We start from the raw sequence: 121,896 nt of genomic DNA on the forward strand, positions 1-121,896 counted from the left end.
ATCTTGTGTGAGCTGCATAGTTAATTGCTGCCAAAGATCTCAAAGTGGCACTGGGCTTGCAATCTGTGTGTTCAATACAGAAAAGACCAACAGAGGTCCTATCTCACCCATAGCCAGTAGGCTAAAGGCAACTGAGCCATTCCCTTCCTTAATGAGCCATACTGTACGTTGGCGTCCTTGTAAGATAGTATCCCAAAAGCAACTGGAACTTGAGTTTATAAATTTATAATTTTCAAAGCAAATTGAGATGTATATAACTACTGAATTAAATTTATCATACCCAATCATTCTTTGCATTTCTAAGACTCAGTTCTATTTACTTAAAAAGAACAAAGGAAACTTCAACCAATATTTAGTTTGTCTCTACCTTACCTTCAAATGAGGCCAAAGCTTAGACCTGATTAAAATGGTGATATGGGAACATGCTCCAACTCATACACCTCTCCTCACCTTGTTTCACCCGGAACTGCTTCCTGTTAGAGGGGAATTAGGTGAGCAGAAAAAGAACAAAACCACCCTTCTGACCTTGTCAGAATGAAGTCTTTGTCTGGCATTAACTGTTCTTTCACTCATGGTGTATGCTTTCAGGGTGTTGGGCAAGAATGGATGGTTGCTCCAACATCACACACTAGTAAAAAGCTCAACTCCTTGGAAAAGCAGGCACCCCCTCCCCAAAGGAAGAGAAATGACAGTGAGTTTATCGAAGGGGTCCTTTTCTTTTTATCCACAGGAATTCTTTGGTGACCTAAACTTGGTCTTAGGGAAAAAAAAAAAAAACTTCACAAAAAAGTCTTTGGGAATATCGCCTTCCTTCCTCTTGGGTTGACTTTGTGATTAGTAGAAGTGGTTCTGTGTTCAGCTTAAGCCCAAGGGGACATATCTGAACCTCTTGTTGGTTTTGCTTAGAACCTAGAAGGTAGGAATTAGCCATTATTACGGACCATGTCTTCTAGACCACCGATGTCTACTCATGCAGGGTACCTCTGATCAAGCAACAAAAATCCCCTTTTAGCTTTAAATTCTTTTTAAATTAGCTTTAAAATGAGTGGATTTCCACACAGCTTATTCATACCTCCTTTTTAAATTAACATACTTCCCATCCCTGACATGCCATATCCCCTCTTCCTCCCATCCCTACATAAACCTCTAACTTGAAGTATCCCCACCCCCATTCCTTCATATCATCTGTGTTCTACTATCCCCTCTAATTATATGTTTGAAATTGGGTTGCAAGGTCTCAGGTTCCCATACAGCTTTTTTATCCACCGTAACTTCCGTCAGCCTTGCCCTGCATGGTCATTTCCCCATCCTCCACCCCCTCCATGTTTAAGCCTTTCTGGACCGTTTTCCCATTTCTACTTTCATTTTACCTACACTCTCTATTACCCCTTCCTTAATGGATGCATCACAAAGACCCACTTCTAAATACCCGACTTCTACATGTACTTCAAGTTAAATATGAAAAAAACAATGACGATCTCTACATGAGAAAGAACAACTATTGTTCGTTGTTCTGATCCTGGATGATCTCATTCAATGCACAGATCATTCAATGCACAGATCATTCAATACACAGATCAGTCATGCTCTCATCTAAGAAAAAGTACCAGCCTAAGATAAAATCATTTCTATCAAAATTCTTTGTGGGCTGAAGAGATGGCTCAGTGGTTATGAGCACTGGCTGTTCTTTCCAAGGTCCTGAGTTCAATTCCCAGCAAACACAGGATGGCTCATAACCATCTGTAGTGAGATCTGGTACCCTCTTCTGGCCTGCAGGCATACATGCAAACAGAACTCTATACATAATAAATAAATAAATCTTAAAAAAAAAAAAACTTTGTAAGGAGATCCCATATCCTCTTTCTTTTCTTCCTAAAATATTCTTTTTATTCTTAAATTTATTTCTAGAAATAATATGAAAATGATAGTGCCTGCTGCGTTAGTGTCTACTCATAGTCCTAGTAATGGGGAGGAAGAAGCAGAAAGATGGAGTACAAAGACAGCCTGGACTGCACAGGAAGACCTTGTCTCCACCTAAAATTTTAAAAAGAAAATCTAACTGGACTCAGGGACTATTAGTTAGAATTTAAAAAGAAAAAAGAGGACATGAAGTCAAGAGGGAGACAAGTGGTATGTCTAGGGGAAGTTGGAGGAAGGTACTGGAGTATGGGTAATACCCAAACATGCTGTACGCATGTATGAAATGTTCAAGTGATAAATAAAAATATTACTTGAAGAATGAAGCATGGCTACAGACCTGCTCTCATAAATTACAGATGAATTCCAGTGGAAACTGACTTGTCCGGAGGAAAACTATGAACAATGGCATAGACATAAAAGCGGGGCGAGCTGCCCGAGACCTGATGAGCAAATAGCATCGGGGTGTTTAATGCACTTGGCGGGGTAAACCTTTCAACAGATTTGTCTTCTAAAACTTTTCATGGTGAGCAACCCAGGAAGCTAAGCCCCTGTGATTAGCTCGTCTCCTTTTCTGTTCCTTGTTGTAGTCCAGATCATTAAAACTGATAAGCGGAGCCAGGCGGCGGCAGCAGCGGCGGCGGCGGCGCATGCCTTTAATCCCAGCACTCGGGAGGCAGAGGCAGGCGGATCTTTGTGAGTTTGAGGCCAGCCTGGGGCTACCAAGTGAGTTCCAGGAAAGGTGTAACGCTACATAGAGAAACACCTGTCTTGAAAAACAAAACAAAAAACAAAAAAAAAAAAAAACTGATAAGCGGAGCTGAACAGCACAAAGGCTCCTGAAAAACAGCAACTAGGCAAAGGTGTGAGTGTGTGTGTGTGTGTGTGTGTGTGTGTGTGTGTGTGTGTGTGTGTGTGTGTGCAGAATTCAGAATTCAGACCCAGTGACAGAAATCTTTGTGGTGTACATCTGAAGCCTGGCATTTGACAACAATGGGACCCCAGAAAGGCATTTGGTTGGTTTCTCTAAGTACATTCCCCATAAGTTAGTGCCACAAGAACATTTTTCTGAAATTCCATTCCTGCTGGACATATTCATTCTCGATGGTTTGCACACGCACATGATGACGTGGAGACTCTCCAAGCGGCACAGAATAACAAGAAAAGGGAGGAAAGGAAGAAAATAGGAGCGAGGGGAAGAGGTGAGGGCTTTAAAAGCTCACAGGCTTCTTCATGTCCTCACTTGTGTAATAGGCTGTAATCAAAACCACTTCTCACTGGTTGTAGCTCAGTTGAGAGCAAGGCTGGTGGCCTCCTTAGGAAAGCTGACTTTGAGGTTAAACTACGACCTATGAAACAGGAAAAGTGGTCTACAAGTCTCGGGTACACCTTTGGTTCATGGCACACGGTTCATTCTTATAGCCCACTGCATATTGTTTCATTTCTCCCTAAATATAGTTCTCTTCTGTAAAATAGGAATAATGCAGCCAATGCCACTCTGGGGGGAAAAAAGAAGGCTTGATGTCGAATGTAAGCCCTTTAGAAATACCTCCTAAGAGGTCACTAAAAAACATGGTCCATAGGCAAACAGCATCAACACTATCTACGAATGTATTGCAAATTATCGATGATGAGTCACACTCTAGTTTCACTGAATGAATTGGAGTTTGCTTTTTTAAGAAAGTATACAAACGACGTGAATGGTAGAAGGACTGAAGCCCGGCAGCGATGACAAGAAGCTCACTGCTGACCTGCACCTGTCTATACGCACCATTATTGGACACACACTGAGTCTGGGTAAGCATTTAAAATGTGAACAGTCTTTTGACCTGTGGTCACCTCTAAGCATTAGACTTGCTTTCAATAGGAATGGACTAGTGGGGATCTTAGGCCTTCTGTGGCAGGCTGGACACAGCAGAAACTGCTGCCAGATGTGGACAGCAGAACCAAGGATCACTGTGGTTTTTAAAGAAAAGAAGGAGAAGGAGGGGTTTCATCACAGTGTATGGACAGTGTGATTTTAAGGCGGGGCTCAGCACACCTTTCCTGTGAAGGACCAGAGAGTAGCGTGGATCACATAGTCTGCTATTAGCCATAGTCCCGCTGCCTCCACAGAAAGAGAAACCGCACGGTATCGTATGCTCCTGGTAGAGTGGGGGAACCCAATAAGGCAAAAGCCATCGATCTGGACAAGCCTTGGTGACAGCCTAGACACCAAGAGAATCAAAAACTTGATGGCTCAGAGCGAGAAGAGGACATTTCACTTCCTCTACTTCCGGGATCTGTGAACGCTAGGCCAGGACCTCAATCCAGCGCGTCATCTATTTCGGTCAAGAGAAGATTGTTAGAACAAAACGGTGTCCGTTCATGTGTGTGGTATCTGTGGCTGCCTTCAAGCTCAAATAGCAGAGTTTAGGAGCAGCAGCTGAGGCCTCTGCCCTACGGAGCCTAAGGTACTTGCCGCTTAGGTCCTTATGGGTAAATTGCCTCAGGAAGATGTAGGCAAGTGCTTACAATGGTGGGTTTCTCCTACTCTGAGTAAGGCTTCTTCCAACCACTTCCTCTGGAAAAACCGTCCTCTGCTGAAGAAGATGGTACTGACAGCCTGGCTTAGTTCCTCGGGAGTTTCTACGTGTGGCTTTCAAGATCTTTTTAAATAAGCCTTGTTACTATTTAAACTATGGGCAGGGTTACTTATTCATCAAGCAGTCCATTTGTTATGCAAAGGCAGCGGTGACTCTTTGGTACTTTGGTAAATCTATACAGAGACTATTTTACAAGTCTTAAGCAGCAAGAGGCTTGCTAGAGGAAAAGCCCATCCACGCTCCGCACCTTTGGAACAATCCCAAACTGGTGAAGGAAGCGGGGAGAGCAGCTGTTAAACAAACAAGGGCTCATCTCCCAGAGAACGGGGGGTTGGGGGAGTGGGGGGGGGGTGTTGAAGCTTCAAAGACCGGCAAGCACCATAAGTGCACAAAAGCAAACCTCAACAAACAAAACCTTCCTGCCTTTGACTGCACTGTAAGTAACAACAGAAGGCAAAGAGCCTCCAGCGGTTGGGGTAAGAGCGCTCAGGTGAGCGCAGGCGCGCGCACACGCGCACACACACACACACACACACACACACACACACACACACACACACACACACACACACACACACACACACACACACACCTCTTTGTAACATGGTATTAACAAAACAGCTGTTTCACTCTGAGACAGTTGGAAGAGAGCAAGTGCAGCATCCTGTACCTAAACTTCTGCAGCACCTTAGAAATACTACTAGTGCCACCTTCTGGTCACTGCATGTATTGCATGCCCCTTGCCATCCAGACCTTAATTTTTTTCAGTGAAAAGAATCATGGCCACTTGAAAGAGAAGTGGTGGGTTATCTAGATATCGCTACACACTATAGAGAGCCCAGATGAAGTGGCCTTTGAACTCACTTTTAAAACACCCATAATTCTTTGAGATAACTGCTTCTCCATATCAGAAAAACCAAGAATACTTCTTGATACCAAAAGCTTGAGAATTCCATGAGAATGAAAGATTGTGGGGCTAGGGATCTGACCCAGTGGTGAGTGCTTATGTGGCATACACAAGACCCTAAATTCTACTGGAGAAACACTAGACAGCTAACCTTTGCTTCCTTCCATTTCAACCTATGCCAGCTCCAGAGACACTAGGCAGAGGGCAGTTCATAGAAACCAGGGTTAAGTCACAATTTGGAGCTGCTTTGTCCCAAGACAAAGAGGAGACCATGCTCACTCAACTTGGGTTTGAGTCCAGGTTTCCTTAGCCAGTCTGCTGTGTTCCTCTTGGGATACTCTGGGGAGCCCAAACCTGGCAGCAAAGCAAGTTGCTGTAATGTTTTGTCCCATTTGCTATAGAAATTACATTGTAAGTTAACGCAGCAAGAGCACTTGCAATGGACTAACAAAAGCCTTCCACACAGAATAGAATCCTTCCCAGAACAGGAGCACGCTGCCTGAGATCCAGTCACACAAAAAATAGAGAGCCACCTGAGGCATGGCTGAGAGGACCTGAAGAGGAGGACCAGGGCAGGAAGGCTTCAAGCCTGATATGGAGGTGAAGTCCTTCAGGATACACATGAAGGCCTGTGGAGAAAGGGTCAGGTTACTGTCTCTCCCTTGACAGAAATGTGGGTCCCAACTCCCCATACTAAATCCTTCTGCTTCTGATTTGAAAAACATTTGACTTCCTAGAAAGTACATCCTCAGAGTTGACATCAGCAAAGCACAGAGGGAGTCTCTGCTGGTCCTCCCTGGACCCAGTCATCATGGCAGTGAAATGGGACCAGGATGACCTAGGATCCCTGAGGGAAGGAACAGAAGTACGTTCAGGAGATCCTCCGGGGTCTTTCGGAAGAATGCGAAACTCATCCCTCCAAGGACAAAAGAGATGTGTCTCAAAGAAAAATAACCATATTGTAGGAAAATGCGTATTTTATGAAGACAGTCCATGGCGCAGCGAGCAAATTGCTTTCCGTTTGGAATATTAGACAAGTATTTTTTGCTTAGAAGATGCTATTGTTTATTATTATAATAGGACTTAATGAACTTTGCTTTCTTTAGTCATATAGACATTTTTACCCCTGTTTTCTTGAGGATGAAATTGAAGCTTCGAGTAGTTTAGTGACTTTGGCAAGATGTGATGGAAGCAAGCAGAAGTGAACTCAGTTCTGTCCCCAGAGCAGGGGCTGTCCACTCAGCCCCACACTGCTCTCACTCCCTACAGCCATTGATTTTCTCAGACACAGCAGACTGCAAACTTAACACTTGTATTGAGAGACATCTGCATTTTTTAAACCAAGATCCTAAAACACCATTTGTGGGTGGCAGTTACAGTATAACTACAAGGTAGCTGGGCTTCCATGGACAAAGCCCTCCTACCTCCAAACTCTTGGCTGCAACGGGCCAGGGGCTTGGGAGCTGCCCTAGCAACAGCTATTCTCTGTGTGGAAGTCCCAGTAGCTACTCCAGCTCTTCTGGGTGACTTTGTTCTGGCTGTTACAATAAAGTAACCAAATGGATAGTTTATAGGCATTTATTTCAGGAGGGCTGGAAATTCGAGATCAAGTGCCATCATGGCCACATTCTGACACACGGGGCTTCTCTCAGGTGAGGCTGCTGAGTCCTTATATTCTTACATGGCAGGAAGGGGGGGGGGGCATCAGGGCTTCCGAAACTCCTTTCCTAAGAATGCCAATCCGACTCACAAGTGTTTTCCTCTCATGACCTAATTACATGCCCAAATGCCCACCTTGTCATGCACTCAGAGTTAGAACTCCAGCCTGTGAACCTGCTGCACTGTCTACACACTAAAATGTGTCCTTCATTCATTCATGCATTCATTCATTCCCACACAATGATCAGATGTTTCCATTGTCTACTTTTTTTTTTTTTTTTTTTTTGGATACAAGGTCTCCTGAATAGCCCTGGCTGTCCTGGAACTCACTATGTAGACCAGGCTAGCCTGGACGGAACTCAGAGATCCACTGGCCTCTGTCTCCTGAATACTGGGATTAAAGGTGTGCACCACCACCCCCAGCTGCCATCTTTTACTTTTTACCTGGACCCTGCTAGAGTGAGTTGTAATGTGACCCCACGAGAGTCTGTTAAAGGATATCAAGAATTTATTAAGGTATAAAATGGGGATAATAAACTCAAGGGTACAGAACAAAGTATACAACCATCATTGTCCTCCTTTCTGCCTAGGGGTGAAGGGAACCAACTGTCTGGTGTCCAATCACCCAAAGGAGAGTAAGCACACCCCCTCCTCAGTTTTAACAGTCATGTACCCAGAAAGGGCCACACCCATTGGACCAGGTAGCCTGAAGGTCATTGGTTGAAAGGAATGGACTCTCAAAACAGTGAGTGAAAGAGGCATGATTTATTGCAAGTACATGTTTTTCAACCGTGGTCCATGACACAGTTTATCAGCCACAGACTTCCAACAACAGACACCAACTACTCAAAGACTGACACAGATAAGGAAGAAATGACCACAGAAGAGCCCCAAACAGCACAGAGACCTCAGCAAGGCTTAGCCCCTTGAACTGGTCTATTAGAAGATGCTCTTTATGGTGCCCACATGGCACCTCAGAGAGCAGAATGTGGGCAAGCAAATCTTCTCAAGGAAAGAATTGTTCTTTCCAAGTAAAAAGTGTGAATCTTGAATCTGAGTGAATGTCCATTCAAAATATTCAAGTTAACCCAACATAGGTCATTTCAAAACTGATGAGTCCTTGGTACTAAAATGACAAGGCTTGGCATGTTTTAGATTTTATGTTTCTGTTTCCAGACAGGATATGGTATTGAGACAATATGGTACCACTTAGGAGACTAAAAAATACTTGGCCAGACGTGGTAGCACATGCCTGCAAAAGATTAGGAGGCTGAAGCAGGAGGATTGTCATGAGTTTGAGGCTAGCAGCAACTACTAAGTGGGTTCTAAACCAACCTGGACTACATAATGGAACTTTGTCTCCAAAAGAAAAGGAAGGAAAGAAGGAAGGAAGGAAGGAAGGAAGGAAGGAAGGAAGGAAGGAAGGAAGGAAGGAAGGAAGGAAGGAAGGGAGAAATAGAAAATAAAAGGAAGAAATGTAAAAGAAAGAAAATAACTAATTCTATTTGCATTTAAGTTGTGATGTGGAAACGCAGCCCGGGATGTACTTGTGCTGTCTAGATTTATGTAACCTTGAAACAGGCTATAGTAATGAGAGGAGGGAACATCAGTTGAGAAAATGTCTCCAGATCAGGCTGAAGGAAGAAAGCCTGCAGGGCATTTTCTTAATAGTGATCAGTGGGGGAGAGCACAGCCCACTGGGCCACCTTTGGGCTGGTGGTCCTGGGTTCTACAGGAGTGCGGGCTGATCAAGCCATGAGGATCAAGCCATGAGGAGCAAACCAATAGCATCACTACTCCAGGGCCTCTGCATCAGCCTCTGCCTCCGGGTTTCTGCTGTGCTTGAGCTCCTGTCCTGACTTCCTTTGATGATGAACAGTACTGTGGTAGAGAAAGTCAAACAAACCCTTTTCTCCCTGAGTCGCTTTGGTCATGGTGTTTCATCTCAGCAACAGAAACCCTGACCAAGAGAGTACTCATTGATTATTTCACGTCAAATAGCTTCCTTTCCTTCAGACTTCAGTACGGCATTTTTAGAAGGTCTCACAAGGTATCTTTGTTGACAAGATGAAGAAAAGCAGCACAGATGATCAGATGCTTGTAGGGCCTCTTGGGTTGCCTTTCTTTTGTTTCTTTGGAAACCAGATTTTCAGGGAGACATTAATAAAATGGACTTCAGTATAAGAGAATTACCCAGGATGATAGAGAACCTGGAATCCTATCCTAGGAGGGATGGATTTTCATCTAAGAAAAATGAAGACAGTGAGTTGTGGGGGAGGGGGTGGGGAGATACATCTATAATGAAGTAGGACGAGTATGTCTTGAGGTAACCAAGGTTCAAACCATGACTCTTCCTTTTTTGAAAAACATGCCTTTTGTGGTCTATTCACTTGCTCTACTCTATATCCCAATTCCACTACCCACAGCATCTACAGATCAGTGTAGCCACTAAAGGATTTCCATTGGGAAGTGGAAAGCTGGGACCAGAGTAAAGAGAGTATTGAAACTAGGAATCCTGGAAGAAGAATCAGTGACCCTGAAAGGAGTTAATACTCATATTAGTCCATAGTCCAGACATGGCATCTCTGATGCAAGTCCAAATGGAATGCCAAAGGTTTTGTCCCAAACAAGCAGAGAAAATGTGGCTTTAGGGTGGTCAAGAAGATAGGGACAATAAGAGAACCAAATCTGAAGCAGGTCTGTGTTCCAAAGAAATCATTCCAGGAACTGGTGGCAGCTGTGAATTCAGCCAAGCCCTGAACAAAGAGAGCTCAAAAGAAACATCCAGCTATCTTGGCTATAAAGAGGGTTTCCCACACACTATTAAAAGAGTAAGACAAAATGTAAAGAAAAACAAAAAAAATAGGTCTTTTTGGAGGAGAAGCATGCTGCCTCACTACTAACCCTACCACACAACAGACTTGCCTAAAACTTCACCTGAGGATGCCACTTCTTTACCTTAAATATACAGGGTCCTTAAATGTTTCTTTTCAAACTGCTTACATCCTTGGGGAAATTAATATAGTGGACTATTAAAGTATATTGATTCATTGATAAGGCCCAAACTCCAGAAACAATATTCATTTCCAGTTATGGCAGCTAGCTGTGGTCCATGTCATGAGATCAGAAACAACATTGTTTCCTTTAAATGGCTGAGTGCTTCAAAGTCTTCAGGAATTCAGATTAAAGTTAAAAGCTCACAATTAAGGCTCAGTTGCTAGGAAAGGAATGAAAATGAATGAATGATTTAGGCAAACTTACCTCCAGTTATCTCTCACAACCTTTACTATCCTCTGGTGCCATTTTTCTAGTAGCTGAATTTATTTAAATGTTTCCATCTAGACCTGGGCATGTCCTTTGTTAAATGTTAAACAGTGTAATAAAGTTTCACACTGGTAAGTGTGGTAAGTGTCTTGTGCTTTGCTAGTAGAAAGACTTAACATGCCAGGAAAATTCATATATGAATCGGCTACAAGTACCTCACATCAAATAAGAAAAAAGAATTTGGGGTGGGAATAACATAGATTGCCAGTATGTTGATTAAGACCCTTAATCCTAGCACTTGAGAGGTAGAGGCAGAAGAACCCAGTGTTCATGGTCATCCTCAGTTACATAGAAAATTCAGAACTACTGTGAACTACATGAGACCTTGTCTTTAAAAAAAAAGAAAGGAAGGAAGGAAGGAAGAAAGGAAGGAAGGAAGGAAGGAAGGAAGGAAGGAAGGAAGGAAGGAAGGAAGGAAGGAAGGAAGGAAGGAAGGAAGAACAAGAGGACCTAGAGAAGATGGTTTATCAGGTAATGGTGCTTACCACCAAGTCTAACAACCTGAGTTCAACCAGGACCCACAAGTTGACCTCTGAGTCTCTCATACAATTATCACCATGGTATAAAGGCAGGCAGAGAGAGAGAGAGAGAGAGAGAGAGAGAGAGAGAGAGAGAGAGAGAGAGAGAGAGAGAGAATGAAATAATAAATAATGTAATTCAAAAACAGTGGCAAAGGATTAGAAAATTACCCACCTGACAATTGTCTATCATAGTCCCCCTCAGATATAAAGCCAAAAGATAGGGTGAGAAAGCACAGGGGCCCTACCCAAATCAATGAGGTGATAAAGATTATTGGGCAAGGTCTTCTCATCCCACCTAACCTCCTAGAAGATGATCCTGACTTAGTTATTCCTAAAGAAGTTACTGCCTGAATACTTGTTAATTCCCCAAATCTATACGTTGAATGTTAACGTCCAAGGCAGTGGCATAAGGAAATAGCTCTTCTCAAAGGCAATTAGATCGTGAGGGCTGGGCCTTCATACCAGGGACCAGTATTCTTATAAAGTAAGCTCCAGTAGGTTCCTTCATCTCTCCCACCAGTGAGGACACAGCCAGAAGATGCCACATATGAGCAAGGAATTGTGCCCTCACCAGACAGCAAAATTACCCTTGCCTTGCTCTTGAGCTTCCCAGATTCCAGAACTACAGCAGAAGTATGTTGTTTGCAACTATATCAGTTTGTGGAGTATTATATTTCATAGCATCCTTGAAGGATTCAGATAGTATAATCTGTCACAGATATAAAAAGGTCACTCCACTGCACCTAGTGTGCTCACATCAAAGGCACACCAAACTGAGTACTGCCTGTGTGATGTCCACTGCAGTTTCTAGGACTGAGGTGAGGAAGGGACAGGGCGGAAAGTAAACTTCCTAATTAATATACTCCACCTTAACACGCATTTTTAGAAAATGCTGTATGCAGAGGAGATTAACTATGATTACCTTCACAGAGGTCAGCATAGAAATTTGAGAATCTGTAAGTATTAAGAGTGTTAACTTTTATTGACTCTTCTCTACTGAATCAATAATAAAATATTGATTCCTTTTTAATAATGTGTTTTAAAAGACAGGGTAATTAGCAAGGCCAGGGGATTTAAGTATGCCTCTATTCTCAGCACTCTATAGCTTCAGAAAGGAAGGTCTTGAGTTTGAGATACCCTGGGCTCCATAACAAGACCCTATCACAAAAAAGTCACATTTGTAAGTAAACTAACATTTAGTATATACGGTAGACTGTGATAGCATTGTTAGTCCTTTTCTCTTTCCATTATGACTTCTTGTTTCCAGGGCTAGAAATTGAGCCTAGAGCCTTACATGTGCTCAGCAAGTGCTGAACCACTGAAATACAACCCTAACCTTCTTCTTTCATTATCGTTTTATTTTGAGACAGAGTCTCACAAGATTACTCAGGCTAGCCTTGAATTTGCATATATCACCAAGCCCAGTGCCTCTATGACTTCTTATTCCTTTGATTTTCGTTTGATATGTTTCTCTTTCCTTTCAGCTCAATGGGTGGTTTAGACAAGCCCTACCCTACCCCTTAGAATAGTCAATGGCCTAGACTTAATTCAGCCAATGCCCACCATTTCGCTACATCACAGTTAATGTTCTTCTAGGTGACTATAGCTCTAATAATTTTGGGAGAAACCCCACCAATGTTATGGATAACCTGAAAAGGAGGCAGAGAATAGTGTGGTCGTATGACAGAAACCACACTACTGACCACAGAGAAAGTCAATCCAGAAGATGTAGGAGTGACCAGGAGCCTGGTGATTTCACTGAACCCGAGTCAATCAGACCTACTAATACCTCTCCTTCCAACTGTCATTACATGTTCCTCCTGCTCAGCTAAACTCGGGTGGGTTTTCTGTTGATAACCACTAAAATCTCAATTTGGAATGATTTTAGCTAAGTGAGATGTGACCTATCAATAAGCACTTAATGTAATTATTCACTGGGAATACTTTCTACTTGTATCTCAAGATCTACTGTCTCTCTGTGCTAAACCTTGGGAGTTACAGGTCCTTCCTGTAGCTGAAGTTTTCTTGTGTCCAACCTGGCCCATAGTCAGGACAAATCTCTCTCATTCACCAGTCCTACAGCCACTTGGACCCAAGTAAACACCCAGAGGCTTATATTAATTAAAATTGCTCGGCCATTGGCTCAGGCTTATTATTGAGTAGCTCTTACACTTAAATTAACCCATAATTCTTATTTATGTTTAGCCATGTGGCTTGGTACCTTTTCCCAGTTCTGCCTTCACATCTTGCTTCCTCTGTGTCTGCTGGAGACTCCTGACTCAGCCTTCCTGTTCCCAGAATTCTCCTCTCTGCTCATCCCACTTATACTATACTTCCTGCCTGGCTACTGGCCAATCAGCGTTTTATTTATCAACCATATGAGAGCAACACACATTCACCGCATACAGAGCGATATCCACAGCACCTTCCTGCAGCTAGGACTTCCACGGCTGTAACCTGAGGCACAGCAGACAGTTTTGAGTCCTCTTTTGACCCCAACACAGGGATTTTTTTTTTTCCCTCGCTGAATTTGTCTTACTTTTTTTTCTCACTGAAATTCTCCTTAATTTTTTTTCTCTTAAAAATTTCCTGCCGGGCGTTGGTGGCGCACGCCTTTAATCCCAGCACTCGGGAGGCAGAGCCAGCCGGATCTCTGTGAGTTCGAGGCCAGCCTGGGCTACCAAGTGAGCTCCAGGAAAGGCGCAAAGCTACACAGAGAAACCCTGTCTCGAAAAACAAAAACAAAAACAAAACAAAACAAAACAAAAATTTCCTAATGTGTTTTTAATGAAACGCACTATATTTGTGATATTTCTTCTAGAACAGAATCTTCACCTGGGGTGGGGTGGGGTGGGGTGGGGTGGGGTGGGGTGGGGTGGGGGGCAATGGCGCAGTGGTAAGGAGCATTTGCTGTTCTTGCAGAAAACCAGAGTTCGGTTCCTAACAATCACATTGGTCAGCGCACAGCCCAGCCACCGTTTACTCCAGTGCCAGGAGATCTGATGGCCCCCTGTAATCTCGTTGGGCATCTTCACACACGTTCCTGAAAACGACAGTGAATTTAAAATGGTAGGTTTAAAATAGCAGATAATTAACAAATTAGTTTTAGGGGTTTTTTAGGGACAAATCTAAGCGGTGAGTAGCATTACATTTGGTATATATATTACACTAAGTAAGCCTTGTGTTAAATATGAAGATGTAATTTTAACGTGATGATGGACTCAAGCAAGAGAAAGATAACTGCCACGTTTTAGGTTGCCATCTGCTAACACAAGCAGCTGAAGTCATCTACAAGGTCAGCCTCGCTTCCCTTGGACCAGCCAGGGCAGCTTCTCCTCTCTGCACAGCCTTCCTCACACACCCTGAGAAGGACAAAACTTTCACAGTGTTCCCTTTGAATGAGCATCAAGTACCTACCACAGCCAAGAATGTCTCCTTGTTTCAGTGCTGACCTCACCAGTGACCCCATTCCCCAGAGGTAGGGCCAGTAGCTGAAGCTGAGGAAATATCATTCAGCAGTTGTAAGAAAATAACACTTGAGAGATGTGCACAGTTCCCGTGGAGACCATCCTTTGTATCTAAGCTGATTAGCTGTTTTCCCCTTGAGGGCACAGAAGAGATGCTGAGAAAGAAACCCAGGTCTATCCCGTCCTGGGAAGGGAAAACTTGAGGGGCTCCCAGAGGACTCTGCTGTAAGCCTCATTTCATTCCCAATGACTTCATGGATGCCAGTTTAAAGGAGGTCACAGGTATTTACCTTTCTTCCCCATCTGTTTCAATCTGCTTTATGAAGGAGAGAAAATGCCAATACCTGTGCTCCTCTGAGCCCACAACGCATCCATTCTGAGAAAAAAAAAAAGTTTATGGTAGGGTAAACGTTATCCCAGTAGGAAATGTCACTGGAATAGATATAAGATTTATATAGACAGACCAATTCCTTCCCTCAACAACACTGGGTTATACCTACCCAATCCTGCCATGTCTCATGTGCAATGCTTTGACAGAACAGGGCATCAAGGCATCGATGCCTTAACACTTCTCTCTCTCTCTCTCTCTCTCTCTCTCTCTCTCTCTCTCTCTCTCTCTCTCTCTCTCTCTCTCTCTCTCTGTGTCTGTGTGTCTGTGTATCTGTGTGTGTGTGTGTCTCTCTCTCTCTCTGTGTCTGTCTGTCTGTCTGTCTGTGAAACTCAGGCTGGCCTTGAACTCCATGTGTAGTTGAGTATTGCCTTAAACTTCTAATTCTCCTGCCTCTACCTCCCAAGTGCTAAGATTACAAGTGTGCACCACCATGGCCAGTTTATGTGGTTCTGGTGATGGAACCCAGAGCTTCAAGCATGTTAGGCAAGCAAGTACTCTATAAACTGAGCCCCAGCCCCAGCCTAACACATTGTTAAACAAGATGAAGCCATGTCATGTCATAACACTACTCAACAAACAACTTCACAGGGATGAGAAGTTTGGACTGGACTTTATAAATGTAGTTATTTGACTATTTGAATAACATGTACAGTGTATAAACAATTCTAAAGAGTAGATGTTCCAAAACCTATCTATATTTTCCCTCGTTTATATGTTTAAATGTGGATGATAGTCACATTAAGGTATATGTTTGTAATAAATACCAAGTGCATAATCTATGCTGACACTGAGCTAAGTATTAAATATGGGGGGGAAAAGTGAAGGTATAACTAACTGCCTTCAAAGGTTTCAACCTTTTCTGAGAAAAATGGAAAATATTCTATAAAGTTAGTATCATAGCTTTCTTAATAAAATGTAACAAGCCCATACATTCAAGTGTATGTGCTACCAAAATGGGTCATATAGTCAACTGCCAGGAAGCTTCTCAGGCAAGCCTTCACAAACTACATATATGGCCTACACTCCCTAGAGAATAGCAATAGGATTTTGTCGGCACACAGCATGAATCTACATCCAAGGCATTGCTTAGGTTAGCTTACCAACACTAAAGCATGACAAAGAATTCTAATGAACTAGTTCTTGTCTTACAGATCATGGACAGAGGGTTGAGGTGACACAGCCAACTCATCCTGAAGATCTAGCTACCTATGCTCTCAATCTCATATGCACTCAGAAGTGTCTGTGTAGGATAAAAACTAGAATCATTTAAATGCAACATGTGCTTGGCCTAAGGCATTACTTCTGTCCTGGACACACTCAATGAAGACACTTGTGTAATTAACACTGTAGTTATCTTGACCCTAGCCAAGAAGCAGAACACTTTCTCTGCTGACAAAACTACTTTGCCATTGGTGTACTAAGTTTTTAAGATGTCTCTTTTTTTGTATGTGGAAGTATTTTTCTAACTGCAGGAAAATTAATAGCAAAATAAAAATATTTACAATTATCACATACTTTAATTTTATTTCCCTCAATCTTTAATACAATTGTAAAAAACTAAGGGTGTGTGTGTGTGTGTTTAAAATAAGTAAGGAGAAGGCTGTCTACATACTTTGAGTTTCTACAAAACAAGCTACAACCTTGCTTAAGAACATATTTTTGTAAGAAATAGGTGATTTTCAGGCAATCCATTCACTTAGCTTTACCAAGCCAAATATTTAGCTGTTTTGTTCCCTGAACTCATGGCTCGTGCTGCTGAACCAACCTCTCTGAAACTTCCAGGCCTGAGTGCTGTCTGATTCACAAGTCTTTCTTTGCTCAAACACATTGTGCTAAATTTAATTTCTCTAAAGTCACATAAAGGTAGATTTATGACTCTGACAACCATGTTTTGTGTCAACACCATGTCAGATTCAGAGATATTTCAGATCAACATTTAAAATAATTGTAAGTAACTTACATAGCTCTAACAGTATTTTGTCAAGAATAAAAAGATAATGTGTGAGTGTATTTAGCAGAAAATGTTAAAGCCCTTTAACTTTATTTGACTTATTCCTTCTATGCTCATACCTATAATTATCCCCCAGTAAAAACACTCCTCCTCCCACTTGTCCATTCAAAGTGACAATATTTTATACTTAGTCTTATTCCAAGGTAAATCTACCCATCATCACAGTTGGAGTCAGAACCAATGAGCATGGCTCTTCTTCCTCACCAATCTATCAGCAAAGTAAGGGAAACAACTGAGTCTTTCTTCTTTTCCACTGAGTCCCAAGATCAAACAGAATTTGCATTTCAGAATTGTTGATCACTGAAAATACACACACACACACACACACACACACACACACACACACACACACACCTGCCCATACCAAAAGTTTTATAGAATTGATCTTCTTTATACCTTTGAGTCACTTATACTTTACATTATGAGCAATTTTCAAGTAATTAGACTTTCAGCCCATAGAATACACATTGATTATATAATATTCCATTATAGAACTATTCCATATCCCTATCTGTATACTTTTTCATTTTTGTCTGTATAAACACTGTTGCAGTAAACATCATTGTATATGACACTCTCTTATTATTCCTTTCAAATGATTTTCTAGAGCTGGAATTGTTGGATTTGACTCCATGTGAACTTTCTGAGATTTCAATACACACCGCCAAATTACTTTTCAGAACAGTGGCAACCATCTCATTTCTCCTGCCTATAAGAATGTCCTCCCTGAACCCATCCCAACACACAACACTGGGGTTTTTGTTTTTATCTTTTCCGAACTGGATTTTGCAAAGTAATATATTTATTTTATAATAGTACCATGAATAAGCACAGACCTGATCCAGGAAGCAACATGCATTAAATCCTGTATGTTGTTCAGTTAAAGGTTCCAAGGTGACCCTGTGCTCCCTATTTCCAAGTTGTGTCTTTAAATGTCTTGGAGCAAGGTAGAGTATAAATGAATATACTGTCCAAGTTCTAGATGAGTATAGCAGAGGCAATGGATTTCTCTGTGTGCAATTAAAAACTATAGCAATAAATGGAAAACTTTCTGGAGAAAAAAAAACAAATGTTTTGAAGGGATGTTGAATATTAGCTGAATGAGCTAGTTCATAAACCACACCAGTGGCCCTGAAATGAACGCTGTCATCTAAACTCTCACACAGTCCACGCCCACATTGAATCTGAGTCTGAACAATACAACCAGCTTTAGCCAAGGAAACATCAGCAAACTTGACATGGCAGAAACTTTATGAACAGCATTCCACAGGTATGTGTTCACCACTGTGTGAACACTGGGAGCACGAGGAGAGAAAAGTATCATCACCCCAACTATTTAATTGGACTGGGACATCAGACACATGGGTAAGGTCCCGTCAGACGATCAAGCCCCAAGTGAGCTCCTGAAGATCAAATGAGACTGACAGAATCAGAATTGTTTTACACATACATTTGGGTGGTCTGTTATGCAAAAATCGATAACTGGTATAATAGCATGGTGGTTTATGCTGTGGAAGAATTCTGAATATGTGTTACTCTAATAAAGAAGCCGATTGGCCTATAGCAAGGCAGGATAAAGTTAGGAGGGACAAACAAACAGGATACTGGGATGAAGAAGGGCGGAGACAGGGAGATGCCAGCCAGCTGCAGAGGAAGCAGGGTGTATAGAAAATAAGGTAAGAAGGCATGAACCATGTGGCAAAATATACTTAAGAAATATGGGTTAATTTAAGTGTAGAAGTTAGCTAGTAACAAGCCTGAGCTATTGGTCAAGCATTTAGAAGTAATATTAAGCCTCTGAGTGGTTATTTGTGAACTGGCAAGTGAGAGAGAAACATCCAACTACAGATTTAAATAGGAATGGCCCCCCATAGCCGCATCCATTTGGATGCTTGGTCATCAGGGAGTGGCACTACTTGAGAGGGATAGGAGGTGTGGCCTTCCTGGAGTAGGTATACACTTGTTGGAGAAAGTATGATACTGGGGGTGGGCTTTGGGGTTTCAAAAGCCCAAGCCAATCCCAAAGTCTCTTCCTATAGTCTGTGGATCCAAATATAGAACTCGCAGCTACTTCTCCAGCACCATATCTTCCCGCATGGACCTCATGCCATGGTCCCTGTTATGAGAATAATAGACTAAAACTCTGAAACTGTAAGGTAGCCCCAGTTAAACACTTTCTTTTATAAGAGTTGTCAGGGTCATGGTCTCTTCACAGCTACAGAACAATGACTAAGACAAACACATTCTAGGCTTTCACTGAATATTTATTGGGTGCTTAGTGTCTAAAATCCTGAGCAAAAGTCTTGCATGCTAGTGAAAGTAACTGCATAGTATGATAAGATATATGATATGACATAATATCTAATAGTGAGTCAGAGCCAGGACTTTCCTACTTTGTTTATTCAGAGAATGCACGGGAAAGGAAATACATGAGTTTTATCTTGAGAGATAATCTGACAGACTAAGAAGAGAAAGTCTAGGAAGTAGAGGGAACAATAAAACTTAGAGGTTGGGACGTCAAACAGACTGATGAGGAGCCTGTGCAGGAGTTACTCAGTAAGAGAAGGTAGATGCTGAGGATAAATGGAAAAGTCAAGCTGCTTAGGCTTAGATAAGATGAAATAAGTTATTAGTTTCCCATTTTATGGGAGACCATAGTCTTATGGAAGAGTCAGAAAGAAGTCTGTTGTGCTCTTACACACACTAACTACTCTGCCTCCTTAGACTATCTAATACATTTGTGTAGCTTTATTAAACTTCCTGGTTTTCTTTTTCTCCTCAAACTGTACATTCTGTATTTGTCCTTGCTCAGTTTGCTCCTTTTCATTATAGATCTGTATAAGACTGGCCACTAATAACCACATGACACAGTCAATGTTAGACTGTTTTGAGATGTCCTCTGTCAGTGCTGTTGATCTATAACTCTTCAGTTTAGCCTCAGGCAGATTTTTTTGGACAAGGGCTGAAAGCAGCCACAGTCTGCCAAAATATCATAAGAATGGTCTCTAGGACACATACTAATATCCCTCTCCTCTGCAACCTCTTGAGCCAGGCCCCCACCGTTCAAATCACCCTCAGTACCACTAATATGGCCATGCTCCTACTAATATGGCCAATTAAGCCCCATTTAAAGTATCCAGTTGCTTTTCTAGTCCAAAGTCCCAAACTGTTCCATATTTCTCCAAACAAAAGCATGGTCTGGCCTATCACAGAAATACCCCACTCCTGGTACCAACTTCTGTCCTAGTTAGGGTTTCTCGTGCTGTGAAGAGACACTATGACCACAGCGGCTCCTGCAAAGGTAAGCACTTAATTGGTGCTTGCTTATAGGTTCAGAGGTCCATTGTCATCCTGGTGGGAAGCATGGTGGCACACAGGCAGCCATGGTGTTGGAGAGGTAAATGAGAGTTCTACATCTGGACTGGCAGGCAGCTAGAAGAGAATGAGACGCTGGACCTGGATTGAACATCTGAGCCCTCAAAGCCCACGGCCAGTGACACAGCTCCTCCAACAAAGCCACACCTATTCCAACAAGGCCACACTTCCTAATGGTGCCACTCCCATTAGTGTCATTTTCATTCAAACCACAACACTAGATATTCAAATACTAAGAGTAAGCCAAAGCAGTATCATCTGATCCTTATCTTGCAAGACCAATTAACTAATCAATCTCCATTTCCACCTAATGGCAAAATTCTACATTAGCAAGGACATAATGAAAAAAGTAAAAGAATCATGGGGAGACCAAAATCAATTTTTTATTTGTAGATATAATTGTGCTAGTACAGTCTGTAAAACTATCTATGCTGTGTACAAAGGGACAGGCACAACTTGCAGTCTGGGCTTGAAAAACATACAAGCTAGCAAGCCCTAGGCCTGGCCCTGCATACAGAGACACATTATGAACTCACCCCAGAAGAGACTGAGACCCATTCAAGATCACCAGGTGTTAATATTTACATAGTTGTCTCCCTCTTGTTTCAGATAAAGAATGACATGCCATTTCAAGAATTAGTGAACATCAACAGAACAACAGTTAGCACCTAATCAATTACAAGAGACAGTGTCTAATCAGGTACAGAAGGAAAGCATCAGTAAAAGAAGACAGGCCCAGCTCTTTTTTGTTTTTTAAGACAGTCTATCACTGCCTGTGGTAACCAGCCCCAAGGCAGCACACAGGGCTCAAAAAGGATATCTACAGCATCAGCGAAGCTAAGTCTTTTCTATCTGAGGGGTTAGGGAATGAAGACATTCACACACTCTCTTGATGGTTCCTTTCTTTATTCTTTCGTTGTTCTCTTTTCCTCACTGCTTATATACACCTACAAAATCTTTCAGGCAATACAGAGGTCACATTCCATAAGTAAAGACATGATTAAAAACAGAGTCATCCCAACAACTCTATGCAATATATCTAAGTAGCCTATCAGGAGCAAGCAAGGAGCATATTTTCTCAGCCAACCATTTAATTGACAGTCTGTAAATTGAAGTTATAAATAAAGGATCAATCACTTTATTATCTATCTTGAGAGGTAATCTTAAAAGGAATTTTAAAGGAATCACAAACTTAAACTTCTGGAGAGCCCTAGAAAACAAGAAAATTGTGTATTTGCAACCTATCTTAGTGTATTAGCCACTTTGACCTTATGCCCTGCAATCTCCTAGATGGAAAAGGCAGTTTAAACTAACTCATGACTATGTAAACATTTTGAACTATCACCCTAAAATCAGGAGTTGTAAATTCGGGTGCCCCTCCCATCTCTGAGTCCAGGAGAGTGCTAGCTCAAGTGTTGAGACATGGAGACACCCAGAATGTCATAGATTCTCTAGCTTAGGCTCAGATCAACATTCCAGAGTTACTGTAAATCTTTCAGCATCAGCTCAGCCAGCACTTTCCAATATATCATGGCACCATGATGCTCCAAATCTTAAAATGTACTTTTGCTGTGGGATGGTCTGTATGTCAAATTGCTCTGATTGGTCAATAAATAAAACACTGATTGGCCAGTGGCTAGGCAGGAAGTATAGGCGGGACTAACAGAGAGGAGAAAAGAAAGAACAGGAAGGCAGAAGGAGTCACTGCCAGCCGCTGCCAGGACAAGCAGCATGTGAAGACACCGGTAGCCACAAGCCACGTGGCAAGGTATAGATTTATGGAAATGGATTAATTTAAGCTATAAGAACAGTTAGCAAGAAGCCTGCCATGGCCATACAGTTTGTAAGCAATACAAGCCTCTGTGTTTACTTGGTTGGGTCTGAGCGGCTGTGGGACTGGTGGGTGACAAAGATTTGTCCTGACTGTGGGCCAGGCAGGAAAACTCTAGCTACATACTTTCTGCTTTGTGTGCAACTCCTAACTATCGAAAGAAACCTGTAGCACTTTTGGGGGGTGACAGAGCCAAATTATTTTCTGTAGCCCTGACTAGTTAGAATTTGTTTTCACAAATTGAGGTCAGGAATGGGTGCAAGGAATTAATCATTTGCCAGCTAGCAATAATTGAGCTGTTTTGTATTTACAACCTAGCCAGATAGCTCAGCTATGTCCTTGTGAACTATAGATTGCTTTTCTGGGATTGTTTATCATAAAAACCATTAGCAAGGCATCTGGTCTAATCTATAGCTAATTTGAAGCTTTTGTAACAGCTAATGGTACACATGAAACCTGTGACTGCCTTTCTCAGCATTAAGATTAAAGGAATTTAAGCCAGTCTGGTTCCTGGATTCAAATGTTTTCCTAAATCATAAATCTGAGCTGTGATCTAAAGCAGCTCCTAAGTGGAACTCATAGGCCTCATGGAACTCGTGGACCTTGGCTATGAAATATATCCTAGTATTTATTTTTATCCATCAAAACTCTGTATCAATTAGACAATACAGTTTAAGGAGGAATCATCTTCCTGACAATCCACAGATATAAATGCAGAGTAGATCAGGGTGTTTTCATGAGATAAACACACTTCAATAAAGGCAGTGGTGGAGTCTCCACATCCATATACCCATGCCAGATACCAGGGAAAGATTGTAGCAGCAACATGTAAAAGCACAACATAAGCAAAAGGCATTCTGGAGTTTGCAGCCTCGTGGCCTTGCTTACAAGGCTATACCCATCAAAGAGTTTTTCTTCTGTTGGACTGACACCTAGAACTTCAATTGTCACCTGTTGTTCCTGTAACATGGCTACCAGCAACAGTCAAATGCCTGTATTATGTAAACTCAATAAGTTGATATTCCCCCTGTGCTGAACTGACTCATGTGTGTTCATAAGCCTAAACTATCCACAAATTGACAATTATACTACCAAAGCCAGATGTCTAAGTTCTTTCATTCCACTTGAAAGACAGTCTGTGAAATGGGTTGATTTTGCTCTCACCACTCATGACCCTTTTGCCCAAGAAATTTTTATGCATATAAGTATATAAAGGTATATAAGTATATAAAATATACTTACATATTATTATAAGTATAATATATAAGTATAAAAAAGACATACAAATCAAATACTTATTGATAATAGACCATAAAGAAGTTAACTTTAAACAATTCTTTGGAGTACATATAAATTTACCATCTATTAAATATTAATATAAATTTGCATATTAATGAGATGAATTGCTTCTTTATTTTTACATAAAGTCTTGCCTGGGATGTACAGCATCTTCAACAGATTTCAGATTGGTATTTATATTTTATAATCATCAATCCTGAGAACGTTTCTTCACATAAATATCTGCTACAAAATGGCAGAAATATGCTGAGGATTGTTTCAGAACCTGATGGAAATTTTTTCCTAATTGCAAACCAACATTCATTTTAATAAATTTTTATTAAACTAAAACAGCATGTGTATGTCTTTGTTTATTTTTTGGAAACTTTATAGAATGTATTTTGATCTTATTTGTCCACCGCTATACCTCTCTTCAACTCCTCCTACTGCCTCCACACTAACTACCTCCCAACTTCATGCCTTTTTTATTGCTTTTAATAACCCCCTGAATCCAATAAATGCTGTTCATGTGGGCATAGGTGTGAGGACATCCACAGGATCACGGGTAACCTATCATCAGCCACATCCCTCAGTAACCACAAACTGCCCACAGCTCCTCAGCTATAGGCGGTGCCTCTGGAATCCTCCCCCTCTAGTGCTGGGAATTTGGCTGGCTTGATCTTATGCAGGTCTCACACTGGCAACACATCAACAGTGAACATCCCGTGTTCCAATGAAAGGCAGCACTGCAGTTACATACTGCAGCAGGAGGGCACACGAGCAGAAGCACCTCAGACTCATTACACACTTCCTTTTGGATGAGTTTTTTTTTGCCACTTACACATTCAGAAACTTTTAATATTGCAAAATATTTCTTGACCTGACATTCAATTACAAGCCCATATGAGGTTCAACCGATAGTTAAAAAGCTGAGTTTGACAGCAACACAGGCCCTTGATTTTTTAAGTTTCTAGGGAGCGTGTAAAGTCCCTGTGAGGAATCATCTATAGTAGTGTTGGTGAGACAAAAATCTAGCTATAGTCAGTAAAGATGAAGCTACCACTACCAATGCATTGCACACATAACGGCTATCCTACGATCTAGCTTGCATATTCAAAATAACTTTTCTATGGTACTTTATACCTTTACGTTCTACTTCAAATGTTAGAATATTAGATTTAGGAGCGACTCAAACTATTTACTCCAATATGTCACTCTGAAGAGATGCTTCATGTCCTGAATTTCTCAAAATCAAACATTAAAACTTAATACAAGGAAGAGGGTAAAAATATTGTTAAGGGTTTAATTGAAAACAGTACATTTTATTTTAGAATATTTCTAATCATAAAAAAATTCTCCTCAAAATTGATGCTAAATATGAGTGATAAAATATATATTCAGGGGCATATTTCCAGAAATTCATGTGATTAATCTAGTGTATTTGTTTTTGTTTTATTGTGTTTTGTTCCTAAAAAATCTTGATATTACTTACTAAAGGAAGAATCATGCCAATTCCTGTCTTCATATGGAAAATTTTTCCAAAAATTTTATAAATCCCTAAAATGAATATTTCCTACCTGCTCATGATCCAGTGTCTCAATCAATATTTTAAGAATTCTCAGCCAGGTGTTGGTGGCACATGCCTTTAATCCCAGCACTCAGGAGGCAGAGGCAGGTGGATTTCTGTGAGTTTGAGGCCAGCCTGGGCTACAGAGCAAGATTCAGGACAGGCTCCAAAGCTATACAGAGAAACCCTGTCTGGAGACACCAAAAAAAATTCCTTGAAATACATAAACATTTATATATTTATGAAATGAAAAAATTCATACAAATATTTTCATATTGCAAGTTATATGCAAGAATAAGTAGAAAATCTTGCCTGCTGTAGGGATGTGATAATTGAGAAATGAAACAGTCAGAGAAGGATCATCTCAATTTACAACTGAGATTTGTAAAAAGAATTCGGAACAAGAGACACTGTGTACAAGTTTGTCAGCTGGAAATATGCAGATTAGCTGAGGAATTTCATCTTCATTGCATGCAGCTAAGAGCTGTCCCTCACACCACAACCTAATGACAGCTCTGGCAGAAGACCAGGAGTTTACTTTCTAGGATGCCTCACATGGTTGAGTGAGCCAAGGGGGTAAAAAGAGAGTAAATTGATTTCAACCATCAGAAAGCTGAAACCATTCGCCCCTAGTCTCGGTTCAGCCAATACAGTAACATCGGTCACGTCTACTCCACTCTGCACAAGAGGTGAAAATCCTCTCTGGGGACACGGAGCTGTTCATAAGAAGTGACATGGTTTTGCTCTTCTGGAGCGGAAGAAGATACTGCTCATTTAAACTGTTCACGAATGTAAAATAAGGCTCTCTGGCAGAAAGGCTGCATATGCATAGACATTTCATTGAGCTTTTTGGAAGAATGTCACTTATTCACTTGCTCTTCGTGGCTTGCACAGCTTGCTTTTTTTATACAATTCAGTACCTCCTACCCCAAGGTGGCACCCCTCCACAGTAGTGTGGGCTGTCCCACATCACTCATTAATCCATAAAATGCTCCCACAGACATGCTCACAAGCCAATCTTGTAGAGACAATTCCTCAGTTGAGGTTCCCTCCTTCCAGAATGACTCTAGTGTGTGTTAAATTGACAAAAAATGAACCAGCACAGCTGGTGAACAAGACTTTGGCATATAAGCCTGGTGGAGAGGGAAGGTGTCTTAGTTAGGGTTTCTATTGCAGGGAAAAGACATCATGACCATGGCAACTCTTATAAAAGAAAAACATTTAATTGGGGTGACTGACATTTTCAGAGGTTTAGTCCATTATCATCATAGTACAACATGGTGGTGTGAAGGCAGACATGGTACTGGAGAAGTAGCTGAGAGTCCTTACATCTTGACTCACAAGAAACAGGAAGCAGTCTACCTCACTAGGTGTAGCTTGAGCATAGGAGACCTCGAACGAAGTTCAGAGGCTTAATCCATTGTCATCATGGAGGGAAGTATGATGGCATACAGACAGGTAGATGGGGGGCTGATAAGCAGCTGAGAGTTCTACATCTGTATTGCCAGCAGCAGAAAAAGAGAGTAAGCTACTGGGCTTTGCTTGAGAATCTGAAAACTCAAAGCCCACCCACACAATGACACACTTCCTTCAATAAGGTCACACCTACTCCAACAAGGCCACACCTCCCATTAGTCCATTAGTGCCACTCCCTTTGGAGGCCATTTTCTTTCAAGCCACCACATTCCACTCCCTGGTCCCCAAGGGCTTGTAGCCTTATCATAATGCAAAAAATGCATTCAGTCTACTTCAAAAGTCCCCATAGTTTATAACAGTCTCAGACTTATTTAAACGTCTAAAGTTCAAAGTCTATTCTGAGATTCATGCAATCTTTACACTGTAATCCACTATAAAATCAAAATAAGAAAGCAGATATAAAATTCCAACATATAATGGTACAGGATATATGTTATCATTCTAAAACATAGGGAAGGGAGCATAGCAAAGAAATACTGGACCAAAAACCAGCTGGACAAACTCCAAACTCTGCTTCTCCATGTCTGATGTCAAAATGCTCCCCAGATCTCCAACTCCTTCCAGCTTTGCTGACTGCAACACATTTCTTTCTCTTGGGCTGGTATCCCATGGCCCCCGTATCTCCAGCATCTTGGGGTCTCCAAGGTAATCCAGGCTTCAACTTCACATCTTCATGCAATGGCCTCTCTAGGCCTCCATTCAGGGACACTCCTGACACATGCTTGGCCTCAGTAGCTTACCTTAGTCTAGGAGGTAAATTCCACAGCCCCTTTCTTCTATCCATGACTTCAGAACCATGTGGCTGAAGCTGCCAAGTTCTGCTGTTTACTTGGGCTGGAACATGACCCTCTCATTCAATTACATCTTCCCTAACTCTCTGTTTTTGATCTTCACTGCTTAAGCTTGGCTATTCTAAAACTTGCTCTGTAGACCAGTAACAGTTCATGCTGACTAGGATGTGAGAAAAGGGAAACATTTACTCATTGTTGGTGGGGGTGTGAACTTGTATAACCACCATGCAAATAAGTGTGGTAATTCCTCAGGAACCTGGGAATCAAATCTATCTACCTCAAGATCCAGTTCTACCACTTGAGCATATACCCAAAGGATGCTTCATCCTACTACAGAGATAGATACTTAATTGATCATGTTCATTGCTACTGTATTCAAAACAGCCATAAATATTAGGTTTTAAGTCTCCATAAACATAGTCTAGCATCTGTGAGGTTTATGTGTCTAACATACCTTCTATTCAAGAACCCACATTTTGATTAAAAATTTTGAAGATTGTCATCTAGCATTCCTAATAATACATTTTGTTTTGGTTTTGTCCCCAAAATACTCATTTTTAAATATATTATTTCACTTTTCTACCAATGTCTTATTGGTTGGTACTGTGATTAACCAAGTAAGCTAAGGTGGTGGTAAGAATGAAAATGGCCTCCATAGGTTCATGGGAAGTGGCACTATTTGAAAGGATTAGGACATGTGGCCTTTTTTGGAGTAGGTTTGGCCTTGCTGGAAAAACTATGTCACTGAGGGTGGGCTTTGAGGTTTCAAGGGCCCAAGCCAGGCCCAGTGGGTCTCTCTCTTCCTGCTGCCTGCTAATCCAGATGTAGAAATCTCAACTACCTCTTCAGTACCATGTCCACCTGCATGACACCATGCTTCCTGCCATGAGATAATGGACTAAATCTCCGAACCATAATCCAGCCTCAAATGTTTTCTTTTATAAGAGTTGCTATGGTCATTGGGTTTCACCACAGCAACAGAAACCCTAACTAAGACAGCTAGCTAGTATATTTTTGTGTCATCAAGTTATACAGGGTATACTTTATAGAAATTAATCACTTTAGAGTATTTCAGAAGGAAAACTTGTATGAGTTCAAAGTAGATTAATTTCATCATAGAAGGCAACTGGTGATTCCAAAATGCAACACAATTTAATGGTCTGTTTGAAATTAGAAATTAGAAGCAAACAGTACTTCTGTGCCTGTTTGGGCACTTCAGCAGATGCTGTAATAACCACACAGACTAAAAGTCACTTCCCTACAATATATTAGAAGCTCAGCCCCATTTGTCTCTTGGGCACCACTTCACATTCAGATAGTCTTTAAAAGGTCAATGAAAATGATGTGTCCGATTGTTTGGGCGATCTTTTCTGATTAGATCAATTACCTAACATTAAAATTCCTTTAAAGACATTCAAAACTACAAATGTCAGTCAAGGTTGTACATGTATCTAAATGTTGGCAGGAGGCACCCTTGGCATTTCAACTCTATATGCAGTTGAATCTCTCAGGTACCAATTCTATCTGAATTCCTCCCCCCCCCGACACACACACACATACACACATACAAATAAATAAGATAAATATTTTAAGTACCATGGGAAAAATTTGTTATTTTTAAATAGACTTTTAGGATAAAAGAAAAAAAACAGATTTTTTTGTGGCCAAAGAAATTTTGTGTTGCAGAAAACATTAAAAATAAAGAAAGCAATTGGACAAAAAACTCCAAAACTCTGAAATATAATGTTCAAATGCTAGACTTGTAAATAATATAAATGGTGACTTTTCCTTTCAAATAAGTAGAATCCTCCATGAAGAATTCATGTTTTGTGAATGAGGTCTGGCACAAAGACATTGCCAAGTGTTTATATTTGGGGTGACAATTGTTGATTGAGTTTGCACAGGAGGAGGACAGGCAGGCTGAACAGTAAGTAGAGTGTCACTTGCCCCACACCTGGGTTTTCTCTTTAACTCAAAAGAAACAAGCTATAGTTTCTTCACTGCACTTTACCAGTACAATTTATTTTATTTTTTATTTTGGATAAATCTAAATCAACAATCAAGAGATCACTTTCTTTTTTTGGTATTTTTTTTAATTTTATTTTATTTTACAATATAATTTAGTTCTACATATCAGCCATGGATTCCCTTGTTCTCCCCCCTCCCGTCCCCTTCCCCTTCCCCCCAGCCTACCCCCCATTCCCACCTCCTCCAGGGCAAAGCCTCCCCTGAGGATTGAGATCAACCTGATAGAGTCAGTCCAGGCAGGTCCAGTCCCCGCCTCCCAGGCTGAGGCTGCATAAGCCCCAGGTTTCAAACAGCTAACTCATGCACTGAGCATAGGACCCAGTCCCACTGCCTGGATGCCTCCCAAAAAGATCACGCCAATCAACTGTCTCACCTATTCAGAGGGCCTGATCCAGTTGGGGGCCCCTCAGCCAATGGTTCATAGTTCATGTGTTTCCATTCGTTTGACTATTTGTCCCTGTGCTTTATCCAACCTTGGTCTCAACAATTCTCGCTCATATAAACCCTCCTCTTTCTCGCTAATTGTACTACCGGAGCTCCACCTAGGGCCTAGCCGTGGATCTCTGCATCCAGTTCTCTCAGTCATTGGATGGGGTTTCTAGCATGACAATTGGGGTATTTGGCCATCCTATCACCAGAATAGGTCAGTTTCGGCTGTCTCTCGACCATTGCCAGCAGTCTATTGTGGGGGTATCTTTGTGGATTTCTGTGGGCCTCTCTAGCACTTTGCTTCTTCCTGTTCTCATGTGGTCTTCATTTACCATGGTCTTCTATTACTTGTTCTCCCTCTCTGTTCTTGATCCAGCTGGGATCTCCCGCTCCCCCAAGCTCTCTTTCCCTCGACCCTCACCCTTCATTACCCCCACTCACGTCCAGGCTGTTCATGTAGATCTCATCCATTTCTCCGTCACTGGGCGATCCCCGTGTCTTTCTTGGGGTCCTGTTTTCCAGGTAGCCTCTCTGGTGATGTGAGTAGCAGTCCAGTCATCCTTGTTCCACATCTAGTATCCTCCTATGAGTGAGTACATACCATGTTTGTCTTTCTGAGTCTGGGTTACCTCACTCAGAATGATTTTTTTCTAGATCACTTTCTTGCCTATAATATGGGGAAATTGTAGTCCTGTTTCTGGGGACATTCCAAAAGGATTCTCAAAGCACTGTAGTGTGTACCACAGCCTCTCAGTCTCGTTGCTCTGGGGGAGACTTTGCTACCTGGGGAGTAGAGAGGCAAATGTGCTTTCTAAAAACACTTTAATGATTTCACTAAAATTCCCTGCCATGACTCAGGAGGAGGCTAGCTTTTCTGTAGACTGGCTGTGGAGACAACACTCAAGAGCATTAGATGTCTTCCCTGTCGGAACCACCTTCATGTCCCTATGACTTATGAGTCATTTTGTACCTTACTTCACCTTCACAATTCAGGTGGTTCTGAGATTTAACCCCCCCCCCCCCGAAATCTGTTATACAATGACCAAAAATCAATAATCGTGTGGAATTATATATAAGACAATTTTCTCTTCCATGTTACAACAGTTTGAAGCCTCTGACATAATTTTGAAAGGTTTTCCTGTAATTCTTCATATATTTGTAGCTAAGCATGCTAACTCACAAAAATCTAAGTAATTAAGAGCAAAGATCTCAATATTAGCCTTGAGAAATACCCCACTTCCTTTGGTTTGTATGTGTTCCTGGAAGTGAGTGACCTTGTTACCAGAAAGCATGTTTGTCGTTGCCTTTTGGGGGAACTTTGTGTCCACATCAAATGATGCTGGCACAGCTACAGACAACACGAGCTTGAGCTCCTTCCTCTTCGGTTTTGAAAGAACTACTTTCGACAGCTCTAATTACGGCTTAGAGAAATGCCAGTCAGGTAGCTGAACTTGTGTTTCAAAGACTAACCCTTGGGACTGGGCTTATTAAATATTAAATAGGAGCATTAAGAATATCATACATTTTACATAGAATATTTTAGTTCCTACATGATTTCCTCACTGGAATCACTGGTCAGTCCAATCCCTTGCCACCATCTTACCTGAATTATGCACCGAGGAAGAGATATTCCTGTACAAAGCAGCAAGTGAACTGGAACCACCTCTCTGCAGTAAGACCCTGTCAACATAAAAGCACTTTCTAAACTATATTCTGTTGCTATTTGGTGAAGCAGACTCAGAACACAGAATTAATTTCCTTTATAAGAAACATCTAATGAAGCTTTGCTTCACATCTGACAGAGATTCCCCATGTGTGGAGAACAGTATCCTGTGCTCAGAAAGAGAAATCACATTCTATTTCCCATGCAAAGAGGGTGTAGATGTGACCGGGTTTCTAAAGCAATAAGCTAAGGAAGCAAATACTAAATCACATGGATGGAGATGAGCGTTTCAACCTAACAATGCTACTGTTGTTGAAGCCTTCCCTATGAAGATCCAGACAGTATTAAAGATTTTCTAGGGAGTAGTGATCCAACAGCATGATCTATAAGTGAGGAGAGGAACAACAGATCACTGGCAAAGGAGCAATGCTGTTTACTTTTCTGATATTTGGATGTACAAAAAATACTGACTAGATGTTTGGGTTGAACAAGCTTTTAGGAACTTTTTCCTTCTTTTAGGAAAAAAAAATGTGTGGTTTTCAGAACAAGTATCCTTATACTGTTGAGAGCCATCTCAAATGTTAGATATAATCCCACCTTCTATTCCTCTTCCCCGAGACTCCTGTAGCCTCTCTATGATTTCTTTTTTTTTCTCATGCCATCTCTGAGGAAATGGAATGTTTTTTTTCCTAACATTAAATTTGGTGACAATATCTATGATATATAATTCAGGTCTGAACTCTTCCTTTTGGGAATGAGCTTGCCTCAAAAGTTATGATTTAACATTACTTTGGCTGTCTGACTTTGACAGTTATAAGTTACTTTGGGTATAAATCTCTCATGTAGGAAGGCTGTCTTGTCCAGAACTGCCCAGGCCTGGGAAGGCAAGTCTGCTTCTTTTTATACATGCTGTGTAGATCTCAAGTAAAATACACTCTAAATCTCAGTAGTAGGGATACTTTGGTTCTCTTGTCTCTATTCCCTTTTTTCACAGTGCTGCTTCTAATTGAGGCAAGAGGAAATTCACTCAGTCACCTACACACACACACACACACACACACACACACACACACGCATACGCGCACGCACACATGCATACGCACACGCACACATGCACATGCACGCGCACACGCGCGCACACACACACACACACACACACACACACACACGAACCCCACAGAATCACTTTAATGACAGGAGTGTCATCGAAGAAGAAACAAGTAGAAAGGACCACTCTGAAAAGCAACAGAAAATAAAATGGTAAATAGTGATGAGAAAAATGTGATCGGTTACATTTTTTTGATTATCATGGATTCAATTTTTCAGTGTCATCTTTTAAAAACTTTTTCATAACACTTAGGTCTTTGGAAGAGATATAAAGAACAGTGATCCTGAGTCTCCATCAGATTTACAGTTTTGCTCGATGGTGTGGCTCAAAGGGGCAAACAACTTCAGAATATTGGTGAGTTTTCTGCATGCTTAGGGCTGCATTCCCGGTGCCTAAAAGAGTGTGCGACATCAGATATTGCTAAGCATAGATTTGCTGAATGAATAATGGGATGAATTATAAAATTAAGGAAACCACAATCTGATGGAATAAAAGAAAGTATAGAGACTAGCCTGGCAAGATGGTGCATGAGGGACATTGCTTGCTGCATAAAAAGCCTGATGACTTCAGTTCCTTCCCTAGCACACGTGTGGAAAGTGGAAGCAGAGGACCAACGCCACAAAAGTGTCCTTCGACCTCAATGTACACTCTTTGGCATGCATGTGCCCACAGACACTACATGCTCACACACAAATAAATAAATAAATAAATAAATAAATAAATAAATAAATAAATAAATAAATAAATCCTGATCATCAAGGGAAAGTGGGTCACCAACCACAGAGATCAATCAAAGCCCTGGGAGTTCATGTAGCAGAATATTATTGTAAGGTGTGCTACTTTTGTTTACATTGCATTTGTCTAACTCTGTGAAGCTGTGTTACTGTGCCTGTGTAAAACACCTGATGCTCTAATAAAGAACTGAACAGCCAATGGCAAAGCAAGAGAAAGGATAGGTGGGGCTGGCAGGCAGAGAATAAATAGAAGGAGAAATCTGGAAAAAAGAGAGAGAGAGAAGTAGCCAGAAAAGGAGCAGGACTCCAGGGGCCAGCCACCCAGCTACACAACAAGCCATCCTGTAAGATTACAGGAGTAAGAGAATGGGATAATTTAAGTTAAAGAAGGCTGGCTAGAAACTAAGCCAAGCTAAGACTGAGCATTCATAAGTAATAATAAGCCTCCACGTGTGAATTTATTTGGGAGCTGGGTGGTAGCCCCCCCCCCAAAAAAAAAAGTAAAATACTAACAACAAGTTCAAAGAATGACTGTAGTAAAACTTCTTGAACAAGGTGGTAGGGAGGCAGCAAGAAATTAAAATGTGATTTTCTCACTATTGCATTCAAAATTATATGTTAGAATATAAAATCATAAAAGAATAAATAGAAATATATGTGTATGCTCTCAACACACACAAAAAAAACCCCCACACAGCTCTCATCTTAAAGACAATAAGAAATTGTTTATTCTCAAGCCATTTTGGGTGACCATGGTCCAGGAACATAGATTTAGGTTACCCCAAATTCCATGTTCCAACATGGAAGCAGTTTCATAAAGTTTTTATAATTTTACAGAACAGGGAATGTCATAAATCAAGGCAAGTTTAAAATACATTGGTGGGTACATCAGAGAGACAGCTACAGGAAGATGGCAGAATCTCTTCTATAGGCCTACAATGCCATCTGATGCCATTTTTAGCTTTTGGGTTGGTGTAAACCATTGGTCTGCTAAGTCAATAAATTTGGAACGTTTTTATCTATTAGTCACAGGATGTTAGTTCCACTACAGATTTGGACAAGGAATGGCTCTAGGAACTAAAATTAGCCCAAGATAAGTTAATTAGCCTCTGGACCTATAACATTCTAATCTCTCCACAATACTGAAATTCTAAATAGTCAATCCATCTCTTAAGACACAGCTTCAAGCTTTTGTTCACAATGCCAATTAGTTCATGAAGATAGTCTACTCATCTCTGTACTTGAACACTCAGCTGACCTCATGACATGCATGAATATTATGTAGTAGGAATTATATTGTGTGGGCTCTAGGACCTAGCCCACAAGAGGGATATAAGCTTCTGCCTTCACTCTTTGGGGAACCTAAAGCGTCATGTCAGATAATTGTCTGACTATCCCATTTGAATAGCCACATGGGAAGAGGCCCAGAATATTTTATCCATTCATGCTAAGGGGAAAGACATGCAAATAAAGCCATCTTGGATCATCTGGAAATAGCCATGCCTCTAGAACACTAGAGCTGCATGAACAATACCAGGACACTAACAGAAAGTGTCTATTTGAGATAATTCTAGCTGAGCCCAGACAGAATTAATGAGCATCAGGTTCAAGATGACTTATAAAGCAGTTCATAACTAAATGTGAACTTCAAGAGCAACTTCATCAGAGAAGGATCTTAATAACTGGGTAGACAGGATGACACGTGTGGATAGTAATCTCCTTCCTATATCACTATGCTAACACTTAACCAACTGGCTCAAACAAAATTTGACAATAGACACCAGGATGAGGTTTTATACATGGGCTCATCAACATGAATTTCTATTTGCTGACCACAGTCACTGCTGGCCGCCCTAAAAGCCAATTACAGAAACCAGGGGAGTCCAGCACCATTTCTTGGCTGAATCAGCCATATATGTAGTGCCAGATTGATTATAATGGACCATTTCTATCATAGAAAATGCAATAGCATAAGCATTTCCTACAGATGTGGACTTGTCTGTCCTGCCCACAGTGCTTCTGTCAACACGAAAATTGAAGGACTTGGAGAAATCCCATCATATCATAGCAATTCATCCTCATCATATCCCATACATCATCGTTGTTTAGTACCAACTAACTAATTTTAAGCAGATAAAGCCTGGAAGCAGGTTCTTGTAGACATGGAATTAATGCACTGGTTCTACATTTCACATCACTCTGAAGCAGCTGGTCTGATAAAATACTGACCATTTGAAAACTCATTTTGGCAACCAGAGGGCTGAGATAATATCCTGCATGATGTGGTACACATTCTGAACGAGAAGTTAATACATAGTGACACACCTCCTGTGCTTAGGCGTCACAGCTCCAGGGACCAGAAAGTAGAAATGGGACTCGCTCCTCACTGAAGTCTTATCAACAAGCACAATTCTTGTTTCCTGTCCCAGTGGTTCTAGAAACAGTGGGTACAGAGATTTGTTTGTTTCCAAAGCAGGGATGCATCCAAGAAGGAACACAACAGTGATTCATTCAGCTGGGAGCTGAGACTTCCACCTAGCTCTATTGGCTCCTCATGCCAGGAAAACAACAGGCAGAGAGGAGGGTACAGCACTGACTGGCTAATCCTGATCACCAAGGAAAGTGGGTTGGTTGCCAAGCACAAAATGAGGCTGTGAGGACTGACTGACCAACATGAAGGACGTCCGGTGGTGTTTCTCTTAATTTCTCATGGGTCATGTGAAAAAAGATGATGGGAGAGTACAAGAACCCAACATGGCCAGGTGGCAGTGGTGCATGCCTTTAATTCCAGCACTTGGGAAGCCAAGTCAGGCGAATCTTTGTGAGTTTGAGGCCAGCCTGGTCGATAGGGCAGGCACCAAAACTACACAGAGAAACCCTGTCTCGAAAAACCAAAAAAAAAAAAAAAAAGAAGAAGAAGAAGAACCCAACAGAAGTCAATCTCTTGGGGTCAGAGAGTAAAATAGTGACCAAGTAAATGGTGGTTGTTTTAGGGCATCAAGTTTGAGGTGTTCTGTTATGAAACAGTCCGTAACTAAATGTGAAGCTGTTTGTCAATTATCACCAAAAGCAACTTGAATACAGAGGGATCTCAGTGACTGAGTAGCTGAGATGACACGATTTATGGATTTTAGTCTCTTCTCATATCACCTCCCCAAGCTGTGACCGAATTCAAGAATTAAAGTATCTTACCATGGGAAAAAATATAAATAGCTGAGTGCTTGCTGAAGGCACATAAAGTGTTGACTGTTTAGGAGGGGGATATACATAAGGCAGTATGCTCAGTTACACAAGAGTGCTATAATAGTGACAGAAAGAACTAGAGTAATAATGTTAGTTTGATATAAGTACAGGTTTTTGTTTGTTTGTTTGTTTGTTTTTTACCAAATGGAAGCTACCCTCGCAGTGATTTATTACGTACTCTTACCCTCAGTGTTTAAGTTACAGAAGATTAAAGCTAACCAAGAGACCTGGCTGAGAGAAAAATAAACATCATGCAAAGATAGATAAACTGACACTGCACATTGTATCTACTCCTGTAGGAAGGAGTCAGCACATTTTTCAGTTGTTTCACAGATACCTACATTACAGTGAGTAGAAGCACGACTTTACCCTTAACAGAAAGTTACATTTGGTTAAAAGACACGTGTATAGAATGCCTAGTAGGAGGGGACGCATGCACGGCTACTACAGTGTTTACTTGGTTAAACTGGAAGACACTTCCCAGGAATCTGTTTCCTCTGGGATCCATGTTGGGGGTCGCCTAAAGGAGGCACTTGAGAGCTGAGAGGTGGAAATAAAGTAGCACCCCTCACTCTTTGACCATCTTCAGATAATGCGCCCAGCGGCTGGAGTGCAGCTGAGCAGCCAGCCTCTGGCTTCTAACTCACCATCCTTCTTCATGCATACTACCCTACTTGATCAGCAGCTGTTCCGGGCCACTCCAGGTGGCTGATTGAGAGCTCGCACACATAGTTCCAGTCAGAGGCAATGCTGCCTTAGAGGTTTCTACCACAGTATTACATGTGGCCAAATATACTTGTCTTTTCAGAAATTCAAGATTTTTCTTACCTACCTGGCTGGCCAATACTTTAGGAAGATTAGGTGGTAACTCCCTTTCTGATCCTCTCCTCCCACTTTTGAACCTTCACGTTTTCAGTTCCAGTCATAATTGTGTGTCCAGTTATTATAATTAATCCCTTCTCCACAACACCAATACTGGCCTGGTGCTGTGACCAAAGCCTAATACAAGATCAAGCCACAACAGATCATACTCTCCCGATTTTTATATTGCTAAAACAGAATACCATAGGTACAGTAATTTACTTAAAAAATAACTCATGAAGGGCAGTGGTGGTGCACACCTTTAATCACAGCGCTGAGGAGGCAGAGGCAGGGGGATCTCTGAGTTTGAGGCCAGCCTGGGCTACAGAGTATGTTCCAGGAAAGGCTCCAAAGCTACAGAGAGAAACCTTGTCTCAATAATAATAATAATAATAATTGAAATAAAAAATAAAAAACAACTCACATACTTCTTCCTTTACATATATAAAAAACTAGAAAACTCATGACAATGGGGTGGCACCAAGCAAGAGCCTTCTTCCTCCACCCTGTAGTTGAAGACGAAGGAGTCGAACTGGCCCTTCTATAATGACACCCATCCAACCCACAAGGATAGAGCTACAATGCTTAAGTATGTGTTGAAGGCTCTCACTCCAATATTACTACAATCACCATTCAATTTTAACAAGTTCTGGAGTGTTCATCCACACCAAACCATACCATTTCTTCTGTACTTTTCTAAGATGAAAATTTAAAGCCACAAACTTCCTTTAAGGGCTGCCTTAACCAAATCTCATAAATTTTCATTACAGCTTATTTGAAAATGCTTACTAATTTTCCTTGTGATTTTATTGACCCTGAAATTATTTGAAGTGTGCTGCTTGTGAATAATGATTTCTAATTAAATTCTAATATATGCAGGAACATAGTCCATAGGCTTTCAGTTCTTTATTGTTTATCAGGAATTCTTCTAAGACTCAGAGATGGTCTCCCTTACTGTTTAAAGGCCTGCATGGTATGAGGTTTGCAGGGCAATACACCACAGTTAATTATGTCAAAGTGGTGAACTGTGGTGTTCAAAACAACTACAGCCTTAATAATGGTTTTATCAAGTACTAAAGGAGGCATGTAGAAATAAACTCCACCAATAAATTAAAATTTTATATTTTCCACTTGGTTCTAGCAAAGTTTGTTTAACTTGTTTAGAAGCATATCTTAATGAAATGATCTTCTTTAGGCTTGATATCTTTGAAGTCTATTTTATGTGAGATTAGTACAGAAACATCAATTTTCTTTGGGTTTATATGATATCTTTGACAAGTTCTTTTTCTGTATAAATGCCTGGTGCCTGCTCTAAACTGCACACAGTTGAAACTCACTTTTTAACCCCACCTGACAAATTCTGTCCTTCGATTAGATCATTTATAATTTCACAAAGCAGCTGAGTGTGATAGCTCATCTCAGTTGTCAAACTGATGGAATTAACAGTCACCAAGGACAGTGGCTCTCAACCATCCTAATGCTGTGACTCTTTAATACAGCTTCTCACGTAGTGGTGACCCCCAACCATAAAATTATTTTTGTTGCTACTACATATCTGTTATTTTACTACTGTTATGAATCGTAATGTACCTGTTGTGAAAGGGTTGTTCAACCCCCAAATGGGTCACGACCCACAGGTTGAGAAACTCTGACTTAGGCGCTCAGCGAAGCACAATACCGGAGTCATCAAGAGGGCATCTTCAGACAGGCTTACACCATGCGCACTGATGTTTATTCCTTGAAGCTGTGTAGTGACTTTCTCCAAGATTAGCCTTCATTATTTTTCATGTGTTTGTGTGTTTCGCCTGCTCATGTCTCTGCACCATGCGCAGGCAATGTGCAGTGCCCACAGGGGATGGAGAGAGGGCATCAGATCCTCTGGGACTGGAGTTAAAAATGGTTAAAAGTGGGTCACTACAGGTATAGTGGGAACAGAATCTGGGTCCTCTTGAAGAACAGCCAGCGCTCTTAACCACTGGGCTATCTCTCCAGCCCCATGGTTTGCTCTAAGATTAATATCTTCCATCTTGGAGGGAATCTCATGAAGACACAAGATGTTTAGAGGTGAAACAAGATGTTCTAATGGGGTGGTGAAACATTCCATCCTCCAGGGGTGCTCTTGAAGCTCAAGAAGCACACAACTCAGAGGCTTTAGGAAGGCCCTTAAACTGACCAGATTCACTAGTCCCACCCTTGCCTCCACCTCCAAGAATGTATGTGCAGCAGGGACTCCTGAGAGACTCTCTCCCACAAGCTGAGCTACCTAAGAGAGGTGCAGACCTCCTGAGCTACCTGGAAAGGACATTCTCCAATCTGTTGAGCTACCAACAGGGTGTGCAGTGTGCTCGAGGTTTCTAGCTTTCCTGAGCCGTCACCAGTGTTGGGTGGGTTTTTTGTGATGGAACTGTTTTTAGCCATTTCTGCTCTTGCAAGCAATTCCTCATCAATATTCCTGTTAGTAGTCGCATACGCATATACCTGTAAGTAGCCCCAATAAAACCCATTGGCTCACCAAGCTGGAATTTAGTAGAATTCATGCTTTGGTCTGTCATTGGTTCCCTATCTAGCAGATGTTTATTTACATTTCCTCAGGAACAGTGTCACACAACACTTAATAGGGTCATAATACTATAGCATTATTAGAAAGTGGTAAAAGTCAAGGTGGAGCCCAGGTGGAGGGAATGTCACTCAGAGCATGCTCCTGGGAGATGTATCTTGTCTTGGCCTCCTCTGTAGTCCTTCTGTCTGGCAAGATGTGAACTTACAATCTCTAGTGCATGCGTCTGCTGCTACCATGATACTCTGCCTCATTGTATAGGGCCATGCACCCACAAAGTCGACCCTCTGAGACCATGAGCCAGAACCTTTTCTGTTTCCTTTAAGTTGCCCTCTCAGGTACTTGAGAAGATGTGCTTTGTTGTAATCTATTCGTTTGCTTTTTTATTATCTATTATTCACCCCTGTCCCTTCCTTGAATCCCTAGGAATTCCTTGAATTTCCTACACTGATTTTTACTTTATACCTCCTTGAATTATTGGCTTTTAGTGGCTGTTTGAGGGAAGTTCCTCTGGCTGCAGAAATAATCTCTATATACATGTGTTTCTCAGAACAGTGGCCATATATGGCTGTGGAATGGATGAACTATGGCCAGTTTCACATGGACACTCATTTATTAAACTGACTTTTAAATTAGTTGAATAGCCATGTGTGGTTAATGTCTACTACATTATATCCAGCAACCAGAGGGATTGCATTACACTTCCTGACATTACATTGTCTGCTGTGAGTTAATATCACACTATTTTCAAAGCCTAGCTTCATTTATACGCTTTAGAAATGTTTGTGCTATTATTTGCTGTGTAGTTTATTTCTATACCAAGTTGTTTTTTTTTTTTTACTATTTCACTTTAAACCATTTCCAGTTTCTTCCTTTTTATAAATGCTTCTCTCAAACATCCACATCTTGATCATAGTTTCCCCTCCCAACAATCCTCCTAGTCTCCACCACCACCTCCCCTCTCCCCCAGATCTACTCCTCCTCCATTTCCTTTCGGAAAAGAAGAGGCCTCCCAGGAATATCAACCAAACACAGTCTAGCAAGTTACAATAAGACTAGGCACAAACCCCTCATATCAAGCCTGGACAAGGCAATCCAGTAGGAGGAAAATGGTCCCAAGAGTAGGCAAAAGAGTCAGAGACAGTCCCACTTACTAACTTCTTGTTAGGAGTCCCACAAGAACACCAAGCTACACAACCATAAGATCTATGTAGAGAGCCTAGCTCAGACCCCTGCAGGCTTGGTGATGTTGCCTCAGTCTCTGTGCTCCCCATGAGCCCTGCTTAGTTGATTCTGTGGGCCATGATCTCCTGATGTCCTTTACCCATCTGGTTTCCCCTCTTCCACAAGATGCCAGTGAGTAAGGTACATGCCACCAAGCCTGGTGACTTGAGTCTGATTCCTACACTGTGGAATCAGATAATTGACTGCTGCAAATTATCCTATGGCCATGACATGTAGGCCATGGCATGTGTGTTTCTTAAAAGAAAGAAGTCGTTTGCTTTAATATTAACTACATTAAAATACCCCCTATTACTTGTAGTTATATTTTGATATCAGCATTTCAAGTGTTTTGCTATAGGAAAGTGTAATAATGTTTCCTGTTGTAGATTCATTTTCTGTGTCCTTTCATTTTTTGTATATTTTTTATTTTTTTATTCTTATTTTTTTTCCTTAAGAATTATGTTCCACTTTGTTCTCTGTTGCTATGATAAAATGTTAAACAAAACCAAATTGGGAAAGAAAGAGTTTATTTCTGCTTATAGTCCATTATCAAAGAAAGTGAAGGGACGCTGGCCAGTTTGAGCATGGTGAGCATGGCTCTGGCAGGCCTTGCCCTTCTCTCCCATTCTCTGTGCCTGGCTAAAAACAGATTACATTACTAAAGCTAGCCACCAAGGTCTATTCTCTTATTTGGCCACTTCCTTCTCCTGAGGCTGACTACCAAGGCTCAGCTATTGAAATATTGTAGATCAGCAATCAGAAGCCCCCTTGGCTAACCTAATTAACATACCCAATTAAAATTAAAAATCTCATCCTAACACGGGGTTTCCTATTTTACCTTTATAAAAACCACCACTTGACTACGGACCACATCTGTCTCCTCTATATCCAGAGGCAGTCCTTTGTCCCTCTGGGAAAAATACCCCTGCTCCCTTTCCTTGTCCCCTTCCCCTCTCCCTCATCCTCTATCTCCTTTACCACTGCATCCTAGCCTAACACAGCCCTCTCCCCCTTTTCTCTCTTCTTAAAAATGACACCTGCAAGGTCATTTGCTGCTGTTTTTCTGCCTGAGTCAGGAAGCAGCCACTTTAACTTTTCTTCCCGGATTAATAAAGGATCTCTCAGTGAAAACAGGTGTTTGGGTGTGGTTTGTGCCCAATCTGGGGTCCAGAAGGGAGCCCTCGATGTGCAGTGATCTCCTTCAGGAAGCCAAGGCAAGAACTTATTTAAAACTTCAATACAGACCACAGAGGAATGCTGCTTCCTGGCTTGCTCTCCATGGTTTGATCAGTCTGATTCCTCAACACTCCAAGCAGGACTATCTCCCCAATGGTGGCATTGTCTGAACTGGGCTGAACACTCCTACATCGATCATTAATCAAGAAAATGCCCCACAGACACACCCACAGGTCAGTGTGATAGAGGCAACTCCTCAGTTGAGGTTCCCTCTTCCCAGATGACTCTAGTTTGTGTCAAATTGACAAAAGCAACACCCTTCATAGTTCCTAATTGTTCACACATCTGCTGGATGAATTCTCATTTGTTCCACTGAAAATGTCTATTTCGTCTTTATTATACGTTTGATGTAGTTATGGGGAAAGGCGACGGTGAACTTGAGGCTGCCTCCACGTGATTCAGTGCCTGGGAATGGAGATGATGCGAGGGAAGATTGTTACAAAGGAGAGAGAGGAAGGACATCAAGAAAGGCCTCTTTTTCTTTAACTGTTAGAGGAAGCAAGGTGGGGGTATACAGGAGGGAGTGGAGAAAGGAAAGGTGAAGGGTAAAACGATGTACTTGTATTTTCATTCCAAAAAAAATTTTAAAGTATTTTAAAAGAGAAAGGACACGAAGCTCTGAGGTCTGAGAGAGTTAAGGTGAAAAGAGTGACTATGATCACAATACATTGCACGAAATCCTCAAATTAATTTTATTAATTAATAAAAAATATTTTAAAGAAAAACAAACAAAAAATCACTGCGTGGGTAAGAGGATAGCTAAGAAATGTAGAGAAATAAAAGGGGGAGTCAGCAACCTAGCTATGTGGGTCCGGAGAGGGGAAGCAAAAAGCTCATCCTAAAGGGAATCCTGGTGAAGGCACCATAAGTCCTGCACATGGATTAAGTCCATGGTTCTCACAAGCCATGATTCAAGTGGAATGGGGGGGGGGGGCCCTCAGGAAAGAGAGTGAATCTTACTCTGCGGTGGGACAGCAGTGAAGGGGTGATTCATTTATTTTATTTTCCATATTGCTGAGAGATATGACTGGCTGCCATCTTGAGATGAAACCTACTATAGGCTGAAATATTCTGGGCAATTGGTAAGTAATAATTACAATCTAGGAAGCCTGGAATTCAATTGCCATAGTTTGAGGGCAAGAGGCAGTTGTGGAGTTAGGAAGGGCAGGACAGTGGCATGTGAAGAGCTCATACTACAGAAGATTCAACTTGGGTAGTAAAAGGGTACAAAGAACAGTAGTCTGGTCCCTCGTATCAGGGAGGCAACATCACCTGAGTATAATTGTGAGCATACCCAGGCCTACAGTCACCCACAGTCACCTCTCTGCTGTGAGGTTTCCATTTTTAGATTATGTACTATCTGGTTTTCTTATGACTTAAAAAATAATAATTATTATTCATTTTGGTTGATCTAACCCCATCCCTCTCCTTTCCCCTAGCCTCTGCCTTCCTGAAAATCACCAGTTGGATCTTGTTTTCATAATCCAATCTGCATCTTTGGGTTGGAGTTTTAAGGTCATTTACATCTAGCATTATTGAGAAAGACAAGCTGACTCATGTAAATCCTTGCTTAATTCAAATACTGTGTTCTTTTCTTTCTCACTTAAGCATTTTAGGAGTAGCCTGGTTTACTGGGTTGAACGTGTTTATTTCTTTCCTAAATTTCATCTACTCAACTTATTCATGAAATTTCTTTTTTTTTTTTTTTTTGGTTTTTTCGAGACAGGGTTTCTCTGTGTAGCTTTGCGCATTTCCTGGAGCTCACTTGGTAGCCCAGGCTGGCCTCGAACTCACAAAGATCCGCCTGGCTCTGCCTCCCGAGTGCTGGGATTAAAGGCGTGCGCCACCACGCCCGGCTTGAAATTTCTTTTTTGACATCATGCTTGTTACCCTTTCTTCCTCTTTTGTATGTAGGATTCTTTCCAGTATTTTCTGTAATACCTGTGTTCATGAATTGCTTTAGTATGTGCTTTTGGGGGGAGGTGTTTATTTCTCTATTGATTTAAAAAGATAACTTTGCTGGATATTATTTGGGCAGTTTTGGTTGGCAGGTCTTTACTCTCAGGACTTGAAATGTCCTTTCTGGTGTATCCTACTTTGGGGGTTTCTGCTGAGGGGTCTCTGCCGAATTTGGCTCTGGAAACCGGCACTTCCCTTTTGCAGTTTGCAGGGCTCCTTCTAATACAGCAATTTAACTCTGTGACCTGGAGTTCCTTTTCTGTCATTTCTATTTCAGTTCTAAATGCCTTCTCTATTTAAATGTCCACATCTTTTCCCTGTATATAGCAGGAAATTTCTTCTACAATTTCATAAAATAGGTCTTCCATGCTTTCAGTTTGTATCGCAACTTCTCATTTACCCATTGATTCTTGGGTTTCATGTCTTAAATCATGTCCCAGAATTCTTGAGTTGTATTCATGGTTGCTGCTTTTATTTGCTGTTGTTCTTTATTGCTAAATGAATGTGTTTAATATCCTTTACTTGGTCTAAGCTATTAGTAATATTTTCCACGGAAATTTTCAGGTTTTTTTTTATAACATTTTTTGGGGTGAATGTGGTGGGGTAGGTGTGCACATACATGCATGCCAGAGCATAGGTGTCGAGTTCAGAGGAAAATTTGTGGGGTCAGTCATCCCCTCCACATGTAGGTCCTAGGAATAGAACTCAAGCGACAAGTGCCTTTACCTGCTGAGCCATCTCACTGGCCCTCTGCCAACTACAAAGTTTTAGTTGATTTGTAGAGAAATTCATTCTTAAGAATTTTGTTTGGTTATTATTGCTCTTTTTATTGATTTATTTATTTAAATTTATATTTTAGAATTTCAGTGTCTCTGCTGGATTTCTCATCCATGTCTTATATTAACTTCCTTCCTTCATTTATTAGAATCCTCATTTAGACAATGCTCATTTTTTAAAATGTTTCTTTGTCTGACAGCTGAATAATTTCATTACCTTTTGACTGATTATTTAAAAGTTATACACTTTAGGAGAAGCCATGTATTCCTTGTGTTTCTAACTTATAAATATATATACTTTTATACAGGTGTTTTCTTAGTGGGCAGCCTTCTCTTGGGATCTTAATCCCCACTACAATTAGAGGGAAAAAATGCAGACAGCACTAATAGCAACAGTTTAAAAACAAACTAGATACTCAAACACAGAATAAAATTGGAGCAGGGAGAGTGGGGCAGAAGGATGTCAGGACAGAAAGGGATGGATTAAGATCAACCAAAACTAATGACATATTATTTTTAAAGTGGTAAGGAAACCATATAATAGGAAAGCTAATTAAAAATTAAACAAAAACAACAACAACCAAAAAAGAGAGGTGCCTTGTGGGAGAGGATAAAGCTGCCACAGGATATTAATAAAAAATACCAGTGCCAGGAGTGAGCTCCCTTCCTGAGTTGTTGGTCAGCAAGGCCTCTAAGGTCCCCCAAACAATACAATGATTGCTACTGCTGTTACTTACCCAGCAGAACTGGATAGTAAGACCCAGTTGCCTAAGTTACGGGATGCTCTGGCTGCATGACGCTGAGAAATCAAGTTGGAACTAGGTTGGAAGCTTCCTCCTGACAGCCAACCCTCATAGTGCCAGAGGGTGCTCGGCAGACTGCCAAGGAAGCAGTCTTAGGTGTTGTGTGCTATGATACTGAGCGGCCAGACAAGGTGAGCCCTAACTGTGACACATCTATTCTGGGAGTAACCAAGCACCTGCTGACTGGAATTGAGGCCTACTCCACAGAAGGGAATTCTTGTCTAGTACTGCTCAAACGTCTGTGGCTGGAGAGGTCACAGGCCCTTGGCAGGAAACTATAGCTGCCGTTTTCCTAAGTGCACATGTTATGACCATCATGTGACCTTCCTATGCCCACAGATTAGTGGTGATGTCACCTTGGTCAGAGGAGCTTCCTTTTCAAGTAGGTGACAGTGACTGCAGAGACTCTTAACTGACCAAAGTGCTGATGATAAGTGATGGTTTAATGCTCAACCACAAATGGGACATCTATAACAGCTGCTCCAAGGCTTAGAGAACACTGCACAATTAGGGATTAAAAGAATGTGTGAGCCGGAGGAAGAAGGGGCACAGTGTAGAATGCTGAATTCTAGGTCATACATGGAAATCCCCTTCATTCTACAAGACTGACCCAAATAATATTAAGGTTAAATATATTTTCCTTGATTGGCCTGAAAAGGTAGAATGCTCTAATGCCCAAGGCCCCTATCACCCTAAAAGAAGAGTTATCTGGTGGGGAGGTGTGTTAATGTGCAAATACATGTGTTAAGGTCAGAAATCAATGCTAAGTGTTTTCCTCAATCATATTCTGTGTTTTATCTAATTATTTTTTTCTTTTAGAAAGAGTCACACAGGACCCAAAGCATACCAAGTCTGCTAGCCAGCAAGACACAAGAATCGTGTCTCCACTCCCCTCCCCCAGTGCTGGTATTACAGGTGTACAGCATCATGCTCATCTATTCTCTTCTCCTCATGTCTTACCAGTTCTTTAAGAATTTTACGCAATTAACATCCCTCCCTCAACTCCTCCAAGATCTACCCCTCTTCATTACTCACTTAACATTGTCATTTAAAAAAATTCCACGGAGTCCAATTTCTGCGTCCCATATATTCTTGAATGCACTGGAGTGTGGCTGACCTGCAAGGGCCCACACAAAGAAAATTGAATTTCCATCTCCTAGAAGCTACCAATTGCTAAGAGCTCTTCAGCTAGAAGTAAGACTTCATCCCCATCTCCTGTCTCTGCTGGGATGTGGTCTGGCTTCAGCTTCCACAAGCATACTTTCACAAGCACTGCAAGTTCATGTCATATCTAGAAAACACTATCAATCCACCATCTCTGGCTCTTACAATCTTTCTGCCCCCTCTTCTACAACAAACCCTGAGCCTTGAAAGGAGGGTATGTGAGACAGATGTGTCACTTAGGGGTGAGCATTCTGCAATCTCATATATTCTGCACCTTGACCAGCTGTGGTTCTCTGTGTTCATCATGATCTACTGGAAAAAGCAGTTTTTCTAATAACATTTAAGAGCTACACTAATCTATGGGTACAATGATAAGTCTTCAGGAGTACGTTTAATGCTATGCACATTCGGTATAGTAATAGGAGTAGGTTCTCCCCTAAGGCTTTTCTAGCCAAGATTCTTGGCCTCAATAATGTTGCCAGGTATGAATTTCCTTGTGTGGAATGGAGTTGAAATCCAATCAGAAAGTGGTTAGTTATCCCATTGATGGTCAAGCCACTATTACACCAGTGGGCATATCTTGCCAGGCCAGTGTTACTGTAGCTCACACCATTCACAGCTGGATGAAACTGATGGTTACTTTCCCCCTCCAGTAGTATGCAGACATCTTCCGGCACTATGAAAGCTAGGCAGTAGAGACAGAGCTTCCAGGTCAGTACCAGCTTGGTTTCTCCATCTTCTATGATTCAAGTGTGTGGCGTCTTCAGCAGTAGGGTCTCCTCATCGCATTCTGGAGCATAACCAAGAGCACTGGCAACAGCATATATCTGGAGGTCTCTGAGACCTCCCTGGCCAAGAACTCCAAAAGTGGTAACCCATTCCTGGCACTGGACTTATTATCCTCTGTTGTCCAGTAGGTAGCCTTTATTATGTTGAGATATGTCCCCTGTATCCCTAGATTCTTCAGGACATGTACCACAAAGGGATTTTTGGATTTTATCAAAAGGCTTTTTATTCGTGTAATGAGATGATCGTGTGGTTCCTGTCATCGTGTCTATCTATGTAGTGAATTATGCTTACTGATTTACGTAGGTTGGATTATCCCACATTTCTGGGATAAAGGTGACTTCACCTTGGTGAGTGGACAGAAATATAACTTCCTGTCTTTCACCCTTCCCATTTCCCTCATCCAGATTTCCAGCTTATCCACTTTATTGTTTCCTCTCTCTAACACTAATGAATTGTCTCTGGGTTCCCACTGAGTTTATTTTAAATTATTTTATAAAAAAAAAAAAATCAAGAATTTAGAAAGAGTATTGCCTGCAGTGACAACAGGAAACTAGAGATCCTGCATACCTAGACCAGCGGTCCTCAACCTTCCTAATGCTGTGACCCTTTAATACAATTCCTCATGGTGTGCTGACCCCCAACCATAAAGTTATTTTCATTGTTACTTGATAGTTGTAACTTTGCTGCAGTTATGACTCATGATGTAAATATCTGTGTTTTCCGATGGTCTTAGGCAACCCCTGTGAAAGGGTCATTCAACACTTCCCAATGAGGTCATGACCCACAGGCTGAAAACAGCTGCCCTAGACACACCAGTTTCCCTCCTTCCCAGCTATATGCACACACAGGCAATCTCCCTCTTCTCAAAGGCATGCTGCCTGTCCTAATATAATCACCTAACACTTTCCTCAAAACATGGCCAGCAAAAGGTACCGTACGTACTAATGGTTCATGAATCAATGTCCAAGTTACAGCCAGCTTCTGGGGTTACACTGATTCTCAGAGTGGTCACTCACTCAGCCAAAAGGACTTTGATGATTAAAGATAAAAGAATGCAGAGGTTTCTTCTCCCCTTCATCAAAAAGTTTGGCCATAAGACTTCTAAGATGACCCCACAGCACCAGAGTACAGACTAAGAAGGACGTAGGGTTCTTCTCCCCTATGTGCTGGCTGTACAGATGGAGACTGCACATTGCAGAAATCCCGTCTTAAACTACAGTTTTGACAAATGCCACTTAAGAGCTGAGGAAGGCATGCCTTTGTTTTCTTTTACGAATCTCAACTTCTGTATGTCATCTCTGTCTAATGCTGCACTCCTGACTTTCCATGCCACTCGTCTCTGGAGCCGTGCATCTGATGCTGTTTTAGATTCACGGGTGTAGCAAAGTGCCAAGTGTCTCAAATGTGCCATCTTCCTTCTATCTAGATACATCTTCTTTAAGTAAATGCACACGCGCGTGCGCACACACACACACACGCACACGCACACACAAAGCCAAAGTAATTAATTTTAAGCATTTAAGTAGTTAATATACTTAAAACATAAAAGTTATTCTAAATGGTAAACACTAAGTAAAGTTTGGAAATATAAATGGTATCTGTGATACTAGAAATTAATATCAATATAAATTATTTTTCTTAAAAAACAATCATAACACTCAATAGAACTTTGTGAAATTTAATTCCAACATAAAAATTACTGAAAGATGATTTTAACTCATTCCTTAAGAAACAATTATACATTATATTATTTTTTCATTATTACACAAACAATTGATACTGGACATTTAGGTTATAAAAGGCCAACTTATTTTTAAATGAAAATATAAGTCAGCAATTGAAGTCACAAATCTAAATTTTAATATTTTAAAATATTTTCATATAACTTGCTACATATTTGTTAGTATTCTAATTGGGACCAGCCAAGCTATTAATGAGTGTCTAATCTGAGCCAATAATAAACAAATGAGCATGAAAAACATCAAAAACTGGTGTATGTTTTTGTCACACACAGGTATTTATCAAATCACCACTAAACTGCACGCTTGATTTTTCCTTCCATTTAACACTGGATTCAAGGAACTGTAGTAATCAGGAACAAAGGTCAAAATGAAACACCCTGATCTTGCCAAAGTGTTTTCTTAACTATAAATTGAATATAAATATAGAGTGTATAAATTTCTCTTATTCTATACAAAATCTCAGCACATATTCTCCTAATAGGGTGAGAAATTTGATCTTTCATATTGAAAGCTTTTGCTCTTAAAAAAATTTTTTAAGTGGAGCTACTTACAGAAGTATGTTCTCAAAATGATAACTGTGTTATACTCTACTTCAGTCATTGCCATACAGAAACTTCATCAACAGCCTCTTACCACAATGAGTAAACTTGTTAAATGAACACTGAAAACTAAAACTGAGGCAAAGCAACTCCCAAAGAAAATGTAGGCTATTTCAAAGTTAAATGCACTCCACAGGAAGCCAGACAATTACAGGGTGTAAATCACATTCACAGAGTCCACGCTCAACCCTAAACAGTCAAGTTTCCCTGTTTCTTTATACTAGTTAATAAAACTAGTAACCCTCTTTTGCCACTTATTTCACAGTAAGGCTGAAACTAATGCAGGGTATATTCTATCACTGATCTCTAGATACCTAGGTATCCACAAACACTGATGGAAACAACACTGTTCCCAGGCAGAACTATCTTCATTTTATACACACTCTTTACTCTAGACCAACTAATTGTATTTTGAAGAGATCTAAAACAATGTATTAGAAGCACATATTTAAAAACAAATACAGTATCTGGATGGTGGTGGCACACACCTTTGATCCCAGCACTCAGGAGGCAGAGGAAGGTGGATCTATGAGTTTGAGGCCGGCCTGGTCTACAGACTACACGGAGAAACCTGGCCTCAAAAAAACAAAAACAACAAAATGAAACAAAAGACTGCTTTTCACAGAGTGGGTGGAAGTGTGCTGCATGATGCTGTTTAGCAGACCAACTCTTCCCGCACAAGTACCTGCCAGCATCCCTTCTTCAGAGTCAAAGCCCTCAAGCCTAAACTGGGGGAAAGTTTACCAAGTCTTGTCAGCTAAAGACAGGTGAAGGAGCATTACGGGGACACTGGGCTAAATTTTAACACTGTTCATCAACAGCTCCATCTTCCTGAGTTTGCGTTTGTTCTTTGGCATTGGCTTGGGATATAATCCGTTTTTCAGAAGATATTCCTTGCTGAGGCGAATCTGAGCACCGTGCTGAAGCTGGAAAGAACACAACGCTTGAAGAGGGCGAAGCAAAGTCTGTTAAGAAAAAAAAGATACTAAAAACGTATTTGTGGCAACTTGTATTCTATCTATATTTTTCTTCCAAATACAGACAATTACGTGTTCTTTTTTTATTATTGCTTTTGACTGTGAAAAGTAATCACTACTCTATACTTCATAATTATTTCTAAATTCACAGATTCTAATAAAAGGATTTATATTGATTTTTCATATAGGAAATAGAGTCTGACTTAAGTTTTATACACTAGTTTATTTAGATAGCATGAAATGTGTCATTAAAATTTAATTAGTTAACAAGCTGATTAAAGGAAGCATTTAGATAGATAGGTACACCACATTAGTTGAATTTCAATCACTGACACAAACAATTCCATGATGACAATGACGTCTCCCTCACATAGTCCATGGAAGACACAGAGGTGACAGAGCCACAAGTGGTACACTTGAAATACTGTAATTTTATACCCTGCCTTAAAGTAAATTTCTGCAGAGCCGAGCAAATAACACTAGTGTGGTAACTGGCTTTACATGTAAGTTAATAGAGATGGGTGCCACACAATAGGAACACATGCTATATGCAAGGTTATTCAAGATCAAAAGCTAAACAAAATTAAATAGTATTTTAAACACATTTTTTGGGTCATATTCTTTGTATGTGAGAATAGCAAAGGTTTTGGTTGAAAAGGCCATTAAAGAATAATTTTTAAAAAGGAAAAAACTGAGCCAGGCAGTGGTGGCACATGCCTTTAATCCCAGCCCTTGGGAGGCAGAAAGAGGAGGATGTCTGAGTTCAAAGCCAGCCTGGTCTACACAGAGTGAGTGACAGGACAGCCAGCGCTGCACAGTGAAACCCTGCCTCAGGAAAAAATTGACAAAGGGTCTGTGTGAAAATTTATTCCCCCACATATACAAAATACATGGTATAATTTATATATAAAAATATAAAGGGGCTTTACTTTACAATGAAGTATTAAACACTATGGCAGGCCCTGATCATTGCTTCTCCCTACCCATTATTTTTATCCTTAGTAATAGAACCCAAGTTGTATTCATGAGAGCACTGTGCCCATCTACTAGTAAAATAATGAGTAATGACAGGTAACTAAAAGTCACTTGGAATAGGCGTTTAGAGGCACTCAAAGCCAACAGGTTTAGGTAGCATAGGTTTTTTTTTTTTTTGCCCCCCTCTTCCTATCAAGAATATGATTATTAGAGTGGGACAACTATGATGATCAGTCGGCAATAAATGTGACAATTAAAGCCAAACACAGAGGATAGTGGACAGAAGAAAATGTGGGCTTTTTGTGTTTATGTGTATGGATGTTTTGCCTACATGTATGTCTGTGCACCAGAAGATGTCATCAGATCCCCTGGGATTGAAGGTCCAGACAGTTATAAGCTGTTATGTGGGTGCTGAGAATTAAAGCTGGGTCTTCTAACAGAACATCCAGTGCTCTTAACTGCTGAGCCATCTCTCCAGCACCATAATTTGGGTTCTTGATGTCCTTTCCAAACTGCATTTATAACTCAGGACTGCCCACTTTTGCATGTTGTACTTACAGAAGTTTTTTTAAAAATTGATTTAACCACTGCCTTTGTTTTTAAATGCTGTCACTCACAATCCCTTATTGATATAGACCAATAAGGAAAAACAGACAAGTACTTTGGAAACCTCAACACAACATTATTGTTGAAAGTCCATTAGGTATGTTTTCACTATTATAGAAAGCCCATCACGTATCTTTTCATTGTTTATGTTAATAAGAAAGACAGGAAAGGATCTAGAAAAATGTATTAATCTTACTTAATAGTCAACTCAATGGACAGACTGGACAATAAAACATGATAGGTCTCTAGGAAACACGGATATGACTATATACAGATAGAAGCAACTTAAAAGTCTCTTCATGTTCTAACATTTACTTTCACAGATAGAATAATGCTAATATTATGGTCAAACACCTCCAACTTTGACATCCCAAAGATAAGGTTCTATCAAATTTACTTAAGTAATAGATCTAAACCAGATCCTCATTTAATCTCTGTTGTGGTCACTAATAATAAAGTAACTTTTGTCTTGGTAAATGATGAGTTTACATTTTTTTTTATTTTATTTTTATTTATTTATTTATTTATTTTGGTTTTTCGAGACAGGGTTTCTCTGTGTAGCTTTGCATCTTTCCTGGATCTCACTCTGTAGACCAGGCTGGCCTCGAACTCACAAAGATCCGCCTGCCTCTGCCTCCCAAGTGCTGGGATTAAAGGCGTGTGCCACCACCGCCCAGACAGTTTACATTTTTTATTCCTTTTGAAGTTAGTCATGGACACTGTCCTACTTAGTTTTAATTGTCAATTTAACACAGCCTAGAGTCATCTGAGAAGGGAGTATCAATTGGGGAATTCCCCAGATCACATTACCCTGACGGCAGGTCTGTGGTAGACCGCATTGATTGTTAATTGATAGAGGAGGGCCCAGCCCAATGTAGGTGACACCATTCTTTAGGCAGGTGGTACTAAGATGTATAAGAAAACTCATTAAGCTTGAACCTGTATGTGAGCCAGCAAAGAAGCATTCTTCCATGGTTTCTGTTCCAAATTCCTACTTGAATTTCTGTCTCCACTTCCCTTAGTGATGGACTGCGATCTTTAAATTAAAATAAACTCCTTCCTTGCTTTTGGTCAGAGTGATTTATCACAGCAACATAGATCAAGTAGACTTAGTTAATGAAATCTGAGGAGCTCGAGTACTGTGTGTTGTCTTTGGGTAGAAGTATTATAAGTAATGCAGAATTTACCATTTTTCTTGCCTCTTCTTTATGAAAGTGAAATATTTTTGGATAGCTTTCCATAATCCTGGGTCCCTAAGCACCGGCATGAGCCTCTAGAAGCCCTCCTGGCACTCCCACTGAACAAGCAGCATGCAGAGAGGCATTGCCATTCTATGCCATTTTAATGCAGCCTTCTTGATGATGCTATCATATATTAGTTATGTGCTTCAAAGTAAGTAAATAAAGTCTACCTAAAAAAGTTATTATCATAACAAACAGTGAGGTGATATATTAGACCCCATCAATTACAGTGTTGAAACCACTACCTGATGTTCAATAAATGATAATGCTTCTAATATAAAGAAAAATATCAGATTTGAGTCAGAGTACATAAGAAAATCCTATTTATAAAACTAGTTTGTGTCTAAATGTTTACTTGAGGAAAATGAGTGTTATGTGGATCCTTTTGTCTTCATGTGTGTGGTCATAGCTTGCTGGACAGAGCTAAAATTCTTAAATTTACATGCAGCTAAAAGCTTTTTACACTTTGAAATTCTGTACTGTAAAACTTCCCACATAAAGGAAGACCTTGAAGCAAAAATAAACCTGAAGGTGAAGGCTCCCTGGTAAATACTGCAGTAGATTAATAAAATCCATCAAGCTGTAGTTTAAATCTTTCCTTGATCTACCAAAATTGGAGAGGCATAGAAAGTCAAAGGTGCTTGTGTCGACAATGGCAGCAATTAATACACCCCACTTCATTTTACAATAGGAAGGCAACGGGGACGGAACACATTAGGCAAGTCCTCTCTCACTGAGCTACATCCCCAGCCTAGGTAACCATTTTATACAAGTTTAAAAGGAAAGGCAAGTACAAAGAGAGATTATGCAACTGCCCCTGGCAAGCCATGCTGACAACAGTGATGAAGCTGCGATTCAAACTGACTTCAAAGCCTGTACTTCTGTTCCAGGAGCCATACGCTCATAGCCTCTCACATCCTGCTACTTCCTGTGCTTCAAAGTTGCTCCAGCATACAGGATGGGGATGAACCAAAAGACTGAAAAGCAATGTTACATTAAATCTGTTTATTCTGAGGAGCCTGATATCTATAAGCCATACAATATTTCACTGTTTTCCAAGACCTCAAGGTTTTCTAGGAGAAATACACTATAGCTTTCCTCCCAAGGAAGAACTAATATACCCATTGTCACAGAAGACAGTAACTGTGTTCCACAAAGTGTGCTATTTAATTTTTTTAACTAATTTTTAACAGATTGGCCTTAGGGTTCACTTCCAATCAAACAGCTTATACTATTAACTGGAAGCAAATTTGTTTTCTATAATAAGTAACGAGATGTTTCTTTACACGGGTCTCCCGTTCATGCTCCTACCAAGCATGTTAGAATCACCGAAGTCATGGATATGATTGTCAGACACTGTTTCTCTACTGGCCACTGTGATTTGATTATTCCTGAAGGCCGAAGTAAGCAGAATAAGAGTTCTAGGCCCTTACTGTTACTATGAAAGTTTATGTTCGATCCATCCATAAGGAATAATGAAAGTTCAGGACATGTGGGCTCCCATCACAACTCTATACTTTAGCGATTGCTTATTCTCAGATACTATACTTAGGACATAGTTATTCAAGTCTTGTGTGGTCATGATAAAGATTCCTCTTTAAGATATCATATCACTAACCATCACATATAATCTAGTAGGAATCAATGTCATCTTTGAATGCTTCTGGTTTCATCAAGAAGGAAAAGTGGTGAACAGATGGAAATAAAGTTACACAAATAGGAAAAAGTAACGGGTAGAGGAAGAAGAGAAGTGTCTATGGTGCCCTGGTCATTCAAGGCACAGAACCAGGATTGCTGGGAAGTGTTCTTCTCAGAGACAACATGGGGAGTGGAACTGTTTAGCTGGAACAGTCCATTTCCAAAGGAAGTCTCATCATGAAACACAACTTCCATCCAAAGAAAAAAAGCTTCCAACTCTCACTCTCACAGCCCAGGGCCCTGGGAAGAGCAAAGCACTCAATCCTGGCTCCCCGCACTCTGACTCTTTTGCAAACTCTGGAGATATTTTTGTTTATTTTCTTCAGGATTAACGTCTTTATAACTTCCAGTTACTCTGGCTAGGTTTTAATCACGGCAGGAATTTCCTTCCTGGCTAAGGTATCGTCTCATCACAGTACTGATACTTACTATACAATGAGAGGAAGATGAGGCAGGAGAGAGAGCTGTCTATGTGTAGGCATGTGTGGGAGTGCCTGTGTGGTGCCATGTGGGGGAGAAGTTACCAACTCTTTTTTAATTGTCATCCTCTGACATTGTTTTCCGAGGAAGAAGTAAGAGTTCACTTATTTTTCATAACACATCTTAAAATTATTTTTACTATACTTTTCTTTTGCTATAAATATGAAGTTTCTAACATGTCCCCAAAAGTTGAGATATTACTAAGCTCAATGAAATGTTATTCTCTGCTGATAATTGTTAGTTATATATGTAATCACAAGAAATTTTATGAGAATTAAATATAATGTTGATTGTAGGTTAAATCCTTTTCATATTCTGTGGGCATTTCTATCCATATAAGTATCTATTTTACACTCTAAGCAAGTTTATTAAAGTAAACAGAATGTTAGCATATCTCCTCAAATAAAGGCACCAATGCAAACAAGTAATGTTGCTGGAGAATGTTCTTTTAATTAAAAAGAAAAAAGCTGATCACCAGAGAATACAAACTACTTAAAAAAGAAGTAGAGAACACTAAAGGAAAAATCGAGCCAAAAAAAAAAAAAAAAACTCTATTGAGCACTGTGCTACTCACACGCAATTTAGCAAATTAAAAATGCTGTTTGCACAGCTTAGTGGGAATATTTAAATAATGCAATCTGGAATGATAAACCAACACAGTAAAATACCAGAGAGGAAGAAGATTATGAAAGTCCATAAATATCTACTGCAGATATACTCCACTTGTCACGTGACTTACAAAATTTACAAGTGATGCATGTCTAAATTTTCTCAATAACATCCAACCCTACTTTTAAGAAACGATGACTTCCACATACCTCTTGTATACAGTTATTTTTCTCCAAGATGGAAAGAGCAGCAGCAGCACATTCTAGGGTAGAAAGGCACCTGCTAGTGGGTTGCATCCGAATTACATACTGACTACAAATGCTAGTTTTTAACTGCACCTGAAACCAAAAGCAAAGTAATCAAATGTAATTTTCCTCTTGAATTTAAAACTACGAAACATATATTTTAAATCCCACTCACCTTCCACCTAAAATTGCAACTTTAGAAATATTAAGTATATCAATATCTTTGCACATATCCTATAGTTGTTACTGTTGGGTAGCAGAAGCACGAGTCTAGCTATGAAAAGATATCTGACAAAGAAAAGATACCCAGAATACATTCAGATTTCTATATACCCCAAATGACACCAGCAACACCATCCAGTGAGGACAAGAGTGAAGACACACTTCCCAAAAGAAGACATATGGATAGCAAACAGGTACTTGGCATAGCGCTCAGATGACCCAATGAGTAGCTAAAAATTAAAAATAAAATAAAATTAACATGAAGCTGGGGATACAGCTCAGTGGTAGGGCCCTTGCTGGGCATACAGGAAGCCCTCAACTCAGGCCTGAGTATTGCCTTCCCTTTACCTTCCCCCCCCAAAAAAATAACACCATTATCCAAATATAGAGGCCCACAGACAGACAGTATACAGAGAGTGAGACCTCGGAACACTCAGCCCTCAATGAGATGTCTCCATTGAATCCATCCCCTAAGGGCTCAGGGAACCCTGTGGAAGTGGAGGCAGAAAGAGTATACGAGCCAGCGGGGATGGAGGACTCCAAACAAAGCCCTCTAAATCACAGGATCCACGCACATATGAACTGTATTACAGACTGAGGCAGCTGCACAGGGCCTGCATGGGTCTGCACGTTAGGATCCTGGGACGGAAAGAAGTAGACATATGCCCCCCAATGATAACCCAGAGGCTATCTCTAAGTGATAACTATTCGCAAATGAAAATTTAATTTTCTCCAAGGGAGTCTCACTGGGGGAAAAAAACTACTCTCAAATGCAGGCTCCATGCCCTAAGTAGTAGATGGCCAACAGAAAAGGAACTCCATGGCATCTCTGGAAGTTACTTGTCCCATAATATTGTGTCAGGGTTTTTTGCTTTGTTTTTTTTAGAATATTATTTTTTGTTTTATTTATATTTTTCTCTCCTTTTACGCTAGAGGTCCCTTCTGTATATATTATGGTTTCCATTTAAGTGTTTTGATGGGATTCTTGAGTGTGTGATTGAGAGGGTCTCTGTGTCTATATGTTTTCTTGTGCCTTTTCTCGGGCTCTTCTTCTGTTTGTTTTGTCCTATTTCAATGTGTCTGTTTTTGTTTTATCTTATTATATTTTATTATCCCTTAGAAGCCTGTTTGTTACTAATAGGAGAGAAAGGGGAAAGATCTGAATGATAGAGAAAATGGGGAGGAAATGGGAGGAGTAGAGGGAGGGTAAACTGTAGTCAGTATATATTATGTACGAAAAAAATCTATTTTCAATAAAAGGAAAAAATAAGAGTTTCAATGTAAAATAAAGGACTTACTTTATACTTAAAATGTGGTACATATATACAATGGAATTTTATGCAGCTCTAAAAAATTGGAATCATGACATATGCAGGAAAAACAGATGCAAATGAAAATCATTATGTTAAGCAAAAAAAAAAAGAGGCTTAGAAAAAACAAATACATCATGTTTTCTCCCATATGCAGAATAAAGATTTAAATGTGTGTGTGTGTGTGTGTGTGTGTGTGTGCGTGTGTGTGTGTGTGTGTGTGTGTGTGTGTGCGTGTGTGTGTGTGTGTGTGTGTGTTGTGTGGGGGGGGGTTACTGGAAAAACAGTAAAAAATAAATAAAAATAAACATGTTACTTCTTTGACTAAATTAAAATCTCATACTAGCAAAACTCAGTGTGGAGAAAATATGTTAAATATGAATCTGTGTAGGCATTTAAACAGAGAATTCTGTTCCTCGATACTTTTTAACTATATAGCAACATTTAGAAAATCATAAGAAAATGCAGGGGATTGAGTTTTTCATTTATATGATTCAGAGGATGTCACAGCATTTACATTAACTATATGAAAAATATATTTGACGACTTCCATATGTAAGTTTTAACCTCTCAGTTTGGGCGAGGGGAGGGGGAATTTCCTGCATCGTGAACTTGCATGTAAATGTTCTATGTTTACATGTTCAAAATGAGTTTAATTCATTTGTGAGTGGTTATCATTTGGAGATAGCTCCTGGGTTAGTGATAGGGGCTTAAGACTGCTTCTCTTGGTACTGGAACCCTATCTGATGCAGACCGCTGCACGTCCTGCGTATTCTACCTCAGGCTCTGTGAGTTCATATGCACATCTGTCCTGTTATATTTAGGAGTTTCCTTGGTGTCATCCCCTCTGGCTCTTATACTCTTTCCTCCTCCTTTTTCATGGGGTTCCTGAGCCCTGAGGGGAGGGGTCTGATAAAGACATCTGTTTAAGACTCAGTATACCAAGGTGTCTCACTCTCTGCACATTGTCTGTCTCTGGATCTCTGTAATTGTTCCCATCTATTGCAGGAAGAAGCTTCTCTGGTGAAAACTGAACAAGGCACTGATCTATGAGTATACAGAACGTCATTAGGAGTCATTTCACTGCAATATTCCTTTAGCAGGACAGTGGTATTTGGTTTTCCTTTCAGTCCCTGACCTATCCAGTCTTAAGTTCTTGCCCCCTGAGCACTGTTGGGGATGGGTTCCATCTCATGGAGTAGCCCTTAAATCCAATGAGATACTGGTTATGTCCATAAGCTTTATGTTACTGTTGTACCAATGTATCTTGCAGGCAGGTCATTCTTGTAGGTGACAGGTTTTGTAGCTAGGTTGGTGTTTACCTTTCTCCAATGGTAGTATGCTAAGTACCTCTCAGTACGAGGAACACTATTCTGTAGGTGTGAAGGCTCTAGATAGGAACCAACTTAACTTCTCCATGTCCAATGAGTTGTGTTAAGCTTTGTCTTCAGCAATAGGAGGACCCTATCATCAGTTTTTGGAGAGCTACCAATTGCCTCGGCAATAGCCTATGTTGTTTGGGGTCCCTTTGGCCAACAACTCAATTAGATATAACCCATTCCCAGTACTGGGAGCTTCATTTGGTGATGAGAGCTGTTCAGTTTGCACTCTATCTCCCCTGCTATTCAGCCATTTCATTAAATCACCTTCATACATGCATATAATTCAGGAAGCATCTACTATATTAGGTTTTCATACAACCTCTCTGATGGCCCTTAGTTTTAGCTGTCCCTCCCTATATTCCCTCCTTCACCCCCCTCTTAACTCTGCCTTCCTGTTTGATTTTCTGATTCTAGGCCCCCACTACATCTACCCATAACTAAGTATTCTATTTTCTCTTTGTAGGGAGATCCAGCCCTCCCCACTAGTCCCTTACTCTATACCTAACCTCTGTGGTTCTATGGATTATAGCATGCTTTTTGAAGACTTAACAGCTAACATCCACATATAAGTGAATACATACCATATTTGTGTTTCTGAGTCTGAGTTACCTCACTTAGGATGAGTTTTTCTAGCTCCATCCATTTGTCTGTGAATTTCATGATTTCATTTTTAACAGCTGAATAATATTCCATTATGTAAATATACATTTTCTCTACCCATTCATCCACTGATGGACATCTAGGCTGTTTCCAATTTCTAGCTATTATGAATAGGGCATAAATGAATATGGCTGAGCAAGTTAGGAATATCTTTTGGGTATATGCTCAAAAGTGGTATAGCTAGATCTTGAGGCAGACCAATTCCTAGCTTCTTGAGGAACCATCACAGTGATATCCATAGTGGCTGTACACATTTGTACTCCCACTAGCAATGAATGAGTGTTCCCCTTAGTCTGCATTCTCACCAGCATGTGCTGTCACTTTTTTACTACTTTTGGCCACTATGATGGGTGTAAGACAAAAATGTTAAAGTAGTTTTGATTTACATTTCCCTAAGGACTAAGGATGTTGAACACTTCAAGTGTTTCAGAGCCATTTGTTTGTCTTTTGAGAATTCTCTGTTTAGATCTGTACCCCATTTTTAATTGGGTTGTTTGTTTTCTTGATGTCCAGTTTTTTGAGTTGTTTATATATTTTGGGTATTAGCCCTCTGTCAGATGTGCAGTTGGTAAAAATCTTTTCCCATTATGTAGCCTGCTGCTTTGTCTGAATCGCCAATGGTATCCTTGTTGTACAGAAGCTTCTCAGTTTCATGATGTCCCACTTATTAGTTGTTGTTCTTAGTGTTTGTGCCATCAGTGTTCTGTTCAGAAAGTCTGTTTCTTATATTATTAAAGAACTAAAAGCTACATTTAAATCTTTTCTACCAATACAAGCACTTTTATTTTGTTTTCTGAACAATCCATCTAAAAGTTCAGGTCAACTGCTTATGTAATATAATAACATAAAGCACAGGAAAAGAGTATACTATAATGAACTTAGAGTTCTGTTGAATGTAAACATGTATGTAAAATAGCAAGTGATCAAGTATTCGCTAGTACTAATATATATGACTCTAATCCAAGAGGAACTGGAAATCTAGAAAGATCAGAAGATACAAGGACATAATAGCAGCTACTTGAGGAAGAATTCTAACAAGTAGGAAACAGATTAAGTCTTAAGTGTATTTTTAAACATGTATTTTATTAACCAATTTATACATAAGATGACTGAAAAATTATTAGGGATCATTGTGTATTTGATTTTGTTTTCTGCTCTCAAGGCTAAAAAACAATTTAAACTAGTATCTGCAAGCTTAAACACACCTCAAATCCAAAATCCAAAAGTAGTATTCAAAATTTACTAGAAAATATATTTTTAATCTAGCCCTTTTATCCAAACTGAGTAAGATTATCAAAATAGATAATGGTGTAACTAAACAAATTCCTTTTAAAATCAAACTGCAAGCCAGGGGGTGGTGGTGCACGCCTTTAATCTCAGCACTCAGGAGGCAGAGACAGGTGGATCTCTGTGAGTTTGAGGCCAGCCTGGGCTACAGATTGAGTTCCAGGATAGGCCCCAAAAGCTACACAAAGAAACCCTATCTTTTTTTTTTTTTTCCAGAGCTGAGGACCAAACCCAGGGCCTTGCGCTTGCTAGGCAAGCGCTCTACCACTGAGCTAAATCCCCAATCCCTAGAAACCCTATCTTGAAAAAAATAAATAATAAATAAATAAATAAAACTACAATTTAAAAAGACCACAGAAAATACTGGTGGCAAAGTAGAAGCATATACTCCTCTAAAAAACAAAGACAAAGATTGTTTTGCATACCTAATTCTCAGTTTCTAGCAGATGCATTATAGAAAAACTGAACAGGGCTACGTCCCTAGTGGTTATAAGGCTCACTTATAAAAATGTCCCCATTGCTGGGCAGTGGTGGCACATGTCTTTAATCCAGCACCTGGGAGGCAGAGGCAAGCAGATCTCTGAGTACAAGGCCAGCTTGATCTATAGAGTGAGTTCCAGGACAGCCAAGGACATATAGTAAAACCCTGTCAAGGAAAAAAAAAAGAAACAATAAAATAAAATTTATCTCTGTGAGTTTGAGGCCAGCCTGGGCTACAGAGTGAGATCCAGGAAAGGTGCAAAGCTACACAGAGAAAGCCTGTTTCGGGAAAAGAAAAAAAAAATGCCCCTGTTAATTGCAAGGTTCCAAAAATGCTGTTTCCCTAGTTAATTGAATAACTACAGAGTAGCCCTCTTCTTAGGTATCAACTAGGTCCCTTTTTACTCTTGTAAATTTATATATATATATATATATATATATATATATATGGTTTGAAAAAGTCATTCAGTGACAACTGACTACTACATTACTAATGAAAATTTAACAGTTTTGTTTCTTGAAATAATAATATATCACTTCCCCCTTCCCTTTCCTCCCTCCAAACCCTCCCAGGTGTGTTGTACCTTTCTTGCTCTCTTTCAAACTCATGGCCTCTTATTTGTTTTGTTGTGGGTGGTAGTGGTGGTGTGTGTGTGTGTGTGTGTGTGTGTGTGTGTGTGTGTGTGTGTGTTCCTAAACATATAAATACAACCTGCTCATGTCATATAAAGATACGTGTGTGTGTGTGTGTGTGTGTGTGTGTGTGTGTGTGTGTGTGTGTGTGTGTGTTTTCAGGGCTGACCATTTGGTATTGAATAACCAATTGGTGTGCTCTTCTCTGGGGAAGACTTTCTCTCCCAGTCTCCTACTCTCAGCATTCCTGAGTTGCCTATAGTTCTTTGTGTAGGTCTGAGGCCTCCCACAAACGCATCCAGTCCACTTCGGAATGTCTACTGGTGTTCTTTTCCTATTTCGCTGGCTCCTACTATCTTTCCACTCCCCTTTCTGCAATGATCCCTGAATCTCAGGTGTAGGAGTTATATTACATACAAATCAGTTGAGACTGGGCTCCACAACAGCATCTTAATAAGCTGTGGCTTTATATAATGGTCTCCATCTGTTGCAAAGAGAAGTTTCCTTAATGAGGGGTGAGGACTACAATCATCTGTCAATTTCAGGACAAATATTTAGAATGTAGGTAGGGATTGTGTTGGTTTAGTAAGGTGATGATTCTCCTCCAAGATTCACGACTTTCCTACAGTGCTAATGAAAAGTTAAATATATCCTCTTCAGTCCTCAAACTATTCATCTCAAAAGCTTAACACACACTCATTCTTGACCATTCAGAACTTCTGAAATACATTTGGATCTGAATCTGAACTTAAGAATAAACATTCCTTCCCTGCCTTCAATCTAGGCTAGAAACATTGATCACTTTAAAAATGATGCTCTAGCCGGGCGGTGGTGGCGCACGCCTTTAATCCCAGCACTCGGGAGGCAGAGGCAGGTGGATCTCTGTGAGTTCGAGGCCAGCCTGGGCTACCAAGTGAGCTCCAGGAAAGGCACAAAGCTACACAGAGAAACCCTGTCTCGAAAAAAAAAAAAAAAAAAAAAAAAAAAAAAAAAAAAAATGATGCTCTAACACTGATGAGACATAAAATGGTCTAATTTTATCTCAGAGATTCAGACTAAACCTTTAGAAAATGGTAAATTTTTAATTCTTCCCATAAATTATAGACTATAACCTATCTGCTTTTGGTTCAATAAATCTGAAAAGCAAGAACTGCTTTTAAGTTGATTTGGGACATACATACTTAGCAAGAACCTTTAGTAGCCTCAGAGCATACTAAAAAGTAGCTATGAATCAGTGAAAAGTACATGAAATGTGGCTTATTCAAGGCTGCATATGTGAATGTGCATGCATACACGCATGCGTGCGTGCATGTGTGTGTGTGTATGTGTGTGTGTTCTGAGAAAGAGAAAAATGTATGGGCTACAAAAGCAAATTGTTTTAAAGTGTTGTGTTTTACAGTAAATATTATGAAAGTTAGGAAATGCAAAGGCTGCTTGCATGTTTATTATAACCAACCAACAATGAAATTCATTAGTAATTTCTAAAAGCAATGAAATACATTTTAATGTCATTTTTCTTCTTAATCAGTTTATATAAATTTCTTCCATTTGTATTCAGTGTATTTCTCAAACTATACAAAAAAATTTCCAATTCTTTAAAAAAATTACTAGTATTATGGCAAGGTATTCTTAGAAAGTCAAGTATTCTTAGCCATCTGTTCATACTATGCACTCCTCATCTTTTCATAAACAACTTTATCCACCATGCCCCATAATTGAGGTACATAATCATACCAGCTGCCTAACTATGCCAACCATGCCTGTCATGCAAATAGCTCCTTTTCTGAATTAATTGTGTCCACTGGACCAGTTGAATACAGTACTTCTCCAGGATGACTCTGCCAACTGTGACAGCTGTTGCATGGAAGTCTACAGTGCATACACTGCTGCGCACAGCTTATTTTCACTGTGGATATGCAAAACATTTCTGAATAATGTACTCCTCCAAAAATGTAGACAGTTAGAGGCTTATGTATCACCAGAAAATAATATGGCTCTCTAAAAGTTACAGTTGATTAAAAACAAATACCAAGTCATCTCACATTACTAGACCCTTTCAGGTATGACTGCAATTCACAAGATACATGGGATCAAGGCACTAATATTTAATAAATAAACAAAATAAGACTGACAATATGGCTTACTATGGCACTTGCTGCCAAGCCTAATAACCTGAGTTTGATCCACAGGACCCCAGAATGCAGTAGAGAGAAAAAAACCAACTCTCAGAAGTTGTCCTCTTACTTCTACAGACACACAGTGACACATCATGTGTACACACACACACACACACACACACACACACACACACACACACAAAATACTATCCACAAATTTTATATAAACAAGAACACAAAACAATCTAGCTCAGTATTAATAAAAATACATTATCATAATATAAAACAATAATGGGGCAAATTGGCCTTCATTAAAATTAAAAACTTGTTCTTCAAAATCAATATTAATAAATGCAAAGCAAGGCTGAGATTGAAATAAGTATTTGTGATACATAAACCTAACAAGGGCTTTGTAGATATATTTAAGTCTTGCATCTCAAAAATAAAAATTCTCCCCCAAGGAGGAAAGGCTAGACACTTGAAGAAAAACAGAAAAGGATGCTTGGCATCTGTGATCATAATGGGGGCACAAATGCAAATCAAACCACAATGAGGGACAAGCAACTGAAGTTAGAATGCCTAAAACCGAGAAAAAAGCTAAATAAGAAACACAGTCCACTTTCAGGTATTTATTTATCCAAGAAAAAATAGAAGCATGTGACCCAAAACCCTTGTAAAAGAAAATGTTCAAACCACCCTCATTCACCCTTTCTGCTCTCTGAGAAACATACTATCATGCTATCAAACATTCCTTTCCTTACCTTGATCTCTTTTAACTAAATCCTTCATACTGACTAAAAAACAAGCTTAAGCCTCTCTTTATTTGGGGAAAATAAGTAACACCCTCCCACCAGTCTCACAATTCTACCAGCTTCTACTTCCTCCCTTCCTCTCCAAACTGTCCATGTCGGTGTTCTGTGTTAGCTCACGTCCAACTGCCTCTTAAGCCAGATTGTGTGGGCTCCATCTCTGTACTCCATGAAAACTGCTCTTACTAAAGCAACACTGCAGCAACTATCATGTCATTAAAACTGACGACACTTTGGTGTTCATTTTAACTGATCTGACAGCAGCGTTTGACTGTAATGAAACTGTAATAAAATATATATATTTGCTCTGCTGTCAAGTCCCCTGGTTTTCCTTCTGTCCGTCAGGCTACACATTCACAGTGTCCTTCACAGTGTATGCTCTCCCTTGCATTAAGTACTTCAGTTTCTCAAAGACCAATCTTAAAATATCTCTCTCTCTCTCTCTCTCTCTCTCTCTCTCTCTCTCTCTCTCTCTCTCTCTCTCTCTCTCTCTCTCCTCTCTCCCCCTCCCTCCCTCCCTCCCTCCCTCCCTCCCTCCCTCCCCTCCTTTTTCAGAGCTGAAGACCAAACCTAGGGTCTTGTGCTTGCTAGGCAAGTGCTTACCATTGATATAAATCTCCAACCCCCTCTTTCTTTATTTCAATCTATGTTCTAATTCTGGATAATAATATGCATACCCTCACTTAACTTGCCATCTAGCTGGAAATGACTGGCAGGTCTTAGCTGCTCCTACAAATGAAAGATTGAGAATGTATTGCTTTAAAGAGATTCTGAATTATCAGTGTCGTTTAAATAAGAATAGTGCAAAAAATGAAGGAAAACATTATGTGCAAACAATTGTGTATCTAATTAATAGCTTAGGATTATCATAATGAAGTGGCATACATAAATGAAAGAGCATTAAGAATTCCAATGTAAATACACACTAATGCGGAAAGGAAGGGGGAAGAATGAATGAGTGTGATTGTACAGTTGCACCCAAAGCAGGTGACCTAAACTTCTTATTCCAAGGTCTTCAGTGACACCTAAAGAGTGGTCAGCCAAAAATCACTCTAGCTAGTGCCGAGGACAGGTAAGAAGAGTTAGAGGGAGTCAGTCCATGGGGCTACTTCTTGAACAAGTGGGTGGAGTACTGTGACCGAAGACACTAGTGACTTAAGGCAGAGTCTAGGTCCCAGTGACATAAGCAGACTGTGAACTCAGAATTCAGGGCTAAAATTAATTCACCCAGAGACAGTATTACAAATGAAGGAACACAGATTCAATCAAGAGTGTTCTGGTTCACCCAGGTCTCCAAATACAAAACTAAGACCATCCAAGTCAAGTATCCTGCTGCCTCAACTAAGGCAAAGTAAAGAAGGAGAAAAAGGAACAGAACAAATTTAATGTCAGGACAGAGATGGACACATAGCTGTCCTTACAGAGACACCTCGGAAAGATTAAGACCGGTAGAGAGATTTGAAGTCAGAAGACCCTTCTTCTCATTCCAGTTTCTGCTTTCTCAAGCTAAGTACCCAGAGTTTCAATTTATAATGACATGAAGTAATTAGTAGTATTTACTTATACCTCCTCAAAATTTATTTGAAGAATGAAATTAATTGATGAAAATTATTTTCTAATATGTAATAATACCTCTATAGAGTTGTCATTTCATTATAAATACTAAAATACAGATACAAGTACTAAATATAAACAAACCAACACTCACATGGGGCACTGAATGAATTTATACTTGAAAAGATCAAATTATACCTAGAACATGTATAAGACTTGAAGATTCTCCATGCTATTCAGAGGAAAGGAGAATCTCTGAATTCTCAGGAGCTACAAATGAGTGAGTAAACAAAAAATATTTCTCATCACATGTTGGAATTGTTTCTATATTAAGTAAAGCTCATTTTTAGTCATAAGAACCTGTAATATTTTCTATAAAAAGAATTCTTCCCTTCATAGTTATTCCTGAAAACAAAAGTTATTGTGCATGTTAGCCCTTAATTCTACACGCTGGTCAGATTTTTATTTCCAAATGAAAAATGAGCCTGAAAAGGTTGAGATTTAAAAAAATAAAATAAAATAAAATAGACACTCTATAATGAGTATATAATCAGAGTATTGCTTATCTTAGAAACACCAGAGCCAGAGATAATGTTATATATTAATAAGACAACCAAAAATACAAATAACATGAACACAGAATCATTCAAAGAATGAAAGATGTTCCTTAAAATTTGAAAAAGATAGTTGGGGAAGAGATGAAAGGAATTACTGTTAAGTCCAAATAGGGCCCCCAAAAGGCAGGGTCCTGTGGGAGTCTGCCAGAGTCCAGCTCTGACCTGCTCCCATCTATGGAAGGGTTCTTGGGTGAAGGAGAGAGGAATAAGGAAATATTAGGTAGGATGATAGACCTAGACAATGAGGAGAAAGACAAAGACACAGGATAGCTTTGGGAGGGCCCTGGATCAATACCCAGCCACCCAGAGGTTTATTCAAAAGGGCTTTTTTTATAATATGCCAAGGGGAGAGGCAAAAGACTTCCCCCTTGCAAGATCAAAGCACACTATACAGACAAGTGTAGACCCTTCCAAACACCTGGTAATCATGCCCATGGCCAAATCATTCCATTATGCAACCCTGCTGGGTAAAGCAAGCTCAGGTTCTCTGACCCTTAGTAAGATCTCACTAGATAGCCTCTGTGGGCCACCACAGGGTCCTCCATAGAAGAGCTCTGAACAGTTAACAGGATTGTTATTGAGTAAACAGAAGCCTAAAGATGGGTTTCTATTTATCAGGAAAACCACCACCTCCCTCATCCACCTCCAACTGGTTAACTGCCTCAAGCAAGCACATCTAGTTCCCAGTTAATCTGAACAGCCTGTATTAGCTCAAAGACCACAAACCCAATGACCATCAAATAAAACCTGCTTGCTCTTCCACCATTGTGCTGTTCTCTCTGACCCCTACCTCCCACAATCCAAAATTTCAGACTCCCTGGGGAAATTGACGCATGTCTGGTAGCACACTGTGTGCACTGTCGTTAGAGCACAGTGTACCACTCATCTCTTCAGGAAGTGTCCATCAGTGCATGCTTCTGAGCAGTCTCCGCCCTGCTCTGTCAGGTGCTCTCTACACAGGCAGCAACAGGCAAAGAGGACAACTAACACTAACACAGGCATTGGAAGAACAATGTGGGTGGCACAAAACAGCATTTCTCACACTCACGTGAGAAAATTAAAAGCAATTCACAGAAACCAGCATCAAATTAAAAAGTGGTAAGTCATAGTCTTTTTAAAATATGCATCACTACAGAAAACCTCAGAGTAAAATTAATGTTTGAAAATTAATTCTTAATTGTAATCTCCTAGTAAAGCTTGATACAAGCTATTTTCATGCTACTAATAAAATATTACACAATTAATTTCTTAATAGCCAGCCTTCCCCACACACCTGCTATCATGATGCTCAGCCTATCAGGCCCACAGTAATGAAGCAATGATTCCAGGCAACCAAGGACCTGGAATCAATCTTTCGCCCTTGTTTAGGTCAGGTTGTTTTGTGACCGAAACACAAAAGCAACACAAGAGTGAACAATAAATTAAGCATAATTTAAATGACTGCAGAAGATGCAATTATGAAATAAGATATAATTGTAATTATTCAAAGGATGCCACATAATATAAAAATAATTTGATGATTATAAATTTAATGAAAACAAAATAACATGACCAACATAAACTGCCACTTGGGCTGCTAATATAGATTTTTCTAATTTTGTAAGAAGATAAAAAGCAAATGAGCATTAAAAAGGTACAAGCCAAATATATATTAAAAATAAATATAAATGAAGTAAATTAACTGCATTTTATGCCTTTTTATGTTTAATGCTTGACTAGGCTGTCCTCAGATCTAACTTCTATTATCCCAACACCACTCCCTTTGGGGGCCATTTTCTTTCAAACCACCATATTCCACTCCCTGATCCCCATAAGCTTATAACAATAGCATAATGCAAAATGCATTTAGTCCAACATCAAAAGTTTGCATAGTCTATTACAGTCTCAACATGTTTCAAAGTCTCTTCTGAGATTCATGAAATCTCTTAACTGTAATCCCCTATAAAATAAAGTAAAAAGCCAGATCACATACTTCCAACAAATAATAGCACATTACCATTCCAAAACGTAGAGAAGGAGTACAGTGAGGAAATATTGGACCAAAGCAGGCCCAAAACTATCTGGGCAAACTCTAAATTCTGCATCTCCATGTCTGATGTCAAAACACTCTCCAGATCTCCAACTCCTTTTAGATTTGTTGACTGCAACATACTTCTTTCTCTTGGGTTGGTTCTACTTCCTGTAAACACCTTTCCTCAGCAGGTATCCCATGGCTCTGTCATCTACATTATCTTGGGGTCTCCAAGGCAATCCAGGCTTCAACTTCACAGCTTTACACAATGGCCTCTCTAGGCCTTCATTCAGGGACACTTCAGACCTTAGTAGCTTTCCTTAGTGTGAAGGCAAATTCTATAACCCCTTCTTCTGTCTTTAATTCTAAAGCCAAAACCACCTAGCCAAAGCTGCTAAGTTCTTCTGCTTTCAGGGGCGGCAAAGGGGGCCTGGAACATGTCCCCCTTGTTCAATTACATATTCACCAGCTTTCTGTTTTCAATAGTTTCCTTTGCCGTCTAAGCTTAGCTTTCCATAAATTTGCTCTGTAGACCAGGCTGGCCTCAAACTCAGAGATCTGTCAGCCTCTGCCTTCCAAGTACTGGTATTAAAGGAATGCACCACCACACCTGGCTCTAAGTTTTCTTCAATTCCTTTTTACAAGTTGGAAACTTAGCTGGGTGGAATCTTGCCCTGAGGTCACCACTTCCTTTATTCCATTTCTTAATCTGTTTATCTCCTTGAACACGGGTCTTACCTCCATTCTACTTCACAGTGCTCAGCTGCTCCTTTTCATTTGAGTTACCACTAATAACCACACAACAGAGTCTATACTAGGATGTTTTGAGATTTCCTCTGCCAACAGAATTAATCCAAAATTCTTCACTTTAGCCTCAAACAGACTTCAGACAAGGGCAAAAGGCAGCCACTTCCTTCACAAAACTATCGTAAGAATGATTTCTAGGCAACATACTAAAATTCTCCTCTGAAACCTCTTGAACCAGGCCCCTGCAGTTCAAATCATTCCCAGCACCATTGTCTTTCATGCTCCTACCAGTATGGCCGATTAAGCAGTGCTTACAGCATTCTACTGCTTTCTTAACCCAAGTATAAAAGTCCAAATTCCTCCAAATACTCACATGGTCAGGCCTATCACAACAATACCCCAGTCCCTGGTACCAACTTCTGTCTTAGTTAGGGTTCCTATTGCTGTGAAGAGACACCATGACCATGGCAACTCTTATAAAAGAAAACATTTAATTGGGTGGTTTACATTTTCAGAGGTTTAGTCCATTATCGTCATGGTGGGACATGGTGGCATGCAGGCAGACATGGTGCTGGAGAAGGAGATGAAAACGGAGAAGGAGCTACATCTTGATCCTGTAGGCAACAGGAAGTGAACTACAATACTGGGCATAGCCTGAGCATATGAGACCTCAACGCCCACCTTCACAATGACTCATTTCCTCCAACAAGGCCATACCTACTTCAACAAAGCCACACTTCCCAATAATGCCATTGCCTATGAGGCTAAGGGGATCAATTACATTTAAACTACCACAGGGGCTAAAAATATATCTCAGTGATCCAGCCATTGCCTAGCCTAAGGAAGATCTTAGACTTCAATTCCATTAATGCAAATAAAATATTTATTAAAGACATCATAAGAAGACCATAGTTTCTCTTCTCGTGGATTTAGTAATGTACCAACAACAAAATACAATGAAACATAAAAATAAAGAATGCAAGTGATGGACACAGATGGTAACCCCCCCCCCCCGACCCCGAGACTTCTGGGTCTGTGGCGGCCACAATCACCCAGGAGCCACCAGCTCTACCCAGGCCTGAATCTGTGATGGACACAGATGCCCCCATCAACCCCCCAGGCTTGGAGCCATTGTACCAAGTACTGCCTGAGGTTTCCAGGCCTGGGCATGGGAGTGAGGAAAGACAACAGCTCTGCACCATCTCTTGTAGCTGGGTTGGGCAGTACACAACCAAGCACCACCTGTGACCCCCCACCAAGAGCCCTGGCACTGAGTGGTTTGGCACCATTGTTTTAAGGTAGTACAAGGTAGAGAGGTGGAAGAGAGGGAGAGGTGGAATGGTTTGTGGGTAGGGGAGAGAAGTAGATTTGGAGACATGAGGGTAGTGAGGAACGGGCTGATGTGAATGGTCAGCAGGCTACCTGAGTCCAGGGAGATGTCTGGACCTGGGCTATGACTAAGGTCTTGATCTGGGGCCTTTGAGCAGCTGAGGGGGGCTGACTTGATGTCTGTGACTCCTGTTGTCACTGGAGACTGTGCAGGGCCTGTGGTCTGGGTCATCACCTGGGGCCATTTTGGTGTCCAAGGGCCACACTGCTGCCAATCTGGGTCACCTGAACAGTGACATGGGACCATGGTGACAACTGAAGATCAGTTCTGGGTCCATGGTCCTGCCACGGTTGGGGTCTCTGTTGATGTCCCTGACCCATGTTGCCACCAGAGCCCATGTGGAGGTCAGTAGTCTGGGCTGCAACCTATGACCATGTTGGCATCTGAGGGCTGAGCTGCTGGCACCAGGCCAATTTGCGTGGCCAAGGCTGTCAACTGGAGTCATGGTATTGACCAAACTGGGGCCGCAGCTAAGGGCTACGTCTGGGTCTGTGGCCCTGCCACATCCAGGGTCTGTGTTGATGTCTGTGGCTCCTGAGACCATTGAAGACCAAACCGATGCCAGGAGTCTAGGCTGCCATCTGAGGCCATGTTGGTGTCCAAGGGCCACACTGCTGTGGGGGCCATGCCAGCCTGGATGGCCTGTGCTGCTACCTGGGACCATGGTGACATCCAGGTCCGGGCTACTGCCTAGGACCATGTCTAAGTTTGTGGTCCTACCACAGCCAGGGTTTGTACTGATGTCTGCAGCTCATGTTGCCACCAAAGGCCACATAGATGACCAAGTTCTGGACTACAACCTATGGCCATGAAGGTGTTCAAGGGCCATGCTGCCACCAGAGACATCCTGATCAAAGTGGTCTGTGCTGTCACCAGGGGCCTTGGTGTCAGCTAGGCCAGGGCTGCTGCAGAGGGCATGTCTGGGTCTGTGGCCCCACAGCAGCCAGGGTTTGAGTTGATGTCCAGGGCTCCTGTTGTCACTGAGGGCCATGAGGGTGACCAGGGTCTGGTCGGCCACCTTAGACCATGTCAGTGTCTGAAGATTGCCATGCCCTGGGCCATGCTGATCTGGGTGGCTAGTGCTACCACCTGGAACCATGGAGACTTCCATGCACAGGCTGTTGCCTAGGGCCATGTGTGGGTCTGCCACCCTGCGGAAGCTAGAGTCTTGGGTGGTGTCCATGGCTCCAGTTGCCACCAAGGGCTCTGCAAGTACCCGGGGTCTGGCCAGCCACCTGGGATCATGAGGATGCCTGGGAACCATGCTGCTGCTGAGAGTCATGTCTGGGTCCGTGGTCCTGCTGCAGTGGGGGTCTGTGGTGATGTCAATGGCCTGTGCTAGCACAGGGATCATTGAAACAATGCTGTAGCCAGTGAAGGGCTCAGTAGCCAGCCTCACCCTTCATTGGCCTTGGAATGGCTGGTCTTAATCCCTTGCTGGATATTACAACAGGCAAGTTGGCCCTTCCCTTCAGGACAATCCCTCACCGTTGGCATCCATGTCACCTGGGAAACACACTAGAACTGACCCTGTGGTTGGAGATGCAGGTGAGCTGACCCTGTGGTTAGAGATGCAGGTGAGCTGACCCTGTGGTTGGAGGTGAACTGACCCTGTGGTTGGAGATGCAGGTGAGCTGACCCTGTGGTTGGAGGTGAGCTGACCCTATGGTTGGAGGTGAGCTGACCCTGTGGTTAGAGATGCAGGTGAGCTGACCCTGTGGTTGGAGGTGAGCTGACCCTGTGGTTAGAGATGCAGGTGAGCTGACCCTGTGGTTAGAGATGCAGGTGAGCTGACCCTGTGGTTAGAGATGCAGGTGAGCTGACCCTGTGGTTAGAGATGCAGGTGAGCTGACCCTGTGGTTAGAGATGCAGGTGAGCTGACCCTGTGGTTGGAGGTGAACTGACCCTGTGGTTGGAGATGCAGGTGAGCTGACCCTGTGGTTGGAGGTGAACTGACCCTGTGGTTGGAGATGCAGGTGAGCTGACCCTGTGGTTGGAGGTGAGCTGACCCTGTGGTTGGAGGTGAGCTGACCCTGAGGAAATGAGAGCAGGAGAGCTGACCCCCACCCCCCAGTCTACCATGTGGTGGCATGGGTGAAGGAAAGATGTCCTCCCCCCTCACCCATTACCTCCTGTGGCAGGTGAGAGAGCTGGCCTTGGGGTCACAAGAGCAGGAGAGCTAGCCCCAACCCTCACCAGCTGCACCACACAAGAAAGCAGCCTCTGCTTCCCATCTGGGCAGCACACTAGAGCTGACCCTGTGGTCAGGAATGCAGGTGAGCCAGCCCTGAGCACATGAGAGCAACAGGGCTGACCCTTCCCCCCTACACCTCAACTGCCATGCGGTGGCATGGGTGAGAGAAAGATGTCCTCGCCCCCTCTACATTTTGCTACCTGTGGCAGGAAAGAGAGCTGACCTTGGGGTCACAAGACTGTGAGAACCAGCCCTGCCCCACACCAGCTACAGCACACAGGACATCAGGTCCTGATTCCTGCCTGGGCAGCACGATAGAACTGACCTGGTTGTCAGGGTCACAGGTGAACCAGTCCTGTAGGAAAACAGGAGAGCTGACACTGACCCTCCTCATATGCCCCTAAAGCAATCAGGAGAGAGGACCCGAGAGCAGGAGCACTGGCCCAGCTCCTTGCTGTAGGCTGCATTGGGTGAGCTAGCTGATGCGGTGCTGGAGAGCTCACCCAGGTAGTGACGATGAGGCAAAGCTAGCCAGCTGACCAACCCAGCTACCAGCCAGGCCCAGAACCTGGGCTAGGAGTTAGCCCACCTCAACATCTACCTATCTGTGAATTGATGGAGGATGTGAAGGGGACAAACCTACAGATCCAAATCAGCAGGGTCTCCATGACACAGGACAATGGGATATCCAAGAGGAGCCCCAATGAGAGCCCATTATCGAGGGTGTTGAGGAAGCCAGAGGCCTCAAGCCAGAGCAATGAATACTTGCAAGTAAAGATGAATGGACTAAAGGGTTAACTGTGTGCCTCAACGGGCCACACTACAGTTCTATGATAAGATTCTTCTTTTTCGTTTGTTTTGTTTCTTTGTTTGGCTTGGTTTTGGGGTTTTTTTTTTCTTTTAAATTTGGGTTTAGGAGGGGAGGGTGTAAGGGTAGAGGGAAGGTAAAGAGGATAAGGGGGATGAGTGGGATTGGGACACACAAAGAATGAATAAAAGTAAAGAAAGAAAAAAATCATACAAGCCGGTGTCTCTGACTCTGTTACCTACTTCTAGGACCCTTTCCTCCTACCCAGTGGCCTCGTCCAACAACAGAAGAGGAGGTGCCTAGTCTCACTACAATCTGGTATGCCATGGCTGGTTGATATCCACGGGAGAAACAGAGGAGTGAAAGAGGTGGGGAAAATAGGAGGAGAGGAGGAAGGGGAAACGGTAGTCAGCATATAAAAACAAAAAAATAAATACACAACTGCAAAAAAAAAGGAAGTCAAGCTGGGCAGTGGTAGCATCCCAGCATTCCTGGAAGATAAAGGCAGGCTGATCTTTGTGAGTTTGAGGCCAGCTGGATCTACAGTACAGAGCTAGTTCTAGGACAGCCAAGGCTACACAAAGAAACCCTGTACTGAAAAAAAAAAAAAAAAAAAAGAATCCAGAAAAGTGATAAAAAGATGTCATAGGGTAACTGAAGAAGGTTCCTCCCAGGAATCCAGCCATAGCTCCACATTAGTAAATATTCATGTAATTAGTACCCTCAAACAGCATTCAGACTCATAACATAAATGATCAGAAGGTAGTATGTAGAAGTGACTATAGTAACAGCCAGGACAGTATGTCACCACTAGAGCCCAGCAATCCTACCACAGCAGGCCCTGAGTATTGTAATACAGCTGAAGCACATGAAAAACACCTTAAAACAGCCTCTATGAATATAGTAGTGCTCCATAAGGAGGAAATTAATAAATCACTTAAAGAAACCTCTGAAATCATAAACAAATAGTGGAAGGAAATGGAAAACACTTCGAGGCCTGAAAATGGAAACAGGATCAATAAAATCCAAACTGAGGAAAATCTGGAAATAAAAACTTGGGGAACTCAAACAGAACCTCAGAGGGAAGCCTCACCAACAGAATATGAGAGATGGAAAAGAGAGTCTTAGGCATTAAAGACTCAATAGAAGAAATGGATACTTTGGTCAAAATAATATTAAATCTAGAAAACCCTGGCAAAAAACATCCAGGAAATCCAGGACACTATGAAAAGACTAAATACAAGAATAGTAATAGAGAAAGGAGAGGAAACCCAGGTAAAAAGCACAGAAAATATTTTCAACAAAGTCATCGAAGAAACTTTCCCCAACCTGAAGGAGGAGATTCCTATTAAGGTACAAGAACACCAAATAGATTGGACCATAAAACAAAGTTCTCTCAGCACATAATAATCAAAACATTAAACATAAAGAACAAAGAAAGAATATTAAAAGCTGTAAGGAAAAATACCACATAACATATAAAGGCAGACCTATTAGAATAACATTTGACTTTTCAATGGAGACTCTAAAAGCCAGGCTTCTTCATCTTTTTTGATTTTGGTTGGTTGTATCTTTGCTTTTGCTTTTGTCTTTTTCTCTAACATTTTAGTAGTTTTATTTCTCCAGTTGTTACTTTTCATGTAATTATTGTAAATTTGTACATTAGTTATTAACACAGCAAGTTTTATCTCTATCTCATCAGAATTGTCCTTAATCAAGCAATTTTCATTTTTCTACACCCCCAAAATCTTTTCACATCTGTAACTGTCCTCCCTTACTGCCTCTCATACCTTCACCTACACACAGCTTCTCAAACACACTGGATGCCCTCTCTTCCTTTCTCTACTGATTCTGCACTTTGCTACCCAAATACTAATACATCCAGCTCTAAAAAAAAAAAAAAAAAAAAAAAAAATCACACCTTCTCTAACTAGTACCCCAAGCTGATGTCTCTGAATACAACACAAACCAAGGTCTGCCAATAAAAAAGTGCAACCACTGCAACTCCACATAAATAGCAGCAGGAAATAAAATCTAAGTGAATATAACCCTTTAGAAGGACTCACAGAAAACAAAACCACCAAAGAGAGATGAAAAAAGAGGAAGTTAAAAAATGTAACATAAATTCATTCCACCAAGGTGCAAAACACCACAAAAAGAATGTGGCATAACTACTCACCTCGGCCTATCCCCAACCTCCCTACTCCCTCAAACTGGAAGCCATATATATCATACATACATGAGCAAAATTACTTAAGACAGCCAATATTTCCAAGAAGTCTGGGATATATTCAAGAGTCCAGACCTAAGAATTCATGGGATAAAAGAAGGAACAGAGATAAAGCAGAAGTTATAATGAAATTATAGAGAAAAATTCCCAAACCTAGAGAAAAAAGTACACATCAAAACACAGAACTACAAACAGACAAGATCAGAAAAGAACTTTCCATGATATATCACAGTCAAGATGTCAAAAATACAAAGAAACAATGCTAAAAGTAGTATAAGAAAATTGTCAAGTCACATACAAAAGCAGGAACACCACAACAACTGGACCTTATATCAGCAACTCTAAAAAGCCAGAAAACATGAAGTGAACTATTACAACCTCAGAAAGCAAATAACTATGAACCAAAAGCACTATACCCAATAATGTTAGCTTTAAAAAATGAGCAAGATACACACAAATTAAGGGACTTTGTGGCAACCAAGCTACAACAGAGAAAATTCTCCAAAGACTACTATACAGGGAAGAAAGACAGTTTCTTATCGAGGACTATGGGGGTCCAGCCCCTTGATAGTCCCCTCCCAGGGTCCAGGAAGAATCTACAACCAGCTGATAATTAATCTTTGATGAGAAGAAATGAATCTATGTACACGAAACTCCTTAGTCCATATACTTTATTATTCTGTGACAGTTATAAGCTTATATTCTGCTCTCATATTTAGGTCATCTTTAGCCTGATTTCTCTCTACACTTGTCTGCGATCCCCTCTAGGTTCTATCTTAATTCCTTCATCTAGTTCTGCCCCTTCTAGGTTCTCATCCATCTTGTTCCTTCCCATATCATCTCCTCTCCCGTCTCCTTCTCTCTCATCTAGTTCTACCTCATCTTGTTCTTCCCCATCTGGCTCTTCCTCCTCTTCCATCTCGTTCCTCTAGTACTCTCTTGTAGCCCTTCAATCTACTTCTCCCCCATCTCAGTTTGTTCCTCTCAAGTTCTTACCCATCTAGTTCTTCCATTCTCTTTTCTCTTCTCTCTGTCCTCTGCTTTACAGTTATATATCTCCCCAAAATCACAATCCTCCCCTCCACCCAGGACACTCAGCCTGAACTTCCTCAGGCAGTGATTGTCCACTATCAGGATCAAATGGAGGGTTGATAAGAATTACAAAGAGGGGTACTAGTTGTTAATTACCATTTGTGACCCAAAGGGGAAGTGACTAATGAATTAACTAAAGGCTAAATATGGGTAATATCTAAGAAGAGGGATCTTACGTGCACAACTATAATCTTAAATGTGTTTGGTAAAAGATGTTAAAAATCTATAAGTTGCTAGGTCAATGGGAGAAAATAAAACTGTCTTCTTTTTTCCTGTGGCTCCTATCTGTCCAAGCTGTCTGCCGTTTTTCTGCAGGGTGGGGGAAAGTGTGCTCAGTCTCTAGGCAACCTGTGTACAGCTAGATGCCTCTGGTGATAGTTAAAGGGAGATCTGGAACTGGAGGTAAGGTTTGGGAAAGGAGGAAGTTAAGCTTAATTAGCACATCCACCAGGCCTTCTCAAACAGGTAGCCTGGATGCTTAAGTCTGTTCTTAGAGAGTACAGAGGTATCTCTGATAAGGTACTTTCCTCCATCCGGTGATGGACCTGGCCGGATGCCACCAATAGTGATAATTACAGGGAGACTTGAACTGGGAGTTCTGGCTGAGCATAGCTGTTAGCACAGAAGGTTATCTAAATATTCCTAGAAGTGGTTAGGTAAGTAGTTAGAGGTCTATAAAGTTAGTAAGGCTGTAAGAAAGGAGGGGTCTGAGCTAAATTGTGTAAAGCTATTACTTAATGTCTACCTGACCTAGGCGGTGTCCCCTTGTGGAATTTACCTTTAGTCAGGAGACTGGCCTGTGGGTTGTTATCACTGTTAATCCTCGGAAATTGGGTGACCACCTGGGTGATGTCTCCTTTAGTCCTTGAAAGTGGCTAGGGGAGATATCTGATTCCAGAGAAAGCCTTTCCTGAGGCTGTTCTCCAAATGCCTGGAATGTGTATGTCTAGAGAGTGATCAGTCCACATTGTTAGCCCTCTGGGAAAACTATGAAGGCACACATGATTTTCATAACAGAATACAACTGATATATAACAAGCCAAGTAACACCAAAAACTCCTTGGGATTTGGCTTCCTCTGGAGGAATTCCCTGATTCCTCCAGGTAGTAACTTTGCCATAACCAGCTGAGTTCTTATGATATTCCTGCGGGCCCGCAGCAGTTTCTTCTCTCTATGTATATGTATGATGAAATATGAGTCAGTCACAAAGAAGAATGAAGCCCTGTCATCTGTGGGAACATGGGTGAACCTTGACAAAACCACCAGTCACACATCATACCATATGATCAACTCCTGTGAAGCCTAAAAAAGTTTGTCACAGAATTCGAGGTAAAATAATAATGGGCAAACACTGGAAGGAGATGGCAAAGAAAGGAAGGGAAAGAGGCCAATGAACAAAGTTAGAGTGAGAAGGAAAGAGTGAGTTCTCAGGCTTTGTCACACGGCACAGTGGCTCCAGTCAACAACAGCCAACCTTCCAATAGCTGGAAATCAAATCTGAATGTTCACACCATGAAGAAACAATAGCTTCTTGAAGAAATGTTCTCAGTACAAAGAGATAATGAACACCTGAGATAATGACACTAATTTCATCATTAAGCCAATGTATACATACATGTCCCAGAAAATCATAGGTACTCCATGAACAAGTGCAAGTATTATGTCAATTAAAAATACAACTGAAAAATTGATCAAGATACAATTACTGAAGTGAAAACAAAATATAACAGCAATTATAAACAATATAAAAGCTTTAAAAGCTCATAAAGTAGAGAAACCTTGAGAGAAAAAGTATGCCTTCATCTGTGTATGTGTGTAAATGTAGGTGCGTATCTGTGTGTGGATCTTAGAAATAAGAAAGAACGTATTCAGGACAAGTTAACTGTTTAACAATTTATACTACTCACTTGGAGGAGAGAATCCCCTAGAGAAATAGAGAAAGGAAGGTCAAATGTAAACAGAAAGTTTGAAGTCTCCACAGAAGAGTTTGAACAATTTAAAAGCTACATTTTTTTTTAAGTGACCAGAGCAGACTAGAGCAGATGGCTTTACCAATTCATTCCATCTAATTTTTATGGAAGATCTAATTCTATAGGTAACTAATTTAGGCCACAGAGAAATATTTCTTCAATTTATCCTGTGAAGTCAGAATAACTTTATTACCCTGCTGTGGGATGTTCTCCATGGCAAATGTGTTGCTCTGATTGGTCAATAAATAAAATACTGATTGGCCAGTGGCTAGGCAGGAATTATAGGCGGGACTAACACAGAGGAGAAAAGAAAGAACAGGAAGGCAGAAGGGTCACTGCCAGCCGCTGCCAGGACAAGCAGCATGTGAAGATGCCAGTAAGCCACGAGTCGCGTGGCAGGGTATAGATTTGTGGAAATGGATTAATTTAAGATATAAGAACAGTTAGCAAAAAGCCTGCCACAGCCATACAGTTTGTAAGCAATATAAGTCTCTGTGTTTGCTTGGTTGGGTCTGAGCGAGCCGGGTGAGAGAGATTTGTCCCGACTGTGGGCAAGGCAGGAAAACTCTAGCTACAGTACCCAAACTTGCCAGGGAAAAATTATGGAAACCATATGTATTACAGTTCAATATATTACACAAAATCCAAGTTCCAGATGAATACAAAATGTGAACAGTCAGGAAAGTTCACCCAAAAAAACACAAACATGGTTCAATACTTCAAAACCTTTGATTACAACAAATTATATCAAATCTGAAGAACAGGACTAAGGAGATGGCTCAGAAGGTAAGGGCACTTCCCACCAAGACTGACAACCTGAGTTCGATTCCCAGAACCCACAAGCTGTATACACACACACACACACACACACACACACACACACACACACAATGTCAAAAAAGCTTTTAACATGAAAAATGAAGGATGAACCATGATATTAATAAATAAAGTGCCTTGCAAAAAGTTTAGTCATTACTAATAAGTAACTAAGTATTTAAATATAACATTTCTTAACAAAATCATTTATACATATAAAAAGATGACACATTTAAAATTTGCTCTATATACAAATGTAAGTATATGTACTTACAACATACACATAAATACCACTTAATTCATATTATTAGAGTGTATGGTAAATATATATGTGTGTATATAGCAAGTAATTATACAATTGTAGTTATTCTTTGTTTACCTGTTTGGGAAGTCGGAACAAGGAATTCTTATAGAAAATGTCCTTAGCCTGGCTCCATGTACCATCAATGAGGATGATTGTGGAAGGATAGACAGGAGAATCTAATATAAATTCTTCCAAATTAGTAGCTTCAGCCCCTGGATATAATATTAATGTACCAGAGTCCCGGCAAACAGTTGAAAGTTCAATATCTCTAAAACAATAATTTTTAAGATATCTTTATTAGGTATGGGGAAAACAAAAGTTTTACTACACTTAGTGAATGCCTAAGCAAAGCTGCCCTCTCAATGAATCTGTCTAATCAAATGGAAGCACCAGTTCAAAGGTCAATCAGAAGCCTCTGAATCTGGTGACTGGCATGCTGTCTCCTCAGCCACGTTCTTCCACTTTCCTCTTCATCATTTCCTGTCAAGGCTTTCCTAGCCAATGGCCAGTGACATAATTTTTACCCTCCCAAACAAACCTCTATGCAGGAAAGAACTAGCCCCAACTGCCCATCAGTCAGCTCACTCACCGCTCTTCACTGAAGCGGCGGCCAATCTTTACTGTGCACTTGTCAGGGGGGAGGCATGCCGCTAGCAGAGGGACTGTGCGCAACACTTTGCTTTCCTTTAACGAAAAAGTAAAACAAGGAGTTACTACCTAGGTGAACACTTTTAAAACTGTCCCGGAACTGAGTGATAAATGCTCGCTCATCAGATACAGGGAACTGAGTGTCAGCATCAGCACTCCAGAAAGAAAAACGCTTCTGAGAAACACTTGCTTTATAAATTTATATATTTTACAAATCTTTTACTCAAGACCAGACTCTAAGAAGCAGTAACAGTTCTCTAATTTATCAGTATTAAGCATAACACAATCATATTTTTTAAACTTATTTAGATATACTTACAGGCTAATGGTTAGAATTATAAATTATAGGGGGAAAATACTTTATACATATGTATGTAATCCCACAATGAAATCTATTGCTATGTATGTATAATTAATAAATATCAGTAATAAACTAAATGAATTATAAATTATAAATGCACGTAAATTTGTGTTAAACTGAATAATTTATTCTGATAAGCTTTTATTTCAACAGTAATTACATTTTGAACACGTCAGCTTGCAGATGATAGCCTATATCTCAATACCAAAAAAGCAGCAACATGCGCCAAAAAGAAAACAAAGGCAGTCCAAACGACAGAGCCACAAGTTTAGAGACTTACCAATGGCCAAGTGGAACAATTTAAGCAACAAAACAAATACTAGACTCTACTCCAGAATACACAAGTCTCCACAGTGTTACCTGTAAATTGCTAAATAACTAACGAGAGAAAGGGAAGTGGCTTTCTTACACAACTCTAATGGCCAGTGGAACTGCCCGCTCCAGAAAGCTTCCTCTCCCCTCCCATGGAAGTGGGCTGCACTTTCAGGATTCAGAAGACCCAAGCACAAAGCTTACCACCATCCGTGGATTTCTTCAGCATCCTAGCTTCCAGTGCTAAGAACAAGTTTTCTTGTTACCACAGCTCTACTGTTAGTCCTATGGAGGCAAGCAGTTAGCCACTGTGCCTTAGGTGGGGCTAGGGAAATTTTCCAGTGTTTCATAGATTAGTGTTTCCAGTATTCCTCTCTTCTTATCACTATGGAGACCTTTGCTTTCCAAACTTTTGTTAAGTAATACATTTATATATGTCAAATTAAATAGTCACAAAGATTTAAAATACCATAACTTTCCCAGGTATACTCCCCAGTACCACTTCCAAGAAGCAATCACTTTAACTCTTAGCCTTTTCTAAGAATTATTTCCATAATTCCTATAATGTGTGTTACAATTTTGATTTTTCAATTTTATATATTACTTACAAACTACAAATGATCACCATCATAGCTAACAGTAACACAGACAATTCCAAGTGTGACATATAGATATAATGATATAAATACCCGTTTATTTTTCACAACAAATCAGTAAAGAAATGAAACTTTTATTATATGTCAATAATACCAATGAGGAGACTGAAGCTCAGAGAGACATATTAATTTGCACAGGGTCACAGACTGTACATAGCCAGTAAGTATTTGAAACTCAGACAACTTTGCTCTAGAACCCTGATCCTTAACTTTAAAGTACAGCATCTCATAAAAAGTTAACATTCTGAACTCTTACCTTGCGGCTAACTCTCATTTCTGATAACGGTTACAGAAAACCAATAACAGTGTATATATCAGTATGGCTAAATATACACTGTTCACAAGGCCATACAATTTAATATAACACTTTTTCCTTTTAAAGCTTCTTTTTTTCTTATTTTTGAGATACCTTCTTGTTTTTAAACAACTGTCTCCACTCATGAACCTACTCTTTGCAATGTCCATCACATCACTTCCGTGCAATCCTCTCTACCACGTCTCTTTCTCCACATCTCCCTCCTGGGACCTATCCAAATAGTTTTCAACCTCATTTTTATGGGAGAACCATGAAATTGTCAAATCTGTTTATGCAAAGTAGTGTGCTAAAGTTACACACACACAAGCAGCCTAGTATTAGTGAACTAGGTGAAGACCAGAAAGTTCCTTTACTGATAGGGAAAATTAATTTGGATGTTCTTGTCTATTCATAAAATACATCCATAGTGGATACAATTTTAAATATGTCATCTAAATTGGGGACTAACTGTGCTTTTTCTAAACTGTAAGAGATTTCAAAATATAAAAATCACCACAAATCAATTGTTAAAACTACATTTTGAAGGCCATCTAATACCCTAGAACAACATAACAATGGAAAAGTACCATATTTGCACTATAACATGGAAACTATATTCACCAAAATTCAGGTTTTAAACCTCTATGACCACAGCACTACTGTTTTCTGTAAATGTAAGTTGTACAGTATTACAACTTTAACTGCAGTAAAATAATCAGTGACAAAATTGCCAGAACCATAAAAGCCTGCTGTCAAGTCTGGAAAAAGACCTGTCAACAAATAACTTGCAAAGAAATAGTATTCATCATTCAGAAAACAGTAAGGACTAATTTATTTTATGTCTTTGTTGTATCTCTGAATAGGCTATACAAAGTTTTTAAAAAGAGGTAAAAGATTTCTCACTTGGGTTACCACTGATTCCATTTACATCATGCACTGACTAGTTTTGTATTAACTAATTTATAATATCCTATGATTTCCTTACATCCCCTCATCACAAATCAAAACTCACCAAAAAACATACACATTGGCACATGTCTAATCCTAAACAGAACAGAAGCGCATTAGCTAAAAAGTCTTACAGACAGCACAGGACAAAGTAGAAGTGTTTGTTCTAGCCACCTAACAGAAAGAACATTTTACTTGCATATCCATCCTGTAAGAGTAAAACGCCAAAGTCAGTATATACTCTAGCAAGAAAAGCTATCAGGAAGCCAAGACTATGACCAGTGCTTTAAAAGCGGTCATTTTTCTCAGCTCTTTGTTCACAGAATTGCATCTTTTCATCATACAAATCTGCTGGAGTTCTAAATCTCTACCTTACAATAGAATTATATAAAACATTGTGTCAAGCATGTGACTCTCTACTATCATCTAATAGATAAAGCTTTCTTCCTTAAAAAGTAAATACTTATCAATAATGGTTTTTCTGAAACATTATGCAGCTATGAGGAATAAGCATGTTTACATGGTGTTTTCTCTGCTGCACTCAGATTCCACCTGAAGGCATATCATTTACAAACGTTAACTCACCTCTGCTGGATGCTGAATTATGTACAAATGGGTGGAGATTTGGAGTGGGTGCACTGGTAGATATGGACACAAGCACACTTTCTGGGGCCGGCTAAAGAGTAAGAAAAGCAAAGAGAAGCAATGAATTTTTAGAATGTGATATAACAACATCCAAATACATCAACATCATGACATTTTTATATCTAAAGAGGTTTGGAAAAACAACATACTTTCAAAATGAAACCCATTAATGGATCTAATGAGACGTTTTTAGACATGGAAATTATGAAAGAGACTTAAGTACATTTTCCCCATCCACAGAAATTCTGGGCTTGGCAGTACACTATGGTTCAGTGCTGCAGCACCTGCTTATGCTTCCAAGGCCACAGGCTTAATCCACTACAAAACAAACGGGCTAATATTAAAGAATTTCAATAAATATTAGTTGTCTTTAATGGAAAAATAGTTACTGGGTCACTAGGACCTTTTCATTCATAGAGCAATACTTCTTTCATTTAACATCAAGAACAGAAGTTATGACAAAAAAAAAAATGGACCCAGAGGCATCAAAAAATACAGTCTCAGATCCTAAGAGCACAGGAAATAAATTTCAGAAGAGGAAAAATAAACAAAGGAAAGCTAGGAATGCAAACAACTTGTTTATAACAATAAACCAGGCCGGGCGTGGTGGCGCACGCCTTTAATCCCAGCACTCAGGAGGCAGAGGCAGGCGGATCTCTGTGAGTTCGAGGCCAGCCTGGGCTACCCCAAGTGAGTTCCAGGAAAGGAGCAAAGCTACGCAGAGAAACCCTGTCTCGAAAAACCAAAAAAAAAAAAAAAAATACTGTACATCTCTATTTGGCCGGGCGGTGGTGGCGCACGCCTTTAATCCCAGCACTCGGGAGGCAGAGCCAGGCGGATCTCTGTGAGTTCGAGGCCAGCCTGGACTACCAAGTGAGTCCCAGGAAAGGCGCAAAGCTACACAGAGAAACCCTGTCTCGAAAAAACCAAAAAAAAAAAAAAAAAAAAAAACAATAAACCAGGAAACCGCTAATCTTAGCAGGTGAGAAAATAAAAAACAATAACCCAGCCAAGCAAAGACAAGAAACGCCAAGACTCAGTAAATAAATACCTCTCACTAACAACCTGACATGTAAATGGGTTCAAATCACAGGTAAAGAGATGTGGACTGGATGGCTGGATAAAAACTAGATCTAACCATCTCATCTCCAAAACACATACCCCACTGGAAAGACACCCACAGACTGAGAGGCAAAGATTAAAAACAATGTGTCAAAGAACAGAAACCAAAAACATGGCTGATATCTGGTTAAAAAAAAAATTAGCCAGTAGAGCTAATTTAGGCCACCACATATTAGTAAAAGAAGTAATTAAATAAGAAAATACAGCAGCTGGGCAGTGGTGACGCACGTCTTTAATCCCAGCACTCAGGAGGCAGAGTCAGGCGGATCTTTGTGAGTTCCAGGCCAGCCTGGTCTACAAAACAAGATCCAGGACAGGCACCAAAACTACACAGAGAAACCCTGTCTTGAAGAAAAAAAAAAAGATACAGCAATCAGCTATTATAATTATATACATACTAATCACTGAAAGTCATAATTTCACTCTTCACAGAACTAGAACAAAACAAATCCTAAAATTCACAGAACACCTCAAATAACCACAAAAGTTTTTTAAATTTATGTATTTAATGTGTATGAGTGTTTTGCTGGCAATGTATGCATGTGTCCCACATGGTACCTGCAGAGTCCAGAAGAGTATTAGATCCTCTGGAACTGGAGCTACAGTTTTCAGTTGTCATGTGGGTTCTGGGAATTGAACCTGGGTCCTCCACAAGAACAACTACTCTTAGCGGGGTGGTGGTGGTGGTGGTGGTGGTGGTGGTGGTGGTGGTGGTGGTGGTGGTGGTGGTGGTGGTGGTGGTGGTGCACACCTTTAATCCCAGCACTACAAAGGCAGAGGCAGGCAGATCTCAGTCTTGTCTACAGAGCAGTTCAAGACAGCAAGAAAAACCAAAGATCAAAAACAACAACAACAAACAAAAAAAAAAAGAACAAATGCTATTAACTGCTGAACCATCTCTCCAGTCCCAACCACAGCAATCTTAAACAGAAAAGGCAATATCAAAGGTTATCACAATTCTGGATCTCCAACTATATTACAAAGGCACAGTAACACAATCAGCATTGTAGTGGTGCATTTAAAACAAATACACTGACCAAAAGAACAGAATACAGAACCCATAAATAAACTCACATGTCAACAGCCACCCAATCTTTGACAAAGGAGTCAGAAGTATACATTGGGAAAAAAGACAGCACTCTTCAACAAATAGGGCTACTAAAACAGGACACTGACATTTTAAGAATGAAAGCAAATCTGTTTCTTTGTTCCCATATAAAACAATTCAAAATACATCAAAGACCCTCATTAAACCTGAGAATGAAAGTGCTAGAGGAAAACAGAAGCATATGTAAGGGCCCTCTGAAAAGGACTCAAACAGCACAGGAAATGACCCAAGAGCTGACAGCTGACAACTGGGATTACATGAAATTAAAAAGCTTCTCAACAGCAAAGGAAATGATGAGCAGAGTAAAGACTGAGACTACAGAACAAATCTCCGAGAACTAAACATGTGACTGGGAATTAATATCTACAATCTACAAAGAACTGCAAAAATAGAAAACCAAATCATCCAATAAGCAAAAGGTCAAGATGAGGTGAATAAACAATTTCAAAGAAGAAATACAAAAACCAATAATCATTTGAGGCCTGTTTATGGCTATACTGGCAAGTGACACTGCCATGTGTTCCTGCAGTAAACAAGTGAAAACCCTGTACACGTACAGGACTGGTCACTGTCAGATCTTACCTCTATTTGTGTAATGTAACACAAGGTAAGAAACGCTTATGCTAAACGACAGAGTGTGGGCAAATGGGTTGAAGTAGCTATTATAACAACCAACTCTTTCTACTCCTGCTAAAGACATTATCTAGATCCCAGCTTCTCAAGCTATGGGTCACAAACCAATGTGAGGTCAAGTATCTCAATGAGTGAGTTACAAAAAATCTAACAACAGCAAAGGGTTCTGATGGTACGATGACCAAAAAGCAACAAAATCAAACATGTAACAAGTCTGAGGTATGTCTGGCAGCACCTGCCCCAATATCATTGCATGTGTTTTCCCTGCAGCCTTGGTTCTGAACATATAATATGCATACTTTGCATGTACATGCTATTAAACCATGCAACAGCAACAAACCTTTGCTCTTTAAAACACCCTGGCTCAATTTCAGACTACCATGTTAGGAAATGCAGTGCTTTTACTGTACATATGAAGTTTGTTGTTCTTATAGAAACTTAATGATTTAATTACTGAAAACAGACAATACTTTATCATCATCCCTCAGCACTTAAAGTATTAAATTAATATTGTATTATAATACTTGATTGCTATGGGATGTTCTGTATGCTGTGAATGTGTTGCTCTGATTGGTTGATAAATAAAACACTGATTGGCCAGTAGCCAGGCAGGAAGTATAGGCGGGATAAACAGACAAGAAGAATGCTGGGAAGTGGAAGGCTGAGTCAGGAGGAGGGGAGCAGCATGTAACCGCACACAGGTATATCCAGGGAACACGTAGCAACATATAGATGAACAGAAATGGGCTGAGTTTAAGTGTAAGAGCTAGTCAGTGGTAGGCCTGAGCTAATGGCCAAGCAGTTTTAATTAATATAAGCTGCTGAGTAATTATTTCACAAGCAGCTGTGGGGTCTGTGGGGCTGGACAAGACTGGAGAAAACTTCAGCTACACTTGATTTTTGTAAAAAGTGCTGTCTGAGCTGCTGGCTTGTGTCTTATATAAAGATCACTAAATGAATTTCAGCATGCAACATGGTAGCACGTGCCTTTAATTCTAGCACTGGGAGAATGAAAGCAGGAAAATCAGAAGTTCAAGGTCAACCTCAGCTACATAGAAAGTTAAAGACTAGCCTGGGACACAAGAGACCCTGTCTCAAATTGAAAAAAATAATTTTGTCAGGAGATTAGAACAGAATTTCCAACCATTTCCAAACATACTTTTGCCATTTTATACTATGCATTATTCATGCATATTTTACGCTGATAATTATAAAATTAAAAGTATTTATCCACTCTGAAAATTACTGAAAATGCTGCACGTTCTACAGTATCAAATATTCAGCTAAGATTTAATTCTTTATGTAAAAGCAAACACTTCTATCTCATTAGTATGTAAATTTGCTTTCATTTTAAGAAATGATAAATTTGTATATATTCCAAAGAATTGTTTTAAAATAAAGTTCTTAATGATATATTATCAGTAAATGTTTGATTTGTATAGCTATATGTTCAAGGTGCATAAAATTTTCTTAAGTAAAAAAGAGGAGTAGCAAGGGGAGGGTTTTTAACGATTTATTGTTATTTTATGTATTTCTGACTATATGTATGTACATCCTGTGTATGCGGTGCCCCTGGAAACCAGAAGGGGCCACTGGATTCCCTGGAGCTAGAATTACAAAGGTTGCAATCTATCATGTGGGTTCTGGGAACTAAACCTGGAGAGAGAGCAGGTGTTCTTAACCACCAACCTATCTCTCCAATCCCAATAATGGGAAAGGGTTTAAGAAGCTCTGGTCTAGATGGTATCTTGCTCAGGGATAAAAACACACCATCTTGGGCTGAAGAACTGGCTCAGCGATTAAGAACACTTGTTGCTCTTGCAGAGGAACCAAGTTCAATTCCCAGCACCCACATGGCAACTCACAACCATCCATAACTAGAGTACCAGGGGATCTGATGCCCTCTTTCCGGGCATGCAAGTGGAACACAGACATACATGAAGGCAAAACATAATACATAAAATACATAATTTTTTGCTTTGTTTTGTTTTTTTTGTTTGTTTGGGGTTTTGTTTTGTTTTGTTTTCTTGTTTTTATTTTTCAAGACAGGGTTTCTCTGTATAACAGCTCTCGCTGTCCTATAATTAATTTTTATAGACCAGGCTGGACTTGAACTCACAGAGATTTGCCTGCCTCTGCCATCCGAGTCCTAAGATTAAAAGCGTGTGCCACCACAGCCTGGCAAAATACATAACTCTTAAAACACACACACACACACACACACACACACACACACACACACACACACACACAAACAAACACACATGATCCCAGCCTCTTTCCCTCAATGAACCTTAAGTAGACTTAAGGAAAAACCAATGCACCTACTTCTAGCTCCCTTTGAGATGATCTGGTATGCCTGTCTTATCTCATGCTGAACGTCCGGTCATGACTATAAACAGATTTACAGGAGTGACAAATCCTTTCATGCTCACTAGAGTAAAGCACAGGAAGGGGCAAACAGGCATTAATGAATCTGAACGTACCAACAAATGTAGATCAAGGTCTGCTATAAGAAAGAACTCTTTCTGTAAAAGGAGAACTAGGGTAACATTCAAATTCTAAAAAGCCTAAGATTCTAATTCTTCACATGAAATTTATCTAAAATATAAACTAGGATGATCAAAGAAAAAAATCAAATAAAAATTTGTTTCTCTAGCATAACATCAGGCAATTTAAAGTTAGACCCTAACCGTATTCCAATAGGTAAGGTAGAATTCAATTTGGAAATTTTTAATAAATGTATAAAAATTTTCGCCAAAGAACAGCTATGGTTTTACAAATATTAACTTTAATATTTTATAGATAAAATCCTAATATTATAGCATTCTGTGCTGCCATAGTAGTGAATATTCATGTCAAATATTTAGTAGATGAATCACCAATTACACTACATTTTTATAACTATCATTATCAGCTGTGTTATGCAGCATTTATTATTTAGGTTTTATTTCAATTCTTACGCACATTTTTAGATCTTTAAAAACCTTGGCATCACTAAACTTCCTTACCAACTTACTCAAACTGCCCTTTATAAACACTCCCTCAAAGAACTCAGTGAAAATGTTACATGAGACTAATTTTATAAAAAATAAGTTGAACCAAAATATTGTAGCCTTTTTAAAATTTAGTTTTGAAAAATTGAATATTAAATACAACTAAGTACAAAAATCAAGTTACTTTCCTATTGAGGAACCATTAAGAACATTTACCAAGTATGCTCTAAAAGTCTATTAATAAAATTAGTTCTCTGGAACTGGTTAGATCCCTGGTCAATTTAAGCCATCAATCCGTACACTATTTAGTACATTACTTTAAAGATGGTGTCTAACCAGAACTACATGTATGCTCTAGAACACTCCTTGTTTGCAACTATTTCTTCATTTTGCTACAATACTATGGGGACCAGGAAGTGAAATATGGTGATTTGAATGAAATGTCCCCCTAGTAAGTCTTGGACATTTGAATATTTGGTCCCCAGCTGACGGCTGTTTGGAGGAAGTACGTCATTGGGGGTGGACTTTGAGTATGCTCTCTACTTCCTATTTGGTATTTGAGATGTCACTAATATTAGCTTGTATCACCATCACCTAAGAGGCTCATTAAGCTAGATTGCTGAGCCTAACCATCACCTCACCGAGCTTCCGACAGAGTAGCCTTGTGAATTTGTATTTCTGACAAGTTGGTGGTTGGTGGGTGATATTGATGCTGAAGATGGGGATGGATAACAGAGGATGGTCTCAGATGCACTTCCCTATAAGCATTCACCCCTGCAGGATTTTCTTTCCCACTGAATAACTTGAATTCATTCCTGTCTAAATGCTGCCTACTTATCCATCCCTGCATCTGAAGACTGTCAAAGCCTTTTGAATTTTTAAAGAAGCAGTTACCAAAGAACAAACAACAGAACAGTGAACGAACAAGCCAGTGAAACCATTTTTCTCTTCATGAAAATATGACCTTTCCTAGCCAACCAGTTCAGTTGCCCTGACAACTCTATCACTAGGCAACCCTGCATATGATTAAAACAACCCACAACTGATAGAATGCATATTGCCTGGAAAACTATAAAGACCTGATCGAGACACCACACTTTGCACTTCCCTAAAATGGAGCCTAGAAACTTGCTAGTTATGAGCTGTTAGTTCCTGTGGGTCTGAAGCTGTGCTGTGTGCAAGTCAGCTTGCTCCTGAGCCCAACTGCTATGCTAGACTGCCACAAAGATCATGGCAGAAAAAAAACACCTAGGCCAGCTATGATGCAAGCTGTCACTCTTGTCCTGTATGTTTCTGGTATCAAGAATGGTCTATAGCCACACAGTACTGGCGCACACCTTTAATGCCAGCACTTGGGAGGCAGAGACAGGTGGATCTCTGAGTTCAAGGCCAGCTTGGTCTGCAGAGTGAGTTCCAGGACTCAAGAGCCACACAGAGAAATCTTGAAAAACCAAAGGCTGTCGGGGAGCCATAGTTGTCTATTTTCCAGAATGTTTCACTAACCCCACCTATCTTTAGGACCTGATTCTTCACCTTATCTGCTCCAATACACCATTCTAAAATAATCCATTTATTCTCATATTATTGCTTTTCAGCCCTTTATCCTGATTTCCCTTCATATACCTGATCACCAACGGAGATCGTATTAATATAATGCAGGGGTTTTGCTCCAGTGTCGGCTACAGGACAAGGTTGGCCTTGTCTTTGTGTTGTTGTTTCTAACACCGGCATAGCAGGATCTCAAACCATGCCTAGTGTACGAAGGAATATCTCCCCATTCCCTCTTACCTCCACACTGAGATGCTTTTCTTCTCCTACACAATTTCCTACCCCATCCTTTCATTTTCTTACACATTGTATTTCATACCTCCTTCATGTTCTCCACAGTACTTAAATAATCCATTTCTATTATAAATGAAACCCCATATTTCTGGTCTCCATTTGAATAGTCTATGACCAACTTAATAAGTGGCAGGTTGTAAAAGGCAAAACTGTTACTGAAGAAAACAGCTAAGTATTTTGAGTAAACACTGTAAGCATGAATGATGTAGGCTAAAATTAATTGCTTCACCTCATGCTTTGATAACCTCATAAAATATCATTACTTATGTATTTAACCTTAGTCTCTAATAACCTAATTAATTCTAATTACAATTTCTAACTATTTAGTTTTTTTGTGTGAATGTGTGTGTGAGCATGTATGTGTGCAGGTGCACATGCAAGAGTATACATGTGCACATGGAGGCAAGTTGACAACTTAAGGCATCATTCCTCAGGAGCTATCCACACTGGTTTTTGAGACATGGTCCCCATCAGCTTGGACCTTACCAAGAAAGGTTGGTTGGCGAGAAAGCCTCCGGATCCTCCTATCTCCGTTTCCCCAGAGCTTGAAAGTAGCATGTGCCAACACACCTAGCTTTGGTGTTTGTTTGTTTGTTTGTTTGTTTGTTTGTTTGTTTGTTTGTTTGTTTTGCTTGCTGGTTTGGTTGCGGGTTTTGTTTTGACTCAGGGGGTCTCTATGCAGTTCTAGCTGTCCCAGAACTCTGTAGACCAGGCTGGCCTCCAGCTCCCAAAGATCCACCTGCCTCTGCATCAGCAGTGCTGGGACTAAAGCCGTGCGCCACCCCTCCCAGCGACAACAGGCTTTTCACAGGGGCTCTGCAGACCAAACTCGGGCTCTCATGCGCGCATGACCAGCACTTCAACAACTGAGCCTCTCTCCAGCCCCAAACTACAGCTCTCTGTTTAGTGAGTGACTTTATAACGGGAATTTGTGTCTGTTACCTTAAATACTCTCCTCTCTGCAGTGCATGCTGCACTGATGACTAACTGTTCAGCTGCAAAACTATCTCTTAATAAAAGAGTAAGTGCAGAGTAACCATCTTCACTCCAAATATTTGAAAAAGAAAAACTAAAAACTCTATACACCTAAACTTAAACCTGAAGGTTATTTTATATTACATTTTGGATGGATAATACATTGAACAAAAATCCATAGCTGCATAAATATATTAAATAATAAATTCAATCAATTTTTATTTTAATATGCACTACACATCTAACTAACTATAACGGAATGATCAAAGAGCTGAAATTTTCCATTCACTACTTTTATAATGCATTGTAAACACATTATTGTTTTTCCACTCATTGGGCTTTATCTTCTTTAAAAATCTATATAAGCCAATAAATTGTAATTATATTCCTAAAATATGAATGGAAACTACAAGGGATTTCCCAAGGAATTTCCCTAAGGGAACTGAATGAAATAAGCTTTTTCTTTGTTTCTCACTAGAGACGGAGGAATGACTATGTGGGCCACCTGTCACAGACTGACTCGCTGCTTCCCTAGTGAGTGAGGCAGTAGCAGGGTAATCCATCACTGCAAGCACACACACTCCTACAGCCTGTGGGCTAATGCAGTTATGTCTGACATAGATCTGAGATGCTAGGACCCACAAAAATATCTTTCAAAACCTAATTAAGTCCCTTGTATAATAGTCACTGAAAACTTTTTCCTATTACAGTACTGATTTTAATCAAGATCATCTCCCATAAGTAAAAGTAAACTTTAAAGATATATGAATAGATTTAGAATCATTACTAGTTTAAAGGATATTTACTCACTAAAGAAACACAAATGCAAACCTATAACATGCATCTTAAATGGTCTTATAGAAAGTGCCAGCTATTGAGGTGAATTCTGAAAGATCAGAAAAGCAGAACAAGTCACAACCAACCTCACCTCAACAACTCCTTATCAGATCCTGTTTCCACAAAACTTCAGACTGAAAGCTTCTGAGTCGCCACCAGAATGGATTTCAACTGAACTGCTGCTGAAAGCCTAAAAACTTAAAAGCCTCTAGTTCCTGGTCCTCACGCCTTATATACCTTTCTGCTTCCTGTCATCACTTCCTGGGATTAAAGGTATGTGTCTTTCCCAAGCAAGACAGGAGATCTCAAGTACTAGGAATAAAGGTATATGCCACCATGCCTGGTTCTGTTTCCAGTGTGGCCTTGAACTCACAGAGATTCAGATGGATCTCTGCCTCCTGAGTGATAGGATTAAAGGTGTGTGTGCCACCATTTTCTGTCCTCTATGTCTATCTAGTAGCTGTTCTGTTCTCTAACCCTCAGATAAGTTTATTAGGATATACAATATATCAAACCACACAAACCCACAAAAAAATAGTTTAACTCTAATTTCCCAAAACACAACAGTTTTTTTTTTTAATGCTCTCAAAGTGGGAGAAAGTTAAGAACTCCACAGCTCTTTACCACATTAACTGAAGTCTATAATACAGCACACACAAAAATGGCAACAACTTTCTCATTTTAAAACAGGCTTTAGAAAACTAAATCCCACAGTGCCCTCTGCTGTTTTGTTTTGTTTTGTTTTTTAGATTTATTCACTTTTATCCCATGTGTGTGCACATGCTTGCATACCCGCATGTGATCTGCATGCAGGTGCCAAAGAGGCCAGACAAGGGCATCAGATCTCTTGGAACTGGAGTTATAGGCAGTTGTGAGCACTGTGGTGGGTACTGTGGGTACTGGAACCAAATCCAGTTCCCCTGGAAGAGCAACATGCACAATTAATCACTGAGCCATCTCTCCAGCCCCCCACTATTCTTGCTGTCTTTTAAAGAAACTAGAATGATCTGGAAGAGGAATGCTAGTTACTAGACTTCTTTTTAAACTATACACTCAGTTTGACCAATGAAAAGAATACACCTGTATAAATGTTTAACGTATTAAAATTTTCATCCAATACATAGGTAACCTCTTCCATGTATGACTAGTTCATATTTATATTACAAACCATAGAATATAATATTCTATTATACTCCCCCCCACCAAGCTGTTTTTCTTACTGGATTCTTTTATAACTGACTTTAGGAGTTGAGGAAAAACAGAAAAGAGAAAAATTACTATTGTAAGCTCTCTAATTAGACTTAAGGTCCACTCAACAGGGGAGAAATCAAGCCTAGTACTGGAAACCTTGTCAACGTACTGGGGCTAGGGAAATCATGGACATGAGAAAAGAATCTACTACTGCCATTTGCTAGAAAAGCATAATTCCTTACTGTATTCTAAATCTTATTCTTATAGCCACAGATAAGTGCATACTCCTCATCACAGAAGACTCTCTTTACACCAAATGGAAATCATTACAGAAAGCCAGAAATGGAGAGAACAGATTATGGGAGCCCAGCCCCAACAGATGCATCTATATAATAGCTCTTATATCGTGGCTTAGAAAACATTGAAGAAGAATGTGCAGAACACCAAGAGTAAGAGCCAGAACACCAAGAAGTCATCTGTGAAACAGCCTCTACTAGAAATGGCTGCATAAACAGGACTGGAACAATGGCTGCATCAATGGACACGTTAATGTGGAAGGGGGAATTTTTCATAGGGCCCCATCCATAGACAAAGAACCACAGACAATGAGTTCTGGGAGGAGAATTAGCCTTTCCCAGGAAGAAGCCGCCTTATTGGTTGTCCAATGCAGTGTTCAGCTCTGAAACCATATACACACAAACAACAAAATGAACACAGCAAGTTGCACTTATATACTTGTATACAAACATACATACATACATACATACATACATACATACTACATACATACATGGCAATAATAATCAAAGGAAAAGAGGCTGTGACCCTGGGAGTGGAAGGGCAGTGGGAAGGGTTGGAGGAAGGTACCTGAGAGGGGCTAGAGAGAGGAAACGGGGGCGGGGGGCGGGGGGTGATGTAAAAATACTCTTGCAATTAAAAACATATTTTAAGACAAAAAATTTACTATTGTAAGACAGGTAGAAACTCCACCAGAGAGTCAAGTATCTTGAGATTTTCCAACAGCTGCCTAGAAGGCATGCCTACAGCAGTAGAGAAGTAAGTAAGTGTATGTACTGTGGACGCGCATCTTACTCTTGGTTACATACAGTAGGCCTTACCTAATAAATAATAAATGACAACATTTTACTATCATTACTGGGAAATATATTTTCAACAGATTATTTCCTCATTATTTCTTCCTTTTAAATATCAATGTTATGTATGTTTATGAGGCACTTGTAGTATTAGTAAATAAAATGTATATAATTATAAATAAATACATGGTATTAGAAAAACATACTAATTTTTTAATCATCTATGGAATGTGATCCAAGAAACTTCCATTAGAGCCATGGAGATCAGTTTGTTCTTACTATCAGGTCCAAGTCATAGAAGAAAGCGTTTCATTTGAGCTGTGGTCACAGAGGCTTAGAGTCCATGACCTTCATAGCAGGGAGCATGGCAGCAGGCAGACACCGGAACAGCAGCTGAGAGCTCTCGTGGTGAAATGAAACCATGAGGCAAAGAGACAATGGGAATGGTGGAGTCTGCCCCCAGTAATACAGCTCCTCTAACAAGGCCACACCTCCTAATCCTTCCAAACTGTTCTGTCAACTGGGGACCAATTATTCAAACATATGAGCCTATGGGCGCCATTTTCATTCAAGCTACCACAACGTCTATACAAAGCCCCTACCACACTGAAATGACAAAAAAGAAACCAAAAAAGGGCTGAGAACTTTATTATCAGTTATTCTAGTCAGTTAGCTATGCTTTACTTTCTGCTCTTTTAAGAGAAATAGATAGATGGATGATCTACAGACAGTAGGTGGGGATGGATGGATGGATGGATGGAACAGTCTGGAGGATGGGTGTGAGTAAGAGAGAGCTTTCCCCTAGTAAGCATCCACAATGCCCGGGTTTGGATGCCTGAGACAGGAAAAGCAAAGAAGATGGCAAGCAGCTGTCCTAGTAGCAAATTAATCAGCGTCCCCTCCGCAAATGCATCTTCTCTATTTCTGTAACTCTTCATATTACTTATACATGTTTTCTTCCATATTTAATTTTCTAAAGGAAGAGATTTTAATCACTTTATATATCATCAAGTGTTCATTACTTATCAGATACTAGATACTGAATAAATAATGACTGAATAATTTTTTTAAAATCTACATGCCTCCTCCCACCCCCCCAAAAAACTGTTCTTTATTTTCTTCTAGTACTGAGGATCAAAGCTAGGCTCTGTGTGTGCATGCTAACATGTTGCCCCTGAGCCACATCTCCAGCCCATACATGACACAAAGCAAGCCTCCCTCTGTGTACACGTACAGCAGAAGCCCGGGTTCCCTCCCTCAGGCTAATTAAAGAGAGAAACATCCATCCTCACCAGCAAGGAGTCAAAGGTTAAAAGAAAAGCTATTTTCCAAAGACCAGCATAAAGTGAGAGGTTCGTGTTACTAGAAAACACTTTCATTCTTTATGTTTATTCTTTCATCTTCTCTTTTCTAAGTGGCCTATATTTTTAAATACAAGTTTTTTTATTTTCCTAATTTTATTTACATGCCTATTTCCTCAAAAAAATATAAAGGAAATTGATTTTTGTTAAATAAAGAGACTATTTTAAGGCTTAGTTTAGTGTTAGTTTGTTGCATGAGAACTTATTGTAATAATTAACCCATAGATTTGAGGTCATCTCACCCAAAGTGCTTTTGTTTGTTTGTTTAAGTAGTTTTGATCAACTCAACATTTGCATTAAATGAAGTCCCACTGAGCCCCTGGGTGGCACCTCCGAGAAGGGGTAACTGACTTACGATGGTCTGCAGATTAACACAAATTCTTAATGTCCCTTAGCCTCTGGATTTTGGAGGGTGGGGGAGAATATCCTGGCAATTAAAAGGTTGGATACCAGCAAAAGCACTAATTTATTCATGATAATAAGAGTGATATTTCACAGAAGAAAAGGGAGGGGTAGGGAGTAAAAGAAGAGAGGAGGAAGGGGCAGCAGAGGGAGAACTTAACATCTGCCACACACTTTATGTTAGCGGTGCAATGCAAATGTTCTACCTGTCAGAGGAGGTAGGGGCACTGTCCGAGTTTCCAGGTAGAAACTGGAGGCCCACACAGGTTAATAACTTCCTCAAGAATACAGCAGGGGCCACAACAGCTCTCACTCCAGAACAGATGCCTTTAATCAGTACACTGTATGGAGTCCATAGGTCTAATGCTCGTCAAGCTTTAAGGTACAACTTCATGTGAACTGTTTTAGGCCCTACCACGGATAACACTAGAACCAAAACAGCTGGAAATAAACCCTAGACACTGCAAGAGTCAGAAGAAAAAGGTCAGTGCCCAAGCATCCATCAAAAAGGTATAAAATGGCTAAGAGTCACTGAGGATATGAGGTTGGATATCAGACTAGATAGAAGGAAGTAAACAGCACAGTAGCCAGAACCGGAGTTACAGAAACCGTTCAAGGGCTGAGATGGCTCAGGGCGTAGAAGCACTTGCTATGAAAAAAGAAGACTTGAGTTTAGAATCACAGAACCCACACAAAGCCTGGCACAGTACCACACATCTATGATCAGTGCTCCTAAGGGGAGAGGGGAAGAAAGACAGGAGAATCCTTGGAAATGTGCAGTCAGCTAGCCTTGACTACACAGCAGCAAATGAGCCCCTGTCTCAGAACAGCAGGTGAGGACCCGCACCCAAGGTTGTCCTCAGACCTCTGACCCATGCACTGTAGCTCATACATACCCACACTCACAGACATGAACACACATATACATATCACACACACATACACACACACACACACACACACACACACACACACATTCTTCACATATATGCAAAGAAAGAAAGAATACAGAGCGGGGGGAGGGGTGAATTAGTTCAAATTTGGAAAAAAAACAGAAAGGATAGAAACAGCTTTCATGGCAATTAAGTTGGACCCTGAGATAGAGCAGGATTTCATAGAGTAGAGAGAAGGGAAGAGATTCTCAAAGGGAAAAATTAACAGAACAAAGGAAAAGAGTGGAACATAAAGTAACTGTTTAGGAGGGACAGTTCTGGATAACAAGGTGGGGATATGTAGGAGAAAGACACAAACCAGCAGGCAGGGGACTAAGCTGCAGGCCTTTGGGCAGTAGACTCAGGAGTTTGAAGCCCTGCCTTTACCTAAAATATAAGGCCAGATCTCCAGGAAAAGAACAAAAGGGAGCTGGACTGCCAATGAAATGCAAGCTGGGAACCACTAGTACATAACTGTGAAAATCACGACAATAATGTCAGTGAGCAAAGAACAGGTAACAAAGAGTAGCTTAAGCGGGGAGAACAAGGGAATCCATGGCTGATATGTGGAACTGAATGGTATTGTAAAATAAAAGGAAAAAAAAAAAGAGTAGCTTAAGCTGCTCGGTTCTTGTGAAGCTGGAAGTAGTAAGTCCTCCCAGCCTGCTTTGTGCTCCTCAGTCTCATCCTTCGTGCTGCACACAGTCACTGCCTTATGTGCTTCTCCTCTGGAGGCTCCTACGGTAACAGCCAAGTTCCATTCATCTTCATTCTGCCAGTGTCTGGCTTAGTGAAAGGGGCCATATGACAAACATGTGCAGAACACAACATCTGAGCTGTGCTAGAGATACGACTGAAGAACAGGCTGGATTAAGAATAAACCCTGCTTCCCAGAAGGCTAGAGCGATGAAGTAAGTGGACTGTTGAACCCTCAAGAGAAGACACTACTCATTCACATCTACCTAGATTCTAAGACATGGACTAAGCTACACTTCTTGGAACCTGAGTCACTAAGTGGCACTGGGTCCACTACTCAGAGGCCTTCTCTGCCTTCTGTTTATTCCCCAGCTGGGCAGCTGTTCCTGGGGACAAACTTGGCCATTCTGACCCTCGTTTATTCTGGGCTCGGGTGCTATCCTTTTGATCCTCCGATGGCAACAGTTGAGTTAGACAAGGGGTAGTCCTTTCTCAGTCTAAGTCACATGCTCTGGACCAAATTCCAAGAATGTTCTGCCCAAGGAATTATAGCACCTAAGAATCTGACAACACAAAAGCCTCCTGGTCAGGTTCAGGAGTATTTTACCCCCACTGGAGGCCAATAAGTCTAACAGAAGAGGTGAGGGTTCTAAGTTAGAGGCAAAGTGCATTATGTGTGGTGCTGTGAGCATCCCAAATACTCACAGCAGCCCCCCTTTTCCGTAAGTCTTACAAGAATAAAGTGGGTGATCAGTGGGTTACGTTACAGAGGAGAAACAAAGAGCTTGAGGAATCACTGATTTTAAATGGTATACAAACCTCCTCTTTGTTGGAACAAAGATCTCATCTCTCATGGTTCCTCAGTATAAATATGTGGTAGCCCCCAAAGGGAGCGGCACTGTTAGAAGGTGTGGCCTTGCTGGAGGAAGCGTGTCACTGTGGGGGTGGGCTTTGGGGCCTCTTTTACTCACGTTTCCCTCAGTGTGACTATCAGTCGACTTCCTGTTGCCTGCGAGAAGTAGCACTCTCAGGTCCAGCACCACATCGGCCTGCAGATGCCATGCTCCCCGTTATGATGATAATGAACTGAACCTCTGAAATTGCAAGTGAGCCACCCCAATTAAATGTTTTCTTTATGTGAGTTGTCGTGCTCACGGTGTCCTTCACAGCAATAAAAATCTGAACTAAGGCAAAATATTACCTTTTAAAAAAGGTAAAAACGTTGATGTTCTTAAAATCTTATCAGAATATCCTGAGAGATATAAATAGTAGACTGTGTGGATTGAACAATGTGCCTTAAAAAGACATGTAAAAGTCCTAAACCCCTAATACCTGTGAATGTGGTGGTATTTGAATATCAGACCTTTGCAAATGTAATTGAGAATCTTCGAATGAGATCAGTCTAGGATGGCTTAGAATGGCTGCTATAAGGAAAGGGCAGATCTGATGAAAGAGGGGAGGGCCACTACCTAACAGCATTAAGAAATGCCTAGAGCCAGAAGACAAAAACAATGAACAGCTCTCCCCCAAAATCTCAGACAGACCCAGCACCAGTGACAACTTAAGCTCCAACTCTTGACCCCCAAAATATGAGAATAGATTTCTGTTGTTTTCAGTTTCCAGTTGTGGTGGTTTGCAATGGCAGCCCAGGAAGCCATGATTCCTGGGACAGGTGTCTCCTAATACTTCATCCTCCACTTGTATAGTGCTTTATACACTGATTGGCATTTCCTCTGCCAAAACTCACAATGATGTCAACCACAGATTAAAGAAGTCACTAGGATTCCTGCCAAGAAAAGTAATTTAAGAATATCAAAATTCCATGATGCCACCTAAATTCCTAGATATACAGCAGGATTTGGCTGTGTCTTTAACACTCTGGCAAATTTACAAAAGCTACAAGTTTAAGAAAAAAGCTGTAGGTGTAGCAAGTGGTGGGCACTTGCCTAGCATGCATGAGGCCCTGGGTTCAATCTTAAGATTTAAAATCTACTTGGTAGGGAAGTCAAGAAGATGGGCTGGACAAATGGCTCAATATTGAAGAGCACTGGTTGTTCTTCCAGAGGACTAGATTCAATTCCCAGATCTCACAATGCGTATCACTCCAGTTCCAGGGGCCTGATGCACCCTTCTAGATTCCAAAGGCACCAGGCACAGACATGATGTACAGATATACATGCAGGCAAAACAGCTATACACATAAAATAATGTCTTTTTGTTATTGTTTTTAAGTCAGTGGATAGTCATTTGGCATATGTGAGTAGGTAATGGCTGTCATGAGACATTATGAGGTGTTTCCATATGTCCCATTATAAGATCCAGCAATGTGTAGCTTTTTTCATTACGCATATACCTCCTCTGTATTGGGAGGGGGCATAATTAAGAAACATAAGTATGGAAGCTAAGAGAATCGTGCAGAATTCATTCATAACTGTAACAGACCACTGACTGTCCTTACAGAAATTCCAATAGTCTCTGTTTTGGACAGATCACATTTGTCAAGGGCTACAGAGGCACTGAAGATGGGCCCACAGCAAGCAGTGGTGATGTACACCTTTAATCCCAGCACTTGGGAGGCAGAGGCAGGTGGGTCTCTATGAATTTGAGGCCAGCCTGGTCTACAGAGAGACCTCCAGGATATTTGGGGCTACTCAGAGAAAGTCTATCTCAAAAATAAAAGTATAATAAATAAAAAGTGAAAACTAAGACGAAAAAGAAGATGGGCCCCATTATGATCATGCTCAACTAGTGTCACTTATATCCCATGTGCAAATCACTAGGGAGAAAAGTGTTATGGTTTGAGAGTGAATGTATAAAGGTTTAGTTGCCAGCTGATGGACTTTAGAGAGGTCACTGTATCCTGAGTGGACAGGATACAGGTGGACAAAGGAGGCTGGGGGATGTGCTGTGTGATATATTTTTTGGGGGGACGGGGTGGTTTTCGAGACAGGGTTTCTCTGTAGCTTTGGAGCCTGTCCTGGACTAGCTCTGTAGACCAGGCTGGCCTCGAACTCACAAAGATCCACCTGCCTCTGCCTCCCGAGTGCTGGGATTACAGGCATGCACTACCACCGCCCGGCAGGATATCTTTCTGTATGCTGTGAATATGTATTGCTCTGAATGGTTGATAAATAAAGCTACATTGGCCTATGGCAGGGCAGGATGGAGCCAGGTGGGAAAATCCAAGAGAGATAGTGAGAAGAAAGGAGAGTGGGAGGAGACACCAAACTGCCATCCAAGGAGCAACACGTACGTGACAATATATAGATCAATAGAAATGGGTTAATTTAAGATGAAAGAGCTAGTTAGCAAGAAGCCTGCCATAAGCCATACAGTTGGTGATTGATATAAGCCTCTGAGTGATTATTTTATAAATGGCTGTGGGACCTCGGGGCCAGGTGGGACTAGAGAAATTCCAGCTACAGGGATGGGGGTGGGGGATGGTAATGACTCTGAAAGACTTTTCTAGTCTCCAGCCCATCTCTCTTGGCCTCTCTCTCTGCCTCCCACCCACCATGAACCAGCCACTTTGCTCTCTTAGCCATTAAGTTGTCTCACCACTTACAAGCCCAGAAGCAAAAGAACAAAATGACCATGAAAGTTCTGAAACAGTAAACCAAATCAGCCTACCCTTTTAAGTTGGTTTTCTCAGCTACCCTATCAGTGTGACAAAAAGTAGCAAACAGAGAATCAGGAATTATCACCACTGCTGGCCCACTGGGAGGCAACTTTGCTCCTGATGCCTGTTGATTTCAAACCCAAGTATCAAGTCTTCAATTTATACTTACTAGATTCCCCACTGTGTAGCCAAATAGCTGAGACCAATTTCTGTGTTGGTCATTCTGTTGCAAAATAACTAAAAACACTTCTTGAAAAGCCCCAAGGAAGGACCTAACAAAGGTTTCCACTAAGAGAACTGTCAGGATACTTTCTCTGCAGTTAAGGAAATCCATGATTGAAGGGGAGAAAAAAAAGCAGAGGAGGATGAGGAAGGGGAAGAAGAGGCCAATCAACATGTGGACATTTCTGAAAAGAGTAACACCCTCTGAGAAAGGTAGGGACAAGTCCTGGGGAAGAATTTCAGAAGCTCTGCTCACACAGTAGATGAATGGTCATGGGGTTGTACTGCCCAGGAAGACTTCTGGTGGGACAGGAATGGTGATGACCCGGACCCTGGCTAGACCTAAAGGATTTTTTTAGAAAGTAACTAAATTTTTTCAAAATAGAAAAAAAAATAGCTAAAATAGGAATAGGAAGAAAAAAATATTTTTGTTTAACTGTTTTATTTTAAGCTGCTACTTCAAAAGACTAAAAATTTTGATGAATAAGTTTAATTTTCAAGTTAAATCATCAATTCTAATTATCTTTGCAGTGCTTTAACAGATACATATAAATTAAATGTGAAAAATGTAAACTAAAATTTATAAATAAAGGTAACAATGGGGCTGGAAAGATGGCTCATCAGGTAAGGGAATCTGATGCTCTCCCAGAGGACCTGGGTTCAATTCCCAGCACCCACATGGCAACTCACAACTCTAACTCCAGTTCCGATGTCATCTGATAACCTCTCCTGGCCTCCTCAGGAACCAGGCCGACAGGCACAGACAGTCAGTGGTGTCCAGAAATACAGCCAAGTAGAACATCCCTATGCATTTAATTATTTTTAAGTAGCCCTTGGGCCATGGTAAAGGCACTTTCCTCCAAGCCTGCTAATCTGAGTTTGATCCCCAGAACCCATGAGGTAGAGGAAGACAACTGTCTTGTCCTCTGACCGTCACAAACACTCAGCATGTACACACACCCGCACCTGCACACACAGTTCTTTTTAAATAAGCATCCCTATTATGAAACTCTAATGGGATGTGCCAAGAAGGACACACTGTTCTGCAGTTGTTATCCTTTCAAAAAATGTATAACCTTATACTAGTCATAAGAAAGCACAAGCCAAACCCAAATTAAACAACATTCTACAAAGTAACTGACCAGTGACCTTCAAAAGCATCAAAATCATGAAAAACAAAGAAAGCCCTAAGAACCATCACAACCTAGAGAAGATAATAATGATAATGTATAACGAGAAGAAAGGAGTTTAAACGTTTCAATCATAAAGAAGTGTTTGTAGAAATATGCTGATTCAAACATTTTAGAATGTTACATGCATTAAAGCATTATATAAGATCATATATTATATATTATATATCATATATCATATATAATATATATATTATATATATATATATATATATATCTTGAATTTTTGCTTTTTTGTCAGATTCAAAAAGAAAAAAGTAAAATTACTAGAGTCCTCGAGATGGGTAAATGGAAAATTACTAGAGACAGTATGCTGGTTAGTGTTTTGTTAACTTGACACAAGCCTCGGTCATTTGGGAAAAGGAATTTCAATTGGAAAAAAGCCTCCATTAGAAAATGCCTCCATTGGCCTGGCAGTGGTGGCACATGCCTTTAAACACAGTACTCAGGAGGCAGAGCCAGGCAGATCTCTGTGAGTTCAAAGCCAGCCTGGTCTACAGAGTGAGATCTAGGACAGGCACCAAAACTACACAGAAAAACCCTGTCTCAAAAAACCAAAAAGAAAAAAGAGAGAGAGAGAGAGAGAGAGAGAGAGAGAGAGAGAGAGAGAGAGAATGCCTCCAGTAAGCAGCACTCCTCCATGGACTCTGCATCAGCTCCTGCCTCCAGGTTCCTGACCTGCTTGAGTTCCTGCCCTAATTTACTACAGTGATAGGCATTACCTGGAAGCGTAAGCTGAAAGAAGCCCCCTGCCCTGCCCTGCCAGCTGCTTTTGGTCATGGTGTTTCATTGCAGCAAAAGAAACCTAAGACACGGAATCTGTATTAAGATGATGAAAAGGCTTTGGGTTCATATAGTGCGGATGACTGTTATAACACTACAAATCTAAATGCCACAAAATGTGTCGTAGTTACTGTTCCATTGCTGTGAAGAGACACCATGATCAAGGCAGTTTACAAAAGAAAATATTTAACCGGAGGCTGCTGACTGCTCCTGAGGGTTAAAGTCCATGGCCATCACACTGCAGAGAAAGGCAGCAGGCAGGCAGGCCGACAATGGGGCAGTGGCTGAGGGCTTACAGCTAATCCAAAGCAGCAGGCAGAGAAAGAAGAGACTGGGCCTGGTGTGAGCTTTTGAAACCTCAAAGCCCACCCCCAGAGATACACCTCCTCCAACAAGACCATACCTCCTAATCCTAAACATCCACCAACTGGGAACCACACATTAATATATGAGACTATAGGGACCATTCTCATTCAAACCACCACAGGATGCAAACATATAACACAGTTAAAATGATGAATATGTTCTTAAATATGTTATCCCAACTCAAAAACTAAGGTAAGTCTGCCAAGAAACTTACCCATATAACCAAACAAACCAGATATATTTCTATTGCTCTGATTTTTCTAATCCTTTTTGCAAGGCCAGTGGGCTTATTGCATACCTCTTCTTTTTATTTTGTTTGTGGGAATAGCTTTTCCTAAAAATATCTCTTGCTTTCAGAAATAAAATTTTGCCAGATCTTGCAACCAAGTTAATAATATGCCCTGAGACCATTTAAAACTATATACTTGATCTATTTCCCTACTATATATTCACTCTGTTAACTTGCCTTTCAAAAAACAATATAACCCTTAGAACCTAACTCTGCCTTGGACTTCACAAGCAATCAGTTTTTATGACATAAGCTAAACTCTGATCTTTAAACTATGCATTCTTCCATGCCTCAGACTCAGAATAGTTGTGTGTGTGTGTGTGTGTGTGTGTGTGTGTGTGTGAGAGAGAGAGAGAGAGAGAAACAGAGAGAGAGACAGAGAGAGAGACAGAGAGACAGAGAGAGAGACAGAGACAGAGATGGGGGAGGAGGTGGCAATCATTTATTGAAATCAGCCAACAAGTTAAAAGTAATTTTATAGAACAAGTATCTACCATATGGAAGCAACATGTAGATATAGTTTAATAACATCTCTCTGTGGTTTTAAGTATTACTCCGGGTCATTTGAGGTCAGTAAAATAATTCCTTTCCTTGTAAGAGTCTGCTAAAATTTTCTGTAAAAAAGCATTCCTCATTTTTTTCCCATTCCATGTTTTTTGTGCTATTCAATAAATATTGAGAAAAGCCCTTTGTTAGGGACAGACTTCAGACAAAGACAACAGACAGAAGACAGATGGGCAAATGGATCAAAAACAAGGCAGATGGAGAATACAAGGAGAGAGGGGAGGTTTCAAATTTGGGCTCGCTCTTGGTATACTCCAAGAGGAAGAATCTTTTTCCATCTGTTATTGCTATACTGATATTTTTTTTCTGGATTTTTTTTTCCTTGACTAGTCCTGAAACTTCTATTCACTCCATTTCAATGTCTTCTCTTTCCCCATCTTTTCATTAGGCTTCAAACACAACTTTTTTAAAAATTAAAGAAAAGGAAAAAAAAAACCTCAGCAGAGGAAAAAAGTTAATATCTGCCCGTACCATCTTCAAATCTGCCTTCCTAACTGAAAAGGAAGAGCCATCAAGAGAAGTAAGAATCTGGTCATAGGAAGGAAAAGGATTCAGCAAATATGAGCTTGACCTTAACGTGGACAAGCTGGGCGTGGTAGGACACAACTGTCATCCCAGCACTTCACAAGAGAACTGAAAAAACAATAAATAAAAATGGTTCATCTCAAAATAATTACAAATGGCCATAGCCAAAGGCATGGAAAACAATCTATGCATTAGAAGCGGCAAAGAAACACCTAGTTACAAATATGTGCCACATGCAGTGGAAAGCTAAGGGCCCGTATGCTTATTCCTGCAGTTTGTTACTATGTGCAGCAGCAACAGAACATTAAAGCCAGAGCAGCTATCCCTGTCACTAAGCATCTGACAATGACAGTATCTAAAAAACAAAAGCACAGAGGCAGGAGACACCGGTCAATGGGTAAAGCACTTGCCACTCAGGGGAAAGACCTGAGTTCAAATCCCCCGAGCCTACAAGAAGAAAGGCTCTGTAGCTGAGACTATACTCTCAGCTCAGGGGCCCCTCACTGTGTAATAATCCTTCTGTACACTGTAAAGATTTGTCACTCGAACTGGTTTAATAAAACGCTGATTGGCCAGTAGCCAGGCAGGAAGTATAGGCAGGGCAACCAAACTAAGGATGATGGGAAGGAGAAGGGCAGCAGAGTCAGAGGAGACCGCCAGCCAGCCACTGAACAAGCAGGACGTGTTAAAAATGAGGTAACAAAGCTGGAGAGATGGCTCAGTGGTTAAGAGCACTGGCTGTTCTTCCAGAGGACCCAGGTTCAATTCCCAACACCCACATGGCAGCTCACCACTGTCTGTAACTCCAGTTCCAGGGAATCCAACGCCCTCCTACAGACGAACATGCAGGCAAAACATCAATGTACATAAAATAAAAATAAGTAAATTATTTTAAAAATTAGGTAACAAACCATGAGCCACATGGCAAAGCATAGACAGAAATATGGGTCAAGTGTAAGAGTCAGTTAGTAACAAGCCTGAGCTATTGACCAAGCATTTATAAGTAACATTAAGCCTATGAGTAGTTATTTGGGACTGGGCAGTCAAGATAGGAAACATCCATTTACAGTCCTTAGCCTGGCATATGCAGTAGCAAAGTAAGAGACCTGCCTCAAGAGGACTACAATGTGGACCAACATCAAGGTTTTCCTCTATTCTCCACACACGTGTATGCACAGAGAGAGAGAGGGGGGGGAGAAAGGGAGAGAGGAAGGGAGGGAGGGAGGGAGGGAGGCTTAATTTTCCTGTTTCCTTAAACAGAGGGAAAGCACTATTAAAATCACAAAGCTATCTCATTAAATAAAAATGTACAAAAGGAACTTTGGGGCCAGTGAGCGGTCAGCAGCTAAATGCTCTTCCTGCAAAAGCCCACAGACCTGAGTTTGATCCCAGGAACTTAAAGATGGAAAGAGAGAAACAAAGTTGTCCTCTCTCTGCCATAATCATGCCTGACAGGTGTGCATATGTACACACACATACACACTTTTATCTCAATTACTTTGTAACTTAAGAACTCCTTTTAAGCCGGGCAGTGGTGGCACACACCTTTAATCCCAGCACTTGGGAGGCAGAGGCAGGCAGATCTCTGTGAGTTCGAGGCCAGCCTGGGCTACCAAGTGAGTTCCAGGAAAAGGCGCAAAGCTACGCAGAGAAACCCTGTCTCGAAAAACCAAAAACAAAACAAAACTCCTTTTAAATAATACCAGATTTTAAACTAGAATATTACTTGATTACATAGTCCTTAATTCCATAGGCACTACTAATACTATAAATTACTAATTTGTGGGCAAATTAACTTAAGGAATTAATGTGGTTTGATATTTGAAGAAAATGTCTGAGTATAATACTGTAATTCTTATTTGGGAGGGGAAAGTAAATCAAACGTTTAGTAAGCTCTAATGTGTCTTCTTTTTTTAACTGGTCACTCTTTAAAGATTTAATTAAGATTAAGGGGGAAAATGCCTCTTGGCATATATTATTGCTCAACTTTGAACATGATTAGCTTACATAACAAATTTACAAATCAGCTTTGCTCATTCACCATGAACAAACCGTTTTCAAGAATAAACACATTTTCTATGCAAACAGGAAAGAATAAATTAACGATTTTCCTTAGAAATATGCTTTTTGTATAAAAAGTTAAATTTGCAGAATACCTAAAGTTTTACCCTAAACAATAAAAAGCCGCGCGCCATATGTCGCGCGTCTTTAATCCCAGCACTCGGGAGGCAGAGGCAGGCGGGATCTCTGTGAGTTCGAGGCCAGCCTGGGCTACAAAGCGAGTTCCAGGACAGCCGGGGGGCTCTGTTACACAGAGAAACCGTGTCTGGAAGAAAAAAACAAACCAACACCAACAAAGAAAGCACTAAGTAAGTCTGGCAGGAAGTCAGGTTAAATAATCATGACCCTGGATGAAAGGTTTCCTGCTGCGGCAGGCACGTCCGAGTCCGCCTGGCCGGCAGAGGGCGCCGCAGCTCCCGGGCCGCCCTGGCGCCAGCCCCGCCCCCGGCCCCCGCGCTCACCTGCAGCGGCTGCACTGGGGCCTGCGCTCGGCGTGCTCCACCGGCAGCTCCCACAGCCCGGCGGCTCCCGCGCTGCCGCCCTCGGCGCCCGCGGGAGCCGCCGCCAGCGGCGCACTGCCCTCCGGCCGCTCCTCCTCCTCGTCCGGCGTCGGCGACCCGGAGGCCCCAGGAGGCCGAGGCACGGACTCCCCGAGCGTTGGCGACTCCATGTTGGATGGTACGAGTCAGGCCGTCGCATTGAGGGAGCGCCGCCGCCGGGGGGCGCCACGCGCTGAGGAAAGCGGTCCGCGCCACGCACGCACGCGTGCACGCACGTCACGTGAGGGGCGGGCCTCAGAGGTGACGTGAGGTCCCGCCCCGTTGCAGAATGAAAGGAGCCCATTGGTCAGGGCGGGAGTGCTTCACCTATAGGCAGGAAGGAAGGCGTGAGCTAGGTGGCTAGGCTGGTGAGAATAGGTTTCCTGGGGCCGGGAAGGGAGTCACCACCTCCAGAAGCCACCCAGACACCGAATCTTAGTGCATTTCTGTGCACCTAAAAGGTAAACGTGAGGTTCTATGCAGCAGTGCCGGGTTCTAGGACGAGTGCGCGCTCAGCCCTGCAGCACCTCGCGCCCTTGATGGCTAAAAGCTGCAAAGGAGAGGTTGCAGCCACTGAAAACTGGTCCCAGGACTTCGCCAGTGACAGTGTGAACTCCTGTATCTCGTGCCTTACCTTCTTCCTAAGTGTTTCTTCTAGCGGTCGGGCGTACCATTTCACATTCGACGCCGAATGATTGTTAAGTGATGTGTTTAACTCCCCAAGGCCAAACCATGGCTACAGTACACATTGTGTGGTTGACACTACAAACACGCACTACCTTAACGAAGTCCTCGCAACATCTAGTTAGCAGTTAGCAGTTAGCAGTTAGCAGAAGAAAGCCTGGCAGCTCTGCTTTTAAAAGCCCTAAACGGAGGTAGAAATGTTGCTTGCAGAGAATGAGTGATTGTATTTGTTAATTCTTACTCATGTTAATTTTGACAATATACATTTAAACAAAAAAACTAGGTTTTCATCAGTCCTCCGAGTTGTTTTGCAGTAACAACTGCCTTGATGCTCTAAATAGACTGGACATAACCAGGAACAGTAAAAACTAATAAATTTTGCAGCTCTTATCATTTATTTTAGCATTCGATTTTCCATTTCCAATCACCTAAAAACAAAATGGAGTGGTATACAGGGCTATATTTCAAAGTACTCTTAATTCTTTCCCTCCTGAAAACAGTATCCTTCTTTTATTTGAGGATAGCTTTAAAAGAAGGGGAAAGGGTGAGACCGTCCCACTTGGTGAGTGGATGTAAGATAAGAAACCAACTGGCACGTATGTGTGTTTACACTGGGAAATGAATAAAATCCAGAAACGGTAGGAAAGAGGATGAATCTGAAAATAACGAAATCCTGGCTACAGGTATAGATTGGAGGACGGGCTATTTTTAATGGCCAAATTCAGTTCTCTGTTGAGTATGTTTAAATGAAAGGACGTTCCTGCTCTTCCGTTTCAAGACAGGGAAAGCACTAGGAGGTGGGGTAAGGTTGTCCTGCACTGTCAAACTGCTAGAGAACAGAAGAGTGCTAACAACCATAAACCCACTCTTTCGCAGTAAACCCACACCACATCTCTGGCTCTGAGCTTCAAAGGATGCAGAATCCAGCCATTCATCTGTGCCTCTACCTCTGTCCCATTCAGGTTTCCATGTTTCTTGTGTAGATTATTTCCATTCCCACAAACAAGTCCTGCTTCATCTCTATTTTTGAAAGAAAAATTTCTGCAAGTCCATTTTTCCCAGAGGTTGACTAGAATGAAAAAAAAGTTAATAAACAAATACATAAACCTCCCAGGGGCTGACTTAGTGGTAGCAGACAGGTGTCCTTTGCATGAGCTAGACCTGGGATTCAATCAGCAACACTTTAAAGCAAAACAGACTAATTAACAAATCTTTTGTGGGGGAGGGGGGAGGGACCGGACACAATCAAAAACAGGTGTCTGTTGCCCTCGGGGAAGTGGGATATACAGCCTTATGCCCATGTTTTCAAACTCTCACCTGGAACAGTCTGAGGAAACCCATGTGTGCAGTTACCATCTTGGAGCACACAAAGGTAACACAAGACTAGCAGTAGTAACCTGCCTGGAAAAGGCTAGGACCAAAAGAAAGGAAGTGGTCATTTGAATAATGGCCCCAGAGGCTCATCTATTTGAATGCCTAGCCATCAGAGAGTGGCACTATTTGAGAAGGATTGGGATTTATGGCCTTGTTGGAGTAGGTGTGGCCTTGCTGGAGGAAGTGAATCTCTGCAGGTGGGCTTTGAGGTTTGAAAAGCCCAGACCAGGCTCAGTTCTCTCTCTTCCTGAGACCCATGGATCAGGATCAGCACTCTCAGCTACAGCTCCAGGGCCGTGGGTGCCCAGCCATGCTTCCTGCCGTGATGATAGTGGACTAAACCTCTGAAACTGTAAGCAAGCCTTCCTCTTTAAGAGTTGCCTTAGTCATGGAGTCTCTTCACAGCAATAGGACAGTAACCAAGACAGTGAGTAAAATGTCTTTTAAAGAGAAACAACGTGCTAGCAAGAGGATAATGCAGTTAGGTGTTCCTTTATGCAGGTAACCAGAATTTTATATTTCTTCCCCTCAAGAGTTTCTGTGATAGGGGTTGTTGAAGGAGCCTTAATAGCATACCACTGATGTGAGAGGAAGAGGGGACCATGTCAAGCAAGGGCCTCAGTAATGCCAAAAATTACATACCCTGCCGATCCAGCAGGAACAACTGCCAACCGTGGATAAGCTTTGATTCGAACAAAAAGAAAGATGGGACATTTTTGACATTTTGTTTTCCATTGCTACTGCAAGAAACTGCCACAAATGTAGTGGTTTAATAAAACACACGTGTATTCTCTTAAACGTCTCTGTCAGAGCTTTGACATGGCTTTCATGTCAGGCTGCATGTGTTTCTTGCTGTGGGTTGTTGGTAGAATTCGGGTCCTTGTGGTTATTTTCTTGCAGGGTTATCAGCTGTGCCCAGCTTCTAGAAGTTACTCATGTGCTTTGGCTCAGAGCCCCCCTTTCTCCATCTTGAGAGCCAGTAACTGTGGGTTGATTCTTGCTCATCATTCTAACCTTTCATGCCTTTTCAGGAACTTCCCTCTCTGAACAACCCTCAGTCTTTCTTCGACACTTCTCCTTCCACTCAGATAACCCAGGAAAATTTGGCTGTATTGAAGTCAATTAGCAACTTTGATTCTATTCAGCTATATAGTGTCACACACATAAAGATTATGACTGAGAGTAAATGTCATGCCAGCCAAAATTCTGTTCACCTTATATATGCTCACCAAATTTAGTGGTTTCATAGTCACACAAACTGCATGTAAAAAGTGAAATATACCCAACTTGTCACCAAGATCTAATAGTTAAACCACTGCCATCAAGATTCTCTTTTCCCTAAGTTTCTGATACTATTTTCTATGGTGGTAGATATTGTCAACAGATCTGAAATCACCTGGGAGACAACTGTGTGGGCACCTGTGTCTGGATATTATAGAATGGCTTAACTGAGGTGGCAAAACCTACCTGAGATATGGATGGCACCATTTCTTGATCCTGATCTGAATGCACAACCATTCATCTCTCTACGTCCTGTGTCTGAAATGTGTCCAGTCCCCACCCTGTCTTCCTCATGATGAGCTAGCTGTACCTTCATACTCTGAGCCACAGTAAACTCTTCTGAGCCACAGTAAACTCTTCATTAGGTCACTTCTGTTAGATATTTTGTCACAGTGATGAGAAAGGTCACCAAACAAGCTCTACATGGAAAGCCCCATTTCTCTGCTTAATTTTGCTGGTGGGTCTGCTCCAATTTCCTGCCTGCGTGATTTTTGCTTTAAAGCTTTCGAGAAATTCTGCATTACCTTCACTTGGAAATGTATTGTACTCACAGATGTCATTTTCAACATTTGCCTGCAGGATTTTGTGTGACTTATATGCTTGGATTTATGGGAGAGGGTGTTTATTTGCTTGAAGAGTTTGTGTTTTGTTTGTTTAATTATTTAATCAGTTAGCCTTATAACAACAGAAGCATGTTTTTGTATCTTAAAGTAAATATCCCTGAGTGAATAACTTAATAGTTAAGTAAATAGCTATTTACATGAAATAAAAGTTGATTGTGTTACGGCAAATAGCTGTTCTGAGACCATGGTGGGAAAAGAAATACAGCCTAACACAGGACTTTTCCAGTCTAGTTTCCCTTGGGGTCACCTAAGAAACCTCAGAGCCTGTAGGCATCAGCACTCATAGGAGTTCTGCCCTCCAGCTCAAAGTGAGAACCATTGATCTGAGCTGATCCTGCATTTGCGGAAAGGCAGGTACCAAACAGAAAGTTTGCACTGCCCAGCTTCAAACCTGCAAGGTTTTCACCATACCAGCCTCCATCTTGGGTGATTCTGATCCTCTGTGAGGCATTCATAATTATTCAGTATGTTCTAAGTCCTAACCTGATTAAACAGAATCTGCTGCGCTTTACATGGTCCAGGTGAGCACAGAAGGCTGTGTACTATTGGAATTTACTTAAAGTAGGCAGACTTTTCTTGCCAGAAAAGTAGAACTGAGATTTTGTTTCATTAAAAAAAAATAAGTTTATTAGTCTTGCATTTCTGATTATGAAGGTAATAGGTGTTGCTTGGGGGCTAGTGAATGAATGTTGGTTTCCTTGCTATCTTGCTTGCTTGTGTGTTTTCTGAGACAGAATGTAGCCCAGGCTGCCCAGGAGTTGGTATCCTAGTTTTTGCCTTCATTTGTTTTTCTGTTTTTGTTTTAAAACACCACTCTCCAATTGTAGGGAATTTTACCACAGTAGAAATCAATTACCAAAATTGCTTCTTTTTCTCATTTTCAAAGCACAGAAAGAGTAGTGTGTTCGAGTTTAACTTAATAGGGCAAGTTCATTGATACGATGTTAAAATTTTGGTACAAGATCCAAGAAGAATATAATTATCTGAAAAGACTTATAAAGAGAGATACTTTTTCTTTAATATATCTGTTTCATGACAAACTTTATATATATATATATATATATATATATATATATATATATATATATATATATATATATATCATAGCACATAAGATTGAATGTGGAAATAGATACCAGAATGCAAAAAGACATTACAGAGATATGTAAAGTAAATCAATACAATTCTTCTCACGGACTTTTCATTGAAAATATATTTTGTTATCATATAATGTGATTTCATACTGTTATCTAAAAATTATTGAGTATAGAAATTTCCATCTTGCCAGGTGGTAGTGGCACAGGCCTTTAATTCCATCACTCAGGAGGCAGAGGCAGGGGGATCTCTGTGAGTTCAAGGCCAGCCTGGTCTACAGAGTGAGTTCCAGGACAGCCAGGGCTACATAGAGAAACCCTGTCTTGAAAAAAAAAAAAAAGAAAAAGAAAAAATAAATCTCCATTTTAATTTCTAATACCGTAAATATCGGTAGATAACCACCCACACAAAGATTCTTTTTGGTTCTGAGTATGTTTTTTAAGAGCATTGTGGGGTTCTGAGAGCAAAAAGTTGGGAAATTCCTGGTCTAGAAGCATCCACAATGAGGAGCAAGAAGACTATGTGTCCAGTACTGTGAAAGCGGGAGAGAACAAAAGGCCGCCGCTGAGCGGGCATAGGAAAACTGCAGCCCCGTGTGCAGCCAGCCTCAGTGAAGCCCCCTGCTAAATGATTCTCCTCTTCCCTAAAGCACCAGTGTTCCCTTCCAGATCCTTCTCCTCAAACGGAGTTGTTTATCACTACTTGACTCTAGAAAGAAAGCGGGTCGGCTCTCGCCAGCATATAGAGGCTATGTCTACTGTGTTGCCTGCTTTTGTGACACAACCTAGTGTCATTTGGGAAAAGGGAGCCTCAGTTGAGAAAATGCCTCCATAAGATGGGCCTATAGGCAAGTTTGTAGAGCATTCTCTTGATGGATGATTGATGTGGGAGGGCCTACGAAGCCCTCTGTGGGTGGTGCCATCCCTGGGGAGCTGGTCCTGGGATGTATAAGAAAACAAGCTGAGCAAGCCAGGGGTAATAAGCAGGTAAGCAAGTTAGTCCATGATCTCTGCTTTTGTTCTTGCCCTGATTTCCTTCAGTGAAGAGTACGATGAAATAAACCCTCTCCTCCCCAAGCTGCTTTTGGTAAGGGTGTTTTATCACAGGAATAGAAACCGAACTAAGACATTTCCTAAGCTTCAAAATATTATATAAACTGGCAAGTGGGAGAGATCCATCACATCCAATAAATCCATAAATATCACCATGGAAACACAAGAAATATGAAAAATAACAAAGTAACATGACCCCTCCAAAAGTTCTTAACTTTCCTGTAACCGATCAAAAGCTATCAAAGTAGATGAAAGGCCAGATCAAGAACTGAGGAATTAGTTTAATGATCAGCAACTTCAAAGAGAATGCAAATGGCTGGATGGGTTACGGTGAAACAGTTATTCAAGCAACACAGAGGTCTGTGACAAGGAACAAACAAATGCTGGAAATGAAAGTTCAGGACATCAAAGAAAAATAAAAACCTTAGCTGAGGGGCTAGAGAGTGGCTCAGTAGCCAGAAGCACAGGCCACACTGGACCTGCACCCAGACCATCTCAACCATCATCAGAGAAATTCCTCATGTAGTAGAGGGGAATAATACAGAAGCCCACCACACGACAATGTTCAGAGAGTGAGAGACTTTGGAACACTCAGTCCTAAACTGGATGTCTTCACCAAACCCCACCCCTCCAGGTACAGGGAGCTGTGCAAAGGAGGCAGAAAGATTGTAAGAGCCAGAGGGGATGGAGGACTCCAGGGAAACGGCTTCTTCCAGACACAACAGGCCTAACACACATCGGAACTCAGAGACTGTGGCCACGTGCACAAGACTGGCACACATTCAAGCCAGGTGGGGTCCTGGCGCTGAGAGGGGGACGTGGTTAGGATCTATCTAAGAAGCTCTCTCCAATAGACAGAAATTGTTTACTTCTCTGAAATAAGCTCACTGAAATTCTCACTGAGTCTATAAACCACACTTAAGGGCGGGGCTCACGCCTGTAGTAGATAACCAACATAAAATGAACTCACTAATGTTTTTGTTTGTTTCTTGTTTTGTTTGTCTCATATTACTTTGTTCGGGTTTTTTTTTCTATCTCATTGGTCTTTTGCTTGTGTATTATGGTTTCTGGTTTTGTGTTTTTAGTGTGTGTGTGTGTGTGTGTGTGTGTGTTGTGCTTTTTCTGCTATCTCATTTATTATTCTGGTTTGTTTGGGTTCATTTTTTTATTTGCCTGTTTGTTTTTTAAAAGAAAGAGAAAGAAGATGTGGAGCTGAGTGGGCAGGGAAGTGGGGTGGACCTGGGAGGAGATGGAGGAAGGGAAAACATGACCAGAAAATATTATATGACTTTTCTTTCTTTCTTTTTTTTTTTTTTTTTTTTTTTTTTGGTTTTTCGAGACAGGGTTTCTCTGTGTAGCTTTGCGCCTTTCCTGGAACTCACTCTGTAGTCCAGGTTGGCCTCGAACTCACAGAGATCCACCTGCCTCTGCCTCCCGAGTGCTGGGATTTAAAACGTGCACCACCACTGCCTGGCCACTTTTCAATTAAAAGCATTTGCTCCTCCTGCTGAGGAGCCAGGTTCTACCTTAACTCCCTTTCCAGGAGATCTAATGCCCACTTCTGGCTTCTGTGGGAACCTGCATACAAGCGATGCACATGCTTTGACTCAGTGAGTGCACACAAACACAGAAAATAACCTTACCAATAGTGTTGACCAAGTGGAAGGGGGAAAGAAGATCAGGGATTCTCTGGTTTGAGCATTGTGCTGGCTTTATAAAGAAACAAGAGATGCTTTCATGAGGCTTATCTAAATTATATGGGAAAGAATGCCTCTTTTCAGAAAGCCTTTTGTAAAACACAGAATAATGGAGGATTTCATTTTGTTTCTTTTCCAGAAATTCAGGGTGTGGGAGCCCACAAAAGCTTCCAAGTGAGATCCGAGCTTGCCTTACACAGCAGGCTGCATTAGGGGATGGCTTGACCATGTGTGTGGTTGCCAGGTGTTTGGGATGGTCTGTACTTGGCTGTGCCGGGAGGGGGGAGGTCTTTTGCTCTACTCCTTACCATTCCTTTAAAAGCCCTTTAGTAGAGACAGAAGGGGCTGGTGGGTTTTGACCCAGGCCCTCCCGATGCTATCCTATGTTTCTAACTGTCCCTCTATATATTTCTATCTACGTATTTTTTTTCAATTCTCCCTGCTCAAGAGTACCATGGGGGGAGGAGGGGGAAAGTGGGGACAGACTCCCCACATCAGAGCTTGGATAAAGTTCAAAACCATGGATCCCTTCTAGATAAGACTGCCTATTGAACAATTCCAGAGGGCATTTTATTCTCTTCCTAGATGGGAATGAATGTGGCACTATTATAATTAAGATCAATCAATCAAACAAAATATATGGCTCTGGCAGATGATTTATTGCAGTACTTAGAACTAAAACATGATGAAGAATGTAAAACCCACAAGTGAACCTTGCAGCAACTTCAAAAAAAAAGCTGCAGACCCAGCATGGAGACAGGATTTCACTCCAGGTTAGTTCCACAAACTGTTGGGAAGTTCCTGTCTCCCAGCGCTTTTGACTGAAACTGGAGATGATGGACAGTCCTGAAGCAGGGTAAGAATTACTGGTGCCTGAAGAGCTCCACAGCCCCCAGCAGCTTCAGGGGAACCAGCAGACTCCAGGTGGGGCCAAATTTGGCTCTGGTTTAGGCCTATGAGCACAGGGGAAATTCCATATCTTAAGGCTATTTTAAAACAGAAACTGCATGAATATTTCATTAGATACAGAAAAGGTCTTTGACAAAGTCCATTGTCCCTTCACGTTAAAAGTCCTAAGGAATCAAGGGATACATGGGAGTGATCTGAACATAATAAAGGCAATATACAACAAGCCCACAGCCAACATCTTGCTAAGTAGAGAAAAACACAACAAGGCACTTCCATTAAACCTCGAAGCAAGAAGAGGTTGTCCTTGTGTAGTCCTTGAAGTCTCACCATAAACAATGAGACAAGAGAAAATGATAAAGAGGATACGAAAGAGAGAAAGAGAGAGAGAGAGAGGGAGGGAGGGAGGGAGGGAGGAAGGAAGGAAGGAAGGAAGGAAGGAAGGAAGGAAGGAAGGAAGGAAGGAAGGAAGGAAGGAAGGAAGGAAGGACCTGGACATAGTGACTGATACCTTCAATCACAGCATTTGGGCAGTCCCTGGATCTCAGAGATCCACAAAGTCATCCTCAACTGTATAGTGAGTCCCAGATCATCCAGGGTTCCGTAGTGAGATGCTGTCTGAAGAAAAAAAAAATGGAGGGGGGAAATTTATATCCCTGTTTGATTTTCAGATGATATGATTCTCTACCTCGAATAGTCCACTGGAGAACTCCTACGTTTGATGAACTCATTCAGCAAAGCAACGGGATAAAAAGTTAAGCCACAAACATCTCAACAATCTTCCTCTATCCCAGTGACAAACCGAGGGGGAAACAGGAGAAAGACAATTCCACTCTCAGTAGCCTCAAAAATCGGACCGAGTCTAACCAAGGAAGGGAAAAATGTGTACAGTGAAAACTTTCGGACACAGAAGAAACTGAGGAAACGCCAGAAGATAGAAAGACTTCCCATGCTCAGAGGCTCATAAAACCAATGTGAAAATGGCCATGTTACCAAAAGCAATCCACAGATTCAAAGCACTCCTCATTAAAATTCCAGTGCAATTCGTGGAGGAAATTAAAAATCTAATCTTAAAACATATGGAGACACAAAAGACCCAGAATAACCAAAGGAATCCCGAACAATAAACACTGCTGGAGGTATCACCATCCCAGATTTCAAGTAATGTCGATGAATTTCTAAGTGGTCTTATTAAGTAGAAAACATGGAGTCAAATATAGAGGTGAAAGCCTTAGAGATCAGGGACACAGGAATAGCCACCATCTAACCTTACCTCACCACGCCACACCTTCCAAAGGTGCTCCTTCCTGTCTACCCGCACCTTTATTGCCTTGCTGTTCTGCCCTCTCATTGGCTCTTAGCCCAGCTACCTCACTTCCTTGTCACTGCCTGTCTTTACAGTCCCCCAGCTCTCTATGGTTGGTACTGGGATTAAAGGCCTGTGTCACCACACTTGGCTCTGTTCCCTAGTATGGCCTTGAACACACAGAGACCCTGCCTGCCAAGTGATTGGATTAAGGGTGTGTGCTACCACTGCCTGAGTTTTGTCTTTACTTAAAATGGCTTGCCATTTCCTCTGATCTCCCGGCAAACTTTTATTTATTAACATAAAAATAAAATATCACCACATTTCAGCACAAATAAAATATCACCACAAAATAACACTCCATAGCTAATGGAAACAGCTAAAAACAGACAAAGTAGTCAATGGAATAGAGTTGAGGGTCCAGAAAAAAGCCCACCATCCTATGGCCACCTGATTTTTGATGTATGATGCCATTTCATTTTGATGGTTCTCTGCTTATTTTTGTCCAGATGACCTGTCTATTGGAGAGAATGGGGTACTGATTATATTATTACTGGTTGATATTAGTCTATGCCTTTAGTTCTAGCAGTAGTGAACTTTTAGTTAGTTTTTTGTTTTGTTTTAAGACAGTCTGTATAGCCCTGAGTACCTGGAACTCACTAGGTAGACCAGGCTGACCTCGAACTCACAGAGATCCACCTGCCTCTGCCTTCTGAGTTCTAGGATTGAGGGTATGCACCACCATGCCCAGCTTGGATTTTGTTTCTTGATCCATTCATCCATCCTGTGTCTTTTGATTGGAGAATTGAGGCCATTAAAACAATTGTTATTTGAAAACTGTGTGCTGATTGGAGTGATTGTGTTGTTGATTTTTGGTGCTGTAGTTTATGTTCTCAGTGGTGCTTTATGTTTCAGCAATTACAGCTTGGTTTGTTTTCTTTCTACAATCTCGTGGCTATGCCCATTCCCATTTTCAGCCTGAAATATTGCTTCCTCTATTTTCCTTAGGTTTTTTTTCTGTTGAATATAAATTTTAAGCTGTTTATTTCATGGGAAAGCTTTTCTTTCTTCTTCAACTATAGCAGATGGTTTTCCTGGATACATTCATCTAGGTTGGCTGTTCTGGTCTTTTAGGACTTAGAATGTATAGCTCTAGGCTCTTCTGGCTTTTGGGTTCCATTGAGAAA

General features: G+C 40.8%; 1 protein-coding gene across 2 annotated transcripts; it reads right to left on the reverse strand.

Annotated features, from left to right (window-relative positions):
- Positions 1 to 49,338: 49,338 nt before the first annotated feature.
- On the reverse strand, positions 49,339 to 110,880 carry Dtwd2 (DTW motif tRNA-uridine aminocarboxypropyltransferase 2). Of its 2 annotated transcripts, XM_076555235.1 has the most exons (6): positions 110,614 to 110,877; positions 85,285 to 85,375; positions 82,069 to 82,163; positions 81,555 to 81,747; positions 56,811 to 56,939; positions 49,339 to 50,980 (listed from the first exon to the last, which is right to left on the reverse strand). In XM_076555235.1, exons 1-6 carry the CDS (start codon positions 110,820 to 110,822, stop codon positions 50,810 to 50,812), a joined length of 888 nt encoding a protein of 295 aa, XP_076411350.1. In that variant the 5' UTR covers positions 110,823 to 110,877; the 3' UTR covers positions 49,339 to 50,809. The 2 variants fall into 2 exon arrangements, with proteins under 2 accessions (XP_076411350.1, XP_076411351.1); XM_076555236.1 differs by lacking the exons at positions 81,555 to 81,747; positions 82,069 to 82,163 and having other exon boundaries at positions 110,614 to 110,880.
- Between the last annotated feature and the right edge of the window lie 11,016 nt (positions 110,881 to 121,896).

This window comes from Peromyscus maniculatus, chromosome 19, assembly GCF_049852395.1.
Source record: "Peromyscus maniculatus bairdii isolate BWxNUB_F1_BW_parent chromosome 19, HU_Pman_BW_mat_3.1, whole genome shotgun sequence".
Taxonomy (NCBI): Eukaryota; Metazoa; Chordata; class Mammalia; order Rodentia; family Cricetidae; genus Peromyscus; species Peromyscus maniculatus.

What these genes read in the sequence shown, in the direction of transcription:
- Dtwd2 (XM_076555235.1), bottom strand. Translation starts at nt 110,822, where the DNA reads ATGGAGTCGCCAACGCTCGGGGAGTCCGTGCCTCGGCCTCCTGGGGCC. An exon ending in CGCCGCTTCAGTGAAGAGCG is followed by an intron (nt 81,748 to 82,068) that starts GTGAGTGAGCTG and finishes TTATTGTTTTAG; the next exon opens with AGATATTGAACTTTCAACTG. An exon ending in TGTTCCGACTTCCCAAACAG is followed by an intron (nt 56,940 to 81,554) that starts GTAAACAAAGAA and finishes TTTTGGTTTCAG; the next exon opens with GTGCAGTTAAAAACTAGCAT.